Below are 108,721 nucleotides of genomic sequence, written 5' to 3' on the forward strand. Positions count from 1 at the left end.
CTTCAGAACTGAAGGAAGACAGAAATGTAATAGGTTGTGTGCAAGTGAAAGGGGGAAGGGGTGAAAGAACAAAAGGGAGGGTCTGTGATTGGGTAGAGGGCTGAAGAGATTAAATTACAAAATATTTCATGGTACAAAAGACAAAGGGACTGGTAATGATTGTAGTAAAGGAACAAAAGGTTTGTCCAGAGTTGGTGTAATGGAAGAATAATGAACAGCTGCGCCTGAAAGCAAAAATTTGAAAAACGAGATTAAAGCTGGCACATGCAATAGAAACCCAATGGGGTGAAATTGTAAAACTCAATTGCCAGAAGGCTCTAAGGTGCCTAATCAAAGATGAGGTTCTGTTCCTCGAGTTTGTATTAAGCTTCATTGGTCACTGCAGCAGGCCAAGGACAGAGATGTCAGCATGAGAGCAAGGCAGAGAATTAAAATAGCAGGAAGCTTGGGGTCATGCTTGTGGCTGAATAGAGGTGTTCCGCAAAGTGGTCACCCAATCTATGTTTCAGCAGCGAATACGGTATACTCAATTGAAAGAAGTTCATGTAAACCGCTACTTCACCTGAGAGGAGTGTTTGGGGCATTGGACAGTGAGGAGAGAGGAGGTAAAAGGGTAGGTATTACATCTCCTGCATTTGCCATGGGAAGTGACAAGGTGTTGAGAGTCATTGAAGTGTGCACCAGGATGTTGCAGAGGGAATGGTCCCTTCAGAATACTGACTTGAAGGGGGAGTGGAAGGTGTGTTTTCTAATGGCATCTCTCCAGAGCTGGCAGAAATGGCAGCTCTCCTCTCCATTTTGTTCCTGTATTTTTTGCATGTGATGGATTTAATTTTGTTTATGTTTTTGTTTTCCGACACAGCTGTTCATTATTCTGCCATTTGCACCACTCTGGACAAATCTTTTGTTACTTTATTAAAACCATTACCTTTTGTATCATGAAATCTTTTGTTATTTAATCTCTTCAGCCCTCTATCCCATCACAGACCTTCCCTTTTGTTCTTCCTCTCCCTCCCCCTTTCACTTTCACAAAACCTATTACATTTCTATCATTCTTCAGTCCTGAAGCAGTGTCATTGACCTGAAAGGTTAACCCTGTTTCTCTCTCCACAGATGCTCCCAGACCTGATGAGTATTTTCAGCATTTTCTATTTTTATTTCAGATTTTCAGCATCCAGAGAATTTTGCTTTTGTTTTAATCATTAACAAATTAGTCATGTGTGTTCTGGAGCCAGGGCATGGATAAGAGGAACAATTTCATTATCATCAATTTAACCTCTTTATAATTTGGTAAAGTGAGGTTGAAAAGAAAAGGAGCGAAAATACAACAAATCAATTAAGGTCGTAATGTTTGAGGTGTTCGACAAAACAGGCACCTAGCATTCATTTGGTTTCCCTATTGTAAAGGAAACTACACTGTGAGCAGTGAATACATCATAATTGGTTGTAGGAAGGACATGTAAAGTTCTGTATCACCCAACATGGACGGTTGGCCCCTGATAGTGATGTGGTAGGAGATAAAAGGGCAAGTTTTGCATCTCCTGTCCTTGCATGCAAAGGTACATGGGGAATGAAAGAATGAACCAAGGTGTCTTGGAGAGAATGGTCTTTTGTAAAGTGAAGAGGGATAAGGAAGATTACAATGATATTTCTAAAATAGAAAGAAAGCCAAGAAAGGTTGTGACAGAAAGAACAAGAAAGACTGGAGGTACAAGTGAAAGAGGGACAAGCTATCAGAAACAAGCTGTTTCTCGCTTAATATAACTAATCTTTTCTCTGTTCCATTTTATGAGGAATTAATTTAGTAAAATACCTGGCTAACTCTCTTATCACTGCAAAAGTGTTGAGTTTTTTTCAACATTAGACTGTATGATTTCACTTGATGATGATGATGCTACAGAATAAACCCATCTGTTCCAGAGCCGGAAGCTGTTCCCAGCCAAATGAAATAAATAGCCACAACTTACATTGTGAGTATGCAGTCAAACAAAATTGACAATTATGATTCCTTCATTGTTCCCACAAAGAGCTTTGTCCCAGACGGGTGTGATTCCTGATTGATTCTGACATGTTGTCCCAAATAAATTACTTTTTTAATAAATAGACACTAGGCCAGATTAAACAAATAACAAATGACTAGAAATGAACAGAGAGAAGGCATTGGGCTCAATCACATCCCCACATCTCTTGGCTTGTTCAGTTTCCCTGAAGACAAAAGATTTGAAATTCCTGTATGCTCAGCCTGTAACAATGGCATTAAGATAACACACAATGCAATTTGTTCTAAACCAGTACACACAAGAGAATTTAATTCTCCCAAGAAACAGAAAAGCCTCTATATTGGGCTATCTGAAACTAAACAAACATAAATATATCCCTTTGAGCCTTTGTTATTTTGTTAACGATGACAGCTCTATCTCCTCAACCCTAATTCATGTCTTTTCTTCTGAATATCTTTGCTTCCCAAATATCTCCCTCCTTTTTAAATATGTCAGTTGATTCTGAACCTATGACCTTCTGGGCATTATGTTTCATATTCTCTAATGATTTGTGTGAAACAATGATATGCTTTCGACTGGCTTAGCTCAAATTCTAAGATTCTCTCATTTTTTCTGGATTTCCCTTCAAGAAGGAAGGTTCATTCCAGTCCTATTTGGCTAATTCCCTTCATTATTTTAATCACTTTGCTTAGATCATCCCTTAGTCTTGACATCCCTAGAGAATGTAAATTTACTATCATAGTTAACCTTCAGGTTTGCCTTGATCCCAGATATCATCTGATTCTAAGAAATTTCATGGGGTTATGCTTTATGCAGGAAGTGATCAACATTTGGAATGGACTTCTGAGCAGAATAGAGAGAAAACCCCAAATTATTTAACAAACAATAGTGGTTGGGGCGGAGGTGGGCCAAATTAATTAAGATGGGCCAAATAGCCATACCCAAGTATCTTATGATTTAATGAAATGGAGGTGTTGAGCCAGATGGAGCAACAGCTCTGCTGAAGGGCAGATGAACTGTAAGTGAATCTTGGCATTTCTGGGGAGCACATTAAACTCCTCAGCTTTAGCATTGCTACCATTGTCAGGTGCAAATGCCTGGATCAAATGCTAGTGTAGGTAAATTGCTGATCTGGGTTCACAGCCTGAATCCTGTACTTGGCATACTATAAACCTGTTAAAACATTGCCTGGACTTCCTATATGACCATGTCTCCAACCTTTCATGGATAATTTCAAAGAAAAATAGGATCAATTCAGAGGCGGACACAAGGAGCCATATTTGGCATAAAACATGGGTCACATATGAGAAAATAACAGCTTTGCACATTCAATTATTTTGCCTTTTCTTTTTCTTTTTTTCCACATCCCACTAACACAAACAGGAATGCTTGACATTTTGCTGACTGGTACAGCTGAGAGTATTCATCACGTGCAAGCCAACATGAATCTGTAGACTTTAGACTTGGATTGTGTGGTCTCAGACAATGCTGAAGTGGAGAGGGAAAACAAGTGCCAGCATAAACTGGGGCAAAGGGGAAAGATTGACAGCTGGAATGGAGGGGTTTAGAAGAAGGAAAAGTATGCCAGTTTGAACTGGGAACGAAAAAGTGTCAGCTGGAATGGAGATAGCAGAGGGTAGCTCAAATGGGGGAAGGGGTAATGATAAGCACCAGCTTGAACTGGGTTGGAGGAGAGTAATATGGCAGAATTAATTTGGAGGTTGGGGAGGAAGAGAGGAGAGAACAGCCCCATTAGGTTGAGAAGGGGGAGGTAGAAGAATGCCAAAAGGAACTGAGGGTTTGGTTGGTAGAGAAAGTTCATCTGTGAAAAGGTTTAATGGGAACAATGCCTCTAATGTGGGCCTGTGGTGGGTAGGGTGCTTCTGAACTAGAATGGTTGGTGAGTGGTGTGGATGAATGAGAGTGATTAATTAGGTCATTTTCAGGGATGTGATTATCTGGTTGATCTCTTGGAAATCCAGGCTAGGAATTTCCTCGGAGCTGCTCTGCCAATGAAATTATGACAATTATGAGAACATCTCCGAGGAAATTCCTAGCAGAATATTTTTAAGCTTAAAAAAATCACAATGAATGTATAAAGCATAAAAGTGTTTAATGTTAAACAAAATGTATCAGTTTTTTTATTATGGATGTCATGCCTCTGGACTTCCTATAGAAAGGCACCAAAGTTTATTTGGATTTTTCAATTAAGGCTTTCATACACAAATGTTTTTCCTCCAATGCAAGTAAAGGAATAGCAGGGTATAGCTAATTGCTGAAGTTGTTTTTATATGTCAAGTTTGTCACATGTCCCTGCCTCAGAAGGTGGTGGAGACGTGCTCATTGAATATTTTTAAGGCAGAGGTCGATAGATTCTTGCGAGGCAAGGGAATCAAAAGTTATTAGGGGTAGTTGAGAATGTGGAATTCAAAACACAAACTGATCAGCCATGATCTTATTGAATGGTGGAACAGGCTTGAGGGGCCGAATGGCCTACTTCTGCTCCTATTTTTTATGTTCTTGAGTTATCTGCTATTTTGAAATTATTGGCCAACTTTTGCTGACTTTCTCAATTAGCATGTATGTATTGATGGTGTAGAATGCCAAATAGATGTTGAGGACAGGAAGAAACTGCACAGTGCTTTCTCTGAATGTTTTTATTCTACAGAATTAATCATATTTGTACAAACAATTTTTTCATACTAATACATAAAAATAAGAAAAAGCGGCTTAAAAATCACACCATATCAAGTTCAAAAACCTAGGGGGAGAAACATTAGATCCTCCAAGGTATTTTTTTTTAACGTACAAAAAGCTTCAAGAAACCTCAAGTCTCTGCTTTAGCTGCCTGCAATAAACTGGTCATGCCAGGTTGAATAGCAGTGCAGAAATTTAAAGAGTAAGGTATAAGTTGTTTTTGTCTAAAATATTTTTCAATATTCATAACACAATTTTTTGGGGAATATGGTGTTCATCAGATGGGAAACTGGCCTTTTTCCTCTGGGGTCTAGATCCAAAACCAGCCCAAACTAATGGGATGAAAGTCTCCTGTCTGTTGTCTGTAAAGGGCCTATGTGAAATGAATTGGAGCTGTCTCAACCCAAATCCTAAAGGCTGCACAAATTTGACATTTAGTTTGCAATCTCATTCAGATACCACAGTATTGCTTGTGTGGGAAATAAAAAATATCACACTAGCACAATATGGGCTTTTATCATAAAATGGAAAGGTGTTTGATTGCCAGCACTGCTACAAGAACATAAGAAATAAGAGCAAGAGGAGGTCATACAGCACATCAAGCCTGCTCAGCCATTCCCGCTCTATCCCCATATTCCTTGATTCCCATAGTGCCCAAATCTACCAATCTCAGTCTCTAATATACTCTTCTACCGAGCATCTATATCCCTCTGAGGTACATGGATATGTCAGGTCTCTTTCTCTCCAAGTAGCAAGGAGTCCTAGTTTGGTTCCATTCATTTAATGGGAGCCAGATCTTCAAACTGACCCGAACACTGATTTGGAGCTTCTTGAGCCCCAGCTAACTAAACTGCTTGTACAAGGTCTTGGAACCAACTTGACGTGAAGGAGACCCAATATTGGATATTGCTGCTGGGAGTAACATATCTAACTGGATTAATTTTAGAATACCAGCAAATCTCCCATAGTATTGTCAAAGCAAGTCAGAGGATATGCCTTATTCGTAATAACTGTGGGATGGAGAAATAAAGCAAGCCAACTATGAATATGTTGCAAATCATCCTATAATATAAAGTTGAAAGTTCACTGAATAGTTGACCTTAAAAAGCTCCATTAAAAGTATAAAGCAACTTTAATAGGAGCTCTTGAATAATTTGGCAAGAGTGGACCACACCATACAGGGTTTCGATAAACTTTTGGAGCTAGCTCTCAAGGCATCAAGGAAGTTTGAAATATTCAGACTTCTTTCCCAAAATTTAGTCAAAAATATATTTCCTAGTCAATACTTTCTCTGCAATTTCTTTTTTGGCACCCATATGTAATATTTTTCCAATTAACGTGACTGGGCTTTCAAAATGTGAAATTCTGAACCTTTTTATTGTTTCTTCCCATCTGACTCATGCTTACTTGTGTTCTTGAACAGTGGGAGCTCAGTGCAGACCTCTGCTCTTAGTGCAAACATAACTGTGGCCTTCAAACATTTGAAGTCTCAGTTTATTGTTGAACTCACACAGCAAAATTAAAAATAAAATTCAACAAAAGACTCCTTACAAAAATAAATCCATGTCTGGGGACCGAACTGTTTCAGTAGAAAATAAGCAAACTCTGGCTAAAAAAATGAGAGGACATTTGTTTTGATAGCTAATCATGTTTAATGTTGTTAAAATGCAAAGCCTCTCACCCTTCCCTGGCCCTTTCAATATATTCTATTCGCTTTAACATCTTGCCAATAGTAATTCTACATTAAAACAGACTGCATTTTATAATTTTCTATCACAGAATGGATCCCTATTGCCTGTCATGCTAGAGCATGCACTAACATCCTTTATACCATAGTCAAAGGCGACTTTTCAGATCTTTAAATGCATCTCAGAGTGCTCCCACAAACCTTGGAGGTGTAATGAGTTATTTCAGCAAAGAAAGATTCATTGTGTGCCCATTATCTCAGCCTAAATTTATCCTCTAACCATCAATCTCATTCCCTAATATTGATCCTGCTTCTTCTGAAAAAAATCAGAATTCTGCTATAAGCCTGTACCAGATCCACTGCTCAAAGTTTCTTCTAATTTCACTTGAGACTCCATCTTGTTAAAACCATGTTCCCTGCTCCAAGTTCAACATCCTAGTCATGGAAGCAATAGTAAAAATATGAAGTGGCTGAGTTCTTTAAATCTCAATGTGTTTGGACTAAAGGCTCAAAGAATTTTGATTTTGTTTCTGAAATACATTATATATAAAGGATATTCATATAAAACTTATTGAGTGTGGATTGTCCAATAGAAAATCAGCTAATATATAAATTTGTTTAAATTGAAAAGCCCAGGTAAAAGGTGAAAGTCTGTAATGCAAGGCATGCAAGCAAAGATGAGATAAATCACTAAAGTGACAAAAACCTTGGGTTTTAAAAGCTTCAAAATTATAGGAGTAAGGGAGAAAATACTTCTAAATTGACAAACAGACAGCACAGAAAGAAGGGATCTGGGAATCATTTCAGAACACTGCAACATCAAATGGCTCTTATTACCAGTGTCCTTCAGTGGCGGAAGTTTCACCACAACCTGTCCAAGAACATTATTTAGATCTTCCTGTTCTTCCCATGAGTGGAAGAAGGATTGTGTAATGCTTGATTCATAGAGTTAAATGTAGGACTCCAAATACAATATTGAATGCTTGGTATAAAGAAATTGTAATTGGGTGTTAAGTTGAGGATATTCAAAGCCCTGACAGAAATATTTCAACATAGTGCACAATAAAACACATTCTTAAAAATTCTTATCTTCTTAAACCGATCATGCATATAGCTCAGTTCCATAGTTCCTGCCTGCAGGAAGGTCCTAGCCTCCATTCAACAGCTGCCATGGGTATCACATTTAAAACTAAGAGCTCACTGCATGGGGAAAACACAATCGGGGAATCAAGTTCAGTTACTTTGAGATGCAGTGATGCACTTGCTATTCCTTTTACAGTGAGCTCCTGATTCCAAGTGCCACCAAGTTTCAAGGAGAACAATGGCGCAGACCAAATGGCCTTGTACTGCTAAAAATAGATTATTAGATCTTCTTGGACAGGCTGTGGTGTTATCACCATCTCTCTTGGACACTCATAAGAAGAGCCACTAGGTGATTTGGTCTCAACTGGAGTATTTTGTTTAGTTTTAGGCAACACACTTCAGGAAGAATGTGAAACCATTAGACAGGGTGCAAAAAAGATTCACGAGAATGGCTCCATGAGTGACTTCAGTTACATGGGTAGATTGGAGAAGCTGGGGCTATTCTCCTTGGAGAAGAGAAAATTAGGAGATTTAATAGAAGTGTTGAAAATCATGTGAGGTCTGAACAAAGAAGATCAGGAGAAAGTTGTCAGAGGGATTGAGAACCAAAGAATGAAAATGATTGGAAAAAAAAGCACCAACAAGAGGAAAAACTTTTTTATACATTGAGGGGCTAGGATTTTTTTTATTAATTCATTCATGGGATGTGGGCTTCACTAGATGGGTCAACATTTATTGCGCATCCCTAGTTGCCCTTGAGAAGGTGGTAGTGAGCTACCTTGAACCATTGCAGGTCTGGAATGCACTGCCTGGGATTGAAGGCAGACTCAATGAAGACTTTCAAAAGAGAATTGGATAACTATCTGAAGAGAAAAGATGTGCAGGGCAGCAGGGAAAAGACAGAGGAGTGGGACTAGGTGAGTTGCTCTTGCAGAGAACTGATATGGACACGACTGGCTGAAAGGCCTCCTTCTGTTTTCTAACCATATCTGTTGCAGTGTCCTGAGATTTTTCGCAGATCTTATCCTTCATATTTGATTATTAACCTATCTCTTTAGAGATAATCTTGAACTGTCTTCCCTAATTGTCCTACAATCTACAAGATTTTCCAGGAACTACATATCAAAATTGGAGAAAGATGTATTTAACTGATAATTCCAGCAAAACCATATTTCCCATAACTCAGCAAGAAGTATGTTGAGTCAGGTCTCGCTCTCACTTTAGCAGCACCCTGCTTCAGGGAGAACTATATAGGGAAGGAGAGGGGAGGAAATGAGGGAGAGGAAGTGAAGGGCAGAAATGTCGATCATGGAGCCTGCAAATTTGTATTAGAATTATCACCAAATTCCCTGCAGATGTGCAAAGATTATTCTAAATTGACAACACTATGTTGTGGGCCTAAAGCAGAACTAAAATCACTGACTTTCTCCACAAAGCTATTAAATGCAATCACAAAACTAAAGCAAAAAACTGGAGAGTACACACACTTCTGACCAGCTATGGAATCCAGCAATTCATCATGTGGCACTCGGGTTTCCCAACCTTAGAATCTGTTGAGAGAAAATGTTTTAAAGTATTATAATTGCTTGAAATTAATGCTCCTTCACCAGAATCAACCTATGGTAGCATTATCTTTGTGTCAAGGTTACATTTCTTTAATGGGCTGAATTGTTGGGCCCTGCCAAGAGTAGGAATGGAGGCAGATGAGACCCGAAAATTCCATCAGCGACTGGTTTCCCAACCCCATTCCCGATGACAGCCATTTTTGCCAAGGCAAGTTTGGGACTTGCAGAGCACCTAGTTAGGCTGTGGCGAGGTTGTGGGGAGGTGGGGGGCGAGTGGGGGGGCTGGTGGGGGGGGTAGTGCTCCAGCAGGCTTACAGACCCTCCCTGCCTGTCTGCCTGAGTGCGATGTAGCCAAAGACCACCGTGTTAAGAGATTCTCCTTCAGCATCTATTCCACAATTCACCTGGCTGGTGAATCAAGTTTCTTCTTTAAAGTTTTAGACAAGTCATGAGAGGGCACCTCCACATCGAAGCACCCTCTGAGTTTTTAACCCGCTACTGCAACCTGTTGTTCCTCTCAAGCAGGAAAGCCCTCCAGCTCCGAGAGCTCGCCCACTGCCCTTAACTGGACAGGGAACCTGTTTCCCTGCCAATTAAGGGGGTCCTCCATGAAAAAAGTGACTGTTTTCCCTCTGGGGCAAGTTTGGGACCGGGGTACAGTCCTGACTCCTGTTTCCTCCCTGAAGGGAAAATACCTTACTTAAAGGCCACTGTCAAGACTATTGCAGCATAGGGTGATAGGACGAATCTAGGCTTGAAATTAAATGAGCTCCTAACTTCAATCATCCCACTGTGGGAACCACTGGAGGCACTTCCAAGTAGGAAGATGAAACAAGATAGTTGCCTTGGAACTGTAGGTCATAGTTTAATAGACCTCTTTTATCTTCTTTATGAATTCAGAGAGAGCCCTACCTTCTAATATGCATTGCTTCTTATAAACTGGATCTCAAGAGGAAAGGAAACAATACTGAGTCGCATCTCAGGCAACATCCCATAACTTTCAATGGTTGTGTCATGATCAGAAGACAGGAAGGATATATATATATATATCCATATCATCCTGACTACTTTATAAATGTATTACTTTTTTTTAAATGGACCATTGGCTGGACTGGTATGGACTGGACCATATGCTGGTAGTTCTGGAAGTTTGAGCAGTTTAAACATGGACAAAGGCTAACTCATCAAACTCCTAGAATGTAGCATTTCTTGCATTGTATAAACAGTCCAGCCAAGCCAACACAAAGGGCTAGTAGACGAGGCTTCTACACCAGCTATCACTGGACAAAGGCTACTGGGATCCTCATCTTCAATGTTGTGCTCATGGTTCTATAGTTACCTGCTCAAAACATGATGGATTTTAACGAATGTGCCTCGTTAGCTGAATAGCTCGACCCGTAACCACCCTGTCATATGACCAAGACTTCAGCTGTTTGAATTGCTTTAGTTATATAGCTTTTGGATTCCATCTTCAGTTATGGTTTAACTTAACAAGAGAAAACTGCACTTCAGGCTAGCAGCCTGCCTCTCTGACCTCCATCTCTCTCAAAGTCTGATCTTCAGAAAGAATCTGGTATTTTGCCTAGAGAGTGAACTAATTTCCAGGATACAAGAATATTTTGCTGCATCTTCAACAGACTCAACCTGCAAACAAATTCCTAAGTTTATCATGGTCTTTGCCCTGACCTCTTTCTTTCCCTTATCCCTCTTTTATTATATGAATGCAAAAAGAGGCAGACATGTGAAAACCCTTCCCGTGTTTTTGTGTGTGAAAAATTACCTAACCGTCTTATTTTACCCTATCTCGAGTTTGCTGTGGGGTTATTAAGAGAGGATTGGATCACTCCAAAACAGAAAGGTTGGGGAAAATACGCCACCACTTATAAAGGGGGTAATCAGAAATCAAAAAAACACCTTTCTGTTTACGGATGAGTAATGAGTGGAGAAATCAGAGCTATTCTAAGTTAAACCCCCTCCTGTCCGGAACAACTGGCAGAGCTACCAAGCATGATGGATCAAAGGGAAGGTCTTCAATTCATAATCTGGGTATGACTGCCCTGGAACATTGCATAAGGAAGAGGTTGGAGCAACCTTTGCCATTAGGGTTAAAGTAGTAAATCCAAGCCAATTACAAGATGGAGCTGTCAGGCTATGAGTGGAACAACGTAGACACATGGAGCTGCTGAGACCCAAAGGTCAGTGGAGAGGAAATCAAACAAAAGCTCAAATGAAGAAAGGTTAAATAGTGAAAGATTATTTTCACTGGTCAATAAATCAACAGTATAGATCCGGTACTAGGAGCATGGAAGGATTACCTTCACGCAAGGATTATCAGGTTATGGAATGTGTTACCTCAAGTAATCACTGGAGCCAAGTCAATTACACCATTTAAAAACAAGTTGAAAAAGAAAATAATATTCAAAATGTTTGAGAAAATGGGATTAGAATAAATAACTCCAATGAGGGAACTGACACAAACACAAAGGGCCAAATAGCTGCCTTCTGAAATTTTTATGATTATATTAGTGGTGCCCATTTATAAGAACAGTGGAATACATCAAATATTGTAAATAAAAGTCCTATTGCAACCATTTTGGCATCAAAGCCCCTAAAACTTCACCTTCAACTTAGCAAACCAATACAAACCTTGTAATTCTGCAGTTCCTGGCTGACACATAGCTCCCCGTATACAGAATATCACACCTGACAACATTGTTTGTCATATCTGACTCTGCAACCAGGAATCCTGGATTCACTGAAACCTACAGTAGGAATAACAAGGATTAGAGTAAAAAACAAAGTGTGAATAATTCAACCCCAATGATCAGTTGGTGACTGCACAACTCAGTGTAATACTGATGGGGAAAATTTCAGGTGCTAAGGTAATTTATTTAGCTAGGGCAGTAAAGAAGCTATACTTGGTCTCACTCTATCTTCATTAGAGAGTAAAAATCAGTTCCCATTCTTGATTGCTTTGTGGTGATTTGTGCTGGAAAGTGAGCACTTCAGGGAAGATCATGATCAGCCTTGGCTATGTTTCCCCACTCAGGAGTATTGTAGCCCAACCTGCTGGGCGGCTTTAGGTCATGTCACCCATTTTATACCCTGCCAAGCCAATAGAGAGTAAAATTGGGTGAGGTATAAAACAGGTCCAAGACCTGAACCCACCCAATGGGTCAGATTAAAATTAGCCTCTCAATATCAAGTATCACACATGAAGAACAGTCATTTGCATGAGGTTCTAAAGGTGGTCTCTGCCTGTGGAAAGTGTACTCCAGCACCAGGGAACTGTTACTGACAGTCAGCGATTCTGAAACCCATACTTCAGTGTAAGTCAATGCTTGGGAAACCATTCCCCAATGAGAGAAAGTGCCTGTGAACAGGAACTGAGAAAACTGAATTGCAGAATCAAAACATGTCCTGAGGATTCTTTAATGGAAAATTTGCTTTTGTTAAATTTTTACAGATGGGGAATTGTATGTTCTGCAGTGATTTTGTTCACCCCCAAAAATACAAAATCACCCTGGGTGCCAACTGGAGTGGAACATGCTTAAGAAATGTATAATGAGAAGAGCCCATTCAGTGCATACCTGAATGTGCATTTCTTCCCTTACATCAGAGTCTATTATCCTGAAATTTGAGTGAGCCTGAATCAGGGTGTGATCCCAGTGCAGTGCACAATGCAGACGCCTAATAGAGCCAGCAGCAGGACCATGACAAATTTGTGTGCCACCTCATTAGAATAGTACCAGTTTGTTGCTGACACTATTTTTGGCACCTGAGTGGCAATATGCTGATCGCGAGGGTTTAGAAAAACTGGTCAGCTCAGATATCAGCCAAAGGCATCAGGAGAGTCTGGAAGGGGTTGTAGGCAATTGGTGGCAGTTGCCCTCAGTCTAATGTGGACCTGAAAGGAACACTCTTGCACTTCTTGGCTGCAAAATATGGTCAGTGAAGAACATGAACCTTACGTTTCCAGTGGCAGCCTTCTCGGCCTTTTGGCAGGGGAGAGACCTTCATTGCTTTTCTGCCAGGGAAAGAGCAATGGCTATAACCAGTCAAACCCCTTACCATGGGGTACCTAACACCATCCGAGTCATGGTGAAGGGTAGCGAGCAAGGAACAGGAATGGATAGGACCTTCTTCACGAAGAGGATCTTATTCAAGCTGTGTGATTTTGAGGCTGCGGATATCTACTGCCTACAGGATTTCCCCAGCGCTGGTTTCTTTGATGTGACCTTCAAGCAAGTGGCAGCTTGTGTCAAACTCCTGAAGGTGTTTGAGGAAAAGAAAGACCTGCCAGAAATGAAGATCCTGACGGCGGAGCCGCTCTTTGTTCTACCGTTGCATCGTGAACGGGTTGCGACGGTGCATCTGTACAACCCCTACGTCCCTGTCGCTGACGTGCTCACCTTCCTTACCAGGTACTTCGATAAGGTTGGGAGCTGCACTGAAGTTAAAGATAATTTGGGGATCTGGACATGTAAATGCCAGGTTAAGGTAACGCTCAAGACCGACGGTAAGGGAGCCGTTTTCCACCCCCCTTCCAGATTCGCTATCGGGGGAAGCCATGGTTACCTTGTCTACGCTGGGCAACCCAAACTTTGTCGCTCATGCGGCAAGTCTGGTCATGTGGTGGCCAATTGCAGTGCTGTCCTCTGCAAGAACTGCAAAAAGGAAGGGCACCAGACAAAAGATTGTAAACAGGCTAAGTGCTGCAACCTGTGTGGCGAGGCAAGTCACCTCTACAAGACCTGACCCAAACGTTGCCGTACTTATGCACAGACAGCTAAAGCCAATGAGGAGGAAGCAGAAGAAATGCCTCGTGTCACACCAACCACCAAGGCCCCCAGGGAAAACATCGGGACAAAGGAGGACACAGAGAGATACAAGGTGGAAGAAAAAATTGAGGCAGCAGACAGCCAGTCAACAGCACTGCCCCCTGAACCTCCCACTCCTCAGGATAGCGAATCAACGGAGGAGGAGGAGGCAGCAGTGGGAAAGCAGCAGGGGGAGTGGCAGCTGGTGAAGAGAGCCAAAAGGAAGAAGGGGCTAAAAAGAAACCAAGCCACTTCCCAGACAAGAGTCAAGAGGCGTCTCCTATCCGACGGATAACAAGAGCAGCAGCTCTTTGAACGAAGAAGGGCCAGGGCGGCGCCAACAGAAGAAGCGGCAAAACGCTAGGGAGTTGGAGGACGAGTCACCCAAGCTCCAGAACATTGGTGACAATGAGGAGACCAGCGCACCCCAACTTGGCCCACAACCCAAAGAGGCCAGTGCACCACAACCCCAGGAATCTGGGAGCAGTGAGGCGCTCAGCGCATCCCAGCTCCGGGAAGCCGGGAGCAGCAACGCCCCAGAGGGGGAGAGGATTGGAGAAGCTTCTCCAACAGAGGACATTTCAAACCCCGCTCTCTGCACGGACCCCCAGATGCCACCCAAGCAGAACATCTCCAATGGGGAGGTTCAGGACGCTTTCCTCAGCCCATCCCAAGTGAAGCAATTTGAGCACACCACGGGCATGAAGGAACTCTCAGAGACAACAGGTTTGGTAAGCGACTAACTGCTTTAAAATGGATGTAAAGGTTGTATCCATAAATGTGCGTAGCATTAAATCTACTACGCGATGTGTTGCGACCTTGGACTACCTTGCCAAGGTCAAAGCTGACCTGCTGTTTCTACAGGAGTGTGCGATACTGCACCTCAGCTCCTACAGGCAATGGTCACGATGGTGGTCCCATGGGCCATCGATCTGGTCGGGAGGAAACGACTCTCGTTCCTCCGGTCTGGGGATTCTGCTGCAGGGAGGGAGCTTCACCGTCTCCCAGGTTAAGAAGGCGCCTCCTCGTAGCAGACGTAATGTATAAGAATGCTCCACTCCGGTTAATTAACGTCTACGCCCCGTCACAAGGGGCTGAGCGGCTGGAGGTTTTTCAGCAGCTCCCACAGCTGCTGGCAATCTCCAGGCCGGTCATTCTGGGCGGTGACTTCAACTGCATCATCGATGCGGCTGGACGATCTGGCAGGGCCGACAGCAGATTGGATGCTACATCCAGATCCCTGATGGAAACAGTAAAGGATGCCAAGCTGCACGACGTCTTCAGCAACCCTGCAGATGGAGCCCAGCGTAGATACACCTGGTCGCGGCCTGATGGGTCCGTCTGTTCCAGGATAGACTTCCTGTTTGTGTCCCGCGCTTTTGCAGTCAGATCCACCGACGTCAAGCCGGTGTTCTTCTCTGACCACTGCCTCCTACTGGCTGACTGCCACTTAGAGAAGGACCAGAGGGTTGGCAGGGGGGTATGGAAGCTAAACGTGCAACTGCTGACCCCAGAGAACATTGAGGAGCTCAAGAGGGATTACAAAGGTTGGAGAACCATGAAACCCCACTTTGAGTCCCTGACACACTGGTGGGAAGCGATCAAGAGAAACATCAAGAGGTTTTTTGTCCTCAAAGGCACCCAGAAAGCTAGAAAGGAACAGAGGGAAATGTCCCGACTCCAGAAAAACATGCAGAATCTGCTCTGGCTGCGTTCGATGGGGGTCGATATCAAGGAGGAACTCCAAGAGGTGAAGAGCCAGCAAGCCTCACTCTTTGCCTCGGAGGCCTCCAAGATCATCTTCCGGTCCAGAGTCCGCTCTGTAGAGCAGGATGAGACGTGCTCACGTTTCTTCTTCCAAGAGGTACACAGAGAGAGCTCTGTGATCAGCAGCCTGAAGGAAGAAGACGGCTCAGTTAAGTCATTGCAATCTGACATGTTGAGGATTAGCAAATCCTTCTATGCCGGATTGTATGACGTAAAGCCCACAGACAGCACGGCCTCCCAGTCCTTCCTGTCCTCTATCACGGAGGTCTTAGATGACAGTACACGGGAGAGTCTGGACAAAGCGCTACCTCCTGACGAACTGACTGAGGCCCTTGAGTCCTTCGAGAAGAGTAAAACTCCCGGAAGCGACGGCTTGCCTGCGGAGTTGTATTCAGCTCTGTGGGACTGGATGGGCCCAGACCTGCTAGAAGTGTACGAGAGTATGCTCCTGGCCGGCAGTATGTCAGAATCCATGAGGAAAGGAATTATCACCCTCATCTACAAGCACAAGGGGGAAAGGGAGGAAATTAGAAATTGGCGACCCATTTCACTGTTGAAGGTGGACTATAAAATTCTGTCCAAGGTCATCGCCAATCAGGTCAAATCCGCTCTGGAATTGGTGATCCACCCTGACCAGACCTGCACTGTGCCAGGCAGGAAGATCTCTGACAGCCTCGTGCTGCTCAGGGATACAATTGCCTATGTGCAGGACAGGGGTGTGGATACCTGCCTCATCAGCCTGGATCAGGAGAAGGCCTTTGACAGAATATCGCACACCTATATGGTGGATGTGCTCTCCAAAATGGGGTTTGGGGATGGAATTCGCAATTGGATCCAACTGCTCTACACTAACATCAGTAGTGCAGTCTCAATCAATGGGTGGGAATCAGATAGCTTTCCTATTAAATCTGGAGTCAGGCAGGGCTGGCCTCTCTCGCCTGTTCTTTTCGTGTGTTGCATAGAACCCTTTGCTGAGTCCATCAGGAAGGATCCGGGCATAAGAGGAGTGACGATCCCAGGTAGTGGAGGCACTCAGATCAAAGTCTCCCTGTACATGGACGATGTCGCCATCTTCTGCTCTGATCCGCTGTCGGTGCACAGACTCATCCACATCTGCGACCGTTTCGAACTGGCCTCGGGAGCCAAGTTAAATCGTGGGAAGAGCGAGGCCATGTTCTTTGGGAACTGGGCTGACCGATCCTTTGTCCCCTTCACTGTCAGGGCTGATGGCCTGAAGGTGCTGGGGATATGGTTCGGAGGGACCAAGGCACGCGTTAGAAACTGGAAGGAGCGAGTGTCTATGGTAAAAAGGAAACTAGGCATGTGGGAGCGACGCTCCCTCTCCATTGCGGGTAAGAACCTGGTCATCAGGTGTGAAGCACTCTCGCTGTTGCTGTACGTGGCGCAGGTCTGGCCCATTCACACTCCTGTGTGGTGGCGATCACCCGAGCCATCTTCCACTTTATCTGGAGGTCGAAAATGGATCGTGTCCGCAGGGACACGATGTACAAGCCTCTAGATAAAGGGGGGAAAAACGTGCCCAACATCGCCCTCATACTGATGGCCACCTTTGTGTGCGGTTGCATCAAGCGGTGCGTAGACCCTCAGTATGCAAACACCAAGTGTCACAACATGCTGAGGTTCTACCTGTCCCCGGTGTTGCGAAGGATGGGTCTGGCCACGATGCCGCGGAACGCTCCAAGTAGTTGGACTGTGTCGTACCACCTGTCCCTCGTGGGAAAATTTATGCAGAGAAACACCTTCGACCACAAGTCCGTCAGGCAGTGGTCGGCACGTAACATCTTAAAGGCCCTGAGGGAAAAGGAGAGGGTGGATCCTGTGGGATGGTTCCCTGAGCAGACTGACAAAGTAATTTGGCAGAATGCCTCATCACCAGAACTTTCCAACAAACACCAAGATGTAGCTTGGCTGGTGGTGAGAAAGGCCCTCCTTGTAAGATCCTTCCTACATGCTAGGAGTCTCACCCCCTCTGCACGTTGCCCTCGAGGAGGCTGTGGTGGGGAAGAGACCGTTGTTCACCTCCTTGTAGATTGTGTCTTTGCAAAGAAGGTCTGGAGAGGGATGCAGTGGTTGCTGTCGAGGTTCATCCCGAGCAGTTCTGTGACAGAGGACTCTGTGCTCTACGGGCTGTTCCCAGGGACACACACCGAGACAAACATCAACTGCAGCTGGAGGATCATCAACTCGGTGAAAGACACTCTTTGGTCTGTCCGCAACTTGTTGGTTTTCCAGCGCAAAGAGTTGTCCCCAACCGAGTGTAGCAGACTAGCACTTTCCAAGGTCCAGGACTACGTGCTGAGGGACACAGTTAAGCTTGGGGCAGCCGCCGCAAAGGCGCAATGGGGAAGGGTCGCTGCCTTAGACCTTTCTGCCACAGTGCCCTGGGGGGCTGGGAACTGTAAAGAGCCCCTCAGTCTGTACAGATTAAAATGTATGTCTGCCAATGATTGAAATAGTCATTGTTTTTTTCTGATACACTTTGTGTTTCAGTTTGTAAAAGTTGAACCTGTTTGTATTTTTGTAATGGTGATTTAAAATGTTCGAAATGTTTTTGAAGATTTATGAATAAAGTATATTTTTGCAAAAAAAAAAAGCCTTCTCGGCCTTTGGCTAAGATCAAGTGTGGTCATGAAGCGATGGTTATAAGCAGTCAAGACCCATACCATGGGGTATTACACCATCTGGGTGACAGTGAAAGATAACAAAGGAGGAGCACCCATGGATTGGGCCTTCTTCATCAAGCGGATCCTGTTGAAGGCGTGTGGACTTGAAGCAGAGGAGATCTACTCCCTGCAAGACATCCCCAGCGCTGGATGTTTCGACATGACTTTCAAGTGTGTGGCAGCTTGCGTCAAGTTCCTGAAAGTGTTTGAGGAGAAGAGAGACCAGCCAGAGTTGAAGATCCTGACAGTGGAGCCGCTCTTTGCTCTGCCGTTGCAACGGGACAGTGTGGTGACTGTACATCTCTACAACCCCTATGTCCCTGTCGCCGACGTGTTCACCTTCCTCACCAGGTACGTCAACAAGGTTGGGAGCTGCACCGAGGTTAGAGACACCATCAGGATTTGGACATGCAAATGCCAGGTAAAGGACACGTTCAAGACCAATGGTAAGGGAGCCATCTTCCACCCTCATTCCAGCTTTGCTATCAGAGGAAGCCGTGGCTACCTTGTCTACGCTAGGCAGCCCAAACTTTGTTGCTCATGCGACAAGTCTGGTCATGTGGCGGCCAACTGCAGCGCTGCCCTCTGCAAGAACTGCAAACAGGAAGGGCAGCAGACAAAGGACTGCAAACAGACTAAGTGCTGCAACCTGTGTGGCAAGGCAGGCCACCTCTACAGGACCTGCCCCAAACGCTGCCTCACTTATACACAGGCAGCCAAAGCCAACGAGAGGGGAGCAGAGGAAATGCTTCATGTCACAACTATCAAGGACACTTGCAACACTCCAACCACCAAGGCCCCCAGTGAGAACAACGGGACAAAGGAGGACACTGAGAGAGACAAGGTGGAGGAAAAGATTGAGGCAGCAGATAGCCAATCAACAGCACTGCCCCCTGAACCTCCCACTCCTCAGGAGAGCGAATCAATGGAGGAGGAGGAAGCAGTGGAAAATCAGCAGGGAGAGTGGCAGCTGGTGAAGAGAGCCAAAAGGAAGAAGGAGCTAAGAAGGGGCAAAGCCACTTCCCAGACAAGTGGCAAGAGGCGTGTCCCATCCGATACGGATGACAAGGGCAGCTGCTCCGGACGAAGAATGGAAAGGGCGGCATCTACAGAAGAAGTGGCAAAGCTCTAGGGAGTTGCAAGACGAGACACCCGAGCTCCAGAACATTGGAGACAATGAGGAGAGCAGCGCACCCCAAATTTGCCCAAAACCCGAAGAGGCCCCAGGAATCTGGGAGCAGTGAAGCACTCAGCACACCCCAGCTCCCAGAAGCCGGGAGCAGCAACGCCCCAGAGGGGGAGAGGATTGGAGAAGATTCTCCAACTGAGGATATTTCAAATCCTGTTCTCTGCAGCTGCTACCTGAGCAGAACATTGCCAATGGAGAAGTTCAGGACAGTTTCCTCAGCCCATCCAAAGTGAGGCAATTTGTGAACACTATGGGTATGCAGGAGCAGACCAAAGGTCTGGGACTCTCAGAGACAACAGGCTTGGTAAGAGACTAAATGCTTTAAAATGGGTGTAAAGATTGTATCCATAAATGTGCGTATCATTAAATCCACTAGGCAATGTGTTGCAACCTTGGACTACCTTGCCAAGGTCAAAGCTGACCTGATGTTTCTGCAGGAGTGTGCAATACCACACCTCAGCTCCTACAGGCAATGGTCACGATGGTGGTCCCGTGGGCCATCGATCTGGTCGGGAGGAAACAACTCTCGCTCCTCTGGCCTGGGTATTCTGCTGCAGGGAGGCAACTTCACCGTCTCCAAGGTTAAGTAGGTGGTGGGCGGGCGCCTCCCCATAGCAGACGTAATGTACAAGAATACTCCACTCTGGTTAATTAACGTGTACGCCCCGGCACAAAAGGGCGAGCGGCTAGCAGTTTTTCAGCAGCTCCCAGTGCTGCTGGCGACCTCCAGGCCGGTCATTCTGGGCGGTGACTTCAACTGCATCATCGATGCAGTTGGAAGATCCAGCAGGGCCGACAGCAGATTGGATGCTACGTCCGGATCCCTGATGGAAACAGTTAAGGATGCAAAGCTGCATGACGTCTTCAACCCTGCAGACGGAGCACAACATAGATACACCTGGTCGCGGCCAGACAGGTCCATCCGTTCCAGGATAGACTTCCTGTTTGTGTCCCGTGTTCGCAGTCAGATCCACCGACATCAAGCCAGTGTTCTTCTCTGACCACTGCCTCCTACTGGCTGACTGTTACTTAGAGGATGACCAGAGGGTGGGCAGGGGGGCATGGAAGTTAAACGTGCAACTGCTGACCCCAGAGAACATTGAGGAGCTCAAGAGGGATTACAAAGGTTGGAGAACCATGAAACCCCTCTTTGAGTCCCTGACACACCGGTGGGAAGCGATCAAGGGAAACATCAAGAGGTTTTTCATCCTCAAAGGCGCCCAGAATGCAAGAAAGGAACAGAGGGAAATGTCCCGACTCCAGAAAAACATGCAGAATCTGCTCCAGCTGCAGTTGATGGGGGTCGATGTCAAGGAGGAACTCCAAGAGGTGAAGAGCCAGCAAGCCTCACTCTTTGCCTCAGAGTCCTCCAAGATCATCTTCCGGTCCAGAGTCCGCTCCATGGAGCAGGAGGAGACGTGCTCACGTTTCTTCTTCCAAAAGGTACACAGAGAGAGCTCTGTGATCAGCAGCCTGAAGGAAGAAGACGGCTCAGTAAAGTCATCACAGTCCGACATTTTGAGGATCAGCAAAACCTTTTATGCCGGATTGTATGACGTGAAGCCCACAGACAGCACGGCCTCCCAGTCCTTCCTGTCCTCTATCACAGAGGTCTTAGACGACAGTACACGGGAGAGCCTGGACAAACCGCTAACTCCTGATGAACTGACTAAGGCCCTTGAGTCCGTCAAGAAGAGTAAAACTCCCAGAAGCGACGGCTTGCCAGCAGAGTTGTATTCGGCTCTGTGGGACTGGATGGGCCCAGACCTGCTAGAAGCATATGAGAGTATGCTTCTGGCTGGCAGCATGTCAAAATCCATGAGGAAAGGCATCATCACCCTCATCCACAAGCACAAGGGGGAAAGGGAGGAAATTAGAAATTGGTGACCCATTTCACTGTTGAATGTGGACTATAAGATTCTGTCCAAGGTCATCGCCAATCGGGTCAAGTCCGCTCTGGAATCGGTGATCCACCCTGACCAGACCTGTACTGTGCCGGGCAGGAAGATCTTTGACAGCCGCGTGCTGCTCAGGGATACGATTGCCTATGTGCAGGACAGGTGTGTGGACACCTGCCTCATCAGCCTGGATCAGGAGAAGGCCTTTGACAGAATATTGCACACCTACATGGTGGATGGGCTCTCCAAAATGGGGTTTGGGGAGGGAATTCGCAATTAGATCCAACTGCTCTACACTAACATCAGTAGCGCAGTCTCAATCAATGGGAGGGAATCAGATAGCTTTCCTATTAAATCTGGAGTCAGGCAGGGCTGCCCTCTCTCCCCTGTCCTTTTTGTGTGTTGCATAGAACCCTTTGCTAAGTCCATCAGGAAGGATCTGGGCATAATAGGAGTGACAATCCCAGGCAGTGGAGGCATTCAGGTCAAAGCCTCCCTGTACATGGACGATGTTGCCGTCTTCTGCTTGGATCCGCAGTCGGTGTGCAGACTGATCCACATCTGCGACCAGTTCAAACTGGCCTCGGGAGCCAAGGTAAATCGTGGGAAGAGTGAGGCCATGTTCTTTGGGAACTGGGCTGACTGATCCTTGGTCCCCTTCACTGTCAGGGCTGACGGCCTGAAGGTGCTGGGGATATGGTTTGGAGGAACTGGGGCATGCGTTGGAAACTGGAAAGAGCGAGTGTCTATGGTGAAAACAAAACTGAGCATGTGGGAGCGACGCTCCCTCACCATTGCGGGTAAGAACCTGGTCATCAGGTGTGAGGCACTCTCGCTGTTGCTGTACGTGGCGCAGGTCTGGCCCATTCCAAACTCCTGCACGATGGCGATCACCCGAGCCACCTTTCAGTTTATCTGGAGGTCAAAAATGGATCGTGTCCGCAGGGATGTGATGTACAAGCCTCTAGATAAAGGGGGAGAAAACGTGCCCAACATCGCCCTCATACCGATGGCCACCTTTGTGTGTGGCTGCATCAAGCTGTCCGTAGAACCTCGGTACGCAAACACCAAGTGTCACTACGTGCTGAGGTTCTACCTGTCCCCAGTGTTGCGAAGGATGGGTCTGGCCACGCTGCCGTGGAACACTCCAAGTAGTTGGACCGTGTTGTACCACCTGTCCCTCGTGGAAAAAGTTATGCTGAGAAACACCTTTGACCACAAGTCCATCAGGCAGTGATCAGCACGTAACATCTTAGAGGCCCTGCAGGAAAAGGAGAGGGTGGATCCTGTGAGATGGTTCCCCGAGCAGTCTGTCAAAGTCATTTGGCAGAATGCCTCATCACCAGAACAAGCACCAAGACATAGCTTGGCTGGTGGTGAGAAAGGCCTTCCCCATCAGATCCTTCCAACACGCCAGGACTCTCACCCCCTCTGCACCTTGCCCTCGAGGTGACTGTGGTGGGGACAAGACCATTGTTCACCTCCTTGTGGATTGTGCCTTTGCAAAGAAGATCTGAAGAGAGATGCAACGGTTTCTGTCGAGTTTCATCCCGAGCAGTTCTGTGACACAGGACTCTGTGCTCTATGGGCTGTTCCCGTGGACACACACCAAGACAAACATCAACTGCAGCTGGAGGATCATCAGCTTGGTGAAAGATGCTCTTTTGTCTGCCCGAAACTTGTTGGTCTTCCAGCGCAAAGAGTTGTCCCCGACCGAGTGTTGCAGACTGGTACATTCCAAGGTCCAGTGCTGAGGGATGCACTAAAGCTTGGGGCAGCTGCTGCAAAGGCGCAATGGGGAAAGGTCACTGTCTAAGACCTTTCTGCCACAGTGCACCAACCGGCTGGGAACTGTTGAGAGCCCCTCGGGCTGTACAGCTCAAAATGAATGTTTGCAGTGAATACTAATTGTATTATAATTGTATTGAAGCACCTCAGACTGCAACATGATGTACGTTGATAACTCCAATACCATTGTCTGATTGTCTGTATTGACCATATTGAAATGTTTGTAATATTCATTGATTGTATTGATGCATCTTGTGATCTATGTGTAAAAGTTGAATCTGATTGTACTTTTGTGATTGTGATTTTGAAATGGTTTGGAATGTTCTTCCAGATATTTTATGAATAAAGTATATTTTTCAAAAAAAAACCTCCAGTGGACACTTTCAGGGCCATTTGACTGGTGAGCAGCTTAAGAAAGAAATTGCAGTTTTCACAGTGCGTGCTGCAGTCATTCACAGACTAATTTGGCAAAGGGGTCTGAAACAAGAGTTAGTCCAACGATTTCCATATGCAATGTGCTAGTTTCAGGTGTACATCCTGAATGCCTCCTGAGCAGACCCAACCAATATGGTGGGCAGCACACTTCCAGCCAGGAATGAGCTCATATGACATCCACCTTACTGGAGCATTAGGATCCTGTTTTGCATTCTGTAAAACAGGTACAGTGCCAATTAATTTCCAGGCCAAGGGTTGAAAGGAAAAGAGCTTATTCTTTGCTTGCTAAAGACTGGCAATCCTTTGTTGATATCAGCCATCATCAGTTGGGGTACCAAGACTTAGGGAAAAATCAAGTGTATATTTACATAAGGATAAATATCAGCCAACATTCCCACTCCTGATCACTGTCCAGTATTTGCAGCTGCAATTGTGCCTGGAAGTCACGCAAGGACAGAATCAGTCTCATACACAATTCCCTCCACTTTTGGACACTTTGCCAACATTCACCGCCTATAGGCTCATATGTGATGAATGATCACTAGGGCATGGGCTGGAAGCCAACCAGCACCTTTGGAACTTGCACCTAAGTCAGAATCCACTCTTCAGAAGAGTAGAGAAAACTGAAATGAATTAAACATAAAAGAACTGGCATTCTTTCATGTCTTTGTCACATTTTTGCAGGCAGGGATGTGGATAGCCAATGTGAAATTCCTCACGCTCCATGTCGAGCAGCCTACAGCAGCCTGCGAATGCCAATCAAAAGTCTACCGGCTCTTTCAGCAGGCTATTTTTTATTTTTTCCCTGTATCTTGCATCTTAGAAGAACTGAGAACTGCAGCTATGTTGCTAGAATCCTAAGACAAAAATTCAATGAATTAATAAATATGGAATAAAAAGCTACTTCAGTAATGATGATCAAAGTACCAGATTGTCGTTAAAAACCCCATCTGGTTCACTAATGTCCTTCAGGGAAGAAAATCTGCTGTCCTTACCCAGTCTGGCCTATGTGTGCCTCCAGACCCACAGCAATCTGGTTGACTCTTAACTGCCCTCTGAAATGGCCCATCAAGCCATTCTGTTGTATCCAAATCATTATGAAAAGTCAAATAATAATAAAACCAGATGGACTATCCTATTGAACTAGGCACTGGAAACAATAAAAGCCACCTTGCCCCAACAACACTGCATCTTCTCTTCACTAATCTCTGGGGACTTGTGCCAAAATGGGGAGAGCTGTCCCAGAGACTAGTCAAGCAACAGCCTAACACAGTCATACTCACTAAGTCATACATTAAACCTAATGTCCCAAACTTCTCCATCACTATCACTGGGTATGTTCTGTCCCACTAGCAGGACATACCAAATAGAAGTGGTGGTGCAGTGTGGTACAGGTGGGAAGGAGTGGCCCTGGGAGTCCCCCACATTGACTCTGGACCTCATGAAATCTCATGGCATCAGGTCAAACATGGACGGGAAACCTCCTGCTGATTACCACCTGGCACCCTCCTTCAACTGATGAATCAGTACTTCTCCATGTTGAAGACCATTTGGAGGAACCACTGAGGGTAGCAGGTACAGAATGTACTCTGTGTGGGGAACTTCAATCTCCAGCACCAAGTGTGGCTCAGTAGCACCACACTGACCAAGTCCTGACCAAATATCTGCCAGACCATGACCTTATCAATTTTAAATCTTTCTAGGTGTATTAATGACCTCCTCTTTAAACATGGCCTAAGTAGCATCTTCTTCCTTGGTAAAGACAAATGCAAAGTATTCATTTAATATCACAGCTACTCCCCCTGCCATGATGAGTAAATTCCCTTTTTGGTCCCTAATCAGCATTCCCCTTCCTTTTACCACCTTTTTTACTATTTGTATGCTGTAGAACACTTTGAGATTCCTATTTATGCTCTCTACCAGTCTCTTTTCATACTTCCTCTGTGTTTCTTTTATTGGCTTTTTCATTTCCCCTGAACCTTCTATATTCAGTCTGGTTCCCCATTGTATCATCTACCTGACTTCTGTTATAAACATGCTCTTTCTTCTTCATCTTAATGTCTATTTCTTTTGTCATCCAAGAAGCTCTGGGTTTGTTTGCCCTACCTTTCCCCTTCAAGGAATATACCTTGACTATACCTGAACACTCTCTTCTTTGAAGGTAGCCCATTGTTCAGCTATTGTTTTTCCTGTGGAAATTGTTCAGCCTTTTCTCCTGCCTAGCATATGCTGTCCAAGTCTCACCGCTGTAGAGGAACGCGCTGAGGACAGAGGCTTGGTAGACTTGTAGTTTGAAGTTCTCAATCAGGTTGCTGTTGTTCCACACTCTCATAAGAACAAAAGAAATAGGAGTAGGAGTAGGCCATTCGGCCCCATAAGCCTGCTCCACCATTCAATAGGATCATGGCTGATCTGCCCCAGGCCTCAACTCCTCTTTCGTGCCAGCTCTTCATAGCCCTCAACTCCCCGATATTACATAAATCTATCTACCTCCTCTTTAAATACTTTCAGTGATCTAGCCTCCACAACTCTCTGAGGTGGGGAATTCCAGACATTCACTACCTTCTGAGAGAAGAAATTCCTTCGCATCTCAGTTTTAAGTGAGTGCCCCCTTATTCTGCAACTGCGTCCCCTAGTTCAAGATTCCCTCACTAATGGAAACATTAGTGTCAAGCCCCCTCAGAATCTTGTACGTTTCAACAAGATCACCCCTTATTCTTCTATACTCTAATGAATAAAGGCCTAATCTGTTTAGCCGTTCTTGGTAAGTCAACCCCTTCATCCCAGGAATCAGCCTAGTGAATCTCTTTTGAACTGGCTCCAATGCCTGTTTATCCTTTCTTAACTATGGGGACCAAAACTGTACACAGTATTCTAGGTGCGACCTCACCAACACCCTGTACAGTTGTAACAAGACTTCCCAACCCCCTAGTAATACAGGCCAAAATTCCAAAACAAAAACAGAATTACCTGGAAAAACTCAGCAGGTCTGGCAGCATCGGCGGAGAAGAAAAGAGTTGACGTTTCGAGTCCTCATGACCCTTCGACAGAACTTGAGTTCGAGTCCAGGAAAGAGCTGAAATATAAGCTGGTTTAAGGTGTGTGTGTGGGGGGCGGAGAGATAGAGAGACAGAGAGATGGAGGGGGTTGGTGTGGTTGTAGGGACAAACAAGCAGTGATAGAAGCAGATCATCAAAAGATGTCAATGACAATAGTACAATAGAACACATAGGTGTTAAAGTTAAAGTTGGTGATATTATCTAAACGAATGTGCTAATTAAGAATGGATGGTAGGGCACTCAAGGTATAGCTCTAGTGGGTTTTTTTTATTTTTTTTTATATAATGGAAATAGGTGGGAAAAGGAAAATCTTTATAATTTATTGGGAAAAAAAAAAGAAGGGGGAAACAGAAAGGGGGTGGGGATGGGGGAGGGAGCTCACGACCTAAAGTTGTTGAATTCAATATTCAGTCCGGAAGGCTGTAAAGTCCCTAGTCGGAAGATGAGGTGTTGTTCCTCCAGTTTGCGTTGGGCTTCACTGGAACAATGCAGCAAGCCAAGGACAGACATGTGGGCAAGAGAGCAGGGTGGAGTGTTAAAATGGCAAGCGACAGGGAGGTTTGGGTCATTCTTGCGGACAGACCGCAGGTGTTCTGCAAAGCGGTCGCCCAGTTTACGTTTGGTCTCTCCAATGTAGAGGAGACCACATTGGGAGCAACGAATGCAGTAGACTAAGTTGGGGGAAATGCAAGTGAAATGCTGCTTCACTTGAAAGGAGTGTTTGGGTCCTTGGACGGTGAGGAGAGAGGAAGTGAAGGGGCAGGTGTTGCATCTTTTGCGTGGGCATGGGGTTGTGCCATAGGAGGGGGTTGAGGAGTAGGGGGTGATGGAGGAGTGGACCAGGGTGTCCCGGAGGGAGCGATCCCTACGGAATGCCAATAAGGGGGGTGAAGGGAAGATGTGTTTGGTAGTGGCATCATGCTGGAGTTGGCGGAAATGGCGGAGGATGATCCTTTGAATGCGGAGGCTGGTGGGGTGATAAGTGAGGACAAGGGGGACCCTATCATGTTTCTGGGAGGGAGGAGAAGGAGTGAGGGCGGATGCGCGGGAGATGGGCCGGACACGGTTGAGGGCCCTGTCAACGACCGTGGGTGGAAAACCTCGGTTAAGGAAGAAGGAGGACATGTCAGAGGAACTGTTTTTGAATGTAGCATCATCGGAACAGATGCGACGGAGGCGAAGGAACTGAGAGAATGGGATGGAGTCCTTACAGGAAGTGGGGTGTGAGGAGCTGTAGTCGAGATAGCTGTGGGAGTCGGTGGGTTTGTAATGGATACTGGTGGACAGTCTATCACCAGAGATTGAGACAGAGAGGTCAAGGAAGGGAAGGGAAGTGTCAGAGATGGACCACGTGAAAATGATGGAGGGGTGGAGATTGGAAGCAAAATTAATAAATTTTTCCAAGTCCTGACGAGAGCATGAAGCGGCACCGAAATAATCATTGATGTACCGGAGAAAGAGTTGTGGAAGGGGGCCGGAGTAGGACTGCAACAAGGAATGTTCCACATACCCCATAAAGAGACAGGCATAGCTGGGGCCCATGCGGGTACCCATAGCCACACCTTTTATTTGGAGGAAGTGAGAGGAGTTGAAGGAGAAATTGTTCAGCGTGAGAACAAGTTCAGCCAGACGGAGGAGAGTAGTGGTGGATGGGGATTGTTCGGGCCTCTGTTCGAGGAAGAAGCTAAGAGCCCTCAGACCATCCTGGTGGGGGATGGAGGTGTAGAGGGATTGGACGTCCATGGTGAAGAGGAAGCGGTAGGGGCCAGGGAACTGGAAATTGTTGATGTGACATAAGGTGTCAGAGGAATCACGGATGTAGGTGGGAAGGGACTGGACAAGGGGAGAGAGAAGGGAGTCAAGATAACGAGAAATGAGTTCTGTGGGGCAGGAGCAAGCTGAGACGATCGGTCTACCGGGGCAGTTCTGTTTGTGGATTTTGGGTAGGAGATAGAAGCGGGCCGTCCGAGGTTGGGCGACTATCAGGTTGGAAGCTGTGGGAGGGAGATCCCCAGAGGAGATGAGGTCACTGACAGTCCTGGAAACAGAGGCTTGATGTTCAGTGGTGGGGTCATGGTCCAGGGAGAGGTAGGAGGAAGTGTCTGCGAGTTGACGCTCAGCCTCCGCGTGGTAGAGGTCAGTGCGCCAGACAACAACAGCACCACCCTTGTCAGCGGGTTTGATGACAATGTCAGGGTTGGACCTGAGAGAATGGAGTGCAGTATGTTCAGAGAGAGACAGGTTAGAATGGGTGAGAGGAGCAGAGAAATTGAGACGACTAATGTCGCGCCGACAGTTCTCAATGAAAAGATCGAGAGAAGGTAAGAATCCAGAGGGAGGGGTCCAGGTGGAGGGAGAATATTGAAGATGGGTAAAAGGATCCGTTGAACTGGGAGAGGACTCCTGCCCAAAGAAGTGAGCCCAGAGACGAAGACAGCGGAAGAAGAGTTCAGTATCATGCCGAGCCCGAAATTCATTGAGGTGAGGGCGTAAGGGTATGAAACTAAGTCCTTTGCTGAACACTGAACGTTCAGCATCGGAGAGGGGAAGGTCAGGGGGTATAGTGAATACACGGCTGGGGTTGGGACTGGAAGAAAGGGTGGGGACGGAGGGACAGGCAGGGGTGGAGGGTCCTAGATGGGTGTTGGTGTCGATGAGTTGTTGGAGCTTGCGTTCCTTAGCACTTGAGAGAAAGAGAAAAAGTTTCTTGTTGAGGCGTCGGATGAGCCGAAGGATAAAATGAAACTGGGGGCACGCGCAGCTTTGAAAAAGGGTACGGCGGTGCTGCTGGAGGGAGAGGTCGAGTGTGTTCATATGGCGGCGCATGGCACTGAGAGTGGATTTCAGAATGTGACGGGAACAGCAGTCCGAGAAACGTTTTATGTCCCGGAGATACCTGTAATCCTGGGTGGGTTCGAAACATGAGGGGTGGAATTTCAGTTGAAATCCACGTGGGGTAAGTCGGAGACGGAGACAGTCACTGAGAAAGGAGATATGGCTGTGAAAGCGGGTTTTAGTAAACACCTTGTCAAAGACTAGGAGAGAAATGGAAAGCAATGAAGGTGAACAAGGCAACAGAGAGATCCGAAAATTCCATTTGCCTTCTTAATTACTTGCTGCACCTGCTTGCTAACTTTTTGTGTTTCATGCACAAGAACACCAAGATCCCTCTGTGCTGCCCTTTTTTGGAGTCTCTCTCTATTTAAATAATAGTCTGCTTTTTGATTTTTCCTACCAAAGTGCATGACCTCACACTTTCTTACATTAAACTCCATCTGCCAAGTTTTTGCCCACTCACTCAACCTATCTATATCCCCTTGCAGATTCCTTATGTCCTCATCACAACATGCCCTCCCACCTATTCTTGTATCGTCAGCAAATTTGGATACATTACACTCTGCTCTCTCCTCCAAGTCATTAATATAGATAGTAAATAACTGAGGCTCTAGGACTGATCCTTGTGGCACTCCACTAGTTACGTGTTTCGAACCTGAAAAAGACCCATTAATCCTGACTCCCTGTCTTCTGTGTGTTAACCAATCCTCAAACCATGCTAATACATTACCCCCAATACTGTGAGCTCTTATCTTGTGCAATAAACTTTTATGTGGCACCTTATCGGATGCCTTCTGGAAATTCAAATCCACTACATCTACCGGTTCCCCTTTATCAACTCTGCTTGTTATATCCTCATAGAACTCTAGCAAATTTGTCAAACATGATTTCCCTTTCACAAAACCATGTTGACTCTGTTTGATTGCGTTAAGTTTTTCTAAATGTCCTGCTATTTCTTCCTAAATAATGGACTCTTGCATTCTCCCAATGACAGATGTTAGGCTGACTGGCCTACAGTTTCCTTCTTTTTGTCTCCCTCCCTTCTTGAACAGGGGCGTCACATTAGCAGTTTTCTAATCCACTGGGACCCTCCGGAGTCCAGTGAGCTCTGGAATATTTCGACCAATGCCTCCACTATCTCTGCAGCCACTTCCTTTAACACCCTTGGATGCAGGCCATCAGGTCCTGGCAACTTGTCTGCCTTTAGTCTCATTAGTTTCTCAAATACTTTGTCCCTCATGATAGAGACTGTTACAAGATCTTTCCTCCCCTTAGCTCTTTGCTTATCTGATGTCTTTGGAATGTTTATAGTGTCCTCCACTATGAAGACCGATGCAAAATATTGATTTAAATTATCTGCCATTTCCCTGTTCCCCATTATCAATTCTCCAGTCGCATCCTCCAAGGGTCCCACGCTCACTTTAGCTACTCTCTTTTTATATATCCACAGAAGCTCTTGCTGTTTCTTTTTATATTTCTTGCCAATTTACTTTCACAATCAATTTTCTCCCACTTTATTAGCTTTTTAGTCATACGCTGCTGGTTCCTAAAAAATTCTCAATCTTCTGGCCTTTCCACTAGTTTTCGCTGCTTTGTATGCCTTAGTTTTTGATTGGATACTCTTCTTGACCACCTGTGTTAACCATGAGTGGTTCATCCTTTTCATCGAGTCCTTCTTTTTGACCAGGATAAATTTTTGCTGAGCGTTATGAAATATCTGCTTAAATGTCTGCCACTGCTCATCCACTGACCTTCCCCTTAGTCTATTTGCCCAGCAGGCTTTAGACAACTCTTTCTTCATACCCTTGTAATTACCGTTATTTAAGTTGAGGACATTGGTTTGAGATCCGAGTTGCTTGCCTTCAGCTTGGACATAACAGCTGCGGTTTTTGCAATGCGCATGTTGATTTCAGCTTCAAGTGACAGGTTGCTGGTGACTTCAGAGCCTGTGTGTGCTGATTTTTTTAGAGCCTTGGTATGTGAAGCTATCAGCAATCTCTAATGTCACATTGTCAATTCTGATAATGGCAGTATGGCAACATCCTGGACCATGACATTTGTCTTCCTGATGCTGATGGTCAAAACAAACTCTTTACAGGTGTGAGAGAATCTGTCCACTTGTCACTGAAGGTATTCATCAGTATGGAATGTTAGTGCGGCATCATCAGAGCACATGTCTGGTGAATACTTGGCACACCTTTGGTTTGGATCTCAGGTGAGCAAGGTTGAACAGCTTTTTGTCAGTTCTGGCATGTAAGTAGGCATCTTCTGTAGATGACCTGAAGGCATATGATAACAGCAAAGAGAAGAAGATGCCAAAGAGTGTCGGTGCCAGCACACAAAAGGGAATGGAACAATAGGGAGCAGAAAAGGGCAAATAATCCCTCTGGCCTGCTATTATCTCCACCCTCCCAAATTGAGACATGTCAAAATCTAAGAAAAGGAATATTACACCTCTGTAAATCACAAACCATTTCCCCCAGTGCACACATCCACCTTCCTCAAACCTTCTCTCATAATTCAAACTGAAGCTGCAGTACTGACAAGACTAAAATGAAATTAGGTTAATCATTCTTTTTAGGGATTTTCTTTCCCTAGTTCTCAAAATACACTGTCTGCTCAGGGATGCATATGTATATTTCAAAAATGCATGCACGTTTACCAAATCTCTACAACAGTTTAATCATTAAATTGCTAGTAGGTCCAGGGAAACTACAGTCTTCCTGGCCTGACCAGATTTTTCATTTCTAGTTCATACTGAAGCAAACACAAATGTTACAGTGAAGATCCTAAAACATTAGGATAGATCATATTTTATTGGAAAATTACAAACTATTAATAAACACCAAGCGCAATTTTACCTTAATATTTAAAAGGAAGCAACAATAAGTAATAAAGGGTTGAATATTAACAAATACTCTGTACTATACTGTCTTTCCTTTCTTCGTTTTCACTGCTCTTATTAACATTACACTTTTTCTCTATTACAATATTTTTCCTAAATTTAAATCTTAGATGCAGTTTATTTTTTCCTTGCATTCTCCATCCATTTTGGAAGCATGAGCAGCTGCATATGATTTTTAACAGCCTTGCTTCAAAGCCTAATTTTGCAGCCAATTCAACTGAAGATAGAAGAAGTATAAACCATCCATTGTCCATTAGGTCATCCAGATTAATAAACACAAGTGTTTTAAACACTTTCTTATTGTAATCCCCAGGTTCTAAAGAGAAGATATGATAAATTGGAAGGTTGTGATTAGATGGCATTAACCATGTACTTTGAAAGCCTAGAGATTGTAGGAATAACAGAAAAATGGGAGATGAAGTGTTTCACTATTTTGAGATCCAGAGAATGAACTAGTTGAGTAACAGATGGTGCAATGATGGTACAAAATCAAGTGGCACTTATTCATCACTAACCTGTTCACTCACACTCAGTTTGAATTCCGCCAGGGCCACCCAGCTCCTGACCTTATTACAGTCTTGGTCCAAACATGGAAAAAACAGCTGAGCTCAAAAGGTAAGATGAGAGTGACTGCCCTCAAGGCAGCATTTGACTTAGTGTGGCATCAAGGAGCCCTAGCAAAACCGAAATCAATGGGAATCACAGGGAGAGCTGTTCACTGGGTTGGAGTCATATCTAGCACAAAGGAAGATGGCTGCGATTTTTGGTGGCCTATCATCTCAGTCCCAGGACAACACTGCAAGAGTTCCTCAGGATAATGTCCTATGTCCAACCATCTTCAGCTGCCTCATCAACAACCTTCCCTCCATCATAACATCAGAATTGGGGATGTTTGCTGATGATTGCACAGTGTTCAGCACCATTTGTACGTCCGCAGATACGGAAGTAATCAGTCTCCATATGCTGTAAGATCTGGACAGCATTAAGGTTTGGACTGATAAGTGGAAAGTAACATTTGTGCCACGCAAGTGCCAGGCAATGACCATCTTCAACAAGAGAGAACCTAAGCATCTCCCTTGACATTCAGTGGCATTACCATCACTGAAAGGCCCTCTATCAACATCCTGGAGGTTACCATTGACCAGAAACCAAACTGAACCAGCCAGTGGCTGTGGCTACAAAAACAGGTTATAAGCTGGGAATTCTGCAGCGAGTAACTCACCTCCTAACTCACCAAAGCCTGTCCACCATCTACAAGGCATAAGTCAGGAGTGTGATGGAATACTCCGCACTTGCCTAGATGAGTGCAGCTCCAATGACACTCAAGAAGCTTGATACCAGTCAGGACAAAGCAGTCCACTTGATTGGCACTACATCCACCACCTTAAACATACATTCCTCCACTGCTGAAGCACAATGGCAGCAGTGGGTATCATCACAAGAAACAGGCCCCAAGGCTCCTTTAAGAGCACCTTCTAAACCCGCAACCTCAACCACCTCGAAGAACAAGGTCAACAGACTCTTGGGAACTTGCAAGTTCCCCTCCAAGTCACATGCCATCCTGACTTGAACTATATCATCATTCCTTCACTGTCACTGGGTCAAAATCCTGGAACTGATTCCCTACATCACAGGGCCTGCAGCGGTTCAAGAAGGCAGCCTACCACCACTTTCTCAAGGGAAATTAGAAATGGTCAATAAATGCTGGCCTAGCCAGTGACGCCCACATCCCATGAACAAATAAACTTTTCAAAATGAATCTTGATTTAAATGCAATGACAATGCAGAGAAAGAAGTATATTTTAGGATAGGATAATTGAAGAAGAGGAATTAAAGGTGAGGAGGAACAAAGAGAAGTTTGCTGTATTAGTTGTATTTAATTGTGATTGCATGTGTACAGGTGGTGGGCATTAATTGGGGATTCTCTTGTGCTTCTTTAAATAGGAACAGACTGAAACTGGTGATTGAGCTAGGAGGCGCATGTTTATAATGTGTATCTGTGTAAATAAAGCCAACAAAAGTGTAGAAGGGTTGGCTCTTGTTCTATCCTTCATCAGCAGACTTTCTGGAATTTAACACAGGACTACTGACTGCAATTGTATAAATAAACTAAGAGGTAGACAGACAAAGAGAGAGGGAGAAAGTGAGAGACACAGAAAAAGGATTTTCAGTTGTAGGTGAGAGGAAGATTAGTTGCCAGACAAGCTTTTGCTTGTAACCCATTTTTGTGAAGTAGTTCCAGTTCCAGAAAGGATTACCTTCAATACATAGTTGCCGGGAACGACGTCTGTTATATCAATCCACTGGCAGTCAATATCTGCATTGTATGTATCGTAACAACCAGGACCTAATCCCTATTGGAAAAAAGTGTGGAAATTTAATCAGTTATAAACTTAACAGTTCTGAAATATGCTAATCTTTATATTTTATAAGGCAGAAAGTCTGAGGTTTCAACTTGACCATTGGCAAATAGTAGTATGGGTGCTGAGGGGGCAAGGGAAATGGAGAGGCAGAGAAGAAAAAAAAACTTTTTTCTTTGGGATCCCGATTACCATCTAACAGTGACCTCTGCTTTGAAAGTGTGTAGGTCTGCATCTGTCTGCACACATATTGGGTAGGAACAGAGTCAAATTTAGCGGCAGTGCCCTCCACAGTCAAATATCTTGTTGACACTCACTGGTCATGCTCATGTAAGAAGAGTGGTGAATTTGGTGAAATGCCACAGCACTTAAGAAACAACAGTAAATCCCAGGTGGAGGCAATAACTTCAAGAAATCAGGAGAATAAATTGATGGACATGAGTATATGGGAGGGGTTTGAAAGTGAACAATATGCGTACATACAAATGACACACAATGGACCTCAGAGCTTTGACAAATGAAACATGAGAAGGTTACAGATGCTCTATTTGGAAATGGGACCCATACATGTCAACCTGTAAACCCAGCAAAAGCTGATCAGTAATCTCCCCACCTCCACACTGCCTCCCCAGAAGAATATTGACAGTACACAGTCCATACATAGGCCTATAACATGTAATTATACCAAGAGAGCAGCAAGACGTGGCTTGTTGTAAATTATTTTGCAGGTATACCCAACATGTCAGACATGCAGTGTAGATTCCACCACCCTTTCAGGCAGTGCATCCCAGATCGTATAACAACTTGGTGTATAAAAAAGTATCTTTATCTCCTTTTTTTTGCCAATGATCTTACTTTTGTAGAGGAATTGAATGTCACTGTGGATATATATTGGTTCTCTTGGTTATTAAACCCGATTAGTAAATTGTTGCTTATACAATTATCACAGTGTCATGGAGATACTCTTCTCCCTCAGTTTATGTTGTCCCTCTCCTCATCTCCCAAACCCCTCAGCCAGTCACAAACACTACTCCACATCCAATCTCCCCACTGCCACTCCCGGCTCCTCTCTCCCCTCTAATCCTTCAATACTGCTCCCAGCGCCTGACTCCTGCGGCTTCTGCTTCAGCAGATTAAAAGCTGCTGCCTATTTAGGGGATGAATTCTCTCAGTTATATTCAACATCTGCAACAACAGCAGAAGATCAGAGCCTGGAAATGTACAAAGGGAGGAGCCCAGAGGTACCAAGAGGAAAAGCCTGGAGTGACACTAATATTCTTTACACAGACAAGGATCTGAAAATGCTAACTGTGCACATGGAGCCTGGGTCGTGGAAGCCTGCATGGTTGACTTGTCTGGAATGGATTTTGAAAACCCAAGAATCAAAATGCAAGTTGATCTAGACCTCCCATAAAGGAAGATTTGAATGGGGCCATTGTTCTTTGAGAGTGGGGGGGACATGCTGTTGCTGCATGAGAGTCCTCTGTGGTACCATATCGCTTCTTTCTATTATGACATGAGGCTCAACATGCAAGATGGTTGGTTTTAACCCACCTGACAGCAATACATTTCTAAAGACTGGTGCACGTCCAAACCCACACTGCCAAATATTGATGTCAATATATAAATCCTCATACCTGAGTATGTGCTGTGCATGCGTATCTCCTTTGGAAGCCAGGGTCACACACAGTATCTTCTAGACAAAAGCTAGCTTTGTGTCCTTCAGCTACTTTCCTCTGTGTGGTGGCCTGTAACAGATCGTAATGGCTAAACTGATCCATACTGTGATAGTGCCTGAAGTAAAAGAAATTCATAGAAAATGTGTTAGTATCTAGAAATAAATGCTCCATGATAACTGATTAGATGGGTACAATTGTGAAACTGTGCCAAGCAGATCAGGAATTTCAAAATTGGATCTGTTACAAGTTAGCTGAGAGCTGGGATAGAGGTCAGGACACCACAATTAGCTTCAATGTTCCGGAGATAGGGAAAGAAAACAAATTAACCAAGATTCCTGCTCCTGATCCCTGTCCAATGACTAATATTGAAAAATGTGACTACTTGAGTTTCAAGTTTGGGCTTACTTGGACTTTGCTGAAGTGACCATTATGGGTGCATATCCTGCTAAAAATATTCACATTCAATGATCATATGAATCTGATGCTGGAGCTTCTATTGACCATGGAATAGTACCCAAGTGTGGAGTTGAAAAAAAGTATAGAAAGGAAACACTTTGACCAGTTTCAACGCAACTTCTGATGGCACAAGGCCATAAAGTACTCTTAATCCAACACAAATTGGTAACAAATTAACAATTATACTCAAATAAACCACAGGATGGCCAACTTGGATAATGGAGCCTGACACTTGTGCAGTAGAGTTGCTTTTACAAGGCTCCGGTTAAAGCAATATGAAGGAGCTTGCTATGTATTTGATATTTGTTCTAACTGACTGCAGAATAGTTGATGTTAATAAGAGTACATGAAATGAGAGCGTGTTTAATTTGCACTGGGTTTATTCAAGACATGCAAAGCTCATGGCTCTTACAACACAACCAGAGGTCTCTAGTGACCTCAAAGGGCACATTAAAAGTTTCCCAGGGCCCAGGGCTAAACAGCTTTGGATCAGCTTGTAGACCAATATGAATGTGCAATTCCAATCCAATAAATGAAGCTGCTCCAGAACACAGGTGACCAATCTCTATCAGTATTAGTGACCTCTCCCTATCAATGTTGCCACTGGAGCAGCCCTGGAAGATATGAGCTTCAAAATGGTGGAAATGAATTAAATTTTAAAAGCAGGAGGGGCAGAATTTTTCACTCACCGTGCAGGCGCCGCCCGAACATGCTCGAAAGTGAAGTAGTGCGTGATGACATCGGGTGAGCATCCCGACATCATCTTGAACTCACGCGATATTTTGCTCGGTGAGCTCATGTGGGTGCCGGAGCCCGCCATTAATTTAGAGGCCATTAAAAAGTCAATTGATGCTGATTTTTTGATGCCCGTGCGATTTTGCGCTCATCGCACAGGCAAAATGGGCAGGCAGCCAGCTGACAATTTCAAAAACCTCATCCAGGAGTATGAAAAGGGTCAGCAGCATTCCGGATCATTTCCCGGCCACTCCCGGTCCCACCGAACGTGCTTACCCGCCGACCTCAAAATTCTGGCCAAGAAACATATGAACAAGCACACTTTTTTTTCCATGAAGATAGGGAGACAACTTTGTATTAAAGACTTTTCTTACCATTTAACAAATATGTACTCTAGTGATACTAGTGAGAATATTGCATAGTCACTCACTTTTTAAGAGCACAAATACACACATGTATCCCTGTATGTGCTGGGACAAACTCAAGACTGAAATCTACCCAAAACTTTGCATTTTTCAGTTCTCTGAGAAAAAAGGCCTGTCAACTCTCAGCACTACCTTGGCAATGCTGCTCGCACAAACACTGCTGCTCATTCTCAGAACTCAATGCTTAAATATTTGTAATGTATGAAGAATCGTTTTTCTTCCTAAGTGTTTTAATATGAGAATGCCAAAACTCCTGGGCAGAACCTCTTTGAAATTGCAGAGTATTTGATCTCAGTGAATGAGCTTTGTTTGACCCTGGCTGAACTGTTTAGCTGTAATCTCTTGCAGTTGCACAATGATTCACCAAGGACAGAGGAAGAACTGACAGAGAGACTGACCCAAGTGAACATAATGCATCCTTTGTTGGACAATTTGTGGCATCACTACTACTTTGAGAAGATCACTGCTATCCTGCTCTCCTGCTTACAGTACTGAGACTGCTTACACCACTGAGACTGGAAGAAGAGAAATAGAACAGGTCATGAACAAGACCACCACTGGTCTGGGGCTTTCACAGGAGCATGGATAAAACTGTGAAGTGAAAACTCCAAGTACGGGTAAAACACCAGCAAACAAGGCAATAAAAATAAAAAGTGATTTATTCAATCATAAGTAATCAAAAAGCCTAGATCAGGAAGCAATGCGTATATTTTATGTGACACTGAGGTACGTGCACTGACCCCGCTTGATCCCAACCTTTGCAGGGTAATTATAAGGGCATCATTAGATATTGTCATAAAATGAATCCAAGGTGCAACTGCCCAACTGAAGAAAAATGTGCAAGATGAATTACAGAGAATGAAATGTTTACCATGTTGCAGAAACTTGAAGCCTTCCTGAAAAGGATGTGTGTATGTACAGCTTAAGAGGATGAGATTCCTGACTTAAGTAGCGGTATTTATGATTACAGCCTGGGCCATTCACCCATGCCCTTCAACAGATTTGCTATTTCATATAGCTCTGGACTTAAAGTTTGGCATGGGATGTTGACAAAGCTGGGACTTAGCCCTGTCCGCTGTCCTCTCCATTCCACTATGGTAAAGCAAAGGAATGCTTTAATGAAGCAAAGCTATCCAACATCAGTAGAAGTATAAGGCACTGTTGAACTGTAGCCCCAACAGTGCTTTCTATTATGAAATGCCACTTTCCAATTGCTCAGAGCAACACGTTTCAGAGCAAGAAATATGAGACTGATGGATGAAGTTCAACTTTCCACAGTATAATATGTTGCATCTTATTTTGACTGTATGCTGTAAGCACAATCCTGCTTGGCAATGACTCTTGATAAGTTAATGCAATAACCACTGGTCCAGAGGACTTACTTTACCCACAAACTCAAACATAACAAAGGATGAAATAGACATGTTTCAAACACACTGGCGATTAATTTCCTGCCTGGAAGCAAACTCACATTTGTTGTACTTACTGGTGACAACTATGCCATTCCCAGGTATGGCGTGGCCTGTTTGGGAGGAAGTCAGCTGTCCCTTGATTTTTGACTCTTTGAGGAAACCGTAGAAGCACCCTAATGCTGAGGTCACTTGTTCTAGGACTATAGGCAGACCTAAAGCAAAAAGACAGACATGCTTTAAACACAGAATTATTTCCCAAAAAACAATGGTTATATGAGTCGGATGGTTTTGAGCCAAGTATTTGAAAAGCACCACTCTTCCAATGTTATTATACTTAGCTGAAATGACAAGAGTTGTACAAGAACCAAGAATGTACAGTATATTTAAGGCATCCAAATGCAGGCAGGCAAAACAGGGCAGGGAGGGATTTTGTGGTTTGATTTTTCACCTTTGCTAATGAGAGTGAATTGAAAACCTGAAGAACGACCTTCTCCACATCATGAGACAGCAAAGTGGATGAAATACTGGACATTGCAATTTGGTATTCAGACTGTTCAGAAATTGCAGGACATACTGAGGGTAATTTTCAAATTCAAAACTCTGAAAGTGACCTGGCAAAGTGGATCCCTCGCCCATTGTGGAATCTGCCAGATTTTCATCCCACTGGACCTAATGGGGTGAAGTTGAAAATGACCATGTGAAAATTGGATTATCTGATATAAAATCATTTGATTGGTGAACCCGCCAATGAATATTTACAGTGAGATAAGAACCTGAACATTACGCAATTTAAGTTATGTGAAGTTGTTTGAAAGCTTTATGTTCTGCCACTTCTTCATGGCTGCATGGGGAAGATCCATACAGACCATGTGCTAGGTGCTCTGAGGAACTCAAATCAGCCTCAGGGCAGAGAAAATGGCTCCCAGCAGTTTCTGTGACATTGCTTCCTCCAGAGGCCACTACTTTCTTAGGTGAGTCTCAGCTCTACTGCATGTAGCAGCAACGTCTCACAGGCTACAGTGCTGTCACTGAATTCAGGGCTGGAAATGGCTACAACGTCATAAGGCAACGTCACAATACAACTAAAAAATAGTAGACATACAAGCTTTACCATGCACTATATTAGCATTTAAAGAATATTTCTAGATCCACTATTTAGCGCTCTACCAAAGAAACTGGAGCTTTACTGTGCTGTCAGTCTGTGCTGTACTTCATCTGGGAGTGCTTGTTGAGGCAATCTAAAGGGAGTTTTACTCTGCATCTAACTTAAACTGTACCTGTGCTGAGAGTGCTTGATGGGGCAGCATGGAGGGAGCTTTACTCTGTAGCTAACCCATACTGTATTTGATTTGGAAGTGTTAGCAGCTGTTACAAACTGCCTCATTTGGATAAATATTCAATTCCTCAGCACTAACATATCTCACACCTTGATGTGAACACAAACAAAAACAGTAAAAAAAAACTCACTGTTGTTTTTGGGCAATAACATGTTTTGCTCACTTTCAGGGTGGATTTGTGGTACCAAAACAGAACTAATTTCCGGAGCAACCAAAAAAAAGTTTCTGTCTTGAAAAGCTCACTTGTTTCTTTTAAAGGAAAAATCTAGGTTAGTTTTTAACCTTAAATAGAAAAGTGATGATAATTTTCAACCTGTTACCACAGGATTACATAGCAGGTATCATCATCTTCCCCAATATTGAGCCAAAGCTTAATGATGGGCTGCCAATTGTGAAGAGAGGTAAATACAACAAGAGTAGCTATTGCCAAGCACATGATGAGACAGCAACCGTGACTGGAGATGGCACTATAGCCAGGGAACAGTGGTTATAAGGTGCAGTAGAAGAAGCAGAGAGTATTAGTGGAAGTACACTCAGAAGGCAAATTTACTTGTAGTTGGTATGTTTACAGCAATGCTTTTCGCCAACATTTTGCTGAGGCCCACAATCAAACTTAAGTTCTGGTTAAAGACTGTCTGCCATGCACAATATCATTGGATGGGGCAAACCATCATACCTGCAATATCATTCTTGATATTTCCTATGTAGAAACTAGACACTTTTTAAAAAAAACTCATGGGGTGTGAACATCGCTGCTAAGGCTCACATTTGTTGCCCATCCATAACTGCCCTTGAGAAGATGGTGGTGAAGCAACTCTTGAACCATTGCAATCCATGTGGTGTAGGTACATCCACATGCTGAAGGAAGGAAGTTCCAGAGTTTTGACCCGGGAACAGGGGAGGAATCGTGATATAGTTCCATGTCAGGGTGGTGTGTGGCTTGGAGGGGAACTTGCAGGTGACGGTGTTCCCATGCATCTTTACTCTCGTCTTTCTAGATGGTAGAGGTCACTCACAGGCTTTGGAAGGTGCTGTCGAAGGAGGCTTTGTAGGTTGTGGCAGTGCATCTGGTAAATGGTAAACACTGCTGTCAATGTACATCAGCGGTGGAGGAATTGAATGTTTACATGGTGGAGGGGTGGGAGGATGTGAATCAAGTGGGCTGCTTTGTCCTGGATGGTGTTGAGCTTCTTGAGGATTGTTGGAGTTGCTCTCATGCAGGCAGGTAGAGAGCATTCGGTCATACTCCTAACTTGTACCATGTAGATGGTGGATAAGCTTTTGGGAGTCGGAAGATGAGTTACTTGTCAAAAAATTCCCAACCCCTGAACTGCTCTTGTAGCCGCAGTATTTATATAGCTGCTCCAGTTGGATTTCTGGTCAGAACGTTGGTGGTGGGGGATTCTGCGATGTTAATGCCATTGAACATCAAGGAGAAGTGTTTAGACTCTCTCCTGTCATTGCCTGGCACTTGTGTGTTATTTGCCACTCATCAGTCAAAGCCGGAATGTTGTCCAGGTCTTGTCGCATGCGGGCATACACTGCTTCACTATCTAAGAAGCTGAGAATATTACTGAACTTTGTGCAGTCATCAACAAATATCCCACTTCTGACCTTATGCTGGATGGAAGGTCATCAATGAAGCAGCAGAAGATGGTTGGGTCTGGGACACTGCCCTGAGGAACTCCAGCAGCGATGTCCTGAGGCTGAGATGATAGACTTCTAACAATCACAACCAACTTAAATTTTGCGATAGATATAACTCCAACCAGTGAAGAGTTTTCCCTGATTCCGATTGACTTCAATTTTGCTAGGGCTCCTTGATGTCACACCCGATCAAATGCTGCCTTGATGTCAAGGGCAGTCACTCTCTCCTTGCCTCTGGAATTTGGCTCTTTTGTCCACGTTTGAACTAAGGCTGTAATGGTGTCTATAGCTGCTTGGCCCTGATGGAAGCCAAACCAAGCATCTGTGAGTTTATTGCTAAGTTAGTGTCACTTGATAGATATAATGGTGTCTGATAACCTCCATCACTTCGCTGATGATTGAGAGCAAGCTGATGGGGTGGCAATTGGCCAGATTGGATTTGTTTTGTTTATTGTGGACTGGACAATAGCTGGGCAATTTTCCTCATTGTCGGATAGATCGATTTGATGTGGCTGTACTGGAATAATTTGGCTAGAGGCACAGTTAGTTCTGGACTACAAATCTTCAGTACTATGGTTGGGATGTTGTCAAGAACCATACCCTTTTCTGTATCCAGTGCCATAAATAGTTTTTTTGATATCATGTGGAGTGAATCGAATTGGTTGAAGACTGGCATCAGTGATGCTGGGACCTCAGGTGGAGGCTGAGATGAATTATTCTCTCGACGATTCTGGCTGCAAATGGTTGCAAATGTTTCAGCCTTGTACTACACCAATGTGCTGGGCTTCTGAATCATTTAGGTTGGAGATTTTTGTGGAGCCTTCTCCTCCTACTTGTTTAATTGTCCACCACCATTCACAACTAGATATGGCAGGGTTGCAGAGCTTTTACCTGATTTGTTGGTTGTGGGTTGCTTTGCTCTGAAATAATGCATGTTGCTTCTACTGTTTGGCATGCTTGTTGTCCTGTATTGTAGCTCTTCACTTTTAGGTATCCCTGGTGCTGTTCCTGACGAGCTCTCTTGCACTCCTCATTGAACCAGGGTTGATCCCCTGGCTTGATGATAATGGCAGAGTGAGAGATATGCCAGGCCACAAAATTACAGATTGTGGTTGAATACCATTCTATTTCTGCCCATGGCCCATTGTGGCTCGTGGATGCCCTGGTTTGAGCTACTCGATCCTGTTCCTCAGGAATGGAAAAAAATTATTATGGCTCAGTTAGCCATAATAGGTCCTTTTTATGTGCTTTGTGGGTGCTATAAAAACACTTCCTCCCATAATATTCGTTCATTACTTCTCACTGGACTGAAAGACTGGGATCAGCAGTGAATCCAGGATATGCTAACACACCACATCAATAGAGATTATGACACAAGGCCTAGAGACAAGTGAATGAATAAAAAAAACACTCCAGGACTTTAGTACATAACCCAGGCTAGACATTTCAGTGCAATATGGAGGAAGTGCTGCGTTAGTGGATGTGCCTTCTTTTGTTTGAAATTTTAAATCAAGACCTTATTTGCTCTCTGAGGTAGACATAAAGATCTCCATTTGAAGAGTGGGGGAATTCTCCCTGTGTTTAGGATAACAAATTATCTTTCAATCAATACGACTGAAGCAGTTCAATTGGTCATTAATCTCATTGTTGTCTGTGGTTCCTTGCTCTGCATTAACTGACTAGACGTATTTCACTGGCTGTGATGTTCTTTGGGAACGTCCTCCGGTTGTAAAAAAATGCTATATAAATGCAAGTTTTCTTCACAATCTACAGGCTTTTAAAACAAAACTTGGCAGCATCAAACCAACCCTACTCGGCTCACATTTTATCTCCTAATCTTTTTAAGGTTGGTGAAATCTCATGCTGTGGGGTTTGGCCATTCAGCCAGACTTCTCAACAGCAAAGTAAACTGTTGGAGCAGGTGAGGCAGGACAAATTAGTAATTTTGTTTCTCTAGGGCAAATATTTTAGGACTGTTTCATTTCAGACAGTATCACAAGTGAAGCTGGCTATTGAGGACTGTCTGCTACTTCCTACTTCAATAGATTTGGATCACTTTAACCTAATTGGGCCAAGTCTCACATATGAAGGATATTAATTTTTATAAATTGTATGTTCTTCATCATACCATGTTTTTCTTCTCTTACTGTTGCCAGGTCATCATTACATTCCACTGAATTATTTCAATTATGTAACCTGTGGCACTGAATGAAATGTCACCACACTTTTCTGTTTAAGTTTAAAAAACACATTTTTTCTTAAAGGGCCAGGCACCACTGCTGTACTGTTATGTGATTGAGTTTGCCTCAAAAAATGCCACTTCCATGGAAGATACGACACAGAAAGAGACCTAACTAACTCGATGTAGAGAGAAACCTTGGCAAATTATGTATATGCTGCTAGTATACCTTAACAAGGAGCTATGTAATCCCCCTCCCCTGACTCCTTTTCCATACTTCCTTTTACTGGAATGCTAGTGCTGGCATAAAGAAAACTAGCAAAGGAATTTTAAGTTTTTTTTGCCTAAACCATTTCACGTAGCCTATGTTAATAGCTGCCAGCAAAAAAGTGACTCAACCAAACATAACAGAAAGGCCCCAACTTTAACCCCTAATTTCTGCTATCAATTGAATTTGGTCAGAGTGGCAATGCTCCAACATTACTGGGTTGGGGTGGGAATGAATGAGTTAAGGCAGCCCATTCCTAAACTTTGGCAAAATGTGCCTTTCTGGGATGTCAAGTGAGGGCAGGATCGAGCTCAGCTGTGATCCCCGTGCAGCTGAATAACTGGCTGACGCTCACGATCTAGGTTCACACATATTTAAATAAGAGACTGGTCCTGTAACCCAGCAAAGTTTAAGGGAGATAACAACAGAAGGAAGTGTATTTTATAGCTCAAAGTCAATGATAGGGATGAGGCATGTTTTCATTAAAAAAAATAGCATTGCTTCAACACAGCTCTAACACACTTTATTTTGTGTTCAGTGCTGGATGGCTCAACATCTTTCATTGTCTTTAGCGGGATTTTGGAAGAGAAAACATACATTTGGTTTGGCCATCGGGCAAGTACTTGCTATTCATCTTAGTCCTTAATACTCAGCCGTGTTGGTTGCTGCCAAAACAAAATCCCAACTATGCAGACTTAATGCCAGCCACACACCCTTACCCACAACTGCCAATCTTTAAGTGAAACAGCTGCTACACAGCCAGACCTTCTCATGTTCTTGGCATGCCAGCCTATATTGTTTCTCTTTTTTTTTGTCGCTTCCTGGGCCACATCTCTTGTTCCTGTGCATCCTCCAATGCCTTTTTGAAGCTGGTAGGTGAGACTGGAGCCTGGTATGACTGTTCATTCAGTCGTTTCCCTCTCCAGGTACAGGAGGAAAGAGAGGAAATTAAATCAGGCTACGGAAACGAAGGGAGTCAAGTTTTTAGAAGTCACTTACTTCAAGAAAAACATAATGGTTAATGTAATAATGAGAGAAGGGAGGGGGCACAATTATATTGAAAGAGCACAAAGGAAGACATGGGGTGCAGATGTATCCAATTTTTAAAATTATACTTGTATTAGTGTTTAGCATTTATTTAACATTTCAGATTTCAGCAATGAAGGTCAATGGTTAGGTTTTGACTTTGCACAATAATGTAAAATGGCTGACAATGAGTCAGCAACTGATTGGGGGAGATGGAAAATGGACTGCTAAACCACGTCACCTGTTTTGCATCGTCATGCAAAGTCAAGATCTATCCCAGTAGGTTTATTACAAGACTAGTAATGTGTGTTTCATTGTCACATTAGGCTTTAGTGTCATGGTGTATTGGGTAAAAGAAAAACCTGATCAACTCAAGAAGAGAGAAGTTTCCAGGGTCCTGCTGGCAGATGAACTCTTAGTTTCTGATTTTAGACATTTATGACATTTTTATTTTGCCTGTGTTTGATTTGCATTGCAGCAATACAACTAGCCCAATTACAGTACCCAGCACACTGACCATTTCCACACAGCATAAAATGGTCATAAGGCAGTTATGTACATTTCTAGAAGGAGAAGGGTTATCGCAAGAAGGTGAGTTAGTGGAGGGTCGAGAAGGACAGACAAAAAAGGCCTAACGGGCTCTTTCTGTTCCAACAATCATCAGTTGATCTTTCCATGAAGAGACTTCCTTCAATTAATATCTGAAAAATAACAATAATTCATTCATCTCCCTGACAATAATGTTCAATGGGCTTCTCACGCAGATTATATATAGAATATTCAGCACAGTAAGCTGTGGAGGCTAAAGGGTATGTGCAATCTTCAATTTAGTAAGAAAATGCTTACAGGTGAAAGGCAAACTTACATTTATGTCGAAGAAATCTAAAACTCATCCCCTCTCAAGAAATTATATTGCAATTAACAGACAAGTTTTCTTTTTATACATCTACTTTCATGAGTAATAACCAATGTACCCTTTAACCTCCATCCCCAATGTCACAATGGACCCATGATATCAGTAGGAAATTATAGAAAGAAATGTATATATTCTTGCATAAGAACATGCAAATTACAGAATATATTTGTGAGAGAAATGAAAATGGTTTAAATTTTAAAATTATATTGCATTATATCCTTATGTACAATACTAACAGAATATTATATAAATCTGAACTACATTTAAACTATAAATTCAGATAAAATGTCTGAGCTCAATTTTTGGGAAGCAGCAAACTCTCCTAATTGAAACTGAATTAAGAGTTTTATCTGAGGTGTCCGGTTGTCATTTAAATCTCTAGATCTATTGGTTCATCAACATAATTGGTGGGTTATACCTTGAGAGACAGTTCTCCTCAGCTGCACATCTCAGTGCGTACATATGCACCCTTTGGATATACATGGAAGCTTGAATGTAATACGGATCAGGAATCAAGTCAGGAAGCCCTGGAAAGGAAATTAAGTATATTTGCATTGAGGTTTAGTAATCAGCAGTAATTTAAGATAATTAGGTTTTTATAAATCTCACAGACAGCTGGAACTTATGGCTACAGAACCATTGAAAGGCAAGACCAATAGCTGATGTGAGTTCCTCAGTTTCTCAGTTAAACTGTAGATAAAAATACACATTTCCTGTGCCTCTCATTTTCAAACAGATGTTTCTGGGATGTAGGGATGTCATTTTATGTCTAATTCCAAGCCAAATGGAGGCAGGATAGGAGAGGGGTAGGTGGTAGGCAGTATGGCTCAACTTCAGAAGTTTGGTTTTGTTGATTTTTAAAAGTTGTCCAAATCTTAACAGCTAATACTTCTGTATCATGGGATACTGAGATGAATGGAGAAATCGACAACTAGCCAAGAATTATAGTTTTAGTGCCCAGTTTTTCTTTCAGTTTCCAGTTGAGCAATTCCCAAATACACCACTGAGAAACAATTGACTTTCTGGTCTAAAACTATTACAATTGTACTTAGAGACAATTGTTACAAAGCCTACAATAAAAAAAACTTCCTATGTGGGACATTATCCATGTTAACCCAAGGCATTGTTTGAAGATTATCAGGGAGTTCTTTGAACCTCCTGGTTCATATTCCTCTTAACCCAACAGAACCAAAAATACAGATTCACTTGTCATTCGTATTTTGTGTTGGTTGTAGGATCTTGTTTTATGCAAATTGGCTAATTCACTGGTTGTGAAATTCCTTCCTCTGTGCTTTATGACTATGATTCGTTCAGACTGTTATCATACACTATGTTAGCAGAGTTGGGGCTGTCAGTGGTGGAGCTGACTGTACTCAGTAATAATCTGCTCACAAGAATAATTGGCTGTGTGTTATTCTTAAATTATTTATAAACTTGTAAAATATTCGGAGTGAAGTCCATGTGGATATGCTCCTGATACAAGTAAGTTGTTATCCTGACCCAACACCAGTGGCAAGTGCAGTCAATAATGTTATATGTAACAAAAACAGAAAATGCGGGAAAAACTCAGCAGGTCTGACAGCATCTGTGGAGAGAAACAGAGTTGATTTTTCAAGTCTGTATAACTCTTCTTCACTCAGATGCTGCCAGACCTGCTGAGATTTTCCAGCATTTTCTGTTATTGTTTCAAATTTCTAGCAACTGCAGTATTTTGCTTTTATCTCAATGTTATGTGTAAGTTGGTTTGGTCTATCTCCAGCATAATCTATTTCATAGAGAAAAAAATAAAGGCAAAATACTGCGGATGCTGGAAATCTGAAACAAAAACAAAAAATGCTGGAGAAACTCAGCAGGTCTGACAGCATCCTTGGAGAGAAAGACAGAGTTAACTCTGAAGAAGAGTCATATGGACTCAAAACATTAACTCCATAGAGAAAAGAGTCCATTCTACTTAACATAACATAACAACTTGTATTTTTATAGCACCTTTAACATAGTAAAACATTCCAAGACATATCACCAGAGTGTTATCAAACAAAATTTGACACCGAGCCACATAAGATATTCGGGAAGATGACTAAAAGATGACTCAAAGAGGTCAATTTAAGGAGTATCATAGAAGAGGAGAGACAGAGGGATGGAGAGGAAATGAATTCCAGAGCACAGGGCCTCACTAGCTGAAGGCATGCCCACAAATGGGGGAACAATTAAAATCATGGATGTGAAAGGGGACAGAATTAGAGGAGATCAGGTATCTCAGAGCAGATTTCAAAAATTGCAAGGGGCAAGGTCATGAGGAGATTGGAAAACAGAGTTGAGAATTTTAAAATCAAGGCATAGCTCAACCATGAGCCAGTATAGGTCAGCAACACAGGGTGAGATTTGGTGCAGGTTAGGATAAGGGAAGCAGAATTTGTAATGACCTTAAGCTTATGCAGGATAAGAGATGGGAGGCCAGTCATGAGTTAATTGGGATTTTCAAGTCCAGAGATAATAAAGGCATGGATGAGGGTCTCAGCAGCAAATGAGTTGAGGCAGGATTGGAGTCAGGCAATGTTACAGCGGTGAAAGTACGTAGTCTTACTGATGACATGGGCGTGTGGTACATATCTTATCTACTGGTCAAATACAACATCAACATTGCAAACAAACTGGTTCAGCCTCAGAGATTTGCCAGGGAAAGGGATAGAGTAGGTGGCTAGAGAATGAGGTTTGTAGCAGGGACCTAAAATAATGGCTTTATTCTTCCCAATTAATTCGAGGAAATTCCTGTTCATCCAGTACTGGATATTGGATCAGCAGTCAAACAATTTAGGGACAATGGAAGGTTCAAGAGAGAAGCTGGTAAAATAGAGATGGGTGGCTGTGTTTTCAGATGTCACCAAGGGGCAGCATGTAGATGAGAAATAGGAGGAGGGCAAGGATAGATTCTTGGGGAATACCAGAGGTAGTGGTGCGAGAGTGGGAAGAGAAGGCATTGCAAATACTTATCCGGCTACAACTGTTTAGATAAGAATAGAACCAGGCGATTTCAATCTCACCCAGCTAGACAATGGTGGAGAGGCATTGGAGGACAATGGTGCAGACAGGTTATAAAGGACGAGGAGGGATAGTTTACCATGATCACAGTCACAAAGAATGTCATTTGGTACTGAGGCAGGAGCTGAAACCTGACTGGACAATTTAAACATGAAATTCCAAGAAAGATGGGCACAGATTTCACAGGTGACAGCACATTTAAGATCTTTGGTGATGAAAAGAAGGCTGGAAATGCGGTGGTAGTTTTCAAGGATGGAGATGAAGGATTTTTGAGTAAAGAGGCGATGACAACAGACTTGAAGGATTGAGGACAGTAGCTGAGGAGAGAGAACTATTAACAATACAAGTACAGAGGGGAACTCAGTAAAGTGCATACCCCCACCATGCTGTGTTAACTCAACACTATTACAATTACCAAATTCTTCCTTGAGGCTTTTCACTGCCTGGTTGATGTTCTGTAACTACTGAAAAAAGAAATCATTTATTAAGAGCTTCTATCTCACTGAGGAGGCTTCAGACCAATCCACACCCAACAATCTGCTCTGAAAACTCTGCTTACATTTTTTGACAGTTGTGTCAAATATCGCCACTGCAGCTGAGACAATTGACAACATCCTAAATAAGGCAACCCACAACATTTTAAAAGTAGTCAGTTCACCCTAATTCCCAATATTAATGGATCTTGTACAAAAAAAATTTGCAGGATCTGGATTCAGACCTGCATCTTTACTAAAAACAATTCTACCTTGAGCCATACCCTATCCGTGTACCAATTTTCATTGCAATCCATTCATTATTTTTTGGGATATTTTGTTTACAGACAGACTAACAAACAGAAGTGAAAATATTATCTCTGCCCTCCTTCAGTAGCAGAGTTAATCAGCCAACATGGGAACCAGGAAGGGAAGTTGGGCGGTCAGCAGTTTCTTGGAAAGAGATTTGAGGGAGAAGGAGCTGGTTCTTATGGACTAGAAGAAGCTGTTACGATCCCAGCTGATGTTACTATTGGACAAGTCAGATCCCAGGGTGGAACCTGGCTTAATAGACCCTAACTTTTATTCTTTGTTTAGAAAGGTGGAGGGTGCTACTGAACAGAGTCACAGGAGTCAGCTGATGAGTTTTTAACAAAAGAATGAAACAATTATTAAGCGAGAAAAGATTAACCTTTCTATAATACTCCTTCACCCACAACTATACCTTTATAGATATATACAGATTGGTAAGGATAACACAAGTTACAAAGTCTGCCTTATACTCTAATGTTCACAGTAAGTACAGAGTCTATGTAAACCAATAGGCGACCTATGGTCAGACACACCATACCATGAAACCAAGTGACAGATGCCATCCCAAATAAATGCTATGGATCCCTCATCAACTCTCCCAGACATGTGTCACACTATGAGCCAACCATGTTGGTCACCTTATTTAAGGAAGGATGTAACTGCTTTGGAAGCAGTTCAGTGAAGGCTTACCAGACTAATACCTTGAAGGGGTAGGTTGTCTTATGAGGAAAGGCTGGTCAGGCTAGGCTTGTATCCTCTGGAGTTTAGAAGAGTAAGAGGAAACTTGATCGAAATATAAAAGGTTCGAGGGGACTTGACAGAACTAGGGGTCACTGTTTGAAAATAAAGGGTTGCCCATTTGAAATAGAGATGAGGCAAATTTTTTTCTCTTGTCATGAGACTAAGATTTTTTTTCATTGTATTATTGTGGTTTATTGTAAAGTAGGTTTATGGGGATAAGTATAGTTGAGTCTGTGTGTGATTTAATTACATTTGGAGTCAAGTAGACTGCAAGTTTGAAATAATCAAAAGAAACTAGGTGCTTGACATGATAATGAATAAACATGAATGCTGGCTTACCACGTAAGGTGTGAAGGGAATTTGCATTTTTGGTAAGTGAAGAAATTTGGATTTCAAAGGATTTTAGTCTGTTTACATCTAGCCAGATAAGCAAGGCTAAGAAATGTGTTTGAATTTCACAAAGGTTACTGGCAAAATTGGTAACATGAAAGTTTTTATGTTCTGAGGAAGATACAGTTTCCTAGACATATGGAACAATAGAATTTACATATTAAAAAGAGAAAGACATATGTAAAAGGAGAATGAAAGGCTATTTGTCAGAAGGCCATGTAAAATCTAACAGGAGTGCGTGAAATAGCCTTATGAAACCTTCAGCATTTGTGCATATGTCTGCTATATAATGAAACTGAAGTTGGGGAAAAGCCATTTGGAATTCAAGTGGGTATTGTGTTAATTTTCTGGTTCTGTTTTAAATCTAAAATCTATTTTGGACCATTGCCTTAAAGGGGGTGTAACTGGGGGTCAGGTTAACTAGGAATTTTAGGAGTTATTATATTAGTAAGTAATTGTAGTCATATATATGCTTTAAATCTTTTATATTTTGTTAATAAACATTTTAATTTAATTTTTAAAACCTCTAAAGGTCTTGGTAGATTTATTACTTCTGAATTTAGTGCATACATCTCGTAATAAATACAAATTGCAAAACTGTTGTGATAGCGTGACCAAGTTTCCCTTGTGGATTTGGTCCACCTGGCACACACCATCTGCCATGTCATAACACTCTCAGAGGGTCCTGAGTCTTTGGAACTCTCTTCCTGAAAAGGTGGTGGAAGCAGAGTCAATGACTATTTTTAAGGCAGAAGTGGATAGATTCTTGGTAAGCAAGATTATAGGTTAAGGGAGTAGTCGGGATGCAAATTTGAGGTTACTATCAGATCAGCCATGATCTTATTAATGGCCTATTCCTGATTCTTGTTCGTACGTTCAGTCTCACTGAACTCCGCTTTCACACGAGGGTTTCTATTTCCATTTTTGAAGAACTCATTTTGGAATCTTCTCCCAAACAATGCTTTCCCTCGGCAGCCTCCCATGAGGGTCCACCGCCAGGGATTCGATCTCTCCTTCAGGTGTTCCTCTCTCCTGGATCGCCATGTGCATTTAAGCGTCACCTTCCATGCACTCTTTCTCAGATACTCAGCTGTGCCAACAGAACACCACTGCTTCACATGCACATTGTAAGGAGTCACAAATTTTGGTTGCCTTCTCAGGTCTTCAGGCTTCTCTCAAGCACACTTTGCCTTGATTCTGCTCCGCACAGCTTTCTCTCTTTAATTCAAAGCCTTTTCCTCTGCTCCTTACTTTAACTTCACTGAACAGGACCCTGTTCCCGATTCCCTGTCCCTGTTGCTTGACTTAGCTGACATCTTGGGACCTTTTCCTGTCTCCAATCCGTGATTTTGGGAATTTCTGCTTTTATTTTGGGAGTTGCTCCATGCAACTCCCTTCCTGCCTGCTCTGGCAGTTTCTATGGAATGGTCCTACCAGCTGAGCTCAAACTGCTTTTCTGTTTCTCTCTGTCTCTGTGTCCCCTGTTGCCAGGCAACAGCACAGTGTTCCCTACTTTGTTTTAACTTCCCTAAACCACTTCAATAGTCATAAAAGATGATTAAAATGCAGGTATACAAACAAACCCATAGACATAAAGGCAACATTTTCCCAAAGTAAATCTTTAAATGAAACTAGACACAGGGTTCACTCTTTTAACCCACAAATAAAACATATAAATTAAACTTAAAGCTAAAACTTAAACTTAAAGCTGTAGCTTATTCCTAACACACACAAATACACCTATAACTTACATAAATTAACTCTAGTTCCTAACAAAACTTAAAGGAAAATCGGCCCAGTGAGCTAACAGAAGGGAAGAAAGCAACAGTCTTTCCTGTGCCAGGTATACATGAAGTCATAAACAGTACCAATGGTTCAAAATAGCCCAGCAATATCCTTTGATAATTATGCACTCAATCCTTTGAATATATTGAGACATGGATTTTTCACTCACCAATGATACTGACTCAAAACTTTATTTTCCCCCCTCCAAACTTCCCTCTGATTTCCTCCTGAAGGGATTTTCTCATGTTGCAGGGCAGTTTCAAATGTGACTATTCCTCAGATGTGAATCTGTGTAGGTTGTCAGTTTAAACTTTGCAGCGTCCACACCCAATTCAGAACCCAGCCCTCATCGGTATTTGGGCACAGCTCCAGGTAATGAAATCGGACAGCGATTGAGAGCAGAAACCCCCAGTTTGATTTACTTTCTGGCCAACATATTTTGAGGTCGCTTGTTGCCCTCGGGCTCCCACTGCAACTAACAGCATTACTAAGGATTGAATCTGGAACCGTGCTCATTGTGTGGTTCAGTATCACACCAGAGGGTCCATTCCTCCCATCGCCGCAATGGATTATGATCAGCTCAATACTTGAGGTATGAGCAAACAGAAATAACAGGTGAAACAAAAACAGAAAATGCTGTAAAAACTCAGCAGGTCTAACACCATCTATGGAGAGAAAAAACATTTAATGTTTCGAGTCCGTATGACTTCTTCTAAATAACAAGTGTTCTGACCAATGGGCAACGTTAACTCTGTTTTTCTCTGTCTACTGCTGTTGATTGACCCGTTGAATATTTCCAGCACTTCCTGTTTTTATTTCAGAAATAACACACTTATGTTGATTCTAGGAAAGAGTTCAAATCAAAGTGATGGAGGGACTAGATAACTTACTAAACTCTCCTTAATTCGGTTCACTAGCATAAAACACACGCACACACAAATGTAATTGCCTACAAGAGTGAGCTGGAGATGAGTTTTACATCACATGAAAACTACGGAATCTTTCCTGACACGTTGTATTTCACAAAACAGTAAGTGCTCATCTCAGAACACTACTGCTTATTGGCTCAGTTACTCAATTACAGAAGTATTTTCTGGTGTGGTGCCCAAGCTATACAGACCAGGAAAGGTTTAATTCCCGCTCGGTGCTGAGGGAGCTATTCTCAGCCAGGGTGAAATTTAGAGCACTAAAAATGGTGTCAGAGGAAAAAAAAGACAGCCAAGACTTGATTGTTAATCAGAAACCACCAGCACTCACTGGGTATTTTTCACTGTGAATTGGCAACCTGTTAGATCTCCTGTCCAATTTCTCTGTCCATTGAAAACCAGGTTGCTGAACCGGCCAACAGTGTTTTTCTTTAGTTCTGATGAAGAGTCATAGGGACTCGAAACGTTAACTGTCTTCTTCTCCGCAGATGCTGTCAGACCTGCTGAGTTTTTCCAGCTATTTTTGTTTTTGTTTCGGCCAACACTCACTGTCGGTCTCACACTCCTTGGGAAACATACTAAAGGGAAAGTCGCGCCTGGAGTTTTACTCCAGTAGGATTCAGTGCACAAAGCAATGGGATTCATAAACCTCCTCCTCCTCCTCTTCAGTGGAATTCCCTTGGGATTTGATCTTGTCCTCCTCCTACTGATGTTGAAAAAGGAAAACATCGGCCCTCCCTGAACTGTAGAGATTGGGAGAGGAGCTTTCTCGCTTCTGTTCAGTTCTCAATACACAAAACAATTAATTAAACTACCAAAGTCGTGAGGGCTGCCCAGCCATAGAGATGGAAAAAAAAATTGGGAAGGAGGTTGGATACGGGGCACGAGCATTGATCTTGTCCATCTCTTGCACAAAATGTACTTTAACACAGACCACCCCCCCCCCCCCCACCCCACCCCTCCCCCTCCCCCAAATCAGTATGAGGTAGACTTACCGTTTTGGAAGTACCTGGTCCCATGCCCAATAATTCTCCTGCGGACCACGGGCTGGGCTGAGCGTGAGGATGAGGAGTAGACGTTGTAAAACACGCTGTTCCGGTTCTTGAAGGGATTCCGCGGGTCGTCCCCCTGCATTTCAGCCGAACTGCCGGCGGCTGGCTCCTCCGGCCCCGGGGATCTGGGGCTAAAGCCGCCGCCGGGGGACACACCAGCGCCGGGGTTGCCCTCGGGTGCGAGGGGGCCGCTGCCCCGGCTGGGGGGATTCCCTCCCTCGGTAAGCGGGCTGCGAACCCGGGGGATCCTCCGGGTCAGATTGACACCGAGGGGGAGCTGCCCGGTTGCCGCCGTCCTCCCGGGTCCACGGGATTGGCGGGTCCCAAAGGGGCCAGGATGGCGGGCAGACCTGCCGCTGGCTCCCTGTCTGCTTTCCCCATCACTGCTCAGGTAGACACTCTGTTTCTCCGCCCTGCTGTGGTGGGCGGCTGGGCGGTAAGCCGTGCCGCTGTTCAGTAAGCTGTATACGTGCCCGTTATTTTCCCATCGGATCATCTGCCTCCACAGCCCGTTCGGTTCCTCCTGCCCAACTACTACATCACTTGTCCCACGAATCGAAAGGAAATAGAAACAAATCGTAAGGAATTCTCTCATACTGTTGACTTTCTGTTTCGCTGTCAGGCAACTAAAAAAAAAATCAAAAGTAACCCTGATCTCCCCGTTAGAGCAAGTCACCTTCAGAGCAGAGGCGAGGACAGACAAGTGAAAAAAAAGTTTGTGTATCTTGCCTCAAGTTTGCTCATGGTTGATGAGCTCAGATATTTTAACCCTTTCAACACAAAACTATTTTAGCAACTATCGCCCTCTCGGTTAAAATGAGCCAGTGCACCTTCGCGCTTCCTTTCCTGTAAACTCACCTCTCAAATTTAGCTTCCAGCGGTTAATGCACCCCTTTCTGTAAAATCGCGGCAAATCGTTTCCAACATGGCTTGCCCAGCTTTGAGTTTGTTGAAAAAGTGTTACAATAAAGTAAAATGAGCTTGGCTGTGTTTGAAAATTCTTATCCTTACTGACAATGCAACGAAACTCCTTTCAATCCGAAGCCGAATCACCATACTCATGGCTCTCCTGTGGCATTGCTCAGCAATTCCTCACTAATGGTCTCAGGATGTTACAGCAATTGGACCTTGTCCTTTAAGGGACATGCATCGTTATTCACAGCTATTCCTTAAAGCAAAATAATACATTCCTTCACTGTCGCTGGGTCAAAATCCTGGAACTCCCTCCCTAACAGCACTGTGGGTATGCCTGCACCACATGGACTGCAGCGGTTCAAGAAGGCAACTCACCACCACCTTCTCAAGGGCAACTAGAGATGGGCAATAAGCGTTGGCCCAGGCAGAGACACTCACATGCCATGAGTGAATGAATTTTAAAAAGTTACCTGGCCTAACGCTCCTGTTATCATAGGAAATCTACTGACTCTCTGTTATCAAAGATAAATTCAGGCCATAGATATCCTGTACAGTGTGCTTACTTAAAGCTATTCCTAATATCAGGCAACAAACATTCTTTGTAAAAGTTCATTGCTTTACCTGTCATTTGATGGGTTAAATGTTCTGCACTCTACCTGGTCCAGTGCCAGCCCTGGGTTCCTGCTGATCATATTGTTCTCCAGTGGTGGGATAACAAATTTATTCCCATTCACCCAGGAATTAGTACATGAAGCTTCTTTTTTCTGGCTAGAAAACACTTTCCAAAGGCGCGTGGAGCAGATGTAATTGCTTAATTGCCCATTAATTTCACCTTCAGGCTCCCACAATGGCCCAATGCAGACATTCTCAACCTTTTTGCTTCTGAATCCACCGCCCCCCCCCCCCTCCCCATGTTATAAACATTCCACAGACTCCTGTAACAGTTCTTTTTTCTGTATAAAAGTAGTTATTCAATTAAATCTATGTATTTATGAAAAAAGTTTTGATTTAGTGAGTTCATGTGACTAGAAGACGCATAACCCCCAATGCAGTGTTGAGAGAATACTGTGCTGAGAAAAGTTGGAAACTAGAAGTAAGTGAATGATGAGCTCTTGTGTTTTGCCAACAGCCTGAAGGAGTTCTTAAAAAGCCTTCCTGAACATGCACCATTGGACAAACATGTCATAGAATTAAGAGGTGTTGCTCTTTACAGATATTCAGTTTATTTGTGGATTTCAATGCATTGCCATTTAGGGCCTGATTAACTTAAGGTAGCTGCTATTTCTGGAAGCAATCTTGAGATAATGCATCAATGTTGCAGCCTTCAACAAGCTCTCTCATCAGTGTGAAAGAATCCTGCAATGTTTGAGATATTTGGAATTTTTTTTAAAATGAGAAAACTACCTCTACTATATAGACAGTTAATTAAACAGATGATTTAAAGCCCAATAACTGGACTAAATGAAATTAGATGTAATTTTATTTGCCCGCTACCGTAAAGTCAGAGAGAAATTACAGAGGATTATGAAAAGAAAGGACTTTCATTAATTAATTGATTCATTCAAATGATCTGAACTAGACCTAAACCCCAAAATTACAGCACCAACCAGAGCAAGTGAATGTGAAGAGGAAGCTGCCCTTTGGTGGCTGTAATGTTATTGCTGGTTAGGACGGTAGCAGATTGAGGGGACAAATGAAATAAGAATGTCTATTGATTATTTTGAACCCTGGCCTGATGGGTTGAGATATTAAAGTTGGGGGGGGAGGATGCGGAGGTGTCAGACAAACACATGGTCCCCACATTGTGGAATAGTTTGAGCCGACCCACAAAGGCAGACTGAAAAGTTGCCCCTGAAAAGTTGACAGCCTGATTCAGATTGCTTAGCCAATCCAAAGCCTGAATCTAGCCTGAAGCTCTGAGGCCTTTGGCAGCCTCCGTGTGCTGGGTAGACAAACCTTGCCCTCACAGATCACTCAATTCTCCTCCCTCCCCTCCACCTGCTTGTGCATTTTTGTTGGGGTTTGAACAGCCAACTCAAACCCCTTTGTCAGCTGCCTTCACCCAGTGGGCAGCAGCTGCAGGGTGTCAACTACTCTGCATATCTGCAAGATAAATGTTATAATAGAAAGCGTGGAGTAGAAAAATGGAAAAGCAGAAAGGATATAGATGAGGAGAGTTCCAGATTCACCCCTTTGCCATTAAAAGGAGCAAAACATGAAGGCTGTAAAAGACAAAAACTGGTTGAAAGGGACCAGAATGAATAGATAGTGACAGCAAACTTCCTCTCTCAGACCAAATCCAGGGATTATTAACACTGCGTGCAAAACCAGGGACTACTAACACTGAGAGAAAATCCAGTGACTACTAATACTGTGAGTAAATCCAGGGATCACTAACACTGTGCAAGTAAATCCAGAGATCATTAACACTGTGCGAGCAAACCCAGAGACTACTTTTTAAAAATTCATTCATCGGATGTAGGTGTCGCTGGCTAGGCCAGCATTTATTGCCCATCCCTAATTGCCCTTGTTCAGAGGGCATTTCAGAGTCAACCACATTGCTGTCAGTTTGGAGTCACATATAGGATTCTTGCAACAATCATCAATGGTTTCATGGTCATCATCAGACTTTATTCCAGATTTTTATTTAATTCAAATTTCACTATCTGCTATGGCAGGATTTGAACCCAGGTCCCCAGACCATTACCCTGGGGGTCTCTGTAAAACTAATGAATGACAATACCACTATGTCACTGCCTCCCCTAACACTGAGAACAAATCCAGGGACTGCTAATACTGAGAGAGCAAATCCAGTGACTACTAACAGTGCAAGAGCAAATCCAGGGACTACTAAAACTGAGAGATCAAATCAGGGACCACTAACAGTGAGAGCAAATCCAATGATTACTAACACTGGGTGAGCATATCCAGGGATGACTAACACTGCAAGTAAATCCATTGTGGAGATGTGCAATACTGTTAAAGGGCATTGCTCTATGCTGAATTATTTTCAAATTATTTCACTTCCAATGACAAATATTTCTGCCCTCTAGAGATAAAAAAAACTATTGTATTCTCCAGAATTCCCTTGCTGTTCCAGACAGGGAAACACCATTAGGGGTTACGAGGGTGGCTGTGGAAACATACCTCCAGCAACAACCAATGCTCTCCAAGAGGCATGAGACAAAATTGTATCAAAGCTAAATTGTGGTGCCAAACAGATAATTTTGAAAAGTTTACAGTTATTTTTTCATTAAGAAATATCCTGATGTTATTTCTTCATTAATGTTAAGAGGAAGCATTGTCCTGCATTTCTTGACCAGCAATCTTTGCAGATTCCCAATGGGGATAACAAATAATTAATTTAAATGACTCTGGTCCCAAAGGACCAAGGCCCCTGTGTACAGGAACATTTGATATTGAAGATGCAGTAAATTTAGAACAATTAGATTTGGCTGCTGTTCAGTGGTTATGGTTTATCTTGGCTCAGTTCTTTCCAGGAATATGGAACAAGAGGTGGAAGGGTAGAGTCACAGCACCATACAATCCAACTAAATGAATTTTTGACTCAATGAACTTTAATACAAAATAAACAAAGCTGCTAACTGTAATGCCCCTTATAGTATGAAGACAAATCAATTTGATTTTCCCTGTTCAACCTTTCAACCTCTCAACCTTTCTTCCTTGACTGAGCCAAATGCTTCTTGTATTCTATATTCTAAATCTATATTATTCACTCACTGTGCACTGAGGACCACAATTCCAGCCAAAGTTTGCTTAAAAGTTACCTTCAGCAATGTCACAACTGGACGGATCGGATATGGGTGCAATTCCCTCACACAGTAGACTCATGTTTCCTACTGTAGATGTTGTCAAATGGAGGTCAGGCCCTTGCACACATGAAGAACACAGTTCCAATTGTTCTATTTTAACATGGCCTTCAAAGATAGCAGAAGTTGACCACAGCCCACCACACTGGACCTGAGCATAATGCAGTACATTCTGGAGAGAAGCAGAGAACCTTTGGAACTGGTTGTGAAGTTGAATTTAAATTGAGAAGTTTACATTTCACAATTAGTTTTACCAATTCTATTTTCTTGGCAAATGTTGTCGAACAGTCAACCTCAAGTTGTGTCTCCCATGCTGAAAATAATTGAATGTTTCTTATATTTTGGGATTTCTTGAATTTCAGTCCATTTCTTTTTCTTTCAGTTTCTCCCTTTCCATATTGCAGATATTAACTCCCTCACTTGGATACAGTCCTATGAGTAGCCAGCATCTCATTCAAATGGCCATTCATTGCATATAAGACAGCCAATAAGTGTCACTACAGTATTTGACCATGGAGGGGTATTGCAGTCCAGTTGTACCCTATTCTCAGCTAGCATTTCAACAGGGCTTACTCCATAACCATCAGGAGTAACCTTGGAAATCCTTCCTTCTCTAACTCAGGAACACTGTGGCCAATTATATCTCTCCTAATGCTGCTGATAGGGATCAACTAATTAAAGATAGAGCAGAGACTGAACATGGTACATTCCTACACTGTATAATTTCAGTCCTTATAGTGTACTATGCCTTTGCATTGATAACAGGTACTAATAATACAAACTGAGAGATGTTCACAGCCAGCTCCACTTCACATGTGACCTTCAGCAGACCTAGCATTTTATCTATCTCCAATCTTTTCTTTTGCAGCTTAACTGGTGGCGAGATTTTGAATGATCTGGTATTCAATGCTATAGCCCGCTCCTTCTTTATCCTGCAGTCAAATGAGTACTATTACAAGACATCATTCAATAGACAATTTAAAATGGCCTTAAGAAAATAGGATTATTAATTGAACTAATTGTCTGACATTTACTTGGCAGCTGCCATGATTGTTGGATGACGTGCGGAATCATAGGGACAGGCAGGTGTCCAATTACTCCATTATGTGCCTTTCCCAGAATCAAGGCACAGAACAAAAATCTAACTGAGTAACAATACAACATCACAAGTTCACAAAATAATTTTAGGTGAGGAAGGCCATTCAGCACATCTTACTTCACCCATCCAGAAAGATTCTAAAGTCCCCAGTTAATCCAATCAATTCTTAAGAGATTTCACTTCCTCCACTATTCTTCCTGTAATTTTAGGTCACCCATAATTTTATTTCCTTTTTTGTGTAAAGGAAAATCCCCTGACATCACTCACACATGTACCTTTTCCTAATTTGAATCTATATCCACTTGTCCCACTCTCACTATTTGATAAATAAATTGAGCATATTCCTTATCTATTGCATTAATCTCTGCAAGATCACCTTTCTGAAGGATCTTTTCCAGTTTCTTTCCACAGAATTGAGAACATTGACACTAGGAATCAGCTTTTCAGCTCTGGAATGTCTCTCTTGCATCTTGGTGATTAGAACAAGATACAATGCTCAAAGTGTGATTTGTCCAGAGCACAATACAGTTTGACCACAACTTCTTCTGTTTTGTCTTCCATTATTTTGGTTATGTAGTTGAACATCTTTTGTTGATTGGACTGAGTTCAGAGTGCTGAATCTACTCAGTATCCTCAGCTTCATCCTTAACCATTTCAACACTATTTATGGAATACATGCGTTTCCCATTTATCTTCCTATGCACAATACTTGATATTTTCTTCATTAAGTTACATCTAAAATTGGTCTGCCTATGTAGGCATATATTTTATCTAACTGTGAGAATGGATTTTTAAAAATATTTTGGGGACTATTGTGTTATTCTGTAAAGAAGGCTGGGTATCTGTGTGTGTGTGTGTGTTTGTGATTTAATTAAGCTGGACAAGAGTTTGATAGTTTAGATAATATCACCACCTTCAACGCCTCTGTGTTCTTTTGTTCTTTTGTCTGTGACATCTTTTGATTATCTGTTCCTATCACTGCTTGCTTGTCCCTACAACCACACCACCACCCCCCCACTTCTCTCCCATCACCCCCCCCCCCCCCCCACCCCTCTCCCCCCCCCCCCCCCCCAGCCCCAACCTCCCACCTTAAACCAGCTATATTTCACCCCTTTCCTAAGATTCACTCAGTTTTGTTGAAGGGTCATGAGGACTCGAAACGTCAACTCTTTTCTTCTCCGCCGATGCTGCCAGACCTGCTCAGTTTTTCCAGGTAATTCTGTTTTTGTTTTGGATTTCCAGCAGTTTTTTGTTTTTATCTCTTTGTTTAATTGACTGCCACTCCTCTTCAAGGAATGCCTACCTTGAAGAAGTTCTGTTCCTCTCTGCGACAAAATTTCCGTTACTCTCTTTTGCCTTGCTCACCTTCATTGCTTTCCATTTCTCTCCTGGTGTTTGATAAGGTGTTTACTAAAACCCGCTTTCACGCCATATCTCCTTTCTCAGTGACTGTCTCCATCTCTGACTTACCCCACGTGGATTTCAACTGAAATTCCATCCCTCTTGTTTCAAACCCACCCAGGATTACAGGTATCTCCAGGATATAAAACATTTCTTGGACTGCTATTCCTGTCACATTCTGAGATCCACACTCAGTACCAGGTGCCACCATATGAACACACTCGACCTCTCCCTCCAGCAGCACCGCCGTACCCTTTTTCAAAGCTGCACGTGCCCCAAGTTTCATTTTATTCTTCGGCTCATCCGACGCCTCAACAAGAAACTTTTTCTCTTTCTCCCAAGTGCTAAGGAACGCAAGCTCCAACAACTCATCGACACCAACACCTATCTAGGACCCTCCACCCCTGCCTGTCCCTCCATCTCCACCCCATCTTCCAATCCCAGCCCCGGCCTTGTATTCACTATACCCCCTGACCTTCCCCTCTCCAACACTGAACGTTCAGTGCTCAGCAAATGACTCAGTTTCATACCATTACGCCCTCATCTCAATGAATTTCGGGCTCGGCACAATGCTGAACTCTTCTTCCGCCGTCTTCGTCTCCGTGCTCACTTCTTTGGGCAGGAGTCCTCTCCCCATTCAACGGATCCTGTTACCCACCTCCAATATTCTCCCTCCACCTGGACCCCTCCCTCTGGATTCTTACCTTCTCTTGATCTTTTTATTGAGAACTGTCGGTGTGACATTAGTCATCTCAATTTCTCTGCTCCTCTCACCCATTCTAATCTGTCTCTCTCTGAACTTACTGCATTCCATTCTCTCAGGTCCAACCCCAACATTGTCATCAAACCCGCTGACAAGGGTGGTGCTGTTGTTGTCTGGCGCACTGACCTCTACCTTGCGGAGGCTGAGCGTCAACTCGCAGACACTTCCTCCTACCGCTCCCTGGACCATGACCCCACCACTGAACATCAAGCCATTGTTTCCAGGACTGTCACTGACCTCATCTCCTCTGGAGATCTTCCTCCCACAGCTTCCAACCTGATAGTCGCCCAACCTCGGACGGCCCGCTTCTACGTCCTACCCAAAATCCACAAACAGAACTGTCCCAGTAGACCGATCGTGTCAGCTTGCTCCTGCCCCACGGAACTCATTTCTCGTTATTTTGACTCCCTTCTCTCTCCCCTTGTCCAGTCCCTTCCCACCTACATCCGTGATTCCGCTGACACCTTACGTCGCATCAATAATTTCCAGTTTCCTGGCCCCAACCGCTTCCTCTTCACCATGGACGTCCAATCCCTCTACACCTCCATCCCCCACCAGGATGGTCTGAGGGCCCTTAGCTTCTTCCTCGAACAGAGGCCCAAACAATCCCCATCCACCACTACTCTTCTCCTTCTGGCTGAACTTGTTCTCACACTGAACAATTTCTCCTTCAACTCCTCTCACTTCCTCCAAATAAAAGGTGTACCCACATGGGCCCCAGCTATGCCTGCCTCTTTATGGGGTATGTGAAACATTCCTTGTTCCCGTCCTACTCCGGCCCCCATCCACAACTCTTTCTCCGGTTAATCGATGATTACTTCGGTGCTGCTTCATGCTCTCATCGGGACTTGGAAAAATTTATTAATTTTGCTTCCAATCTCCACCCCTCCATCATTTTCACATGGTCCATCTCTGACACTTCCCTTCCCTTCCTTGACCTCTCTGTCTCAATCTCTGGTGATAGACTGTCCATCAATATCCATTACAAACCTACCAACTCCCACAGCTACCTCGACTACAGCTCCTCATACCCCGCTCCCTGTAAGGAATCCATTCCATTCTCTCAGTTCCTTCACCTCCGTCACATCTGTTCTGATGATGCTACCTTCAAAAACAGTTCCTCTGACATGTCCTCCTTCTTCCTTGACTGAGGTTTTCCACCCACGGTCATTGACAGGGCCCTCAACCATGTCCGGCCCATCTCCCACACATCCACCCTCACGCCTTCTCCTCCCTCCCAGAAACATGCTAGGATCCCCCTTGTCCTCACTTATCACCCCACCAGCCTCTGCATTCAAAGGATCATCCTCCGCCATTTCCGCCAACTCCAGCATGATGCCACCACCAAACACATCTTCCCTTCACCCCCCTGGCAGCATTCCGTAGGGATCGTTCCCTCCGGGACACCCTGGTCCACTCGTCCATCACCCCCTACTCCTCAATCCCTACCTATGGCACTTCCCCATGCCCACGCAAAAGATGCAACACCTGCCCCTTCACTTCCTCTCTCCTCACCGTCCAAGGACCCAAACACTCCTTTCAAGTGAAGCAGCATTTCACTTGCGTTTCCCCCAACTTAGTCTACTGCATTTGTTGCTCCCAATGCGGTCTCCTCTACATTGGAGAGACCAAATGTAAACTGGGCGACCGCTTTGCAGAACACCTGCGGTCTGTCCGCAAGAATGACCCAAACCTCCCTGTCGCTTGCCATTTTAACACTCCACCCTGCTCTCTTGCCCACATGTCTGTCCTTGGCTTGCTGCATTGTTCCAGTGAAGCCCAACGCAAACTGGAGGAACAGCACCTCATCCTCCGTCTAGGCACTTTACAGCTATCTGGACTGAATATTGAATTCAACAACTTTAGATCTTGAACTCCCTCCTCCATCCCCACCCCCTTTCTGTTTCTTCCCCCTTCCTTTTGTTTTTTCCAATAATTTATACAGATTTTTCTTTTCCCACCTATTTCCATTATTTTTAAATCTCTTATGCCCTGCTAGCCTTTCCACCCCACCCTCACTAGAGCTGTACCTTGAGTGCCCTACTATCCATTTTTAATTCGCACATTCGTTTAGATAATATCACCACCTTCAACGCCTCTGTGTTCTTTTGTTCTTTTGTCTGTGACATCTTTTGATTATCTGCTCCTATCACTGCTTGCTTGTCCCTACAACCACACCACCCCCACTCACCCCACTTCTCTCTACCCCCCACCCCCACCTTAAACCAGCTTATATTTCACCCCTTTCCTAAGATTCACTCAGTTCTGTTGAAGGGTCATGAGGACTCGAAACATCAACACTTTTCTTCTCCGCCGATGCTGCCAGACCTGCTGACTTTTTCCAGGTAATTCTGTTTTTGTTTTGGATTTCCAGCATCGCAGTTTTTTGTTTTTATCTAAGAGTTTGATAGCAGTCAGGTTGTCTCGGGGTTTGGAAACATGAGAAGGATAGAGGTGTTAAGTTGAGGTACAAGTAAATAGGTTACATCTTACATCTGCATTTTTGGATAAGTTGAGAGTTTGTTTGAATATCAAAGGGGAATCAGAGATACCAAGGAACATGTTTACATCTTGCAATAGTTCATAGTTAAACAAGTCATGAGAATATGATATTTTATTGACCCAAAAGCAAAGACAAGTTGGAAACATGAAAGATCTTATATTTGGAAGGATTTGAGTTTCAAAGGGGTGGGGGAACAATAGAATAAAGATGAAATGATAAAAAGGTATATTAGAGTTACTATGGATAGCTGTTGAGCTGGAGAGAGAGCTAGAGATGGTTGGAGATAGCTGGAGCTATTTCAGTTATTGAGATAACTGAAGCTGTGTGCTGGGAGAGGATACAATTTGAACCACCCCTCCAGTCAAGCCAGAAAAGCCTTGGGCTGCAGAAAACAGTTTTATTCTGAAGTGAATTCCATCTTGGAGTGGAAGAGGGTAAATGTCATGTGATACACCTTTATTGAAGCTCCAGCAGTTTGCCTTGTGTAATATTACTGAATTTTTGTTATATTTAACATCTATAAGAGAGTGTTCCTGGAAGCTGTTTACTTGTGGGTTTGACCAAGTAGTGAATTCTGGGGAATGTCTTGTAAGACTAACCTTAATGCTGTAACTGTAATCTTGAGTGCTTAAGTTTTCTTTTATTTTTGTTAATAAAACTTCTACTTTTAATTTTTAAAATCCCAAAAGTGTTACTGGATCTCTTATTGCTGGGATCGGTACATCTTCTTCTCAGTGTCAGAATACAGCAATTGAGACTGGCTGTGGTCATAACATAACTCATTCTGTAATTTATGGGCTTACTTCTACAAATCCATTTCCCCTCATCATTTAGTATCACCTGAAAATACGACCATTTTGCATTGAGTCTCTGAATCCAGGGCCTGAGTTCTACCCTTGGCAGGTGTATGTGATCAGCCCAAGACTGCAATTTCACTCTGCCTGGCCAATTAAGGCCCAACCAGCATGAAACATGTCTTCTCAATGGTCGGGAAGGGCAGGGCCGGGATGGGGGCCTATCGGGCGCTGGGTCCACCCAGTGGGTGGTTTAAAAACAGCATAGGCAGCTACTTTAGGGCTACTTTCCAAGGAAGAACATATATTCTGGGTTCGGGAGACCACAACTATGGCCTCAACAGTGGCTGGAGACGCCAGGCGGTTGGGCAGGTCGGGTGGTTTTGGGACGAAGGCCTTGCGGTGCTATTAGAGGAGGTGGCTGCCAGGAGGGACACCCTCGTCCCCAGAGATGGAAGGAAAAGGCCACCGCACCTGACAAAAAAAGCTTGGGAGGAGGTGGCAGCCAAGGTCAGCAGCCATAATGTTGTGCAGCACACATGGGTGCAGTGCCACAAAATGTTCAATGACCTGCTGCACACAGGAAGGTTGAGTACTGTGTTGGCATGGATCAGTGATTGAAGTGTTAAGGACTGGTCCTCCCCCTCCGATGCCGGAGCTGGCCAAGGAGGTAGCCGTGGCTGCTTGAACTGAGTGCCTTGTGGCTCAAGGGCCACGACTTGGATGTGCCCTGCAAGGTGTTCCTCAGGTGGGGTTGGCCAAGCTCCAATGGCACTGCAGGTAGAGAGTGGACTAATGGATCCTCCTCTGTCCTTTCAGGAGAAGATGAGCCATTACAACATTGAGAGGTCATAGTCAGGTGGAGGCCCCCAAACCTGCTAATCCTGATGAGATTTGAGCAGGACGCCTTGGAGCTGGAGAGTCACCACACATCTCAGTCAGTCAGTCGCAGAGATGCTGGGGTGTCAGACGAAGGTAAGAGTGCAGTGCACAGAGGTGAGAGTTTTGGATGGTGCAAACATTCTTGTGTAGCCTCTTCATTAATGGGAGCCTCAAAACTGGAGTCCACATTGATCATTGAAAGATGATGGCACCATGATGCAGATCTCCATTGTCTCACCAAGGTGCCTGGCTTGCACAGTGACAGTGTGATGACTTGAACTAATGACATGTCGTTGATTCACCAGCAGGCACTTGTTCGCAGGAGAAGAGGCACCCATGATGCCAGGGGACCGCCGGGCTTCAGCTGCTCCTGCGCCATGGGAGCTGCCAGGGTACCATGCACAGACTTGCAGAATCTGCGCCCTGTGGTCACACACTATCTGGATGTTCATCGAGTGGAATCCCTTCCTGTTGACGAAGGCACCCAGCTGACCCACTGGCACCTTGATGGCCACATGTGCACAATTGATTGCACCCTGAATGCGATGGAGCCCAGCAATCACTGCAAACCCTCTGGCTTGCTCAGCCTGGCTAGTCTCGTCCATACAGAAATGAATAAATATTATTACCCACCTGAACAGAGCTTCTGTCACAAGCTTGACACAACTGTGGACAGCTGATTGGGATGCTTAGCAAAGATCCCCCACTGACACCTGAAAAGAACCAGAAGCATAGGAGTTGAGGGCCATTGTGACCTTCAGAGCCACTGGCATGGAGTTTCCATCCACACATTTGGAGGTGATCTCAGGGCCAATCATATGACAAATGGAGGTCACAGTCTCCCTAGTGAGGCGGACCCTCCTTCGGCATTGCACCTTGGATATGTTGAGGTAGTCGCATCACTGCCTGCAAATACTGGCAGCAGAGTAGTGGCATCTTCTACGACCATTTCCATCTTGAACTACCTGCTGATCCTGTGCCTCTCCTCCCACAGGCCTCTCCCCTGGAAGCTGCAGTGGGAAACCTGGTCTCCTCTCCCTTCTGCCCATCTCCCCCTTCTCAGAGGAGGTACCTCCAGCGGAGAGGACAATCCCCATTACCAGGGTAAAAGAAAGCTGTCTAATACCTGGAAGGGTCCACATGTTCAAAATCCTCCGGGGGCCTTGAAAGACAACAATGAGTCCTGAAATGAAGCCTAGAAATGTTAAGAATGAAGGTCAGAACTGAGATGAAGCTGTCATGCTCAAATAAGCAACCAGCAGCACACTATCTCCTAAGATCCTCACTACTCACACTGGCAATGCTGCTGACCTTTTTCCTGCCCTTAGGTGAGGTTTTGCAAAATGTGGGCTACCTGTCTGCTCATTTTGCCCATGCGACGAGTGCAAAATCATAGGCAGAACATAGAATCGGGATCAGTTGGGTTTTTAATGGCCTTAAGTGGCCTTTTCATTGATGGCGGGCATGGGTCCAACACCCACATGCGCCCGCTGACCTAAAGATTGCACGTGTGCGGGATGAAGTCGGGACCCTTGCCCAACGTCTCCTCGCACTATTTTACGCCCAATCGGGTCCAGCGCACTCCCGCCGGCGAGGCATAAAATTCTGCCCCAGGTAATTGATGTGAACAATCTAAATAGTGTTCCCAGCACAAAGTGCTGAGCACCTCAAGCAGAACTTATCACAAATTAAACAATAACTTCTCCAATGAATACTCATTGTTTCCTACCCTTCAGCATTTTTTTTAAACTTCAGTCGCTGTAACTTTGAACTTGGCTTATAGCACTTCAAGTCACACGTTCTCAAATCGCCAAGGAAATTATGCATGTTGGCCAAGCTTTTGAAAGCACAGCCTGAACCTTTCAAGCAGGGAAGAAGTGCCGTTGCGGGGACCGAAAGAGAGAGTAGACTTCTTCTGATGGCTGGCTGGACTCTTGGGCAGCATTTTACTAGAGGCAGCAAATTAGGAGGGCACCACCAAGACCACCATACAATTGTGGGCAACAGCCTGCCTCCCACAGCTGTCAGCCATAGCAGCAACACCATTACAGACCTTACTCAACACTGAGGGTAGAATCGTCCCAGATTTGTACTAAGTGCAGTAGCGGACAGGTAAAATGACGTTTTACCGGCTAGCCACAATGGCGGCTTTCACGCCGTATCATACCAAACCATACCAAATTATGCATTCCTGGGAAACATGCCGTTTGCATGGTGGGCGGGCTCTCATTCACTCGCCTTGCCATCAACTTGCCACTTCATCATGCCAGGTGCAATATTTAAAGTCCAGCCACGCGCACACCTCTTAGTGCTTCCAGCCCACGACTGCTGCAAAGAAGACATGGCCCTGAAAGGCAAAGAGACTGCAGCCTCCAGGTTCAATGACACATCCCTCAAGCAGCTTTTGGATGCAGTGGAGGCTCACCATGATGTCCTCTATCCCGGCTTTGGCCGCAGGATGGGCAGCAACCTCACTAATCCAGCTTGGGAGGTGGTGGCAGTGGTGATTAGCACCAATGCCCTGCAAAAAATGACAGCCACCCCCACTACAGTATGAATGGTCTCTGTTCTGCCAGGGTAATTCACACTTCTCATCACTCTCAACTCACACACTCACAAACCCATCACACATCCACAGGGATCTCACACCTCAAGGGACAACACCACTAACCCTCACACACACCCTCACATCTCCATCAGGCCCACACCCTCTCAAGCTCGCATCCTCATCCTGTCCATGGCTCCCCTCGCCACACAAACATTCCATGCAGTGCCATGTGTCCTGCTCACATTCTCTCCATCTGCTTTCATGCAGGAGAAGCTGGCTCACATAAGCATGGAGAGGCCCCAGACCAGGGGTGGAGTGGCCCATATTAGGCCCCTCACTCACTTTGAGGAGTGTGCCATCGCACTAACTGGTGAGGATGTGGACGGTGCCGGTGGTGATGGTGAAGTCGGAGGTGAACACCCACATGAGGATTCTGCACCACATCATCCCTCTCTTAACGCAAATGTGAGTGCTCTGTCTCCTGCTTTTGACCCTGCTTCATGCATTAACTATCTCTACTTTGGTTCACAGGGAGCTCTGACAAGTGACCGATACCCTCAGCCAATCATTCTCTCAGCTTCATCCGTGTCCTGAACTCCAGCCAAGAAGACACTTCCTCCATTGAAGAGCTGGAAATAAGCAGCCCAGAAGACCTATCACAGTGCTTACCCACCCCCTCCACCAACACAGAGACACATACCTCAGTGGAACCAATACGTAGAGCAGGCTCAGGTTCACAATCTGGTGGTCACTACATGTCCGCAGCAGCAGGAGGCAGGTTTGTGTAAGCTCCCTAGCTCTTGGAGGACTGCTGGGGATCAGGCATCTGTGAGGTCCGAGTCAGATGACGAGCCTCTAGATTTGTTCTTCAATTCATCCTGGAGAGTCAGCAGAAGGTGTGGGAACATCGTGCAGAGCTGTTGGAAGCCCTCAGCAGAATGGCACGTGAGTCGGAGGAGTGTGTCTGCCTGCTCTCTGATGAAGTGATGCCCACATGTGCCCATTTGGAGGTCTCCATGGGGAGGATGGTGGACACCATGGAGACACTGGTCCAGCAGAACGTGGAGACGTGTGCAGACCTGCACTCCATCGCAGGAGCCATGGGTGAGTTCCCGCAGTGGAAATGCGAGAGGGAAATGGGGCATCTCGATGTCCCTCCAGCTGCTTCTTCCCCTCAAGGAGTCAAGCTGGGGCCCCTGGGAACCTGAAGGAAGGAGGAGCAGCAGCTGGATGCCCCTGGATCATCCAATCAGGAATCTCAGAGGCTGAACTCTCCTTCCAAGTCCCCTTTGCCTGTGAGCCCTTCAACGTCGTCCTCTGTCACCACAGAGGGAGCAGCTGGCCAACAAGTGATTCTGGGGGCGAATCCTTCACGTACCATACTCACCTCAACGTCCTGAGCATTTTGAATGCTGCCTGCTGGGATTCGCTTTTAGTTGTCCATCTGAGCTGACCTCCAACTACTCAATGATCACACTCCCATACAGCACTAGATCTCGCCCACCACGACTGTCATTTCACTTGCGATTTGGACAGCATGGTCTGGATTCGGTTTTTCGTGTGTTCCCCCATCTTTTCCCCTATCCCAGTCACCATTTCCTTTCCCCCATCACAGTTGACCACCCCCCCCTCCCCCGCCATCTCCTTCCAATTCCCCTCCATGACCTACCAGCCACAACCCTTTTCCTTCAGGGATGTCCAGGTGAACGTACATGTTCTCTTCCTTCCCAAAAATCCCACCCCATCCAAAATCACCTCTCCAACCTCCTCCTTCCCACCCCCAGGGTCCAGGTTTGCCTCCAAGTCCCTACCAACCACCCTTGCCATCCCTTCTACCGCTACCATTGAACCCTCACCCTCCCACCCTACAGCCTCATTCTGCCCTCAGTTGTCCTCAACATTCTTTATACCATGCCCACCCTCAGTTCACTCCCCAGGAGGCAGCCATGGACCCAACAGACCCCTCCCTTGCATGTTCACCCGGACACCTCCCCCAGTGGACCTCTTACTCCACAGAACCCCTTCCCCCCCCAGACCACTTCCCCCTCAGGACTCCTTACCGCACCCCCCCCCCCCCCCCCCCCCCCGGAACTCCTTATCCCCTCTGGACCATTCCCTCCCCCAAGAATATCTTCCCCCCCACTTAGCCCTCCCATCCCCCACCCCTGAACAACACCCCCTCCTCCCCACCCCCACCATCCCCTGCGTAGACCCTCTCCCTTCCTGACTCACTCATAGACCTTTACTTCTTCCACTACCCTTAGTCCTTCCCCCTTCCTGGCCCTTTCCTCCAGCCTTTTCACTCCCTCCAGCCTCACTTCTTCCTCCAGCCTTACTCCTTCCCCTTTGCTGACTCCCTTGGACAACCTCGCTTCTTCCTCCAGCTTTACTCCTTCCCGCTTTATGATCCTTCCTCCATCCTTACTTTTTCCTCCACCCTTACTACCTACCCTCTCCGCACTCCTTTAGTTCCCCTGAACTCCCTGCCCTCTCCACACTCCTTACCCCCCCAAACTCCTTCCCTTACACCTTCCATCCCTCTTACACATACCTCCCCAGTTTTCATCTTCTCCCTCATTACCCACTCCTCCCCCTCTCTTTTCTTCAGTCGGCCAAAGGCTGAACTGGCACATTGGAGGCGATGATGAATTTTATCGTCTGTCTGTCGAGAGGAGGCTTTCAAAACACAGAAAATGATGCACATTTTTCAGGATTTTGCCATTGAACTTAATTGACACTCAGGCCGGGATTTTCCATGTCCACTGGCATCGGGCGATTTCGGTCACGTGAGAAGGCCAAAAATCAGTTTCATGACGTCATGAATCCAGTTTACGATTGTCCGTTCAGCCTGTCAATGGCAGGCTGTGTTCCCTGCCATCTGATGTCGGGAACCTCATTGTAATACATCAGCATATCACTAAAACCTCCCCACAACCCCCGCCCAACATAACCCCCCAACACTTTCATTCTTCCTCTCCTAACCTAACCTCCTCCTAACATCTTCACCACCCACTCAATCTCACCCTTCCCGAAACCTTCATTGCCCCCCTCCCAACTCATCACCCCCTGACACTTTCATTCTCCTCTTCCCAACCTCACCCCCCAACACCTCTTCCTCTCCAAGTTGATCCTACACCTTCCTCTTCCACTCCCTCGACCATCATCCATTGTGAGCATCAATGGTGACTTTCCAGCTTCCATGAGCTGCCTTGCAGCAGAGCCATGTCCATGAGAATCCACCCAGCATGCCATGGATGTTCCTCCCGATCCTGTTGCTGTTGGGCTCCAGCATCTTCTGCTCCTTGGATGTCCACAATGTGAGCAAGGCCCTGGTGGTAAGTCCCGACTTCTGCATATCAAATTTGTCAAGACGTGTTCTGCACCAGCGTGTTTACCCAGCGACGTGAGCCGACGATCCAGCGGGGATGGATGAGTCCAGTGGGCTGGACTTATAATGATGTACTGATGTATTACAATGAAGTTCCCAACATCAGATGGCATGGGACGCAGCCTGCCATCAACAGGCTGAGCAGACGATCGCAAACTGGATTCACGATGTCATGAAATTGATTTTTGGCCTTCTCACATGACTGCAAATGCCCGATGCCAGTGGCGATGGAAAATCCTGGCCTGAGTGTCAATTAAGATCAATGGCAAGATCCTGAAAAATGTGGATAACTTTCTGTGTTTTGAAAACCTGTGTTTTGAAAAGGCAGACAGACGAGAAAAATTCATCACCTCCTCCAGTGTGCCAGTTCTGCCTTTGGCCAACTGAGGAACAGAGAATTTAAGGACCAGGATCTCAAATCCAATACAAAGATCATGGTTTATGGGGCAACAGTGATCCCCAAGCTCCTAAAGCTTTGGGGACTTGGACAATCTACAGCAGACACCTCAAAACACTGGAAAACGTTGGTGTTTTCGTAAGATCTTCCAAATCGAGTGGCAAGAAAGGTGATCCCACAGCAGCATCCTCTCCAAAGCTAACTTGCCCAGCATTGAGGTGCTAATTACTCAAAACCAACTCCGCTAGACAGGGCATGTCGTTTGTATGCCTGACACCAGACTTGCGAAGCAACTGCTGTACTCGGAACACACTTGCAGCACGAGACTCCCAGGAGGACAGCAGAAACATTCTAGCGATGTCCTCAAAGCATCCCTTAAGAGGTCAAACATCCCCGCTGACTCATGGGAGTCCTTGGCTTGTGACCGACCAAAATGGGGCAGGCTAATTCAGGAGAGCGCTGAACATATCAGTAGACTTCCTCAGTAACACACAGTGGCGAAGTTGAGCTGTCGGAGGGAGCGCATAAACTTCCAAACAACTCACCTACTCAATCCTTCAAGTATTACCTGCCCCCCACGTGACAGGGTCTGCAGTTTGCACAGTATCAGCCATCTGAGAATCCATCGAGCCAGAGTAAAAGCAAGTCATCCTCGATCCTAAGGGACTGCCTAAGAAGATAAAGACAATTGGGTGCAGTAATTCTCGGCTGTAATTGTAATAAGTTATAATCCATGAAGGAACATAGACATTTCTCTCCATTAGAGAGGGACAATGGCTATATTGCTTGAGGGGCACCATTCCACATCACATGATATGCTGATGTATTACAACGAGATTCCCGACATTGGATGACAGGGAATGCGGCCTGCCATCGACAGGCTGAGCAGACAATCGCAAATTGGATTCACGACGTCATGAAACTGATTTTTGGCCTTCTCGCCATATTGTCCACTTACGCCACTGAAAACACCCGACACCCACGGGCACAGAAAATCCTGGCCTGAGTGTCCATTAAGATCAATGGCAAGATCCTGAAAAATGTGTCTCATTTTCTGTGTGTTGAAAGCCTCCTCTCAATAAAGGCAGACAGATGACAAAATTCACCATCGCCTCCAATGTGCCAGTTCAGCCTTTGGCTGACTGAGAGCAAGGTAAAGAGGCAGACCCTACATGAACCACCACAGACGGTATGGGGATTGACCCCCAACATTGGCATTATTCTGCTCCACACTCTAGCCAGGGAATAGAGCTTTAGGCTCTATTAATGCCCAGTGATTCTCTATGCTGGAACATGGACATGTGTGGATGCAAAGTGAGGGCAGGATTGCGTTCAGCCGCGATGGCTCTTCAGTTGAATAATCTGCCAACACTCATTGCCTACATTCCCACATGAAGAAATGAACACTTGTGAAAGGGAGGGTCACCAGCAACCATGGAATAGTCCCCCTTGCCGAGGGGTTGAAGGGAGAGCAGAATTCAGGAAAATAAACAAATGTTGATGTAATGGGCAATGGGAGACATTCCAAACTTGATTAGTTTGTTGATCAATGAAGGATAAGTTTAGATATTGCATGGATCATCTTACTGCTGACAAAGGCACACACAGCTTTTTAAAGATTCCCACCCACCCGTCCTTCCCAGACACACACTATCACTTAACAGTAGCATGGTAATTTCTTCCCAGACTCAGAAGGCTGATCTCTGACACAAGCAGGTTTGTTTGTTGTTCTACGAACTAACTACTGCCAAAAGTCGCAAGCATTTCAAAATTGGACACTAAATCTGAAATGGGCAACTCAAAAGTAAACCACAGGGGCCTCAGGTTCAGTGGAGGATCACACGTTCCTGTTGCTGAACCAGCAGGTGTCCAATCCCAACCTCCGTTTAATGCAACAAGTGAGGAAGGGCTTCAAATTGTTCTTTTGTTTAGACAGGAACTTGGAAATCTCATCTGTGTTTGCACTGCTAGCAATGTAAGAAGAACTTTCTGGAATTCCACAAATGTTAAAACCTCAAAGGTTGCTGATTAAAACCAGGACAAGGGAGTCTTCAGAGAAATGAAGGATTCAGTTCTTGCAATGGGAGCAAGTAGTGATGTAGGATGCTACAGGATTATAAAACGATACTGTATTACTCAATATGTAAATAGGGAGATAGAAAGGTTTAGAGATCAGTTCACTCAACATTGCGGGCAAGAAAGGTTTAGGATTCCTTATCAAAGATGTAATCAAAAAGTACTCAGAAGCAAAATATAATCAAGAGTAGGCACCATGGATTCTAGAAGGGAAGACCATGCTTGGCCAACCATACTGAATTTCTTGAAGAAGTAACAGAAAGGATAGGTAAGCATAATGCAGTAGCTGTAATATATTTGGATTTCTGCAAAAGTGGTGCATAGTAGAATCATGATTAAGTCAGAACATGTGGAGTCAGAGGACAAGCTCGCTACAACAATATTAAGTGTTAAAGATCGTTACTCGAAATGGCAAAGGGTGAGGAATGTTGTTCCACAAGAACTGGTGCTGGGACTACCATTGGTCACTGTTTACATAAATGATTTGGACTCTGGAATCAGAGGCATAATTTCAAAATTTGATGATTCCAAATTGGGAGCTATAGTTGATACAGAGGAAGAATGTGACAAAATGCAGGAAGACATTAAACTTGTGTGTGGAGGCAGAAGACGTGGACATGGTTCCTAATGAATACTTTGCATCCGTTTTCACAAAATAGAGGGACAAACAAATATTATTATTAAGGAGGAGGAGTGTGAAAATATTAGATGGGATAAACATCGTGAGGGAAGAAATATTAAGATGTTTAGCATCCTTGAAAGTAGATAAGTCACCAAGCCCAGATGAGATGTATCCCAGGCTGCTAAGGGAAGCAAGGAAAGAAAGAAAGGAAGTTTGGTCCATCATTTTTCAATCTCTCTGATTATAGACATGGTGCCAGAGGACAAGAGGATTGCTAACATTGTAACTTGTTTTAAGAAAGAGGAGGATGGGTAGCCCAGGTAATTCAAGCCAGTCAGCCAAACTTCAGTGGTGGGCAAATTACTGGAAGAAATTCTGAGAACTAGTATACACCATAATTTAGAGAAGCAAGCATTAATCATGGACAGTGTGCATGGATTTGTCTGACTGAGCTGAATGTATTTTCTTGAAGCAGTAACAAAGAGGGCAATGTGTTTGCTGCAGTCTACATGAATTTCAGCAAGGAGGCTTTTGACAAGGTCCCACATGGCAGACTAATAGAAAATTAAAAGCTCATGGGATTCAAGAGAAAGTGATAAACTGGGTCCAAAATTGTCTCAGTGTCAGGAAGCAAAGGGTTATGGTTGATGGGTGTTTTTGTGATTGGAAAGTTCTTTCCTGTGGGGTTCCACAAAGCCCGTTACTGGGTCCCTTGTTGTTTGTGGTAATTATGGATGATTTAGTCCTAAATCAAAGAGGGATTATTAAGAGGTTTGCAGATAATATGAAGATTAGCTGTGTGGTTGATAGTGAGGAAAAAAGTTGTAGACTGCAGGAAGATATCAAGGGACTTGTCAGGTGGGTAGAAAAGTGGCAAATAGAATTCAATCTGGAGGTGTTTGAGGTAATGCATTAGGGAGGACAAACAAGAAAAAAATAATATAAAATTGTTGTGTTCAATTGTTCAGTGTTTGATTATGTATGTCCGTTAACTATGCTCCATGCCTTGTGCATTTAAAAAGGAACCTTTTTAAAAAGCTCCTGTTTAGACATAGAAACTGGTATGTCAAATCTGCATATCTCCAAGGCATAAAACACAATAATAATAAATTGAAGGATTCTGAGAAATATAGAGGAATGCAGAGACCTTGGAATATATGTTCACAGATCCCTTAAGGTAGCAGGACAAGTAAATAAGGTGGTCAGGAAGGCATCTGGGATACTTTCCTTTACAGTATAAGAACAGAGAAGTTATGCTAGAACTCTATAACAGACTAGTTAGACTACAGCTAGAGTACTGCATAAAGTTCTGGTCACCGCATTACAGGAAGGATGTAATCACTATAGATTTGAGTATGTTGCCAGGAATGGAGAATTTTAGTTATGAGGAAAGATGGGATAGGCTGGAGTTGTTTTCTTTGGAATAGAGGAGGCTGAGGGGAGATTTAATTGAGGTGTATAACATTATGAGTGAACATAAGAAATAGGAATAGGAGTAGATCATTCGGCCCCTCAAGCCTGCCTCACCATTCAAGATCTTGGCTAATCTTCTTGTGTTTCAATTTCCACATTCCCGTCTAATTCCCTTGCCTAACAAGAATGTATCTACCACTGCCTTAAAAATATTCAATGACTCTGCCTCCATCACCTTCTGAGGCACAGAGTTCCAAAGTCGCACAACCCCCGAGAGAAAAAATTTCTCCTCATCTCGTCCTAAAAGGGCGACCCCTAATTTTATAACTGTGCCCCAGAATGGCCTAGATAGAGTGGATAGGAATCACCTATTTACATTAGCAGAGACGCCAATAACCATGGGGCATAGACGAGACAGAACCATTAACAATATCTAACTTGGGGACCAGGAAGGGAAGTTCAGTTGTCAGCAGTTTAGTGGGAATTGAGTTGAGGGAGCAGGAGGTAGGTTTCTTGGACAAGATAAGCATGGAGAATGCATAAGTGGAGTTAGAAGAGACCATATAGTTCAGGGATACTCCCCACTCCTACAGCTTCATGGGTAAGTGCACTCACCCAGTATGGGAGGTCAGGGAAGTTGCAGCTTTGACCCCTGACCTATGCTGTTGGCTGATTTCAGCCATGCCCGGAGTAGCGGAAAATATTAAAGACTGTGTCAGCAAGGTTATCTCAGTATAGACCTAGTATTCTGCTCTTTAATGGTTTAGTACGCTACTAGACACTACCTTTACCCATCTGGAGCTGGCATAAATTAAAACTTCATTGTGGCCCAGTATCCATAAGTCATTTCAATTTGAGCCCCTTTCATTTGATATAATTTCATTTATATGTGTATGTATATGAATGTGCATATGCATGTGAATCTCTGAGTGTGTGCAATGGATGTGTATAAGTGAATGTGCGTGCGAATGTTTGTGTGTGAATGTGCGAGTGAATGTATTTCTGTGCTCGTGTGTTAATGCTTATGCGTGTAAATGTATGCGTTTGTACACATGCTGATGTGAGCTTGTTTACACATGTGAATGTGTGTGTGTATCATTACCTCCTCGAGGTGGTCTTTGGTCACTCACCATAATGCAAAACTGCCTGAGTGATATTAAACTGCTCCTCATTGTCAAAAGGCCATAATAACCTTGGATCTATAAAGAATATACTTTACCTGGGCTAACAGAACCACTATGTTCCTTTACTGACTGGTTCATGAGATTCAGCCTCAACATATCCAGCACAATCATGCCAACAGGTATGTGCCAGTTGCAGCAACAACTTAAATTTAATGTAGTAAAAAGTTCCAAGCCACTTCAAAGGAGCTGTACACAGCATATGCGATTGCTTTTGTGGTTAGCTTTCCTATATACGAAGGCAAGAATCAGTGATGTAAAGATGATTTGGATGCTGTGCCCATTTAAACTTCTAATAACTGGATCCCTTCTGTTATTTAGTTTGTTAAAGCAATCATTATAATACAGTAGAAGTCACCGAATTAGATTGTGAATAAGCAAGACTTCTACTTAGTAGGGAGGACCTGCCAGGAATTGGTTTCACTGACACATTTTTAAGGACTGACTCATTGGCTTAATACAATAGCCAAATGCCATCCCATCCGGCAAGTGACTGCTGCAGACTGTTGGTATTAATTGTTTGCTATGTCTTGGCTCTGTGTATGGGTAAGACGGTCTGAGGTTATAGTCTCTGCAGTTGTTTTAGTATGTCACTGCAATAGAACAGCTGAATCTCAGTACAAGGATATTTCAACTGAAGCCTTCTACTGAACTCCTGTTAATAAATCGAGCACATCACTTTCCGTTGAGAAGTCTTGACTAAATAGTTTCTACTGTGCTCCCTGTTCCTACTTACCTGCTGCACAGATTGTGACTTAAACAAATAAGAATTTTACATCCCGTGGGCAGGCACACGCCTGACCCAATCGGGCGTAAAATAGTGTGTGATAATGTCAGGGAGGAAGAGAGGGGCAGAAGAGGCCAGGTGTCCCAATGCAGCTTCAAGAGGAGGGATCTGTGGTAGGAGAGACGCAGGCACAAGAGGCACGGGGCCAGCAAGAGGCCCAATGTGGAAGGGGCTGCAGAAGATGCCACTATCCTGCTGCCAGGGTTTACAGGCAGCAATGCAGCTACCTCAGTATGCTTCAGGTGCAATGCCAAAGGAGGCTCCACCTCTCCAGGGAGACAGTGACCTCCATTTGTCATATGATTGGGCCTGAGATCACCTCCAACTGTGTGGGTGGAAACTTCATGCCAGTGACTCTGAAGGTCACAGTGGCCCTCAATTTCTATGCCTCCAGCTCTTTCCAGGGATCAGTGGGGGATCTTTGTGGAGTCTCCCAATCAGCTGTCTAAAGTTGCATCAAGCTAGTGACAGAAGCTCTGTTCAGGCAGGTACTGATTTTAATTCTTTACCTTACGGGCGAGGCCAGCCAGGCTGAGCAAGCCAGAGATTTTGCAGCGATTGCTGACTTCCCCCACATCCAGGGTGCAATCGACTGCACACATGTGGCCATCAAGGCGCCAGCGGGTCAGCCGGGTGCCTCCATCAACAGGAAAGGATTCCATTCCATGAACGTGCAGATAGTGTGTGACCACAGGGTGCAGATTCTGCAAGTCTGTGCAAGGTACCCTGGCAGCTCCCAAGATGCTTACATCCTGAGACACTCCCAGTGCTCCCGCCCGATTGAATAGATAGATGCTGGGTAACAAGAGCTATCCGTTCAAGAGGTGGTTCATGATGCCTCTCCACCACCCAAGAACAGAGGCAGAGAAGCGTTACAATATGAGTCATGCCTCTACAAGGGTGCTGGTAAAGAGGACCATAGGTCTTCTCAAGATGCGCTTCTGGTGGCTGGACCATTCAGGGAAAGCACTACAATACCTCCCAGAGCGGGTGTCACTGATTTTGATTGCATGTGGCACTCTCCACAATCTGGCACTGCCAAGGAAGGACTCACTGGAGGAAGAGGACCTTGACACAGTTGCACAGGCCACAGATGATGAGTCAGAGTAGTGAGTCAGAAGAGGAGCATGGTGAGGAGAATGCTAAGGGCATGGAGACAGACCTCGGTAATCTGCAGGGAGACTGGGACACCAGGGTCACCTTGATTCAACGCTCCTTCAGCAAGGCTACCAAAGATCAGCTTCAGCCACATGCCAGGGCTGCCACCTCCATCCCGGTTGTCTGAAAGGACCCTTTCGTTTGAACACAAAGAATACTTAGTGCCTGTGCAATAAAGTTCAGAGCCACCTATGTCCAACATTACATACTGGTGTTCCCCGCACCAATGAAATAAAAAGGTGAAACATACTCAGGCCATGACGATAAAAACACAATTTATTTCATCCTGACAGTTCAATAATATTTACATAAACATTTATGGTCTTCAGCCCCAGACCAGTATACATAAAGTAAACATAAATGAACATAAAATCAACGTGACCTATCCCTCTTGTGCTATATCTTGCTGCTACCCACTACCTCCTTGGTGGCACCGGCATTGGAGGCAGAAGGCAGCCTGCTGACCCTCTGTCTTGTTGGCCTTGATTACTTTGGTGGTCGTCCTCTGGCCAGTGGAGCCTGCGCTGGCCCCGCCTGGGAGGGAGCGGCCAGTGCCACGGCTGGCATCTCCCCAGTCAGCACAGCCTCATTAGATGCTACGGTCACTGGCAGAGGAGCTGCTGCCATCATCCGGAGCGCCTTGAGAGGAGCCCGCAAAGAAGAAAAACAGCTTGTGCACCAATGTGAGGTCGCTCTGGACCTACCTGCTCACCTGAGATGGACAGGCACTTAGTTGGGATACTGGGTGCCTCATCCATCTCCCAAATGGACACTGACCACCCAAGGTCAGTGCTTGTGTGAAGTCTTGCAGGTCCGAGCACAACCCCAGGAACCCTTGATTCTGTTCCTGCCACTCCTTGAGAGTCGCCACTCTCTCAATGGAAGAGGCAATGCGCTTGCCCATGACGGTCAATGCAGGTGGACTCGTCCATCATGGAAACCATGGCACGCATGCCCTCATGGATCTCCACCAGATCCTCCCACACATCTCGCTGGACATCCAGCATCTGCCACCTAATGGGCAGCTCCAGAGGCTCATCATCAGCTTTCGACTGAGCATCGTCCTGGTCTCTAGCAGTGCTCCGACTGCCAGCGCCCTCGGCACTCCCTGCCGCTACCTGTGAAGCAAGTGTGAAGCGCCCTCACCAATGTGCACTGACGTTTTACCCGCTGATCTAATGCCTGCCGAGGTGCTGGTATCTGCGCTGGTGCCTGCTTCAGAAAGCGGGTGTGGCTCAGGTGTAGCTGAAGCCCGGTGGTCCTCCGGTGTCAGGGGTGGCCTTTCGGGGTCCATAGCGCGCAGGCCTGCTGGCAAACCTAAAAGGTCATGTAATCAGTTAAAGTCATCACACTGTCACTGCATGCCAGGTACCCTGGTGAAACCAAGGAAATATACATCATGGTGCCCTTGTTTTCCAATGATCAATAGGGACTCCAGGTTCGAGGCTCACATCAGTTAAGAGACTACACTAGAATGGCTGCACAAACTGAAAGTGTCACCTCTTTGCACTGCACTCTTACCTTTGTCTGGCACCCCCACCTCTTCACGCCCGGTTGCATGAAGAGCTCGCCAGCTCTCGAGCTCCAGGCCATCTTGCTCATGTCTGGAAAGGGTTAGGAGGCTAGTGAGGCCTCTGCTGGTCCGCGACCTTTCAATATTGTTGTGGGCCATCTTCTCCTGAAACAACAGAGGAGCATTGATTGGTCCATTCTGTACATCCCAGCTGAGGAGCACCTGGCAGGGCACATCCAAGTCATGGGCCTCAAGTCGCAAGGCACTCAGTCCAAACAACCAGGCCTCACCCCCTTGGCCAGCTCCAGCATCATTGACATTTGGCACTCAGACTCTAGCACCCCTGAGGTCCACAGGGGGACAGCCACACCTTAACACACCTGCACACTAACCCATGCCAACATGGTACTCACCTTCCTGAGCACAGCAGGTCATTGAAGCGCTTCCGGCACTGGACCCAGGTGCGCTGCACCACGCCATGGGTGCTCACCGTTGCTGCCACCTCCTCCCATGTCCTCTTGGTGAGGTGTGGTGGTCTCCTACTCCCATCCTTGGGACAAGGGTGTCCCTCCTGGCAGCCTCCTCGAGGAGGACGGCGAGGCATTCATCAGAAAAGTGAGGAGCCGAGTGTCCACCCTGACCTGCCTTCCCGCCTGCCGTGTCTAGCCACACTCGACTCCATTATGAGCGTACAGGAGATGTCCTCTATGGCAGCCTTCCAAGGGCTGCCTGGGCTATTTTTAAACCGGCCACCGGGTCGCCATTTGACCCGGCAACCGACAGGCTCCCCCCCCACCCACTCGGCCCTTCCCGGCCAGTGCAGAGCCATGTTTCACGCTGGGCTTAATTTGTCCGCCAGCGTAAAATCGCATTCAGGGCCTGACCGCAGGCAGCGGTCCATTTCGCAGCCACTCCCAGGCCTGCCTGCCCGACGACCTCAAAATTCTGCCCAGTGTGTTTTATTTCATCATGAAAGATTATTGGGGTATTTTTTACAAATTGATGCTGCTAACATGACATTTTATCCAAAAAGGGCTCATCCGGAATTCAGGGGCAATTATCACATGATTTTCTGCCCATTAAGGTATTTTTGTGGTTATCTTACAAAATTGCACTCGTGGAGTCTTACCCATTGAAAATGACAGACCATGTCCCTTAATGTGTTTCTGGGTGAAGCTCCATTTGAGAAAATTACTTCTTTTCATTTGAGTGAAAGGCATAATATAAGCACTTCTGAAGACTTAGTGAGTAAATATATTGTCTAGCCTGGTACTGAGTCAAACAGATCAGAAGGAGCCCTGCTTCAGTCCCTAATCAGTACTGAGTTAACTCATCTCAGCTGGAATGTCAATTAGGTTATGGTTTTGCGAGGAGAAAAATCGGCCAGGATTCTCACTCCTGAATACTGTCCTCTTAACCTGTTGACAATTTTGTGTGTTGGCCATGTGTGTGGAGACATCATATGAGGATAACATCTGATCTGGAAGTGATGCCATTTGTAACGATTAAGTGATGCATTATAAGGCGGATGGAAGCTGTGGACCTGCACCATAGCAACAAGAGAGCAAGAATGGAAAAATTGGTGGGGGATTGGGCCAGAAATCTAAACCAAAATGAAACTTACGAAACAAAAAACCCACAAATCATGAAGAAGCCTGCAGTCATGGAATATTCCTAGTGAACATAGAACTTCAGATTGTAGGTTAGTGCTTGACATACAGAAAGCACACTCCAGAAGCAGACTGATAAATGGAGAGTGCAAAATACACTGGCCACTGGTAAGAAAATGCTAGGATCCTGTCCTGAGTCTGCCCTTTATATTTTATCAGACAAAGGTAAATGGAATTCATCACAAGCTGACAGATTGTGGTTTTACCAGGCATGTGCAAAAGCATTAAAGAATCGTTGACTGTCTGCCACTGCGGCCTGGGTTGTGGCCATATAGTGAAGTAGGAACTCTAAGGCAGGCTTTGGGGCAGATGTTTAAAAATAGACTTGCATTTATATAGCATCTTTCATTGCCTCAGAGCATCAGTATTGAGAGGTACACACAATTTCACCCTCTCTCCTTATAAAAATAGACAAAAGCAGTCAAGTATCACAAAGGGAAAGTGGTGAAGGAATAGGACGTGAATGAGGTTAAGCTGGTTCCGGGCTCACTGCCTTGTGCTTTTCACAAGACAAGAGATGGAATCCTGGAAAAAAACTCCTAAAACATCAGGAAATCCTTTAATCCTATGTAATAAAAACAGAATTTGATTAATTCATTCACCATAAGTCAGCATGCCTAGAAGTATTAGATTCTGTCTCATTCAGTTTATTCGCAGTTGTGCAGCAATTGCCACAGTGGCTCTGTTGATTATCTGTATCACCATTGTGATACTCAACCACAACTCAGTGCAGAACATCCCAGATTTGATCCCAAATCTCTATTGCATTAGTCAATCTCTATCGGGATGACAGTCAGATTTCTATAATTGGAAGAGGGAGAGGAGAATAATCAATCAGAGTTTCTGATGACAGTGTATGCTTGTATTGGTTCATCCAATTTGTCCTGCACAGGTATGATGCTTTGTGTATCACAATATATACAATCCACCTGGAAGCTATGTGATCACTTGGGAGAAACGGAAACACAGATAAAACCCCAGCCCCAGAGAAAAGAAAATTCTTCTCCAATCCTCTCAGCAACAAATACAACAACTTATATTTGATCGGTGAAGGCTTGGAGGGCCAAAGGGCCTGTTCCTGTGCTGTACTTTTCTTTGTTCTTTTGTTATATAGCATCTTTAGTGTATCGAAACAACCCAAGGTGCTTCACAGGAGTATTGGAAAACAAAGTATGACACTGAGCCACTCAAGGAGATATTAGTTCAGAACCAAAAGCTTGAACAAAGAGGTATGTTTTAAGAAGTGTTTTAAAGGTGGAAAATGAGGTCAAGAAGTGGAAAAGTGTAGGAAGTGAATTCCAGAGCTTCCGGCCGAAGCAACTGAAGGCACAGCCCCTAATGGTAGAGTGATTAAAATTGGGGATGCACAAGAGACCAGCTATAGAGGAGCGCAGATTTATCACATCGAAACTAGTTCAGGTGGTTACTCTGCCCCTGACTAAGTTATCTACTTCATACAACTATGGGCCACTCAGTTTAATATCAATGTTGGGGAAGCTTCCAGAAATGATAATTCTGGACAGAATTAATAGTCAATTGGGCAAATATGGGTTAATTAATGAAAGCCAGCATGGATTTGTTAAAGGAAAATCATGCTTAACTAACTTGCTGAAGTTTTTTGATGAGGTAGCAGAGATGGTTGATGAGGGTAATACTGTTAATGTGGTGTTCATAGACTTCCAAAAGGCATTGATAAAGTGCCACACAATAGATTTGAGAGCAAAGTTAGAGCTCATGGAATAAAAGAGACATTAGCAACATGGATACAAAATTGGCTGAGTGATAGGAAATAGGGAGTAGTGGTTTGATTTGATAAAGGGCCACATCAAAGGTTACTGTGGAAAATAAATCTCATGGTGTAAGGGGTAACTTATTGACATGGATAGAAGATTGGCTAGCTAACAGGAAACAGAGAATAGGCAAAAATGGGTCATTTTCTGGTTGGCAGGATGTGATGAGTGGTGTGCAGCAGGGATCAATGTTGGGGCCTCAACTTTTTACAATTTATCTGAATGACGTGGATGAAGGGACCGAAGGAATGGTTGCTAAAGTTGCTGAGGACACAAAGATAGGTAGGAAAATAAATTGTGAAATGGACATAAGGAGACTACAAAGTGACATAGGTAGGTTAAACGATTGGGCAAGGATCTGGCAAATGGAGTATAACATGGGCAAATGTGAAATTGTTCATTTTGGCAGAAGAATAAAAAAAGCTTATTATCTAAATGGTGACAGATTGCAGAACTCTGAGATTCAGAGGGATCTGAGTGTCCTGGTGCATGAATCACAAAAGTCTATTATGCAGATACAGTAAGTAATTGGGAAAGTTAATAGCATGTTATCATTTATTGTGAGGGGAAATGATTACAAAAATAGGAAGGTTATGTTTCAGCTGTAGAGGACACTGGTGAGATCACATCTGGAGTATTGTATACCGTACTGGTCTCCTTATTTAAAGAAATATATAAATGCATTAGAAGCAGTTCAGAGAAGGTTTTCTAGACTAATACAAGGAATGGGCTGGTTCTCTTATGAGGAAAGATTGGACAGATTTGGCTTGTATCCATTGGAATTTAGAAAAGGAAGAGGCAAGCTTTTTGAAACCTTTAAGATCCTGAGGGGTCTTGACAGGGTGGATGTGGAGAGGATGTTTCCTCTTGTAGGAGAATTTAAAATGAGTTTAAAAATAAGGGGTCACTCATTTAAGACAGAGAGGAGGATAAATTTTTTCTCTAAGAGGGTAGTGAGTCTTTTGAACTCTCTTCCTGTAAAGGTGGTGGAAGCAGAGTGAATATTTTTAAGGCAGAGCTAGATAGATTCTTGATTAACAAAGGGGGTGAAAGTTTATTGGGGGTTGGCAGGAATGTGGGATTGAGGTTACAATCAGATCAGCCATGATCTCATTGAATGGCGGAGCAGGCTTAAGGGGCCAAGTGGCCTACTCCTGCTCCTAATTTGTATGTTCGTAATCGATGTTTTTCAGACTGCAGGAAAATTTATAGTGGAGTTCCCCAGTGGTCAGTGTTAGGACCCCTGTTCTTCCTGATATATATAAATGACCTAGACCTTGATGTATAGGACACAATTTCAAAATTTACGGACGATAGAAACTTGTAAGTATTTTAAACTGTGAAGAGGATAATTTAGAACTTGAGAGAGGTTGGTGGAATGGCTGGACAAATGACAGGTGAAATTTAAGACAAGTGATTAATTTTGGTAGATAAGACATGGTGAGACAATATAAAATAATGGGCACAATTCCAAAGGGGATGCAAGGACTTGGGTGTAAATATGCATAAATCATTGAATGTGCCATGTTCAAGGTTGAGAGAATAGATAACAAAACATACAGCACCCTAGGCTTTACTAATAGGGACAGAGAGCACAAAAGCAAGGAGGTTATGTTAAACTTGTATAAAACACTGGTTTAGCCTTAACTGGAGTATTGCTTCCAGTTCTGAGCGCCACAATTTAGGAAGTATGTGTAGGCATTAGAGAGAATACAGACAAGATTCATGAGAATGATGAGGAACTTCAGTTAAATGGATAGATTAGAGAAGTTAGGACTGTTTTCCTTGAAGAAGAGAAAGTTGAGAGGAGATTTGATAGAGGGGTCTGGACAGAATAGATAGGGAGAAACTGTTCCCATTAGTTGAAGGATCGAGAAGCAGAGGGTACAGATTTAAGGTAATTGGCAAAAGAAGCAATGGAGACATGAAGGGAAATTTTTCATGCAGCAAGTGGTTAGGACCTGGAAGGTACTGCCTGAGTGTGGTGGAGGCAAATTCAATTGAGACATTCAAAAGGGAATTGTATTATTATTTGAGAAAGAAGATGGAAGGCTATGGGGAGAAGGCCGGGAAATGACACCAGGTGAATTGCTCTTTCAGAGGGCCAACACAGGCAGGCTAAATGGTCTCCTTCTGTACTGAAACCATCCTGTGATTCTATGATTCTGTGAAGATAGGAATTTCAAAAAGCAAGAGAGAAGCTCAGTACCTTTCACCTTGCCCAGACTACACAGCATTTCCTTTCTTCATGTGCTGCTGATGTGGAGGGAATTAAGAACCTGACTGGCATCCGAGTCCATGGCCCTGATATTTGCAGGGCAGCAGGAGGCTCTGGGTGAGGTCGAAAATTGTCTAAGGACTTGAGCCTGCTGAACATAACATCAGAGCCTCAATCAACATTTTTTAACTTCATTTCAAGAGAGGGTAGGGCGATATTACCTGGAATGGATAACTTTAGCTGTGAGGAAAGATATAAAAACAGAAAATGCTGGAAATACACAGCAGATCTGGCAGGATCTGTGGAGAGAGAAACAGTGTTATCGGACTGAATTTTACAGGGCACAGTGGTCTCCAGCTAAAAGAGCCTGCCCACGATCCTTCTCCTGCAGCAATTTAATCCTGGGAGCAGCATTAATCATTTTAAGGTGAGACTTCTGCCTCTATCTCGGGAGGAAGTTCCACCTAAAGAAGCTGCCAGCCAGTTGGAAGGCCGGCAACTCTGTAGTCCCAGCAGTGCCACCAGGAGCAATGACCGTTGCTGGGATTATAGGCAGTCTCATCACGCCAGGAGACCACATAAGTCCTGGGTCAGGGGTCTCAACAAGGTGGGGTGGCAAGGTGAGTGGGGGCCGGGTTCAAGAGGCCAGCGTGTCATGTTATAATAATATAATACCTTGGGCTTAATTACTGTACAAGACACAAGGCATCAATCGCCCTTAAGGGATTGGATGAACACATTGTGTGTTCATTTATTTCGACTAGGCACATGAGAACAGTAAGACATAGGAATAAAGCTTGAAGGCATCAAAGCTGTGTATGTGCTCTGCTAAGCAAAAGTGAAACTAAGAGTGGACACATGACACATTTCCCTTCCAGTGGTGTCATGCTGATATCCCTTAAAGCAGGTATGAGGAACCTATGGTCCTTGGGCCAAAATGACCCATTGCTCAATTTCAGCCGGCTGCAGCAAGATTTCTAAAGATATACACCTATGACAGTAGCACCTTCAAAATAGCATTTATCATCATAGTTACAAGTTTGCTTTGGACGAAAGTGTCAGCTGAATTACTATAATAATATTTACCAATATAATATTCAAATTCATCCATCATATTAAAACAGTGGGTGAGTTGAACTTTTCTGTATTCCCTCTCAAAAAAACTAAATTAATTTGATTTTTATCTGTGTATGGCCCATGACTGATTTTGTTGATATGTGAATGTCCCATGATATGAAAAAGATACACCTCCCCTGCTTTAAAAGCATATTACAACATCCCCCTTTCTTTTTAAATATATTTTCCCCCTGCCAAAGAAGTATAACTATTTACAATACATGTTCATGTTTAGTTACCATGGCATAAATACATAGAACTGATGAATTTATGAGGCTCTAAAGTTTAAAGGTATGCTCAGATCTTGTGATGGTCACCTAGTCTGGAGGTTTCTTTGATTGCTGAAAGTGATCTGTCGGATTGTCATTCTTGGATATTGTTCATGGTTGCATTTGGGATCTTGTCCTAGATGTAATAGGACTGTAAGGTGGTTGAGGAGTTGGAATGGATCTGATTTGTCCTTGGTAATGCCTCACTGTTGCGCCTTTGTGTGTAATGACTTCATAGGACCTTGGTTATGAACAAATTCTTGTTACCTCGGCTGGTTACCATGTACCTTCTGTGGGATCCTGGATGTAAACCTGTTGGCTCAACTATTTATCTGCATTTCTATCATGCATGTTGGTCATCTTCTCTGGTGGTTTTAAATGTTGCTTTCTAGTTTCTGAGAGGGTAGAATGGGTGAGAGCAGGTAATTGGTACACATTGGTCTGCTAAACATGAGCTCTGCCAGTGATGAAATAGTTGCACTTAAAGGTACTACACTCAGATATAACATTGCAATGTATAGACTTTGCTTGGTCTGTCTACATTGGAGAATTAGGGATTTCACCATGTGAATCATTCATTCAGCTGGGCCATTAGATCTAGGGTAATGAGGAGAAGAAGTAGTGTGATCAATATTCCAGTTCTCACATATATCCTGAAGTGGCTTACCAATAAATTGCAGGCCATTACCCATAATGATCCCACTACGCACACCAAATAAATAGAAAATAGCACTTTGAATGTGCACAACATTTGTGTGACATATTGTACTGTTGTTAAATAATGGGGTAGTTAGTAAAGTAGTTGACAATGACAATGAAGACAGTGCCATGGACATAAAAGAAGTCAGATGCAATTTGGGACCAAGGATGGGTAGAAACTTCATGTGAAATCAGTGGTGCTTTGTGCTGACTTGGCACATGGTCTTAACATACCTCATACTTCTTGACACCAACTTTAATATCATTATTCATATCCAACCAATAGACTGCCTCTCTTGTGAGTCTTCACATCCAATCTATGTCCATGTGTGGGTGATGAAGTTGTTGAAGAAGATCAGTTTGCAAGGATTCTGGTCTGATGACCTGCCTGCCTTTGAAAATGACTCCCTGTGAGATGTCTAGCTCATCCCAATAATGCCAAAATGATCTCACTTGTTCGTGGTCATGCTGAATTGAATCAGGCCATCCTTCAATTATGTTTTTCCAAAGTTTCTGTAGAGTAGAATTTTTCACTGTTTGGTCTTGTAGCTGCTGGCATTTGTACCAGATCAATTTGGTGGACATCTTCAAGTTCGATGCCAATCAACCCAACTTGTAGATCTAAGGGTACGTCCTCCAGGTTAGGCAATCTGCTAAGTGAATCCAATTTAATCATCAAGTTACCTAGCTTGTACCTAATCTCACAGTCATAAAACCTTGAATCTTTATCAAGAGACATTGCAATCCTGGTGGTGCAGTGGTCAATGGTTTTCGTCAAATCTTCTCCAGTGGCTTGTGGTCAGTCTCTACAAAAAATCTTTTGCCAAAGAGATAAGTATGAAAACACATGATTCCAAACACTAAAGCTAATGTTTCCCACTCGATTTAGAATAATTGCATTGCATTACGGACAGAGATTTTGAAACAAATACAATTGTTTTGCCTTTTTATAGGATGCATGCTCCTAGACCTTTCTATGAGGCATCTATCTCCAGGGTAGTTGCCTCCCTAGGATTGTTAAATTACAATGCTAATGATTCTAATAATGACGGTTTCAGTGCTTCGATGAGGTATTGATAGCCCTTGTGCCACAGGAAAGGTGCATCCTTTCTCAACAATCCCCTTAGTGATTAACTTTTTGTGCAAAATTGGGAATGTATGGAGAAAAGAAATTAGAGAAAGCTAGACATCTTCAAAGATCGTCCTTATCTTGAGGAGTTGGCATGGTCTTAATATCCTCTATATCACTTGGATCAGGACATATGGTAGCACTGGAATAAACAGAACTGCAGAAATTGATCATGTTAATGTCATATGTCAGACTGTTGAACACCAGTCCTTCATTACATGCCGCTGGCATCAGTAAGTGCAGATAGTGGTCATGTTCTTGCTTTGTTCTTCCTATAACAGCTGTATCATCTGCGATACAGATGCATCCTGGTACAGTGCATGTAACGCAGTCCATGTGAGCTTGAAATAGATCCTGGCTAACAGATAGCCTGAAAGGAAGTCATTGAAAACAGTATTATCCCAATGAGGTACAACATGCAGTAATTGCAAGAAGAATTGAATACAAAAGTAGGGAGATTATGCTTCCGTTATACAGGGCATTGGTGAGGCCACATCTGGAGTACTGTGTACAGTTTTGGTCTCCTTATTTAAGGAAGGATGTAAATGCATTTGAAACAGTTCAGAGAAGGTTTACTAGACTAATACTTGGAATGGGTGAGTTGTCTTATGAGGAAGGCTTGTATCCACTGGATTTTAGAAGAATAAGAGGCAACTGATTGAAACATACAAGATCCTGAGGAGTTTTGAGAGGGTGGATGTGGAAGGGATAGTTCCTCTTGTTGGAGATTCTAGAACTAGGGGTCACTGTTTAAAGATAAGGAGGCACCCAGTTAAGACAGAAATGAGGAAAAATGTTTCCTCTTGTGAGTCCTTGGAACCCTCTTCCTCCAAAGATGGTGGAGGCAGAATCTTTGGATATCTTTAAGGCAGAGGTAGATAGATTCTTGATAATCAAGGAAGTGAAAGTGGATTGGAGGTAGGCAGGAATGCGGATTTGAGGTTAAAATCAGATCAGCCATGATCTTATTGAATGGCGGGCTTGAGGGGCTGAATGGCCTACCCCTGCTCCTAATTCATATGTTTGTTTGTTTGTATTCTTTAAGTTCTTGGGACTTTAGCTTGAGATGTACTGACAAGTAACCATGCTTGGCATCAAGCTTCCAGAAGAATTTTGCACCTGCAAATCTTAGATTTAACTATTCTAATATGGGTATTCTATAAAGACAGCGTTTCAAAGCTGCAATTAAATGTCATGGATCCGTCCTTCTCTATGACATATGTAATTGAGCTGCACCAATCTTTGTGTTCTTGTACTCTTCTAATTATGTCATCTTTCACCATTTTGTTTAGTTCAACCCTCAATTTGTCTTGTATGTGGATGGTGCACCTACGTGGTGGATTAGTTGACGGACTTGCATTCTCCTACATATATAGTATTGCAGCTCCCCTGAAACTGCTAATTTTGTCGAAACGTTCTGGGTATTTCAATGTGAGGTCATGAACTGAGATGATAGGAGTGGTTTCTGATCTGCCTTGTGATGTCTGACTGATTCCTTGGATTGTTACTCATGTTAGACTATGACTTGTCGGTAGACCTGCAATTGCTGTTCTTTCATCTCCATGATGTAGAACATCTGTGACACCCAGAAGGATTGATTGTACTTGCACTCCAGAACTGTGGATCCTGCACATAGAATTAGTGAACTGTTGTACGCTGAATGTTTCACAGCAGTACTTTTCGTCATGGCCTTCTATGTCCATAGATACATGTCTTTTAGAATTTGTAGAGGTGGTATGTTGGCATTTGTCCCTGTGTCAAATCTTAGCCAATAACAATAGTTATCAACTTTCTGAGGGCAGATAATTCGAAGCTTGACAAACAGTTCAGACAGTGTGATGGCATCTATGTTTTCCACGAGATTGATGGTGTGAAACTTTTGTTCAGCACTCTTGGTCTCGTTGTGCACATCATCTTCATTTTCTGGTTTGTTAATCACCTCATGTATATTTTTCAGACTGGATGCCGGATGGTCATTCTTATTGCTTGAAGGTACCCATTGTGTATGGTCTGTTTGGATCAGTGCATGGCTCTGTAGCTGCATTAGCCTTTGCTCTAGCACACTGCCTCTGCCAATGGCCCTTTCTGCCACATGTCATGCAGAATTGATGAAAAGCTGAGTATTTCCTTGGCGATTGCAGAAGACCACACCTTCTACATGCCTTGCTAGGTTTGGATGTTCTAGTGAGTGCATGAACAATTGAGGTTGACTTAGGACCTGTAAGCTTTGTCAATCTGTGAGGATCGCTTCGTACTTACTTACGTCATTGAGTACCTCTTCAATGCTGTACATTTTGGGCTTGCCTAGCAGATTGTTCTGGAATGTTCCATGGGAGTAGATATGATCACCAACTCAACAATTGTGTCTGCTAGCTCTATGTTTAAAAGGTCACAGTCACAGCCCTTTTCTCTTCATTGGCTGACGAAGTGGCCTATGGATTCTGTAGGCTGTTGTTGAAATGACATGAACTGTAGTCAATGAATACAGAAGTTTAACCTGAATCTGAACTGGTCTTCCAATGTAGTCCATATCTTTTGGGGATCCTTTAGCTCTTCTTTTGTTAATCCTGATGTGTTTAGCCTGTGTAGACCTTCATTCCAATTGCTTGGTGATTTTTTATGGCTTGCTTGTCTGGTTCAGATATATCCGAATCAAGAAACCATAGCTCTGTATGCTGTTTAAACATTTTGAATTCAGATAGTAGGTCAACTGTAGCCCAATTAAAACTGAGTAATTTTGTGAACATTCTATCAAGATCCCTTTGACCTTCCTTCTTCTACATTACCTGAGATGAATGCCACTGTAGCTGTTTTTTCATGCTTTTATGAAGCTCTGCCCACGAAGACGAGTTGTGGTGGGAACGCACCACGGAGTAATGGCATCTTTGCTTTTTATTCTATTTATTGTTCTGCAACTCCCGAAGCCACCCATTTTAATTACAACCTTCTCTGGCCCCATTTTAAGACAGTTTTTTTTAACTAGACTTTCTGTTGCTTGCTATTGTTCTAACCCCGGTCACTTGCCTTTCCCAACCGAGCTAACCCAGTGTTGGTCCTCTCGATACGCTGTTCCACCCACAGACCTGACAGGCTATGTGCTGCAATCTCACCATAAGGGATCCATCTGCTTATCAGCTCTTTACTTGAGCACCAGCTTATCACTACATCTCCAAAGATTTTCTCCACAGTCACTACGCTGCGTTGTCAACACCCTCTGAAGCTGCGACTTCATTGCAGCCTGTTCAAAATGTTGAGGGTCTTCTCATGCCATGTAGCATGATCTTAGGCTGTTCACCGTATCATACCTGTAGTTAATCTTGTTGCCACCTGTCTTATTACTGATCACAATGTAACGTTATTATAACATAATACCTCGGGCTTATTTACTGTACAAGACAGAGCGCACCAATCACTCATAAGGGATTGGGTAAACATGTTGTGGGTTCATTTATTAAGAGTAGGCACATGAGAATATTTATACATAGGTATAAAGCAGGCTTGTCCAACTGGCGGCCGGTGGGCCGGGTTCCAGCCCAAAACCCTCTCTCTCCAGTATGCCATTGTCGGACATATAACAAACTTAGATTTGAAAAATGCTGTGAAGCATCTCATCCTGGTTTCTCCCTGAATTTGCTGCCAGTAGGTTGACTCACTCTCTCACATCGAGAGCAAACGTGAAAGCAAGAGAAGGAAGGGGTGTGACTGAGAATGAAGCGGAGTAGGGGCCAGGGCCGGGGGCCGGGGACCAGGAGCAAGATTCGGTTGGGGGGTGCCAGGACCAAGAGTGGGGTTGGGGGGCCGAGGCGCAGGGCTGGTGTTGAAGGGGGGTAGGGGCCCAGAGCAACAGCGGGGCCAGAGGCGTGGGCCAACAATCAAGAGAAGGGGTGGGAGATCCAGCTAATTAACACCCCATCCTGCTTCTCACAATGATGAGCAAAGTGATGGAAGGTACCGTTAACAGTGCTATCAAATGGCACTTACTCACCAACAACCTGTTCACCAATCCTCAGTTTGGGTTTCACCAGGGCCACTTTGCTCCAGACCTCATCACAGCCTTGGTCCAAACATAGACAAAAGAGCTAAATACCAGAGATGAGGTGAGAGACATAAACGCAGCATTTGACCAAGCATGGTATCAAGGAGAAAACAGAAACAAAAATACCTGGAAAAACTCAGCAGGTCTGACAGCATCTGTGGAGAGGAACACAGTTAACATTTCGAGTCCGAATGACCCTTCAACAGAACTAAATAAAAATAGAAGAGAGGTGAAATATAAGCTTACATTTTTACTTAGTTCTGTTGAAGGGTTATTCGGACTCAAAATGTTAACTGTGTTCGTCTCCACAGATGCTGCCAGACCTGCTGAGTTTTTCCAGGTATTTTTGTTTTTGTTTTGGATTTCCAGCCTCCGCAGTTTTTTGCTTTTATTATTATGGTATCAAGGAGCTCTAGTATTAAAGTCAATGGAGAGCAGGAGACATCTCCCCATTTATTGGAGTCATACCAAGCACCAAGAAAGATGGTTGTGATTTTTGGGGCACAATCATTTTAGTCCCAGGACATTGCTGCAGGAGTTCAAGGAAGCAGCTTACTACCACTTGTGGAGCTGAGATGGGCAATAAATATTAGCCTTGCCAGCAATGTACATCCCAAGAATGAATAGGAAAATGTGGCTGTGATCTGGAAGGGGGAGCGAAGCAATTAGGAGGGAAGGAAGAATCCTGGTATTAGGAGCGCAGAGACAACCCACGATCAGAACAGAGGAAAAGGCTCACGATCAGGATGGTGAAATATCCTGAAATTGGGTTTAGCAGTGGAGAGATCATTAGTCAAAAGAAGAAGTGAGCCACAATTGGGGCTGAGAGGTCGGCAATCAGGCCTATGCTGATTGACAGTTAGGCCTGAGTGAAGATCGGCAATCGGAGCTGTGGGGGAGGTCAGTAATCAAGAGGGCTGGTGTGTAGGGTGGCTGCCAATCAGGGCTGGGGAAGCCGGAGGCTTCGTTGAGGGGCCAGAGGAAGTATCCCTGCTCCTCCTAGCCAAAAGGAGTGATGAAATGGACACATATATTATGAAGCCAGCAGCTCCCATCTTCCTTTCACTGCTGAGTTTCCCATCCCCTGGGAAATGCACACAGCAATAATAAATTTTAAATCAGCACCCAAGTGCATTGTGAATTTAAATATGTCAATTAAGTGCCCCACCTCTGCACCACAGGAGAGTTGGATGTCCCAATATCCCCACCATAAAGAAGCTCCCTTTATTTATCTCTTTCAAACCGTTCCACATCCCTCCTTATCCTGCCTGTTGTTGCTGGGGATAAATAGTGATGACCATATCTCTGTTGGTATTTCTGATGCTGGGTGTTGTGTAATCAAGCTAACAACACCTTTTGGGGTTCACTTTTTACTTTGAGATTCACTTCTCCTCCCTTTCATTAAAGACCAAAAATTTTCATTAAAGCCTTTTAAAACCTCATGACCTCCCAGCAGCAATTTAGAGCCAGTGAAGTACTTTTGAAGTGTAGTCGTAGTTGTAACATAGGAAACACAGCAGCCATTTTGCGCACAGCAAGATCCCATGAATAGCATAGGATAAATGACCAGATAATTTTTTTTGTTATGTTGTTTGAGGGATATATGTCAACCAGGAGTAAGGAGAACAGTTCTGCTCTTCTCCAGAATAATGCCATGGGATCTTTTATATTCACCTAAGAGGGCAGACAAGGCCACGTTTTAACATCTCATCTAAAGAATGCCACCTCTGACAGTAAAGTGCCCCCTCGGTACTACACTGGAGTATCAGCCTGGATTATCTGCTCAAATCTCTGAAGTAGGGTCTGAATGCACAACTTTCTGACTCTGAGGCGAGAGCTCTGCTTTGCTCTGTTAAGATTTCTTCTTCTTCTACAGCTAACTGTACTCCCCACCCACCCCCTTACCTCTAATTGTGAGGTTTACAATATCGAAATTTGATTTTTACTGTTTTTTTTGATGATTCAATGTATTTTATTTGAATTTATGCTCTTTAAACAGTGAGATGCAAGGGTGGTTCAGTCATTACATCAGGAAATACCGGTTTGCAAATCCTCAGAACATGGAGCGTTTTGGCGACGAAGCACTCAGGTGAGTTCTACTTGAGATTGGTAACTTCTCGGAATCTTGGGTTACCTGGAGTCTCCAGGAATTAGATTATTCTCCAGGCCAAGGGAACAGTAGTATAATAGTTATGTTACTGAGCTAGTAAAGCAGATGCCGGGACTATCCACCACAGAGGCTGGGGAATATAAATTGCTCCTCCTATATTTCCCACCTCTTTCTTCTCCAAAGCCCATCATCTTGAATTGAATGCCGTGGTTGATGAGTGTACGTGTTACTGACTTTCTCACATCTATGCTATGCCAATTCATTCCTTGCGGGGTTAACAAGTGACTGTTGAATTCCTCAGTGTGAAAGTTAAAGATTCTTTGTGCAACTTGAATATGGCGGAAACTCGTAAGGCACTCGAGAGGAAGCACGGATGGTATGACAGCGATTGCTATCCAATGACCTCCTCCTACATGTGCTTATGGACATCCAGTAAAGGCAAGATGAAGCAATTTTCTCCCTCCTTCCACTGTCATACAATATGCTGGCATTCATCATAGAGATGTATGCATAAAGGTTGGCCAATTGAGTGAAGCACAGGTGACTATATCCTGTCAAACCGAACGATTGCAGGAGTCAACGCCTTCAAGAGATAAGGGAACCATTGCAGGGAATAAAATTAAAGAAATGCCCAGAAACCCTTAGACAGTATTTTAAATGTAATCACTTTAAGCTTTAATCTCTGCCACAGCGACAGGCATAATACACGATTGTGACTGAAAAAGTAAGGATTTGCCAAGCCAGTTAAATTCAAACAAATTATTCACTTAACAGCGAATCACTATTCCCTGATTGATCACATCTGCTCATTTGAATCTTGCTAGTCCCCTGCACTATGGGCCCCAGCCTGTCATTCAACATTTAAGGCAAGACAGTGTTCATGTTGAGGCTCAAAAATATGACAGTGAGTATGGCATATGGCCTCCAGGTGGCACTGTGGTGATTCCTGTTACTAGAACAGTTCCCTGAGCCACTGTATATTGTACAGTCTCCTGAGGGATGAATTACCTGGCTAGCTTTGAGCCAAACGTAACATATTTTTACAATGTAAACCAAGCATCAAGTAATTTTGTTTTGAAGAGAGATATATGATTCCATGTACCTAATATTGCTAATACCAGCATTTTATTCATGAGTCTGCAAGCATGTCTGCAAAAAGTGTAAGCAGCAGGAGGAATTCCAGACCAGGACTATTGATCTGGAAACTGAACTGCAGACACTGAGCAACATAATGGAAGGAGAGAAGTACCTGGACACTTTGCTCCAGAAGACAGTCACACCTCTTAGAAAAAGGTCATCTGTTTTGGTTAGCAGTGAGGGACAGGAGGATGCAACCGTGAGTGAGGCAGGTAAAGGGACCGAGCAGACAGTAGTGGAGGAGCCTCAGACAATTGTCAAACAGGTTTAAGGTGCTCATAACCTGTGTGGACAAAAGCGAGGTCTACAAGGTGAATGAGCAGACGGGCCATGGCACCATGGTGCAGGAAGCCATTCAAGTGGGAGGAGCAAAAAGGATTATAATGGTAGTAGGGGACAGTATAATGGGGGGTGGGGGGGGGGGTGGTTTGACACTCTTCTCTGCAGCAAAGAGTGAGAGTCCAGACGGCTATGTTGCCTGCCCAGTGCCAGGGATCGAGACAGCTGCTCAGGGCTGGAGAGGAACTTGGAGTGGAAGGGGGAGGATTCAGTTGTCGTGGTCCATGTAGGTACCAATGACATAGGTAGAACTAGGAAAGGGGTTCTGCATAGTTAGTATGAAGGACTAGGCATCAAATTAAGAAACAGAACTCAAAAGTAGCAATCTTTGAATTATTACCTGAGCCACGTGCAAATTCACATAAGGCAAATAAGATTAGAGAGATGAATGCGTGACTTAAATGCTGGTGTGGGAGAAGTGGGTTCTGGTTCTTTGAGCACTGGCACCAATACTGGGGAAAGTGGGGTCTGTACTGTTGGGACAGTCTACACCTGAACCATGCTGGGACCACTGTTCTTACAAGCCACATAACAAGGGAAAGAGAAAAGGTTTTAACCAAATAGTGAGGGCAAGGGATCAAATTTGGGAAGATGTGGTGAACCAAAAAGTAGAGACAAGGCAGGAGAGGAAGATATTGATGTGGGAAATTAAAAACAGACTAGGATAGGAAGGGACAGAGAGCATAAATCTAAATATAAATCAGAAGATAAGGCTAGAGATTACAAAAATAATAGGAGGACAAAACTTAAGGCACTATATCTGAATGCACGTAGCATTCAAATCAAAACAGATGAACTGATAGGTTATACTTGCATATCTCAATTTGCACTAATAGCCATTACAGAGACATAGCTGCAGAATGACATAGATTGGGACCTGAATATTGAAGGTTATGTGACATTTAGGGAGGACAGGAAGCTAGGAAGGAGATGTGGCTCTGTTAATTAAAGATGATATTAGCATAATAGAGAGAGATGACCTAAGTTCAGGAACCAGGATTTTGAGGTAGCTTGGGTAGAGATGAGGAATGATAAGGCAAGAAGTCACTTGTGGGAGTGGTGTAAAGGCCACCTAACAGTAATCATACGGTAGGACAGGGTATCAAAGAAGAAACAGTGGGAGCTTGTCAGAAAGGGTACAGCGATTATCATGGGGGATTTTAATCTGCACGTAGACTAGAAAAATCACATGGGCGAAGGTAACCTAGATGAAGAATTCATAGAATGTTTTCGGGATAGTTTCTTAGAATGGCATGTTTTGGCACCGACCAGAGAGCAGGCTATACTAGGCTTGGTATTGATCAATGAGACAGGATTAACTAATGACCTCATAGTGAAGGTGCCCCTAGGTAGCAGTGAACAAAATATGATTGAATTTTACACTCAGTTTGAGGGAGAGTAGATTTTGGTCTAAAACTAATATTTTAATCTTAAATAAGGGCAATTATGAGGGCATGAAAGCAGATCTAGCAAAAGTGAACTGGAAAATTAGGTTAAGAGATGGTCAAAAGAGATGCAACGACAGACATTTAAGGGGATATTTCAGAATACACAGAATTGGTACATTGCAATGAGGGAGAAAAATTCCAAGGGGAGAATCTACCATCTTTGGTTAACTAAAAAGTCAAACTTTAAGAAAAAGCATATAATTGTACAAAAATGGGTGGCAGGTCAGAAGATTGGACAGAATATGAAAAACAGCAAATAATGACTAAAAGATTAATAAGAAGGGAAACATTAGAGTACAAGAGAAAGCTTGCAAGAAATATAAAGACAGATAGTAAGAGTTTCTACAGATACCTAAAGAAGAAGAGTTAACAAAATGAGCATTTGTCCAATAGAAAGTGAGCCTGGGGAATTAATAACGGAAAATAAGGAGATGAATTGAACTGGTATTTTGCATTGGTCTTCATTATAGAGGATACAAGTAATGTCCCAGAAATAACCGTAAATCAGGAATTGGGAGGGAGGGAGGAACGTAACGAAATTACAATCACCAACGAAGTAGTACTTAGCAAATTGTTGGGACTGCAGGTTGACAAGTCCCCAGGTCTTGATGGATTTCATCCTAGGGTCTTAAAAGAAGTGGGTAGTGAGATAGTTGATGCATTGATTTCATGTTTCCAAAATTCAGCAGATTCGAGGAAGGGCCCATTAGGTTGGAAAATAGCTAATGTAATTTCTTTATTGAAAAATGGAGGGAGACAGAAAGCAGGAAACTATAGGCTAATTAGCTTAACATCTGTCATAGGGAAAATTTTAGAAGCTAATATTAAAGACGTTACAACAGCGCTCCTAGATAAATTCAAGGTAATCAGGCAGAGTCAATGTGCTTTTGTGAAAAGGAAATCATGTTTAACCGATTTATTGGAGTCCTTTGAAGAAGTAACAAGTGCTGTGGATAAAGGGGAACCAGTGGATGTGCTGTGCTTAGATTTTCAGAAGGCATTTGATAAGATGCCACATCGAAGGTTATTGAGGAAAATAAAAGCTCATGATGTAGGTAGGGGGTAACTTATTGACGTGGATAGAAGATTGGTTAGCTAACAGGAAACAGAGAGTAGGCATAAATGTGTCATTTTCTGGTTGGCAAGATGTAATGAGTGGTGTGTGTGAGGGACCCATCTGGTACGGTGCATGTAACTCAGTCTGTGTGAGCTTGAGAAAGATTCTGCCTAACAAATAGCCTGAAAGGAAGTCATTGAAAACAGTATTGTCCCAATGAGGTACAAACATGGTAATTGAGAGGGGAAATTGAAACAAAAGTAGAGAGATTATGCTTCAGTTATACAGATCATTGGCGAGATCACATCTGGAGCATTGTGTACAGTTTTGGTCTCCTTATTTAAGGAAGGATGTAAATGCATTGGAAGAAGTTCCGAGAAGGTTTTCTTGACTAACACCTGGAATGGGTGAGCTGTCTTATGAGGAAAGGCTGGACAGACTAGTCTTGTATCCGCTGGAGTTTAGAAGAGTAAGAGGCAACTTGATTGAAAAATATAAGATCCTAAGAAGTCTTGAGAAGGTGGATGTGGAAGGGATTGTTTCTCTTGTGGGAGAATCTAGAACTCGAGGGTCACTGTTTAAAAATAAGGGGTCACCCAGTTAAGGCAGAAATGAGGAAAAATGTTTTCTCTCAAAGGTCCGTGAGTCTTTGGCACTCTCTTCCTCAAAAGGTGGTGGAGGCAGAATCTTTGAATATTTTTAAGGCAAAGGTGGATAGATTCTTGATAAGCAAGGAGGTGAAAGATTATTGGGGGTAGGCAGGAATGTGGAGTTGAGGTTAAAATTAGATCAGCCATGATCTTATTGGATGGCGGAGCAGGTTTGGGGTGTCTAGTGGCCTACTCATGCTCCTAATTGGTATGTTCGTAAGAGTCCCTTGAATTTGGCCACCTGATGAGCAGCCCCCCACTGAGGTTCCCATGTACTGTAAATTGTAGCAGCGGGTAGACGTTAGTCTTCCCTCCCAACACTTTGCACTATGATTTTGCTAGCACTCTCACCCTCCAGCCCATCTTCATAGGCTGCTAAAATCCGGCTCCATGTTTCAGGTCAAGTCACATGGCTTCATCAGCTCAGGGCTGCTGCTCTTCTCCTCCTGGGCTGCTGTGGCTGTACAGGAAGCAGTTCATGGGTGTCTGGAAACTGAAAATCAGAAGGGGAAGATTGGTGTGAGAGAAGAGGGTCGATGCAAGAAATATATGATCACACCATCTGCAGCTTACTCATCATGCCAGCTAACAGGATGAGGGTGAGCTGAGAGTTGAGAAGAGCCATAAGGAGTAGCATGTTCTCAGTAACTTCAGATGCCACGGGCTCTGTCACATGTGAAGAATGATGCAGAGAACCATCCCCTTTGTCAGGTTCAGGAGATGCAGTTGTCCTTGTCTCCTGCCAGCTTTGCTCTGCTCCCTTCTATTGTGTGCCACCTTGTCCTGCAAGAGAGAATGTCAGTGATTGTGTTACACAGTGTTTGGGTGATGTGCCTGCCATAGCTGAATAACTGGAGGTATGTGGAGGCAGAAAGAGGTGAGTGTATGTCTGGCAGAATCAGTAGGTGTAAGAGGGTGAGGCGGATTATCTGGATGTTATGCAAAATTCCTGAATGCCAGAGACTGATGTTGCTGGGTGAGTGATCGGGGTGTATTGAAATGTACAGCCTGGGAGGCCGGTGGTGCAGTGAGTACGAGGTGTCATTTGAAGATACATTCACTGACACTCACCACCTGAGGAAGGTCATTAGACTTCTTGCAGCACTGCTACCTAGCCCTCAGGACCAAATGCCAGGAATTGACTTCCCTGGTCACTTGCTTCCAATCAATTCTGAGTGTGCACCTTGAAGACGTGAGGGTAGCTGATTGGGTAGCTGATATGCGGCCGCCATGAGGCACGAGCAACTGAGAACCCAGCCTGACAGTCAGACTCAGTCAAATAGTGCAAGATGGCTTTTAAAGCAGCATGCACGGTGTCAGAGGGCAGATAACAGTCCATGGAGGGGGCACTATACCACACACTGCAGCACACACAGACACACTGAGTGAAAAAGGTAGCTGAGACTGAAGGGTGGCTGTGAGCAGCTGAGTCAAAGTCAAGTATCAAAACATATGGGTCACAGGATTTTCATGGGATTGCAGAATGGGGAAATGTTTGAATGGAGCAAGCACGTGCACACCCCATGACCCAAGGGAACTCGCCATTGTTATAAGGTTGTTTGGTGTCTCACTAAGAGATGTGGAGACTTGTATGGTTGGACATAAACTGTTTATTGGTAACCCAAAACTATCTACATCTCCAAAGTACACCCTTCATGGGTGCTGTCTCCATGCTTGATTCTTCCAGACTCTTCTACACATAGTCTACCATCACATGACTCTACATCACATTGTGGGTGACACTGTTCTCCAATTCAACATTAATGCTTGCTTTGTCCAAACATCTTTTATACTATAGTCAGGAGGCTCTGAGTATGTGCAAGTGGTGGTGGTGGGGGTGATGCTGGGCAGTGCCAGGAAAGAAATGTGTATGCTTGCTGCTGCTGTTGGCTGTTGCCTGTTCCAGGCCAGCTGGCCAGAGGGAGGGTCTGTCAGCACAGGGAGGGTCGGAGGCAGGAGGAAACTGCATGGTGCCCCACGCCCGCGCACTCGGGTTAAGTGCTGAACTGCTCATAAAGTCTCAAGTTTAAGTTCAGTTCTTTTTTGCCCCCGAATTTCTGCCACCCTAGGTGACCACCTGGTTTGCCTAGTTCACCAGCCCTGCTTCCTGATTTCTCTCTTCTTCAGTCATCCCTTTTCGAACCTTGGGGTGTCCTGAACTGTGTGGCTTCATCCTCTTACCTGGGCTTTTCGATATAAAGAAATATGTACCACGCTTCTCTAATGTGCTTCCAAACTCAGTTAAAATTGATAGGACAATAGTACAGATGATGGTAATAGTAAATATAGAAAGTTACTTTAATAATCAGTGGATTTAATTACAGTTTGGATGGCCCATATTTTCCATGCTATAGGTACCCACGCTGTGCATGCACATTTCTGGCATGGTGCACGCCAGACATCATTTTTGGAAAGTCAGTAGGGTGCTATTGGGAGCATGTGCTGGAAGTATGCAGACTAGGCAGGCCGTGACAGTATATAAAACTTACTTGACGTCACATTGCCATTTTCGACATTGCTGCTCCAACTTGCTGTCTCTTATACATGCACAGCTGAACATGCATTCAGCAGCAGGAAAGACCCCTCACAAGAACTATTTAAAGGGATCATCAAGCACTCTCAGTTAGTTGCTGATTAATTTCTACTGGCTCTGTCTGAGTTTCTCAAAATGCTTGGTGGTTTGCAGAGTTGTGAAAAGTTAGTTGTCGACAGGGAGTGGAGAAGGTCTTGGTTTTGACTTCAAACATTTTGGTCAGAATACTTGCTCTTTGTCATGGCCTAGCCAGCGAAGCCCACATCCCATAAATGAAGTTTTTAAAATGGGCCCTATAGTTACTACCCTCCCTGATCTGCAGCATGAAAGAAAAAATGAGCTGAGGCAGCACAGAGAAGACAAGTTGCACAGTTCGAATTAATCCCTTATACTACAGATTGTGCAGCAGAATCCTGAGCTAGGTATTAAGGGAATAGCCCTTGTCACCCAGAAGCCTCTGATTTTGACTGTGGCTCAAATACTGAGGGAAGAGTGGACTGGCACAGAATAAAGGCTGCAATGATATTGGGCATTTATCTGCATGATGTGCTGAACATGGTCGCACACCAACTGCCTAGGAAGTGGAACACTCAGTGGTTGATGTTTATCTCAGCCTTTTGTTGTGGCGCCTGCATAGAGAGAAGAGTAGGAGAGGGAGAGGGTTCTCAGCAGATGTCCTTATACAGCCCTGGTCTTCCAGGGGCATTTCTGTTTCCTCATCCTAAGCCAGGAGATGTATGTGCATGTCTGCTTTATGGATGAGGAATTTAGCAGGTGAAGAAGGTAAAATTTGTAACATCTCGTAATACTTTGTCCACAGATGCATTACAGAGGTGACAGACACACTGTTTATGTCAGGAGGAGGGAGTTCATTGCCTTCGCTCTGATCAGAGAGAAGCAAGCAGCGTGTTCAAATGGCTTCATCAGGATAGTGGTCTACCCCATTGTGCAGGGTACCATTGACTGCACACATGTGTGACACAGTGTAATATGCTAACGAGACACAGTATATATCATCTCAGGAAGTGATGCAATGTCTCATGATCTTGCTCTTTCTTATACTACCTTGTGATGAGATGTAGCTCACAGTTAAATGTGTTCCATAAACTTAACATTTTCCTTACCTCAGCAGACTCTGTGAATATTCTGTGTTAGCATAGCAAGACCAAGAATATTATATGGTAGCAGCGAGTGAAAGAACAAGGATGGTCTCTGCCATTACCAAAAAGCTTTGAGCAGGTCACGGTCTCAACCAAGCAGAAGCATGGCTGAACTGGTGCCAAGATTTACCAGTTATTGCACTGCATTGGGCCTCAGGCAAAGCCACGAAATGAGCTGGTCAGTAGATGTATTGGGTGGCTGTGCAGATGATACCTTGGTCAAGCAAGGGATTAATGAAGAAAACGCTACATACGATGAAGTAATGAAAGCACTTGATGTATACTTCAATATGCAAAAGAATACCATTGTCAAGGGTGCTAAATTTAACAAGCGTACCCAATGCAAGGAGAAATTATTGAAGCATTTATCAACGATCCGTATAGACTTGCAGAGAACTGTGAATGTGGCAGCTTAAAAGGTGAATTAATCAGGGACAGGATTGTTTTCGGAGTCAAGGATGAAGCAATGTCTGACCACTTGTAGTCAGTGGATGATTGAACCTTAACAAAAGCAATTTAACTGAGCAGACAAACTGAGGTCAGGAAGTAAAATCGATTAGTGATTTGGGATGACAGAGAGAACCATATCCCAAAAATGGCTGACTCAGTGGAGTATGTTAAATTTAAAAGCAGAGAGGTGGCTGTAGAAAAGCAGGGGAGGCAGGAAGTGTGGCAGGAAAAAACACAGGAATGAAAATTGTCACACCAAAGAGGCCAAATGCCATTTTTGCAGAAAGAAGGGGCACTTCCAGGCTGTGTCACAGCAAGAAGCTCGTACAGAATAAGCGAAAAGAAAAGCCTTTGATAGGTGGCAAGATGTTCTCAATCATAGTAGACTACTAATCCAGATAGATAGAAATCAAGCAACTGCAGGGTCACACTTCTGAAGCAGTGATTACATTGCTGAAGGAGATATTTGCAGCACATGGAATTCCAGACCGTGTAATCTCAGACAATGACCACAGTTTGCCAATTAATACTTGAAAGAGTTCATTGCATTCTGTGGATTTGTCTATATTACCATTCACCAAGGTACCCTGAAGCCAATGGTGAAGCTGAAAAAGGAGTGTGTACAGTGGAAGCACTGCTGAAGAAGAATGATGACATCCAAGTTGCACTTCTGAGCTATCATTCAACTCCACTCCAAAATAATTTAGCACCATGTGAACTCTTCATGGGAAGAAGACTGAGGACTCAACTTCCCACTCTCCCACATGCACTCATGCTGCAAGCACAAGCTGATGTCTTGGATAAGGTGAGGGAGAAAGATGATGAGTATCGTTCCAACCAGATGTGGAAATATGACAAACATCACAAAGCATGCAACCTGCCAGATCACCAATCAGGAGAGCCAGTTTGGATCCAAGACCAAGCTTGTTATGGACAAGTGGTTGAACAGTCACCATATCCACAGTCTTACACCATTCAAGCTGAAAACAGTATGTGAAATGGAACAGACAGAAACAACATCCTACATAGTTGAAGCAGTCAAAACTGAACAGACTAGAGATGTTGCATTCATCAAGAGATCCAGATAATAACCAGATTGATGAACCTGAGTCATTAACAAATTCTTCTTCTGCCCAGCAGAGTCTATCAAAAAGAAATTGAAGTCAGAGAGACTCGGAAGAATCAGAGACTGGGGGAGAGATGGTGTAAAAGCAGTAAATTCTAACTGAGAAATGCTAAGGAAGCACAGGAAGTGATGTAATATCTCATTATCTTGCACTCATGTACAATCTCATGGTGAGATGTAGCTCACAGTAAGATGTGTTCCAATAAAGTTAACATTTTCCTTACCTCAGCAAACTCTGTGAGTATTCTGTGTTAGCACAACAAGATCAAGAATATTGCAGCATGCATATAATGAAAACCATTGCAAAAAACACAAAACCTCATGGAGCAAACCACTGGGGTACTCAGGCTAAGGGCTACTCTGGAGGAGCCCTGCAGTATTCACCAGAGCATCAGTCCCAATTTATCATGGCCTGCACAATTTCTCCATCGCACAGCCTGTAGAGTAAAAGGTTAACATCAGAAGCACACATGATGCTGATGTAATAATAATGTCAGATCACATGACTGAGAAGTAAGAGAGATCTTGAAGAGAACAAAAGCTCTAACCTCATGTGGAAGTCCAAATGTGTAAATGTGTAAACAGTTGTGGTTAAAAAGACTATTGACTCGAGCAGCATACTTTTGGGAGACTAGCCAATCTCCAAACCCTATCTAAACCCCCTAACAAAACACTTAAAAATAGGGATATAGCAGAGCAGGAGGAGGAGGAAGGGAAGGAATATGAAGAAGAGAGGAGGCAACCAACACGTCACCTTTCAACCAGAGTAGCAGTGAACACAACCAGAAATCTCCATTCTATAACATTCATACACCTTACCTTTCCCCTGTCACTGGCCATCACAGCATTCTCTTGGCACGATACTGAAATAAAAGCCACCACAAAACAACCTTTCCAAACCAACTTCAACAACAAACTATCCAATATTCCAAACAAAAGCCAAC

The 108,721-nt window shown here is 44.1% G+C and overlaps 1 protein-coding gene across 2 annotated transcripts; it reads right to left on the minus strand.

The window, feature by feature from the left end:
* Positions 1-4,642: 4,642 nt before the first annotated feature.
* Positions 4,643-56,265, minus strand: loxl5a (lysyl oxidase-like 5a). Of its 2 annotated transcripts, XM_041204694.1 has the most exons (7): positions 55,514-56,265; positions 47,271-47,379; positions 39,554-39,691; positions 36,410-36,566; positions 34,671-34,766; positions 11,679-11,794; positions 4,643-9,017 (listed from the first exon to the last, which is right to left on the minus strand). In XM_041204694.1, exons 1-7 carry the CDS (start codon positions 56,163-56,165, stop codon positions 9,011-9,013), a joined length of 1,275 nt encoding a protein of 424 aa, XP_041060628.1. In that variant the 5' UTR covers positions 56,166-56,265; the 3' UTR covers positions 4,643-9,010. The 2 variants fall into 2 exon arrangements, with proteins under 2 accessions (XP_041060628.1, XP_041060629.1); XM_041204695.1 differs by lacking the exon at positions 11,679-11,794.
* Between the last annotated feature and the right edge of the window lie 52,456 nt (positions 56,266-108,721).

Source organism: Carcharodon carcharias, chromosome 14 (assembly GCF_017639515.1).
Source record: "Carcharodon carcharias isolate sCarCar2 chromosome 14, sCarCar2.pri, whole genome shotgun sequence".
In the NCBI taxonomy this organism is placed as follows: Eukaryota; Metazoa; Chordata; class Chondrichthyes; order Lamniformes; family Lamnidae; genus Carcharodon; species Carcharodon carcharias.

Excerpts from the sequence above, each read along its gene's own strand:
- loxl5a (XM_041204694.1), bottom strand. The coding sequence starts at position 56,165 with ATGAGAGAATTCCTTACGATTTGTTTCTATTTCCTTTCGATTCGTGGG. Across the intron at positions 36,567-39,553 it reads GAATGGCATAGTTGTCACCA|GCACTATCACAGTATGGATC; the intron begins GTAAGTACAACA and ends CTTTTACTTCAG. Across the intron at positions 11,795-34,670 it reads CCGGCAACTATGTATTGAAG|GTTTCAGTGAATCCAGGATT; the intron begins GTAATCCTTTCT and ends TTCCTACTGTAG.